At 39.2% G+C, this 132,605-nt stretch overlaps 7 protein-coding genes and 3 pseudogenes across 15 annotated transcripts; 4 read left to right on the top strand and 6 right to left on the bottom strand.

The window, feature by feature from the left end:
* Nucleotides 1-13,518: 13,518 nt before the first annotated feature.
* Nucleotides 13,519-14,685, bottom strand: LOC128736589 (CCR4-NOT transcription complex subunit 11). Its single transcript, XM_053831082.1, has 2 exons — nucleotides 14,178-14,685; nucleotides 13,519-14,124 (listed from the first exon to the last, which is right to left on the bottom strand). The coding sequence occupies exons 1-2, from the start codon at nucleotides 14,517-14,519 to the stop codon at nucleotides 13,693-13,695; spliced, it is 774 nt and encodes a 257-aa protein (XP_053687057.1). The 5' UTR covers nucleotides 14,520-14,685; the 3' UTR covers nucleotides 13,519-13,692.
* A 1,006-nt stretch (nucleotides 14,686-15,691) lies between these two features.
* Nucleotides 15,692-18,577, top strand: LOC128745740 (probable ATP-dependent RNA helicase DHX35; annotated as a pseudogene).
* A 115-nt stretch (nucleotides 18,578-18,692) lies between these two features.
* Nucleotides 18,693-26,576, bottom strand: LOC128745739 (cytosolic Fe-S cluster assembly factor NUBP2 homolog; annotated as a pseudogene).
* A 4,257-nt stretch (nucleotides 26,577-30,833) lies between these two features.
* On the bottom strand, nucleotides 30,834-57,912 carry LOC128745616 (LMBR1 domain-containing protein 2 homolog). Its single transcript, XM_053842694.1, has 3 exons — nucleotides 57,622-57,912; nucleotides 56,594-57,551; nucleotides 30,834-32,036 (listed from the first exon to the last, which is right to left on the bottom strand). Exons 1-3 carry the CDS (start codon nucleotides 57,790-57,792, stop codon nucleotides 31,048-31,050), a joined length of 2,118 nt encoding a protein of 705 aa, XP_053698669.1. The 5' UTR covers nucleotides 57,793-57,912; the 3' UTR covers nucleotides 30,834-31,047.
* A 4,716-nt stretch (nucleotides 57,913-62,628) lies between these two features.
* Nucleotides 62,629-63,384, top strand: LOC128740075 (60S ribosomal protein L26). The gene is made up of 2 exons (XM_053835589.1): nucleotides 62,629-62,725; nucleotides 62,832-63,384. The coding sequence occupies exon 2, from the start codon at nucleotides 62,836-62,838 to the stop codon at nucleotides 63,289-63,291; it is 456 nt and encodes a 151-aa protein (XP_053691564.1). The 5' UTR covers nucleotides 62,629-62,725; nucleotides 62,832-62,835; the 3' UTR covers nucleotides 63,292-63,384.
* A 5,777-nt stretch (nucleotides 63,385-69,161) lies between these two features.
* LOC128732972 (potassium channel subfamily K member 9) lies at nucleotides 69,162-72,958 on the bottom strand. 8 transcript variants are annotated; one of them, XM_053826474.1, is made up of 4 exons: nucleotides 72,122-72,281; nucleotides 71,673-71,864; nucleotides 69,564-70,182; nucleotides 69,162-69,497 (listed from the first exon to the last, which is right to left on the bottom strand). In XM_053826474.1, the coding sequence occupies exons 3-4, from the start codon at nucleotides 70,127-70,129 to the stop codon at nucleotides 69,227-69,229; spliced, it is 837 nt and encodes a 278-aa protein (XP_053682449.1). In that variant the 5' UTR covers nucleotides 70,130-70,182; nucleotides 71,673-71,864; nucleotides 72,122-72,281; the 3' UTR covers nucleotides 69,162-69,226. The 8 variants fall into 8 exon arrangements, with proteins under 8 accessions (XP_053682449.1, XP_053682450.1, XP_053682445.1 ...); XM_053826475.1 differs by lacking the exon at nucleotides 72,122-72,281 and adding an exon at nucleotides 71,919-72,115; XM_053826470.1 differs by lacking the exons at nucleotides 71,673-71,864; nucleotides 72,122-72,281 and adding an exon at nucleotides 72,302-72,958.
* A 7,121-nt stretch (nucleotides 72,959-80,079) lies between these two features.
* Nucleotides 80,080-82,454, bottom strand: LOC128732975 (ferritin subunit). 2 transcript variants are annotated; one of them, XM_053826480.1, is made up of 5 exons: nucleotides 82,298-82,454; nucleotides 82,008-82,122; nucleotides 80,613-80,884; nucleotides 80,426-80,554; nucleotides 80,080-80,362 (listed from the first exon to the last, which is right to left on the bottom strand). In XM_053826480.1, exons 2-5 carry the CDS (start codon nucleotides 82,096-82,098, stop codon nucleotides 80,219-80,221), a joined length of 636 nt encoding a protein of 211 aa, XP_053682455.1. In that variant the 5' UTR covers nucleotides 82,099-82,122; nucleotides 82,298-82,454; the 3' UTR covers nucleotides 80,080-80,218. The 2 variants fall into 2 exon arrangements, with proteins under 2 accessions (XP_053682455.1, XP_053682456.1); XM_053826481.1 differs by lacking the exon at nucleotides 82,298-82,454 and adding an exon at nucleotides 82,181-82,297.
* A 239-nt stretch (nucleotides 82,455-82,693) lies between these two features.
* On the top strand, nucleotides 82,694-83,822 carry LOC128732974 (soma ferritin-like). The gene is made up of 3 exons (XM_053826479.1): nucleotides 82,694-82,976; nucleotides 83,042-83,308; nucleotides 83,379-83,822. The coding sequence occupies exons 1-3, from the start codon at nucleotides 82,898-82,900 to the stop codon at nucleotides 83,705-83,707; spliced, it is 675 nt and encodes a 224-aa protein (XP_053682454.1). The 5' UTR covers nucleotides 82,694-82,897; the 3' UTR covers nucleotides 83,708-83,822.
* Nucleotides 83,823-105,907: 22,085 nt separating this feature from the next.
* On the bottom strand, nucleotides 105,908-115,675 carry LOC128738722 (protein UBASH3A homolog). The gene is made up of 8 exons (XM_053834052.1): nucleotides 115,398-115,675; nucleotides 114,907-115,343; nucleotides 114,675-114,773; nucleotides 114,255-114,427; nucleotides 112,953-113,298; nucleotides 106,873-107,212; nucleotides 106,403-106,809; nucleotides 105,908-106,340 (listed from the first exon to the last, which is right to left on the bottom strand). The coding sequence occupies exons 1-8, from the start codon at nucleotides 115,502-115,504 to the stop codon at nucleotides 106,102-106,104; spliced, it is 2,148 nt and encodes a 715-aa protein (XP_053690027.1). The 5' UTR covers nucleotides 115,505-115,675; the 3' UTR covers nucleotides 105,908-106,101.
* Nucleotides 115,676-125,398: 9,723 nt separating this feature from the next.
* Nucleotides 125,399-126,148, top strand: LOC128745738 (uncharacterized; annotated as a pseudogene).
* Nucleotides 126,149-132,605: the final 6,457 nt, after the last annotated feature.

Genomic DNA, 132,605 nt, shown 5'->3' with positions numbered 1-132,605 from the left:
GTGTTAATCATACAAAAGCATTAAACAAATTGTTTTCGAATACGAACGTTATTGCTTTGTTATTGCTTGTTTGGATAATGAAGGATAAACTACGGTTTATTCACTATGAAATTTCGGCAAACCGGCGTTGAAAATACGAATTCATTTCATGCTGAATTTCATTCCGTTTCTTTTGATAGAACGGTAATTCCTAGGTTTATTTACTTTGCTCGATTGGTTCCAATAATGAAATAGCGATGATGACACAATTTGACATTTTATCTGTCAAAAGCTAAAAACGACCCTTTTTACGACCGTTCAGAAACACGACTGTTTCAACCGTCGTGTCCAGTAAGGGAATGCGCGCACAATATATTTTTTATGTATATAATTGCACATACTATTCATATCCGTATAATTTCTATGTGTATTTCTTGGCGGATTGTGTTTATATGCGGCACATGATAATCATCTAGAATTTCATATGGAAATTTACCATTAGTTATGTGCAGAATATTTTGAGTGTAAGCGCTCGAGCAAAATTACTTTTTTGCTTTTTTCTTTTTGTGTCGGACGTGTAGGAAGCGTAAAAAGATGTTAGCCGCTTCTTTACCCTTTATACGCCTGGTATCCAGCTTATTACGCGCTATAATGGTGGCCGCTATAAATTGTGTTCGTAATATGCAAACAATCTTTTTGACAACTCTGCATACATGCAAATCTGGCACTCTTCTCTTGCAACACTACCGTGCTCTTTCTTTCGTTTAGGCCAAAGAAGGAAAGCAAAAATGTGCGAAATGTAACCAAAACTAATGCTCTCCTTCTTTTGCGTAAACGAATGAAAGAGCAACACTGCCGTACAGGAGAAGAGTGCCCAGATTTGATGTATGCAGAGTTGTCAAAAAGATGGTTCGCATATAAAGAACACAATTTAAAGCGTCCACCATTATAGCGCGTAAAAAGCTGGATAATCAATCCAGCTTTTTACGTGCTATAATTGCGGACGCTATAAATTGTGTTCGTAATATGCGAATAATCTTTTTGGCAACTCTGCATACATCAAATCTGGCATTCTTCTCTTGCAACACTACCGGGCTCTTTCTTTCGTTTACGCCAAAGAAGGAGAGCAAAACTGTGCGAAATATAAACAAAACAATTGCTCTCCTTCTTTTGCGTTAACGAAAGAAAGAGCAACACTGCTGTACAGGAGAAGAGTGCCCAGTTTTGATGGATGCAGTTGTCAAAAAGGTTGTTTGCATATTACGAACACAATTCATAGCGTCCGCCATTATAGCGCGTAAAAAGCTGGATACGCGTATGAATAGTATATGCAATTATACACATAAAAATTATACGCATATGAATAGTATGTGCTAATTTTTCGCTTGCACATAAATGATAACTTTTTGGCACTTAGGCTGTGAACCATTTCGCGAAATTTTTAACTTTTTGGTTAAAATTTGACAGTTCGATGGTTATTTCTCCTTGAGTGGTTAAAATCAGTTCAGAATGCGAACCATTTCATATTTGACGGATTGATAGTTATTTTTGCTCAATGAGAGCATATAAGGTGAGGATGAAAATATTGTTTATTCTGTCCAAGTTAAAATTGGATGAATTTTTGATGTTCATTTGCTTTTATTTGATAGCTAAAATTCATCTCATTTCAACCCAAATTGTTTGAACAAATTTATAATGCGATAAGCATCCATACCAATGTAAAAAAAATCCAACGAAAAATCAGTGAAACACGTCGAAGCTCTCTTCCTCACCTGTGCATATCTCATTGGCTCTGAAGCGAACCATCGAACTGTCAAAACCTTGGTCAAAACTAACCATGCTCCCGAGCAGGGTTATTTTCGAAAAACCATCGAACTGTCAAATTTTAACCAAAAAGTTAAAAGTTTCGCGAAATGGTTCACAGCCTTAAAGCACAGAGAACAGAAAGTGGCAAACTAAATCTTGATGTCGCTGCTATGTAACTCCAGCGCAAAGAAATATTGATAAAGGTACATGGATATTTTTTGATGCGTTTGGCAAACTATTTCTGGAGGCCGCTACAGACAGATTTTACACACAAAACTCAATTACTTCCTTCGAGCCTGTTAATCTGTTCTCTGTGCTTAAAGCACCAGTGTCGCTGTTTTTCTATAGGACTCATTGTAGCAAACATGATGCTAACAATCTGTATCAAGTCTGTGAAATGGGGAACTTCATTGTCAAAGTTGCTCATTGTTATTTATCTGTTCTTTATCTGTGCGCTGGTTGGTGCGTTCTCCGCTGTGTTTTTATGCCAGTGAAATGGTTTTAAACATTCTTTTTTTTTCGTCCGGATGAATAGAATCCCTCAACTGCGCCCTTTTGCACCGATTTTTTCAGAAATTTGAAGCAAGCGAAGTTTCCAATCACATTACTTGGCAGCCATATTTGAAATTTTAAACTGGTTGTCAAAGTTTGACAATGAGATTCCCCTTTTGATGAATCTTAGGCACACACACATTTGCATATATAATGTATATACATTATCTGAACATGTGTGATGTTTACCACGCGCACTGCAGCGACACTGGCATTCTATATATATTGATTATACTGGTAAAACACGTGGATTTGCGGTGCTAAAGCAGTGACTACCATGTTGATTGAAGGTTTGTTGAAAAAGTATGGTTGTTTAACGTGTTTTCCATATGAAATATTTCATTTCACGTTAAATTGAAGGAAAACACTTTTGATACCCGAATCACAGAGAACAGACATTCATCTTAATCTCGCAACGTGTGTAAAAGCTCAGCCGCCATTTTGAAAGTAAGTGGTAATGCTCCCGCTACGTGGCGCTCACATCACTAAGAGGATTGATTTTGATTTTCAATGCCTGTCAATGCATATCAAAGTATTCATGTTTTCACCAAGGCGTCGCTATAGCACTAGCGTGTTGTTTATGCAATCTATCGAACCAAAAATAAAAGTAAACAACATTTATCAAAAATAGCATTCCTTTTTAACTCATCCGTGAAACTATCTTTGCGTGAATAAACCAACTTTTTTGCATTTTGGTTCAAAGTGATTCTGTGCGGCTTCCCGCACCCGTTCGTCTATACGAAAGTCTTCATAGCGGTAAGGTTTTTTGGAACGTGATCAAAGTTGAGAAGGCTGCTGCAGGTGCCGCCGCGATGGTGTCAGGCGGTACGAATGGTGTGTTCAATTATTGAAAAACTCTAAACACCTATTTCCGGTAATTATCAAATAAAATAAAACTCAGATGTTTGGTTTCTATTCTCAATTTTCAGCCAGTTTCAATAACTAACATAAACAAAGTTACAGCCGTTGCTACAGTAACTTATATCAGAGCAGCCAGTATTTCGAATATGCAGAATATAACAAGATAATATATTAAATTTGGCAACGAGGATATTGGAAAACTGGTGCACTTGAAGTGAGATGTCGCTAGTGTTTTATTAAAAAATTTACACACCATTTGCATGATATTTTATATGAACATAAATGTCTGTTCTCTGTGCCCGAATGATTGACATATGAAACAAGATTATCAATATTTGCACCACAGACAAACAGACATAACTCTTGGAAGAAAAATCAACAAAAATTATCGTACCTCATATTTAGCCTGAGCCCTAGCACCATCTATGATCGACATTCCCAAATATCAAATCGCAAGATGGGTATCCCTCGAAGTAGCATGTATTTTTTATGGGGAATTCCCCTTCTTTCGTCAAAAAGCGCCACTTTGACCAAAATGGAGACATTCCCAAGTAAGCCCAAATTTGTAATGACGGTTTAATCGGTACGATGAATGGAAAACGAGTGTTATGTCTGTTTGTCTGTGTTTGCACGTTGAAATTCATGTGTAAGATCTTTTGGTAACGCCGTGTCTATTTTTATCAGTGCACAAATACAGATATTATTCCTTGCAGCAATTTTACGAGTCCTGTGCAAATTCATATTTTAATAATAATTATCCTGTACTTAAGACGTAGTAGAAAGTACTTAAGAATTACATTGAAAATATGCTTGTCAAGCAAGGAGGAATGCAGTGAGGAGGCAATAATGAAAAACTGATGGTTTAAATTGCTAAATTGCAAACTTGCGTGGAGCACGCAGGATATAACCACAGAGAACAGATTAACAGGCTCGAAGGAAGTAATCGAATTTTGTATGTAAAATCTGTCGGTGGCGCTCTCCAGAAATAGTTTGCCAAACGCATCAAAAAATATCCATGTACCTTTATCAATATTTCTTTTTGTGCTGGAGTTACATTTTACCAAAAACATTCCATCAAGAAGACTGGCATCTCTTCCTCGCGCCCATACAAATGACGAGCAACAGAAGCAACAGCGCACCCCTTCCGACAAAAGTTGAAGCTGTGTGTACATGTATTGGTGGGAAAAGATGTGTGCGAGCATGGTAATGCATTGCATACGTGTTTGTGTACATCCATATTCTAATATACACACACTAGTATGTGAAAGTTCAACTTTAACTCGGCAGATAACATTGTTGTTACTGTCGCTCAACTTTAGGCAGAGTTGCCAGTCTTCTTGATGGGATGTTTTTGATTTTACATAGCAGCGATGGCAGCAACATCAAGATTTAGTTTGCCGCTCACTGCTCGAGGGGTGCTCTATTGAAGGATTACTCGTAGATTACATAAAAACCAGCGGGGTGCTATCCCTATCTTAACGAACGGTGTTTGACAGTCGACTTAACGAAGGGCGCTATTGCTGGAAAAGCGCCCGCCTGACAGGTAAATTTGCTGCCAACCTTGTCGAGATGTGCTGAGATGTTGGCAACAAAAACATGGCATCCATCGCAAACCCCTGATAAAAACCTTTTACACACTTTTTGTCAATTCTAGATAGAATTAACAAAAGGGCGAATGTCGCAAGTGTAAACAAAACGAGTGAGAGTTATTTTTTGCCGTACCAGCACAGGAAAATCAACCCTCACTCGGTTTGTTTACGCCTGCGACATTCGCCCTTTTGTTAATTCTGTCTTCAATTACCTGGTAGTCTGTTCTCTGTGACAAAACTTTCTACCAAATTTTCAAAAACTTTCCATATGGCAGTTCCATGGAGTACAAGAGATCGATTTGTGCTTACATAGCGAATTGATAAAGGTATATGGATATTTTTTGATGCGTTTGGCAAACTATTTCTGGAGGGCGCCACCAGCAGATTTTACTCACAAAAAATCGATTACTTCCTTCGAGCCTGTTAATCTGTTCTCTGTGCTGGAGGTATGCAAAATTATATACATATTTTAAAATACCTTTACAAAAACATCAATATTTTAAGCTATACCAAGCATTCGATATCCGGAACGTGTGAAGGGAAGGAGAGATTTGGTTTATTTATTTATTTGTATAAAAATATCAACAGGCCTACTGGCCCTACTGATACACTTAAACTAGAATCTACGTGCTACTGTTTTACCTGACTCATTGCGAATATGCGTATCATTGAAATAAAACGTAACCATACGTTTTATTCGTTTATAACGCATATTCAGTTAATATCGATAACAAACGATTTTTAATAAGTTGTGCTTTTGTTATTGCATTTAATTTGTAAAAAGTTGCATAAATAACAATTCAGTTTCACAATACAATTATTGCGTACTACTGGCACATGAAATATAATGTTTAAGTACGTTATTTTTAGTGATCAAAATAAACGATATTTTTCGAAACCTTTCGAACCAACACGATCCCGCGAATACAACGCATTTCGCAGTGAGTCAGGTAACACAGTAGTGCCAGGAAACGAGTTTTCAGTACCTCGCGGCTGACGTTTAAGTCGAAGCTATGTGTGAATCGATTGAAATGGCGTTGCAGACTGATGATTGTGCTAATGTGCTATAGTTGGTTCGCCGATGCGGTACACGCAGAAATGGACCGTTGCGTAGAACACAACTTTGGGCGTATATTCAACATATTCGCGAGTAGACATGGGCAATCCACTCTCGAGGTCAGAATGTCGGCGACTGCCATTGCTCTGATCACGTCGCGACGAGTGTTCAACGGGTCAAGATCGATGAGTCTGCAGCGTTGTTCATAGCAGGGCAGCTGAAAGGGGTCGTTCCAGGGCAATCTACGAAGTGCAAAACGTATGAATCGGCGCTGCACTGACTCGATTCGGTCAACTCCTTTTTGGTAGTACGGACTCCACACAGGAGCACAGTACTCAAGGTTGGACCGGACAAGAGCACAGTAGAGAGCTTTGAGGCAGTAGATGTCGTTGAAGTTCTTGGCGATCCGCATGATAAATCCCAGATTCCTGCAGGCCTTATCGACAATATATGCGATGTGCTGTTTGAAGTCGAGCTTAGAGTCAAGCAGTATTCCCAAGTCCTTAACACAATTTTCGCGGCGTAGATGCACGTCTGATAGAATGTAGTCGAAAACGAGAGGGTTCAATTTCCTTGAGAATGTAATTATTTCACATTTGTCGGAATTTAGCAGCATGCGGTTGTCTGTGCACCATTTTGCAAAAATCAGCAGCTGCTCTTGCAGGAACGCGGCGTCGGACGGACTATCGACTTTAGCATACAGCTTCAGATCGTCGGCAAAAGAGAGTCGCGGGCATTTAAGCAGGAAGTTGACATCGTTGAAGTGGATGAGGAAAACCAAAGGTCCGAGATGGCTACCTTGTGGAATTCCAGAACTAGCAGTGAAAGGTCTGGAGGTGAACCCGTCGATAGTAACTTCTAGGTGGCGATCGGAGAGGTAGGAATTAAACCATCGTAGCAACGAGCCTCCGATTCCGAGTTTGTCCAGTTTGGCGATGGCGATTCGATGGTTCAATTTGTCGAAAGCAGCGGAAAGGTCCGTGTAAATAACGTCCGTCTGCGACCGGTCGTCGAAATTTTTTATCACGTCGGACGTAAGAGTTAGAAGATTGGTTGTCGTGGACCGCTGGGGCATAAAGCCGTGTTGATCGTCTACGACATATTGCTTAAAGAATGCAAATACAGGTGCATACACAAGCTCGAACAGTTTTGATATTGAGTTTAGTGCAGAGATGCCGCGATAGTTATTCACATTTCTCCTAATGCCCTTTTTATGAACAGGAAACATGTATGCCGATTTCCATATTGTTGGGAAGACACCTGTACTGATTGATAAACTGAACAGGTGGTTCATCGGAGCAGCCAAGGCGTTGATACACTGTTTCAGCAGAACAGACGGAATACCATCCGGTCCAGAAGAACGAGAGGATTTAGCTTCGCGGCGGCTGATATGACCATCGCGTCGTCGATGGAAAGGTGAGTTAAGCAATTGCTAAGTACGGGGATGCACTGGATGGCTGCGGAAATTTCTTCTCTTGTCAATCTTTCGTCAGTAAATACGCTGGAGAATTTCCGCGCGAATAGTTGGGAAATCTGTGCTGTGTTACTGGTAGTTTCACTACCCAGGAACATTACCGAAGGAAGCCCGTTGTCCTTCCGCTGTTCGTTGACGTGCTTCCAAAAGGATTTGGGATTCCTTTTCAGTCTACGTTCGATGTTGCTCAGGTAATTCCGGAAACAGGAGCGACTCAATCGTTTGTAACGCGTGTTGATCGACAAGTAGTGGTTACGGAGTGGCAACGTTCGATATTTTGAAAATTTCTTGAGAGCGGACGTCGTAACATGGCGTTTACCCAGGGTATCTGCTTCAGAGCGGGCATGATTCTTTTTGGGGCATGTCGATCGATAGCGTAGTTCAGGATATTGGAGAAAGCCATTGCGGCAGAATTAACATCATCCTTGTCCAAAACTGCATCCCAATTGATGCTAGTCAGGGTTCTTTGGATTTCCCTGAAGTCCGCACGGACGAAATCATAGTAGACGATCGGTGGTACACTAGTCACGTCATGACGTATTTGTTGACGGATAGTAACCAGCAAGGGTGGATGATGTGGAACGTCCTTAACAAGAGGGGAAGGAGCCATCGCTATTTCGGGAGCCTGAACTTGCACACTAACAAAGCATAAATCGAGAAAGCGACCGTTTTCGTTAGCAATGTTGTTGACTTGTTGCATGGTGGCAGTGCTGTAGCAGTCGAGTAACTCGTTAGAGAGTGGGGTTAGGGGCTTCCGGCTTCCATGATGCTGTACTCGATGCATTCCGGTATCGCCTGAATTTCAGCAACTAGGCGTCTGAAGTCGACGGCTCTAAAGGGGTCTAAAGGGGCTGGAGAGGAGATTTGGTGACCGGCGATAAAGTTCGTAACAGATTTTTCTTCAGGGAACGAAGGCTGGAAGTAGCTCTGAATCCACTCGGTGAGACAGTGTGGCGAATTTCTGATGAAAGCGAGATCTTTGATTCCGACATCGTTGCATCGTTCATTGAGCCATGTGATGAAGCAAAAACGTTCGATACACTAAGGTTGTTATGGCACAGAGAACAGGTTAACAGGCTCGAAGGAAGTAATCGATTTTTTGTGTGTAAAATCTGTCGGTAGCGCCTTCCAGAAATAGTTTGCCAAACGCATAAAAAATATTCATGTACCTTTATCAATATTTCTTTGTGCTGGGGTGACATTGCGCATCTTGTTTCGAGTGATTTTCGTTCGAGACGCCCATTTGTTTAACGTGGTCGAAACGAACCAAAATCGCTCGAAACGAGATGCGCAATGTCACCCCTGGAGTTACATAGCAGCGACGGCAGCGACATCAAGATTTAGGGTACCGCCAGAGTAAACGCGACAGCGACGCGACGCGATTCGCTCACATTCGTTTAAATACACAACACTTTTTCGCCGGAAGCAGGGCTGCATATTTAAACGAATGTGAGCGAAGTCGTGTCGCGTCGCTGTCGCGCTTACTCTGTACGGGGCCTTAGTTTGCCACTTGCTGCTCGAGGAGTGCTCTATTGAAGGATTACTCGTCGATTACATGAAAACCTTTTACACACTTTTTGTCAATTACCTGGTACCGTGGACCCCCGTTCGTTTGACCGTTTTTAATCTGAACACTTTTTAATTTGAACCCCGCTGGTTTGCACGACGTGCAAATTAAAAATGGTTCAAACGTCATTCTCAACATGACATCATTTGCTTATGCAGACAATGCTCATAAACACGATTTGTTTGTACTGATCGAGCGTGTTTAATTTGTTTCTCATTCCGTTTTCCCAACGGTTATGATAGAAATCCGACAGGAGAATGAAACATTCGCTGCTTGCAACTGCCAACTGAATCAAACCACCAAAACAATAACAAAGAGCAGGGCGGCCAGTACATACAAGTTTCAGCATATTTAGGGTTACCAGTTGTTCAAATTAAAAACTAACCCCGTTAGTTTGCATGAGGAATCGTTCAAACGAACGGGGGTCCACTGTAACCTGTTCTCTGTGGTTATGGCACATCAAAGTTCGACCCAAGTAACCAAGAGTTCGAATAATGGTGTCTAACAAGGGTTAAACAGCTTTATGTATATCAACCTATAACTTGCTAAGCAGCGTCACTTTTAAGTAATTAACCGAACTTTCAAGCTGTCTTGGGTTCACTGTATAGAACGCTAAGCAGCTTCGAAATAAACTGTCAAAAACTAAGAAAAAACAAATTTAGCGGCACTTCTATGTTCTATTTTTATACTTCTACCTAACTTCTACATTCGTTGCATTTGCCTGCTGTTGGGTTTGAACCCGGGTGTTCCGCGTTGTAAACCTATACCGATCCACTGCGTCACCTTTGTCGTATACAAGCGATGTGAATTTTGCCAATGAGTTGTTAAGTAAAAGTTCGTTTCAGAACTTGCAGCAGCTTTATGCAGCGCGAGTTAATTAGAGAACATAAAGTTTGGAACCAGGCAATTAACTATAATAGTGAGATACCGACAGCATATGCTACACAACACAACACAATAATGAAGAGCATTACATTCTAATTTATATTTGTAATTAGAAATGTGGGAGGATTAAATTTATTCAAGTGAAATAAAAATAATTAATCTCCAATAGTTTCAGGTTCTGCTGGTTTGATCACCAGAAATATAAACAAAAAAGCAGCACGCAGAAATTGTTAGCAACTAAAGTTACTTCAGAACTCCATGTAGCATTCTAATAGCTTTGAAGTATCTATGAAGTACTCGCAGCACTTCTTAAAGCATTAAGTTCCACGTATACTAGATATACACTACTAATCAGCAAGAAAGTTCCACGGAACTGAGTCTGAACTAATTATGAACTTTCGAGTTCGCGTGTCAAGTAATATTCGAACTTTTGGTTGCTTGGGGAGAGATGCAGATTGATGTGGATCAATACAAGGGGGAATCGGAGGAATCGATGAAGAAAGAGGTACATTGCCAAAATCAAGCGTAGACATTCTGATATCCCCGAAGATCTGTTCTGTTCTGTTTGTTTCTGTTTGCAGCACAAGGTGGGGCAGTTAGAGCCAAGTCTGTCCAGGGCTGAGATAAGGTGGTTGTGATAATGATAAAAGAATCCGTGCGGATTACGCTAGCGCCATAATGTGTTGGTGATTATGGATTAATGGGCGGAAGAAGAGTGACAGAACTCGGCTCGTTATAATTGTGTGCTTGGTCAATATAGCATAAGATGGCTTGTACTTATCTTGTTTTCTCCTTCCTTTGTTTGTTTCCTCATCTTGTTCGTAGTCAATCTTAATTAAACCTAAAGCAGGCTCCACGCCGGCCGTCCTCTCCATCGTTGTCACCAGTGCAATCATCTGTGGCTGATCTCTTGCCTCCCCTCACGACAACATTGTTGCCGTGAGAAGAAGCGATAGAGATCAGGCAGAGAAAGAAAAGAAAAGAAAAGAAGAAATTTTTAGTCAACATGTTGATCGCAATTTTCGAGTTAGTAATATCACGAGTATTCTATGTCTGTCCATCACCTATGCTACTACTGACTAACTACTCGCTAGGCTGGACACTACTCATCTCCCAAATACTCATGTCATCACGATTGACCCAGCGCTGTTCAACAACCTATGCTCATTAAAAGCCACAGCCGCCTCTTTATCTACCATCTTTGCAGTATTGTAGCTGATGGCGTAAATTTTCGAATATTTTGTGCGGAATATTATTCAAGAGCAATATTATCGCTCAGAACTATCGAAAAACTACTTGAACTTCCGAAAAGAGATATAGAGCAGATGCGATATAATGGGGACTGGTACTCGCTCGTATTATTCCCGGTGGCATTAATTGCATATTTGTAGCGGTAGTCAACCGATTTGTCGGTATGCTCTTCAGACCGTGGTCAATTGAAATGATTCTGTAACTAAGAAGGGATGAGGTGGATCAAAAAGAACTTCACTTGGAGATATGTATATATGCCGTGTTAAGTCTTAAGTGCAAGCTGTCACTGAAGCAAGACTTAATAAGATGTTAACGACGTTGATAATTCTGTGAGGATGGTATTGAATCGAGAAAAAAAAAATCCTCATACCATGGCCATATATTATGTACTATGACCCCATTTTAGGAAGTGGGAATGATGGTATATTGAGGACAGCCCTTCGCTATCGCTTGAATCAGCCAGAGAATCGAATACCTGTTTTTACTTGAAGAAGTTTTAACTCTAAAAAGATTTAGTTAGAAATGGAATTTCAGTTGAAGTCTGCCAGCATTGGGCAATGGACAGAACAAAATATATATCGAGGCTATAAAGCTTTTCGAGAGATCCACTAAGTCCGACCGCGACGACAGCCGCAAGAATGGAGAGGAGCAGGCCGCCGGTGAGTTGCCACCGTTCGACTTGATGGACTCTCCGACAGAGGCTCATCAGCATTAGGAGGGCCCTTGGGAGACAAACAGCGTCATTCATGATCATTTTATGTTGTTAGTTGAATACCGTTAACGCGGTTAGTCACAAGACATGCAAATCATTCTAATAAGGAGGGAAATAAGAAAAAAATAATTATAATTAATTACATCCAAAACAATACAATAGAGGTGACAGTAACAGTAACGATAGCAATATTAGTAATAATAGTAATAACCAAGGTTAGTCAAGAGAGGTTTTCTGATGTTCAAATTTGTTTTTCACCCCCGCTGGGTTACCCTTGACGATCACCGAAATTTTCAATGCGGAAACTGTTGAATGTATAAACAACGTCGATGGTTGCTAACCAATCGTTCCGCGCACTTCTGTTCTACAAACTGTGAAAACTAGATCACCTATTTTAACTCACCTTGGTAATAACATAGGAAACTGACACAGGAAACACAGCTACTGACTATAACTTCCTGCCCATTAATAATTGTAGTTTGGCAGCATAGGTATAAAAAGAATTTCCGACTCATCATAGAACACTCAAACATATATTCATTCGTACCTATACACCCATGCACACTCATACATGCATACACATGTATACATGTACGTGTCTGTATATTTTTCAGTGCTGTGCTGTCCATAATCGCATAACAGCCACAAATTCTATGGCAATCTCATAGAAAATGTCTCGATTACGCAAATAAAGACATCACATCATTTTTGAACACTCGTTCGTTCTAACTAGCGATAAATTTTAATTTTCATGAGAAGTCAAAATCTCATGAATGGTGGGTAGGATGTGGTTTCAGTTTTCTAGAGAAATTTCTGTGCATACCAGCAATTCATCGATAGGGAACTGAGTAAGCCCTCCCGGTGCTTCGGCCCAAACGGATTGAATTTAAAATCAAATCCGTTCGATTTCGCTCCATTCCGCTTTACGAGACACATGCTACAGTTAAGGGTAAATTATGCGATTCTACATACTACAAATATATATCCAACTTAAACTATATTACATTCTACATGCGGAACTAAGATTTTTAGGTCGTTTAGCCGAAGTACGCGTCAAACCACCTACCCATGGGAGGGGATATCCCCGAAGATCTATTTAAATATTTCGTCAAATTGCGCACTTACATAAGGATAAGCGCACTGAACCGAAATTTGAAATGCAAGAAGCTTCAGAAACAATCAGTCAAACGTCTACAAAAGCCATCTAACAGACCAATGGAACGCTACCAGAAGAAAATCATTATGTAATTTACTTATCAGTCCTTCAAACCTACCAACGAGCCTATTAGATATTAGCAAATATGTAATATTGCATCATGCAATCTTCCCAAATCAATAAAATATATGAATGAACAAGTCGATTTCACCTCGGATTTCACCACGCTATAGTTGAAATATGTCAAATCCGAAGCATATTCTTTATCAAAAACTACAAATTGAAATTTGCATGGAATCCATCATAAACTTCATAACTATTTTTTCGATTTTTTCTTTTCTCACCAATACATGAAAATAACCACAAGTAAATTACCTTGCTTTGAACGTACTTTGTTCGCTGAGGCTGTTTGCAGTAGGAATGATATCAAAAACATCAAATATCAAACTCCCGGATCCTCTCATCCACTCTTCGCTCCCCTCTCACTCCAGCATAACCGATCCGCAGCTAATGTCATTCTTGTAAGTGACGTGACGAAACCGCAAATTACTTCATACAGGGCTACACACGACTTTACCCAAGAATATACTCTTCACAATTTCATTCAAATCTGAAATATTGAAGTTGGAAACTGATCTAACGAAGTTTTTATTATAATACTCTGGCACTGAAAAGCAGCATACTTTTAATTTGCTACCTACAAATGCTAGATTTTTACCGTATCATTGTTATCACATAATCACTGTTTCTTATAACATGTAATAACAAGATCCACGTCCACCAGTACCTATGTTTGCTTTTATTCACTTAATTTTAGCTATCGTACTATTAGAGTCTGATTCAAGTTGCTTAAGAAGCCGATAAAGAGCAGCGGCTTCTCGTATACGACTAAATTCGACGCAGAACGCTTCTAGTTCAATGCATAGCTCACTAGTTTCAATAATTCGATTTCTAATTAGGCTTTGAAGAAAAACACAAACCAGTCGAACTAGGCGATTTTGTAGATAGCGGTCTTTGATTGCCTGACATGATGAGATACAGTTGCTAATATAGAGGTGCACGAATTCACTTGGAAGCTCAACTGACGTGGTCAATCGATTTACCACCTCCATAGAATGCAGCGACATTTCCATATTTACAAGAACGCTGAAGTATTCCGTAATTCCAGGAGAGTGGATCAATTTAAGTAGAATTTCTATTGCAATTAGAGGATTATATTCTACCAAATCCGGAAGCTAAGAATGTTTTGTTAAAGCATGTAATTTGTAAGACAATATATTTTAAATACCTTATCAGGAGTCAATCCAACATTGTATACTAGCTGAGGATCTTTTTCCAATTCACGCAATAAATCATTTTGGTCTTGAATACTCAAAGCTTGTTTGAAGGATTGTGTTATAAGATATTTCGCATCTTTTCCCAGGCCTTTAGACTCTTTTATGAAGCTGTTGTAGACAGGTTTGTGAAATGCTGGATTAGTCATATCAAGCCAAATAAGTTCATCATCGCAATTTAAAAGTGGCGGTGCAACCGTCAAGAATTGTGTGCCGAAACCATTAAATAAAACATCATTTATAGCAACACTAGCACTTAGACCGCTCTCTGTATGCTTAGAGAGCTTGCCGTCCATTACAACTTCGCCGTACTGTTGATCGCAAAAACCAACCAAAACAATGGACCGTTTATTTATTAAAATATCCGATATTTAATTTTTGGAATTGTTCCAACTTTCACAATATTTCGGTTAATTTTTGGGCTTTCGGCGTTTTTGGCACAAGGACTAGCGGAAGCGGAGTAAAATACGTAAAGTTAGAGTGACTATATTGTCCGTTCAAAGAAAAATTAGCGTTTTGCGCTCATTCTGACAACCGCAACTGACAACCGAAACTGACAGTTCTGATAAAACACTGATACAAATTCATCTTAAGAAACACGTAAACATTATGCGTACACGCTGAATTATTTTCAGTCATAACCTGCAAAAATATACATTTAGGATGTGAACCATTTCGCGAAATTTTTAACTTTTTGGTTAAAATTTGACAGTTCGATGGTTTTTCGAAAATAACCCTGCTCGGGAGCATGGTTAGTTTTGACCAAGGTTTTGACAGTTCGATGGTTCGCTTCAGAGCCAATGAGATATGCACAGGTGAGGAAGAGAGCTTCGACGTGTTTCACTGATTTTTCGTTGGATTTTTTTGCATTGATATGGATGCTTATCGCATAATAAATTTGTTCAAACAACCCGGGTTGAAATGAGATGAATTTTATCTATCAAATAAAAGCAAATCAACATCAAAAATTCATCCAATTTCAACTCGAACAGAATAAACAATATTTTCATCCTCACCTTATAGGCTCTCATTGAACAAAAAAACTATCAATATGTCAAATATGAAATGGTTCGCATTCTGAACTGATTTTAACCACTCGAGGAGAAATAACCATCAAACTGTCAAATTTTAACTAAAAAGTTAAAAATTTCGCGAAATGGTTCACAGCCTTAATCGCACAAAAATTTAAAAAGCACATTTAAAATATACATTTCAACGACGCAGAAACATATTTTTTTAGAGTTAGCAATGTAAATACGAATTATTGGCATGGAAAAGCTCATAAAAAGCATCCCATTAGAATCAAACATAGAGCTGCTGTGAGCTAGACAGAGTATCTAACTAAATCGTGCGGTAGTTTAAAACCTTACTCAACTCGTAGTGAACTACATGTACTTGCTACCCCTATCGGGGCTGGTGACAGTCAGTTTCATCACTGATACTAAATGTCATCTTGCAAAATAGTCTCATGCGTTCTTTGTAAGTCTCGTCATTTTGAAATCCCAGATGACGGACTATTGTTTAGCATTTTAGATGAAAACCCTTGCAATTAGACTTTTTTAGAACGGGTCTAACTGCCAGTAGTCGAAAATAGATGTTTGACATTATTTTGAAATCCAAGATGGCGGACTATTATTTAGCATTTTTCATGAAAAACCTTGCAATACAGACTTTTTTAGATCGGAGATAACTGCCAGTAGTCGAAAATAGATGTTTGACACCATTTTTAAATCCAAGATGGCGGACTATTATTTAGTAAGCGTTTTATATTTACATTGAGTACGGTTTTCCGGATAAACTGACGCGGCTAATCAACGCTACTCTGGAGTAAGTGATGCGCTGCGTGCGCGTTTCGGGGACACCCTCGTGTCCTTTTTAATCACGCAGAGGGTTTCGACAAGCGGATGGACTGTCCTGTATGTTTTTCAATATCGTTCCATAAAGAAGTAACCTCATACCGCTATTGTTTTCCTTATTCTTAAAAGACGTTTGTGCTGTACTTCCACGAGGATCCAGATTGCTATACGCTGATGATCTTAAAATGTTTGTGCCGGTCAAATCAATTGAAGACTGCTGTGAACTACAGAAACTAATCGACATTTTTGCAGACTGGTGTCTAAAGAATGAGCTTTCCACTAGCGTGCGCAAGTGTATGATCATCTCTTTTAGTCGCATGAAAGAACCTATTATATGAAACTACCGCATCAGCAACGAAATACTGGAAAGGGTAAATGTAATCAAAGAACTCCCAAGTCTTCTTGATACGAGCCTCTGTTTTCGGAAACACTACTCATATGTACAGTGGACCCCCGTTCGTTTGAACGATTCCTCATGCAAACTAACGGGGTTACTTTTTAATTTGAACAACTGGTAACCCGAAATATGCTGAAACCTGTGTGAACTGGCCGCCCTGATCTTTGTTATTGTTTTGGTGGTTTGTTTTAGTTGGCAGTTGCAAGTGCGAATATTGCATTTTCCGATCGGATTCCTCTCTTAATCGTTAGGAAAACGAAATGTGAAACCGATTAAACACGCTAGGTCAGTACAAACGAATCGAACAAATGATGTCATGTTGAGAATGACATTTGAACCATTTTTAATTTGCACGTCGTGCAAACCAACGGGGTTCAAATTAAAAAGTGTTCAGATTAAAAATGGTCAAACGAACGGGGGTCCACGGTAATATCTAAAGGCAATCAATTTGGGCTTCATTTTTAGGGTATCCAAAGAATTTAGATATCCAGCTTTCCACGAGCGATAATGGCGGATATTGAGCACAAGTGGGCACAATCTTTTGACATTCATTGGAGGAGCGTCGTGTTCACCCTGACGGAGTTACTATGGAAACATCCATGATTGTTTGTTGTTCGAGTGTAACAATGTAAACATTGTTTAATTTTGCAGATCGCAAGGTCGCATGTATCCCTACGAGGTGTTTTATTTGCAAGGTAAGGTTTTGTTCGTCAGGCTCAAAAAGATATAATAATTTGGACTACACTTTCAGAACCTTGTCCAGACTACGTGAAGGGAACAGTGGAAACGGTAATGAAAATCCATCGTAGTGAGAAACCGGGAGACATTCTTGCGTTCCTGACGGGGCAGGAAGAAGTGTTAAAAGCACTCGATCTTTTGCGTGAGCATAAAGAGGCTAGTGGGAAGGATGACTTGACAATATTTCCCATGTACGGAACGCTATCCAACACGGATCAGTTGAAAGTTTTTTTCAACGCCCCTAAGGGAGTTCGGAAAGTTATTTTAGCTACAAACATAGCGGAGACATCAGTGACAATTCCAGGAATTGCTTATGGTAAGCCGGCTTGTAACTTAACTGCTTGCTTGAAACTGTAAAGAAATTCTAATGTCAACTACTTTCAGTTATTGGTAGTGGATTTGTAAAGTTGAACTGGTATTCAGCCGAGAGTACCACTAACAGTTTGGTAATAGTACCGACTAGCGAAGCAGCCGCGGAACAGCGAGCAGGCAGAGCCGGAAGGATTCGCAGCGGAAAAGTCTACCGTCTCTATACCGAAGAAGAGTGGGACAAACTACCCGATTATACTCCACCGGAAATGCGCCAAACCGATCTCTGCAGCACGGTTTTATTTCTAAAAGCTATGGGAATTGATAACATCTTGCGGTTCACGTTTCCTTCACCACCACCGGCTAAGAATCTGCTGGCTTCACTGGAGACTTTGTTCGCTCTGGATGCACTCGACTCCGATGGAAACTTAACGTCCCCGATTGGTTATTTCCTAGCAGAAATGCCTATAAATCCGATGTTGGCTAAAATGCTGTACAACGCCGGCGAGATGGGATGCTCAGAGGAAATTCTTATTATAATAGCCATGCTGCAAGTTCAATCAGTTTTCTCAAAACCAGTGAGCGGCCAGGCGTCCATACTCCCTATTGGGAAGCGTAATTTTGAAGTTTCTGAGGGAGATCTGATCACACTTTTGAATGTGTACACAGCAAATTATCGCACGAAAGAATTCTGTGGACGAAATTTTTTGATTTATCGTAATTTGAAACGCGCACATGAAATCAAAACACAACTTTGCAGCATGCTGGAACGAGAACTAAACATACCACTGCTTTCTTGTGGTGACAATGTGGAAACTATATGCCGCTGCATTGTGTCGGGATTTTTTCCATACGCTGCTTATTTGCATCATTCTGGGGTTTACAAAACGGTACGAGGTGACACAGAGCTTTCGATTCATCCACTTTCGGCATTGTATACCGTAGAACAGCGTACCAAATTGTTTATAAAGGTACCGTTATTAAACAAGAGTGGCTCACAGAACTGGCACCTCACTATTACCATAAAGTTACGGTCGTAAGAGATATTTTCTAAGCCTTAGTATACTTGGAGTTTTAAAGCCAAATAATTTCTTGTATTTTAATTTGATGACCAGTTTGGATCGTGGAAGTTTCGAACGTAAAAATTTATTTCAAATTAAGCTTAAGTTTTATTGCTTTTCCACTGTTAAAACCTTAACAATATCTCTCAGCACTTGTGACGTGGTACAATCTGGTAGTTCATTCACACATGCCTTTCCCGTACACCCCAATCCACCAACACGTGGATCGATCGGTAATGTCCCCAAGTGGGGCACTTTTGCCAGTTCTGCCAACGCTAATCCACCTCCCGAAGAGAATATATTCGTACATTCGGCACAATTGGGACACACAAAGCCGCTCATATTCTCTACAATCCCAATGATCGGTATCCCAGTTTCTTACAGAAAGTTACCTCCTTTCGGACGTCTTCCAAGGCCATTTCCTGAGGCGTTGTCACAATCTGCGTTTACTCCCTTCAAGTTTTCCATGACGGTGATGTGTTCGTCCGAAAACCCCGGAGGAGTATCGATAATGAGATAATCCAGCTCATCCCAAGCGACGTCCGCTAAAAACTGTTTGATCATTGCAGTCTTCTTGGGTCCTCGCCAAACAACAGCTTCGGTTCGGCTCTTCAATAGAAAACCAATCGACATAACGGCCAGTTTCTTTTCGGCACTGGTATAAACTGGTACCCATCCTTCTTCGCATTGGTGAACATCGTGATCCTCTAGTCCTAGCAAGAATGGAACGCTGGGACCGCACAGATCAATGTCTAATAAGCCAACCAAAACGAAAGTGTTGATTAAAAAACATGATTATATTTTGCCAATTCAAATGACTCACCTTTTAACCGGATTCCGATAAGGTTAACGCGATCTGCAAAATTAAACAATGTTTACATTGTTACACTCGAACAACAAACAATCATGCATGTATCCATAGTAACTCCGTCAGGGCGAACTCGACGCTCCTCCAATGAATGTCAAAAGATTGTGCCCACTTGTGCTCAATATCCGCCATTATCGCTCGTGGAAAGCTGGATACACTCAACCCCCGCTAATATGAAAAACAGCTCGTTCAGATTGGGCGAGTTCATTTTTAATCTGAATATTTGGTAACTCTATTCATTTTCACACACGCGCAAGACGCGCACCCTATGAACTTGTTGTTTTGATTTGACGAAAACAAACGTTTTGAAAACATTTCAAACATGCGCGAATTCTAAAGGTTCGGTTTGTAGAAGATGAAATTGGCTCGGCAGTTTTGACTAAAATGGCCTATTTTGAGTGCTGGAGAGAGGTAAGTTGAATAGGAGCTATATTGTCAAAGCTCCTAAGCAAGAGGAAACGCATAAAGATTTTTTGCTTTTTTTTTAATTTACTGGTCATCTTTAACGTCAATTGTGTGTGACGCTTGATCGGTTTTTAATGTGAACGCATTCATACCACCGGGGTACAGATTAAAAATGTTCAGATTAAAGAAGGTCATACCAACGGGGGTACACGGTATATCTTGCTTACGTTCCCTGTACTTCTCTATTGTGTGTTCTATCCTAGAGTATGCTGCTGAAGTTTGGAGCCCCTCACTGGAATTTGGTCCTCCAGGTTGGAAGCAGTACAGACAAAATTCTTACGGCATGCTTTGAGATTTCTACCCTGGTGAAACCCTTTAGTGCTTCCGCCGTATCAAGAAAGACCACTGCAACCTACTCAACATTGAAATTCTCAACAATAGGAGAAAAACTGAAAGAGTTCTGTTAATCAGGAAAGTTTTAGTGGGCGAGTTGGACTCTCCAAACATCCTCGCTAAAATCAATTTCAATGCCACGTCACGTGCGCTTTGAGACATATAATTTCTACGCCTGGACTTCCGATGAATCAAGTACAGCCAAAATGAACCAATTATACCCAGGTAACCAATAAGCATTAGTATAAGCAGTAAATCAAGCGTTTATTAGCATCCCTGGCGTTGTATACTGCAGGTTGCTGTTTATCAGCATTTTGCAAATAAGCATTGTAAGCATTATAAGAGGACTAGCAGTAAAATAGCCGCATATTTTGCCAAAATAGCATTTAAGGCAACTTAAATGCTTATTGGCTTGCATTTAAATTGCATTGGAAATGCTTATTGGTTGGAAATGCTGGGGAATTATGTGTTGCTTGTTTAATCGTGTGCAGTCTTTTTGATTTTCATTATTATAGTAGCTTACCACTCACACTCACACTCACAAACCTAAAGAAGTACATAATTTTAATAAAATATAAATTCAACTTAGAATCTTATTTGTATGACAAAAGTTAAATATCAAAATTTGTCTTGTTCTATCCAGCTTTCCACGAGCGATAATGGCGGTTATTGAGCACAAGTGGGCACAATCTTTTGACATTCATTGGAGGAGCGTCGAGTTCGCCCTGACGGAGTTACTATGGAAACATCCATGATTGTTTGTTGTTCGAATCAAGGTTCGAATGTAAAAATGTAAACATTGTTCAATTTTGCAGATCAGCTAAAGAGGAACATAAATGAACGGACAAGTTTTATGAATTGTGGCTTCGCAGTTTTCGGATATTTCAGGGAGAATGGCCAAATACGCAGCGGAAAGTTTCTTATCAAAACGAGACGCTGTTCGAGAGCAAACTTGGCAACGGTTCGACTAATATGAAGTTCAATGTTCACGTTTGCCTCTGAGTGCATTCGAATGTTTAATTCGCACGATTGTAGAAAGTATCCTGAGCCGGTGCTTTCAGGAAATTATGGCCACAAACCACTACAAAAGTTTGAATCCGTTCAACTATGTTCCACTTCAGCTGATCTGCAAAATGAAACAATGTTTATATTTTTACACTCGAACAACAAACAATCATGGATGTTTCCATAGTAACTCCGTCAGGGCGAACTCGACGCTCCTCCAATGAATGTCACAAGATTATGCCCACTTGTGCTCAAATACCGCCATTATCGCTCGTGGAAAGCTGGATAGACCTTTCCAGTTACAGTCAACCAAAAAAGTATTCGGACAGCAGCGCATAAAAATTTCTTTTAGTAATTTTGCACAGTATTTTTGCAAAGAATGGTAACACATATTTTTTAAAACAATGTTTAACTAAAGCATATTTAGATGCACAACAAAAATTCGGGGAAAAGCTTTACGTTTTGAAGATAGGGTACATATAGTTTGAATTGCTCAAAAATGCAGCCAAAAAAGTATTCGGACAGTTAACTATTAGTTGAAACAAATGTGCTTTCTCGCACAACTACTACCTTATAGGACCATTTACATTCTTGATGACCTGTTTTAATCTGTTAGGGATAAAATTAACAATTTTTCAAATATCCCTCTGTGAATTGCTGACCATTTTTTTACAAGGGCTCGGTTTGAGTCATTGTGATAAGAAATCGAATGATTTCTCATTTAGAAATGAAATTATCTAAAAAGATGTTCAAAAGGGTTCAACTCTAGACAGAATGCTGATGTTTCGATAGCGCTAGGACAATTGTATGGTGCCTACCGCTTACAATTATCGACAGTATGATTAGATTCAACATCCCGGTACAATATATATGTACCACACAATTACAATTTTGCTTTAATTTGACCTAAAATTGTTCAGACAGTTGAGTTTACATTTAGTTCTACCCAAAAATATATATCTTTGCTGCCTCGGAGCTTTCCAAGTACCCCAACAAGGTACGACATCTACAACCCCTATGCAAGAATAACTAAAAGAGAAGGTTTACAAGAGAAAAATCACTCGTCAGCAAGTAAACATGCAATGCGGTTAGTGTCATACCTTGTTGGGATGCATGCAAAGCTCCGAGGCAGCAAAGATATATATTTTTGGGTAGAACTAAATGTAAACTCAACTATCTCAACAATTTTAGGTCAAATTAAAGCAAAATTGTAATTGTGTGGTACATATATATTGTACCGGGATGTTGAATCTAATCATACTGTCGATAATTGTAAGCGGTAGGCACCATACAATTGTCCTAGCGCTATCGAAACATCAGCATTCTGTCTAGAGTTGAACCCTTTTGAACATCTTTTTAGATAATTTCATTTCTAAATGAGAAATCATTCGATTTCTTATCACAATGACTTAAACCGACCTCTTGTAAAAAATGGTCAGCATTTCACAGAGGGATATTTGAAAAATTGTTAATTTTATCCCTAACAGATTAAAACAGGTCATCAAGAATGTAAATGGTCCTACAAGGTAGTAGTTGAGCGAGAAAGGACATTTGTTTCAACTAATAGTTAACTGTCCGAATACTTTTTTGGCTGCATTTTTGAGCAATTCAAACTATATGTACCCTATCTTCAAAACGGAAAGCTTTTCCCCGAATTTTTGTTGTGCATCTAAATATGCTTTAGTTAAACATTGTTTTAAAAAATATGTGTTACCATTCTTTGCAAAAATACTGTGCAAAATTACTAAAAGAAAATTTTATGCGCTGCTGTCCGAATACTTTTTTGGTTGACTGTATGTGTGTATTGGTGCTTGAAAATGAGGCAAACAACAACAGTAAACAAAAGAGATGCATTCGTTTGTCACCAAGGTACAGAATGAGTTTCGTCTTCCGCTGGCTTAAATACCAGCAAATTTTCAAAATATGTGCTTGAATTTGGAACAGGATGAAAAATTTGACTGAAATATGTGCTCTGCAGTGTGGCAAACGGAGAAACACAACTAGTAATCGCTATTTTTCGGTTTGTTCCTCCAGCATCAGCTGTTCCCCAAAATGAGGTAAACATCATGTATATACACGCGTATTTCGTGTTCGCTAGTGTGGGTGCTTGAGCTGTCAGAAAGCTCTATAGACCTAGGAAAGAAAACGTGCAATGTATTAGGGAAATGTCAAAAATGTTCAAATATTACGAACACGTCTACCAGTATGGCTCGTAAAAAGCTGAATAGGTACGGATTATGGGTAATTTATTTTTGGCCTACACCAAATCCAACATAATTAAAAGATTATTATTCACGCGTATTTTTAATTAGAAGTGTATTTCGTTTTATTGCTTCAGCCTAATACTTTCCCTAAAAACTTCATCGGGAAACTTTTCATTTGGAACCAAAATCATTAAAATCGGTTCGGTTGTTTGAATGTTATAAACAAATAAATTTCGACGGGACGTTTTTTCAATATGTGAGTAAATAAAATATGGCAATATGTGACTAGATAAACGTTTTTCTATATTTAAATGAAAAAAATAGACGATTTTTGTGCATTTCCAATTATGAGTGTATCATGTGTAATTCATAACGGCGTTTTTGTTTCAGTGTTTGAGAAGTTTGACAACTGCGCAGTTGCTTCTTCTTTTTCGTTCAAAATCGCCCGATGAGAATATTTTTCTCTGAACTGACAATATTTACCCAATATACAGAGTGGCGACAAGTCATCCCAAATGTATGCAATGCGGTTTTTCCAAGGTTTTTCTTTCTCTTTCCTGCATACGCGTTGTATAGGTCGTCTGCTCGATTGGAATGACACTGACAGATAGACTGAAGTTTTTGGAGCGTCTTAGTAGAATACGAAACCTAAAAATAAAAAATAAGAAAACTTATCCAATTTAATTCTACTATGTGTATTTTATTCAATGACAGATACGTATTTCGCCTACGACTTGCAGGCTTCCTCAGTCGTAGTTTCGGGCTAGTTCGAAAACAGACTGAGGAAGCCTGCAAGTCGTAGGCGAAATACGTATCTGTCATTGAATAAAATACACATAGTAGAATTAAATTGGATAAGTTTTCTTATTTTTTATTTTTAGGACTGACAGATAATTATCATTCCAATTTTGACATTGTTGCCACTCTGTATATAGTCACTCTACGTAAAGTATCTACATATTCGAGTTGACGGTATTAAACGATCTCTTGCACACTTATAGAAATGCCCGTATGTACGTGTGGGTGAAAATCTACCAAAATGTTTCGATTTCTTGCACTCTTTATAATAAATTCCTATTCCGCTTCACCGGCTTCACCCCTATATACAGTTACATAGAGTGACTATATACAGAGTGGCGACAATGTCAAAATTGGAATGATAATTATCTGTCAGTGTCATTCCAATCGAGCAGACGACCTATCCAACGCGTATGCAGGAAAGAGAAAGAAAAACCTTGGAAAAGCCGCATTGCATACATTTGGGATGACTTGTCGCCACTCTGTATATAGTCACTCTACAGTTACAGTAAACTTTTGGAGGTGGCTGCAGCTTTACGTTCGTCAACCACATCCCTGGCACGAACGTCATTCTCATACATTTTTCTTGAAGCCGTTTGAGCCAGGCTTGCTGGCTCGATTTTGACAGCATCTGTAAAAATTACGCAATCATAGGGTTTTATAGTTCAGAAAATATGTTGCATGCAGGATGTAGATAATGAACGATGTTCGTTGTTTTGTGCTATCGGCAACATAAGATAGGAAAAATTCTAACTTTTTATAGTCTTATTTTTTACGATAAACAAAAAAAGGGAAACACCACGCTGCTTTCGTCATACTGCGCAGCATTAAATACAAACGTTGTCTCGTTTAAATTTTGTTTCAAAATTTGTTGTCTACCTCTATTACCACCACTATCGGAGGCGGCTTCAGCTGACACCTGTCGTGACAGGGATGGTAAGAGATACGCGGAAATTCCAGCCAACGTTTTGGCATCAGTGTACAAAAACTGCCAGCACTAGCTGCGGAGCAAAATGCTGTAGCAGTGTGACTAGATTGTTTTCAACATGATTCGCTTCCGTTTTATTTACATCAATTTTGCACAATAAAACCGAAATGTCACACGTCGATTATTACGTGTTTCAACTGCAACAGCAATATAGAGATACGCGGAAACAGCCATCTTGGGAGCCAGTCGAGCAGCGAGAATTGTCAAAAGGGAACCAATCGAACACGCATACTGTTTGCTTAAATGTTTGATTAACAAGTATTGAAATAGTTATGAAATCTACTTAAGCTATTGTCACGCACCTTGAATATTATACTAGGACACAGTGTGTATAAAGCTTTGCAATGCATTTTACACTGATTAAGTTGAAAAATATATCGCTCTATTGTGCAAAATTGATGTAAATAAAACTAAAGCGGATCACGTTGAAAACAATCAAGTCACACTGCCACAGCATTTTGCTCTGCAGCAAGTGTTTTTGTACACTGATGCCAAATCGTTGGCTTTAGTTTCCGCCAAGGGTAAGTCGCTGAGAACATTTCGTTCACCTCATTCATGAAAATTTTGTTCAGTCTGTGTCTTACTGTGCCGCCGAGGTTCTGATCGTGTGAAACTCTCAAACTCACCTGCACTCAGCCTGACTTTTTTATCGTTTTGATCTCTGTTGGATCTCTGTTTCGTGAGCTCATTAGAAAAGCCCCCCTTCATCACCGCAGCTCCATGTCCGCTAATTAAGCCAGTCCTGCACCACCCACCCCTGATAGTCTGTATTGAGGATAAGCACCTTCGCGACTTCATTGAATTTCCCGCGGCTATATCCTACAACTTCCGTAAAGCTGATATGCATAGTATTAATGACGTATTGTCCAGTATTGACTGGGCAGAGATACTTGACCCAGAGGACGTTGAAGCCGCGGCGCAAACCTTTTCACATGTTCTGTTATATGTTATAGATCGACACGTCCCGAAAAGAAGTCACCGCAACACTTCTCACCCCTCTTGGTACACGAATGAGTTGCGCAAACTGAAGTCATTCAAAAGAGCAGCATTGCGGAGATTCACGAAGCATCGCACGCTTTCGCTAAAACGTCATTATGCGAGAGTGAGCCAGTAGGCAATGCTTTTCACGCCATCAACAGAGCATTCAACGGAAACTAAAGCGTCACCCGAAGTGCGTCTGGAACTATGTAAACGATCAACGCAGAGAGTCCGGCCTCCCGTCTTCTATGGAGTATAACGGGGAAATCGCTGCCGCACCTCAGGATATATGCCGTTCCTTTTCCAGCAAATTTGCAAGTGTTTTCACTAACGAGGTATTGAGCGTCGACCATGTTGCCCTAGCAGCATGCAATGTTCCAATTTATGGTCAAACACTAGGTGCCATTGATGTCAACGTCGAGAAAATCTCAAAAGCCGCTTCCATGCTTAAGTCGTCCTTCAACCCTGGACCTGATGGAGTACCTTCTGCATTCCTGAAGAGACACATATCCTGTTTTTTGACGCCATTGCTTTACCTATTCCGAATGTCTATCTCTAGCGGCGTATTCCCATCATGTTGGAAATTTGCGCATATGTTTCCTGTGCATAAAAAAGGTAGTAAACGAGATGTGAACAACTATAGAGGAATCACATCGCTCAGTGCAGTTTCAAAACTATTTGAGTTGGTAATCATGGAACCTCTATTGTCACACTGCAAACAATATCTAAGTGCCGATCAACATGGCTTCATTTCCCAGCGCTCTACCACCACTAACCTGCTGTGTCTAACATCATACATAACGGGAAGTATGGACCACCGTGCTCAAACCGATGTCTTATACACAGACTTGTCGGCCGCTTTTGATAAGATAAACCATGACATCGCAATTGCAAAATTGCATAGACTGGGCGTTAGCGACAACCTTTTGCGCTGGTTTCGCTCATATCTGGCCAATCGACAGTTGGTGGTTGCCATTGGAGATTGTAGGTCCGATAGCTATCTAGCCTCTTCAGGTATACCTCAGGGAAGCCATCTTGGACCTTTGATCTTTCTGCTCTACTTCAACGATGTTAATTTGGCTATCAAATGCCCTCGACTCTCGTATGCAGATGACCTGAAAATGTTTTCCCAGATCCGTTCGACAGACGATTGTCACTTTCTCCAAAATCAGTTGGAGGCCTTTGCCGCTTGGTGCGATGTGAACCGCATGTTAGTGAACCCGGGGAAGTGTTCAATAATCACTTTCTCCAGAAAAAAAGACCCGATCCTGTTTTGTTATGAGCTCAACGGCACACCCATCGAACGTGTTTCGTATATAAAAGACCTGGGAGTTATCTTGGACCCGCAGTTAATGTACATGGAGCATATTTCGTACATTATCGCTAAAGCTTCGAGGTCATTAGGCTTCATTTTCAGGATCGCGAAAAAGTTCTCTGATATATATTGCCTTAAGTCACTATATTGTTCGCTGGTGCGGTCCATCCTGGAATACTGTTCGCCCGTTTGGAATCCTAACTACAACAACAGTACAGAGAGAATTGAATCAGTTCAGCGCCGATTTCTTCGATTCGCCTTGCGTAGGTTGCCATGGAGAGACCCGTTCCGTCTACCTAGTTATGTAAGCCGCTGTCAGCTGATTGACTTGGAACCTCTCTATGTTCGTAGAGCTGCCTCTAGAGCTTTGTTTATTGCGGATTGCCTGCAGGGTAGAATAGACATGCTGTGCTTATGGAGCAGAATAACATAAATGTACAACCACGAGCACTGCGTAATAGCGCCATGCTGAGACTACCAGTTCGTCGCACTAATTACTCTATGAATGGCGCTTTCGGTGGCTTGCAGCGAGTTTTGAATCAAGTGTCGTCATTATTCGATTTTCATCTGTCGCGTCGAATACTTGGCAGAAGATTTGCAAGCTTTTTTTCGGGAGCAATAATCCGCGAGTGATGTAGACTTATATTTTAACTGTTTTTGTATTTGTATTTTACTCACTTGACTGTATTTTTATGTAACTAGCGACAATCATTGGGGCTATCTCGAGTCCGTTGATTTAATAATAAATAAATAAATAAATAAATAAGGGACAATAACAAACATTGACAGGGCTGCCAATTTCTAACATTTCAAGATTTAAAGTTTCAAGTTGGGCCTCAGTGTACAACAAACTGTGAAATGAATGTACCGCAATTGAAATCAGTGAGATAATCTGTTCCCTAAATTGAGCCTGCTACAATGTTCTAAGCGACTGACCCTTGGTTTCCGCGTATCTGTTCCCGTGAGTATTTCTAGGGTATGAAATGGGGAAGGCAAATGAGCGTCCAATATAGCTCTAGCTATCCTAAGCCCCTACCTAGCGCCTCCACGTGGCCATACCCGGTAATGCTCTATTGAGTAGCCAAGGAGATGCGATACTGTGTGGTTCCCGGCTGCCTGATCTCATAATCGAGGTTTTGTGCAGACGGTAGATCGTGGCCACACGATCTGATTAATAGGTAAGCATAATATAAGTTATTTTAATTATTTTTTTCGTTTTAGCTTATGAAGCATTTACTGCTATATAGTGAAAACTTTGGCCAATACGAGTGTTAATACTGCACATGGATATTGGATACCAGAAGAAAAATTAAATTAATTATTAGAAGTACTTATGGAAACTAAAAGGACGCAACTCTATTCCGTTCGAAGGACTGCTGGTGAGATTGTTCTATTTTTACCCATATATACCACATTTCATAAATAAACTAGAATCGGGAAGAGGGAGGGACCATCAGAGCACTTGTTTGATGCGGTGGGCCTAGGGAGAGTGAAACAGTCAACTTTCTAGGGTTAATCTTAACCCGATTAACAACACATCGTGGATAATGAGCGGGCTCTTCCCCCCAGCTGCTGGAGTCATTCTGCATTAAGACGGTTTATTCAACGATTGACTCAGGTGACTTAGCCCTTGGAAGGAGATTCTCTAAATCCCTGGTACGTGTAAGTGATGTTGCTTATCGACCAATTCCCTTTTGGCCCTTCATACAAGAGTTGGGAAGCATGGCCAATCGTTGAATATGTTCAACTCTTTTTGACATGATAGGCTCATTACTATGAACGGATGTTCTGCTAAGGCAGGTGGTAGTACCATATATTCATATACAGTAATGACCCGATTTTGTCACCCCCATGATGAATTTAGGGGTGACAAAAACGGGGCAGTCACTAAATCGGGTATTTTTTCAATTTTTTATTTTTTTGCAGATAACTTAGATCGAACTACATATACTTCATTCTGATCACTTTTAGGACATGTCGCACTTCCTTCTACCTCTCTGTGGACATTTGTCACCTTTTCACAGCACTCCCAAAGGTATGAACACACGCGTTTTTTAATTGCGCCGAAATGGTTAATTATACTGGTTAACTATGTTCAGAGAAATTTCACAGCGTAAGAAGCTCTTTCTTATGGTATGAACGATTCTTTGATTAACCCCCCTAAAAGTAAGATAGAAAATTTATTTTTCAAGCAGTAAGAGATAGAGCAAAACAATGTTCTACAAAACTTTTGAGAAGATTATTATAAAGAACTTTGCCAAAGAATGTAACCTTCTAGCTATTATAGTTGTGGAGATAAGAAACAACTTTTGTGGAAACTCCACGATAATCAACTTGTTGAACACAATTCTTTTCACAGTGTTTTAACACATTTGACATACTAAGCTTTTGATAAATCAAAAGCGTGACAAAATCGGGGGTGACAAAATCGGGTCAAAAACGTGACAAAATCGGGGAGTGACAAAATTGGGGAGTGACAAAATCGGGTTACCACTGTATTCATCTCTTACTGTGAGTATTTCTAGTCCAATCGAATATCGAAATCGAACAGAGACTTGTCAAACCACCGATTAGGGAGCCTCCAAAAGAGTAACGTCTAAAAGCCTGTTATAGATAGAGACGCCATATCAAACCGAGAACATTTTTTGAGCAGATTTTTCTAAATTTTTACCAGCTTTTTAATAATTATTCGAAATAAAAGCTTCAGAGAAAGGTTCCTTGAGTATGTTATTAATATTTATAGCATCGTTAAACTCAAAATCTCTAATTTAAATCGCTGGTTTTTAAAAGAATTAGCAATAACAGACAACAGCAGCATAACTATTTACGGTACGACCATTAACTGTAGTAAAATTATTATGAAAAGGAATTACATAGCTAGATTTTATAAAAATTATTTATTCCAAATGTCTATTGATCGCAGAATAAGCTGTGCGTGCGGCAATACAGACATACGCAGCTGCATTGTTGCTAGATTATTTGTTTCAGAAGGCGAAATATTTGCTAAATGAAAATCCCATACAAAATGTTCAACTTTTACACTATCGTCGAAAGATGCATTTCACTCGGAATCAGAACTGTTAAACAAACATTTAATGTGGTTCACCCAAGGAGAAGCAGCATTTTCCAAGAACTGTTTTACGGAAAAGTGGTACATAGGGTACATAGGTACGGGTACGAGAAAACATTACATTCGGGAAAATAAATTACGGGAAATTATCCTTCGGGGAACTTCGGGAACCGTACATCCCACTAGATGATTTGTAAAATCATAAAATCTGTTCTTTAATGCGCGTTATATTTTCTGTTCACTGAATACGTGTTTTACAAGATTGATTACACTTTTGTTTTATTTTATTTATGCATTTTCTACCGTCTAAAGTTTTATTTTGAAACTACTAAAATAGCTTAAAACTTAATTGGATTAATGTAAAAGGGACAGGTGTGAAGCTCTAAATTAATTATCACTTTGCCTAAATCTAAAATGTTTTTTGTTAGTACAAACTATATTAAACATCATCGAAAAATCCTCGCGGAACTACTCCGCTATTACTGGTACCATGCCCATCTTCATCATCGCCAAATTCGCTATATCCTCGAAATCCAACCACAACGTTAGTGCTAACTCCAAAGCGTTCATTGATTTCTTCCGAAAGAGACCTACAAAGCTCAGTTCCTCGCTCGTTAGTGCTGTAGTCAAGTCTGTCACCGTGCCGTACTAAATCATCACTAGGGCCAACAGCATTAGTTGCTAAATCTAAATTTTTTGATCTATATTTTGCCAGAATGTTCCCAACGCCACTAGTGCTTACGTTTCCACCTCCATTGATTCCACCACTGTTTCCTGTGTTTCCATAATCTCTTCCTAAATTGCTTAGAATATTGTCCCGTCGGCGAGCGATTGCATCTTCTGCGCGTTGACGCTTTCGCTTTTCCCGTACTATTAAATCTTTACCTTCCTGGACAAGCTCAGTAGCAATAGTTTCATTTAGCATAAATTGTTGAAAGCCAAGTGCATTGAGGGCTCGGCTGCCAAGCGAAAACCAAGTAGCCAAACAGAAAGCTAGCATCACCATTGGAAAATATATATTAAATCCATCTGATATTATACCTAAAACATCCATGTGACCCATGATCTGTGTATAATGTGTTTCCTGAATACGTTCCTTGATGATGTGTGAATCCATATGAATCATTCCAAGAAAATTCAGACACATAGGTGGAGTCAAGCGGCACAGTAGCATACCACTAAATATTAGGCTATACTCGTTAGTTTGATGATGAGCAGCAAGATAGTAGAGATTGAGAAATTTAATTCGGAAAACCGTCGAATAGGCGCAGTAGCACAGATAACAAAGAGTCATCATTGAGAATAGCTCAATCGTGACAAAGTCATAGTTGGTCTTCGCGATTTCCAGTACGTTTGCAAAGATGGATAACACCGGTTCACGATTGAAAAATGTCAATTCGCTCCAGACCACTGTGAATGAAAGAAAACCTGTAAAAGAGATTTTTTTAGATGGTTTGTTACCAATTATTATTTATTTGAATACAACTTAAGGTTCGAACATGGCCCAGGGGACCAATAAGCATTAGTATAAGCAGTAAATCAATCGTTTATTAGCATCCCTGGGGTTTTATGCTGCAGGTTGCTGTTTATCAGCCTTTTGACTGCATAACTGTTATAAATTGGCATCTACAATTCTATTTCAATTCTTCTTGTCGGTAACTAGCTGCAAATCAGCATTGTCAGCACTATAAGAGGGCTAGCATTAAAGTAGCCGCATATTTTGTCAAAATAGCATTTAGGGCAACTTAAATGCTTATTGGCTTGCATTTAAATTGCATTGGAAATGCTTATTGGTTATCTGGGGGGTCATCATGAAAGTTTATTGCTATTATTTTTGCTTTTAGATCAGTACTCTTTTGTTGTATTTGTATAATAGTATATGTGAGGTTTGCACAACCAAATTTCAGGTTTGAAAATGACGCGCGACCTTCAGAGATACGACCTACACTAAAAAAAACTACAAGGTAGAGCTTGCTAATCTGCAGTTGTGCTGGTGGTTTGGTTTCCCCCAGTTTGAAAAACGTCATGGAAAAACCAACAGCAGCAGCAACAAATCGCGTGTACGTATACGCGGGATAGTTTGCGTACGGTAGCTGTCAGCAATCTCAATGCAGCCCTAAGGGTACCGCCAGAGTGCAAGCGACATGCGACGCGACGCGACATTTCTTGCTGTAGTTATACGCGCAACCCTTTTTCGCCCGAAGCAGGACTGTGCATTTAGCAACATGAGAGCGAAGTCGTGTCGCGTCGCTGTCGCGTTTACTCTGTACGGGGCGTAAGGGTTGTACGAATGGGTGACGTCAGAATATAATCAATATATTAGAGTGACTATATACAGCGTGGCGACATGTCATCCCAAAAGTATGCAATGCCTTAGCAACACCCCATCGGCAGACAACCATGTTTTCGCCGCCAACATCTCGTGTGTGCGAAAATGAGATAGCATGTCAGCACTGCGTTTCACTCAACTGCCAGCAGTCTGATTTGGGCCCGCTGTCAAATTTTGAGCCCCGGACATGTTGTCGCTGACGTTTACTGCAGTTCGATATAGAGATGTCGATGGGTTGCTTAGCAATGCTTATTTTCTTTCTCTTTCCTGCATACGCGTTGGATTGATCGTCTGCTCGATTGGAATGACACTGACAGATAATTATCATTCCAATTTTGACATTGTCGCCACTCTATATATAGTCACTCTACAATATATATATATAGGCTTGAAATCGTCGCAGAAAGAATCTGCTTGGCTGTATGTAAGTTATAAGTATATATTATGCTTGTCTAGCACGTAAGCTATTGATTTACTTGACAAAATAAACGATATTTGCCCCCGCGACGATTCCGGCGATGGTTTCGCCCGCGACGGTTATAATTCATCGCGTACGAAAGGGTGGGAAATTGATAATATATATATATATATGCGCATACAATGTAAATACAGCAGCTTTTTACGCACTATAATGGCGGACGCTATAACCCACTTACGAAAATTTCGGATGCCTGGCAGAAATCGAACAGAACCAGTCTTCATTTTTCGCCCGATTCTCTTTATAGGGTGTTTGCAGTGCATATGTATTGGACATCTGTTGGGCAGGCAAAAGTGACAGCTCCATATAAAACACACGGGCTGGGAAGAGCAAAATTTTTTAAATGATTTATCCCGCATTTTGCACCTTACTGGACACCGCAGTCTAAAAGTGCGACTGCTACAAAAAGTGCGACAATGCAAATGCTGTGAGTAAGAAAGAAAAAGAGTGACAACTGCAATGTTGCTGTTTTGTTTTGTCATATACATTGGCATTAGAGAAAATAATCTGGATTAATCCAGGTACAGCTGCAAAGCACAATATTTTCTTCATTTAAAACAGAAATTACAAATTGCTTCATACATATGGTAAGGTAATATATTGACCAAACTCGTGACTTTAGTCATGACCTTGAAATGCGGTCAGGCATATATATTAATATTTTTTTGAAACGATGATTCTACAATTGATGAAGGGACGGTAAGGGAAAGTAATGAAGAAGGATTTTTTCGGGAATGAAGGGGAAGGGTGGAAAGGAAGGGGGGGTAATAGGTAGCTATGGTTAACAAGTTGTCGTTGTGATTCCTGTCTTTTGTCCAATGCTGCAAGGCATTGACAGGACAGGAGTCACAACGACAATTTGTTAACCATAGCTACCTATTACCCCCCCCCTTCCTTTCCACCCTTCCCCTTCATTCCCGAAAAAATCCTTCTTCATTACGTTCCCGCACCGTCCCTTCATCAATTGTAGAATCATCGTTTCAAAAAAATATTAAGGTAATATATGTTTTCTAAATAAAAAAAATATTTTCTACAAATAAGCTAAGACGCGGTAGCAATGATCAAAAATGTAACTATGACTTATGTTAGCGGGATAAAACTAAACAAATATCAATAACCAGCAGTTGCTTTCGGCTAAGAATTATTATGTTAAACCAATTTATGCTAAAACCAATTTTATATTCCGTTACTTTCAACTTAGCCTATGCCGTATACTGCTTCAACAAACAGTATATTTGGGACACCGATTTAACGCGAATGCACCTAAACCCTAGTTACCAAAAGTCAGCATATATTTCAGGGAACATTTGTAGGTTACTTTGACTTTTAGTTGCTTTAAAATGATGAATAATTTTAGAAAAAATGATGAATAATTTTAGAAAAAATGATTTTATCCAGCACGTTTTTGCTGCATCGAATAGGAAAATTTGCAATGTGTGCCCAACAGATGTCTTGCATGTGTGTGTAGCAAAAGCCCTATGTCAAATGTGACACTTTGAGGCAGGAGAAAAGCGGTTCATCAGTTTTGCAGTTTCGGGCAAAAGGTAAGAGAATAATATGGAACATGATGAAGCAGGTATAATTTAATTGTTAACCTGTTTATTGCACGCTTCGTGCTGCTACATTCCGCTGCTGCCACCCTCCAAAATATGAGGGAAAGCTGAATTGGTACAAAGCCGGTTTTTATTCCAAACCTCTGGCAGAAATCGAACAGAAATCCGGCAGAAAAACTGAGGCGAAATTTCTGCCCGAATCGGATGTGTCATTTCTGCTAGTTTTCACGGGTGACTGCGGCCAGAAATCCGGCAGAATGTCTGGCAGAAAAAGTTTTTCGCTGCCAGATTTTTGTTCGATTTCTGCCGGACGCGCCTAAGCGGGAAATTGTGTTCGTAATTCGCCCCGCTTAGGCACGCCCGGCAGAAATCGAACAAAAATCTGGAAGCGAAACACTTTCTGCCAGACATTCTGCCGGATTTCTGGCCGCCGTCACCCGTGAAAACTAGCAGAAATGCAACAACCGTTTCGGGCAAAAATTTCGCCTTACGGTTTTCTGCCGGATTTCTGTTCGATTTCTGGAAGAGGTTTCAAATAAAAACCGGTTTTATACCGATTCAGCTTTCTCTCCTATTTTGGAGGGTAGCAGCAGTGGATTGTAACAGCAAGAAGCGTGCAATAAACAGGTTAACAATTAAATCATACCTGCTTTGTCATGTTCCATATTATTCTCTTACCTTTTGCCTGAAACTGCAAAACTGATGAACCACGCTTCTCCTGCCTCAAAGTGTCACATTTGACATAAAGAGAATCGAGCGAAAAATGAAGACTGGTTCTGTTCGATTTCTGCCAGGCATCCGACTTTATCGTAAGCGGGGCTATGTGCGCGAAGCGGTACTGCCACCTTCCCAAGTTTGTTCTATTTGTGAAGTCTGTGCACAGGTTTGTTAAAGAGTGAAAAGGATAAACAAAACTTTGCACCAAATCTTCACAAACTTTCCATATGGCAGTTCCATGAGAGTACAAGAGATCGATTTGTGCTTACATAGCGAATATGCGAACAATCTTTTTGACAACTATTGAAACAATTGCTCTTCTTCTTTTGCGTAAACGAAACACTGCCGTACAGGAGAAGAGTGCCCAGTATTGATGGATGCACACTGAGAAAACTTTTCGTATAATTTCTATGTGTTTCACACATAGATTTTTTCCATCTGCCGAGTAAATGAACTTCATGTGCCAAACAGTTACCATTTATGTGTTTTTAAAATTTACCTTTAAAATTTGCACATACTATTCATATGCATATAATTTTCATGTGTACTTCTGGGCGGACTGTGTTCATATGTGGCACATAATAATCATAAGGATTTTCATATGGAAAATTTCCATTAGTTAAGTGCGGATAATTATTATCCTACGTGATTTACAGAAAAGCAGGATTTTTTATTGGATTGCCTTTTTAGTTTGACAATCAGATTCCCGTTTCGAATCGATCACTCATACATATGCGCATACAATGTAAATACATAATTTTCAAATGTGTGATGTTTACCACGAGCACTGCCTGCAGCGACACTGGCATTCTATATCTATACCTATAAAGAAGGATTTCTGTCTGTCTGTCTGTCTGTCTGTCTGTCCTGTGTTCCTTATAGAATCAAAAACTACTGAACCAATCGGCGTGAAAATTTGCATGTAGAGGTTTTTGGGGCCAGGAAAGGTTTTAGTGATGGTTAGAGACCCCTCCCCCCACTAAGAAGGGGGGCTCCCATACAAATGAAACACAAATTTCTGCATAACTCGAGAACTAATCAAGCAAATAGAACCAAATTTGGCATGTGGGTGTTTTCGGTGACAAGAATTTATTCTAGGGTAATTTGAGACCCCTCCCCTCTTTATAAGGGGAATTATAACTCCTCTCCCCTTTAAGAGGGGGGGTTTCCATACAAATTTCCTCATAACTCGAGAACTAATCAAGCAAATGGAACCAAATTTGGCATGTGAAGGTTTTCGAGGGCAAGAAAATTTTCTATGTTGAATTAGGACCCCTCCTCACTTTAAGAGGGGGGGCTCCTGTATAAATGAAATACCAATTTCCTCATAACTCGAGAACTAATCAAGCAAATGGAACCAAATTTGGCATGTGTGTGTTTTTGAAGACAAAATTTTTTTCTATGATGAACTGGGACCCCTCCCCACTTTAAGAGGGGGGGGGGGCTCCTATACAAACGAAATACAAATTTCCTTATAACTCGAGAGCTAATCCAGCAAATGGAACCAAATTTGGCATGTAGGTGTTTTTGGAGGCAAGAATGTTTTTTATGATGAATAAGAACCTCTCCCCACTTTAGGAGGGGGGGCTCCTATACAAATGAAATACAAATTTCCTCATAACTCGAGAACTAATCAAGCAAATAGAACCAAATTTGGCATGTGGGTGTTTTCGGTGACAAGAATTTATTCTATGGTAAATTGAGACCCCTCCCTCTTTATAAGGGGAATTGTAACTCCTCTCCCCTTTAAGAGGGGGGGCTTCCATACAAATTTCCTCATAACTCGAGAACTTACCAAGCAAATGGAGCCAACTTTGGCATGTGAAGGTTTTCGAGGGCAAGAAAATTTTCTACGGTGAATTAGGACCCCTCCCCACTCTAAGAGGGGGGGCTCCTGTACAAATGAAATACAAATTTCCTCATAACTCGAGAACTAATCAAGCAAATGCAACCAAATTTGGCATGTGAAGGTTTTCGAGAGCAAGAAAATTTTCTATGGTGAATTAGGACCCCTCCCCACTTTAGGAGGAGGGGCTCCTGTACAAATGAAATACAAATTTCCTCATAACTCGAGAACTAATCAAGCGAATTGAACCAAATTTGGCATGTGTGTGTTTTTGGAGACAATTTTTTTTTCAATGATGAATTGGGACCCCTCCCCACTTTAGGAGGGGGGGTCCTATACAAACGAAATACAAATTTCCTCATAACTCGAGAACTAATCCAGCAAATGGAACCAAATTTGGCGTGTAGGTGTTTTTGGAGGCAAGAATTTTTTCTGTGATGAATTAGGACCTCTTCCCACATTAGGAGGGGGGGCTCCAATACAAATGAAATACAAATTGCCCCATAACTCGAGAACTAATCAAGCAAATAGAATCAAATTCGGCATGTGGAGGTTTTTGGAGGCAAAAATATTTTCTACGGTGCATTTGGATCCTTCCACACTTCAAGAGGGGGGGCTTCTACACAAATGAAATACAAATTTCCTCATAATTCGAGAACTAATCAAGCAAATGGAACCATATTTGGCATGTGGGTGTTTTTGGAGGCAACCATTTTTCCCATGATGAATTAGGACTTCTTACCTTTTTAGGAGGGGGGGGGGGGCTCCCATTCAAACGAGATACAAATTTGCTCATAACTTTAGAACTAATCAAGCAAATGGAACCAAATTTGGCATGTGAGAGTTTTAGATGGCAGAATTTTTTTTCTGTGGTGTATTACGACCCCTTTCCCTTTTAAGAGGGTGGGCTCCCATACAAATGAAATGCAAATTTCCTTATAATTTGAGTACTAATCAAGCAAATGGAACCAAATTTAGCATGTAGGAGATTTTTGATTCTTGAATTTATTTTATGATAGTTAGAGACCTCTCACCCCTGTGGTAGGGGGATATGGACTCTCATACAAATAAAACAGAATCCAACTCGAGAAATTCGAGACTCTTCCATAAAACATTAATCAATAACAAGACCACAAAAACTATCTATAGTAACACTAGATCATTCAGGACGAGCCGGTCGCGAGTGTTGCCGGTGACTCGCCGTCGGAAGCGCCGCCCACTGGGGGGCTTGCAAAACTCGAGAAGTGACAAAGATCATCCGAGATTCATGATTTATGTACAACACAGGTTAATTTGTGGCAATACGAAGTTTGTCGGGTCAGCTAGTATATATATATATATTGATTCTACTGTGACGTTAGGAATATATCAGATCATTAGATCAAAGACTAATGTAAACTGCATTTCTGGAATATGTATGTTTATAAGAATCTGTGAGTGCCGTTGTTTAAGTGAATGTTTAAAAGAGAAGAGCGAAATATTCAGATTCAATTCTTCATTGAATGCAATGGTGACTTTGAAAATACGTGGACGGGGGTTCATAAGTACAACGCCTGCAACCATTGAGACATGGATTTCTTTTAAAAATCACTTGTGTGCATCATAAAGGTTGAAATAGTAATGAATGACCAGCCCACAGATTATTGTATTAAATATGATTATGCGTAGCTCGACAGTTTTACTCGCTTGTGACTTTAAAAGGGCCATTGGTTACAAATAACATTAAAGCCAAAGCACGTTCATCGCAAATATGACGTGCCATTCGAATGTCTTTCTCTTTTGACATGAATGGCAACAGGCACGTAAGTTAAGGGCGTCGATTCGCTGTCTTTCGCTCCGAGAAGGTTTTACTAGTTTACTTTCACAGCTTACCGCTTGTTACATAGCAAGAAATATGGCACTTACGCAAAAATTTCTGTTTTATTTGTATGAGAGTCCTTAACGTCCTACCACAGGGGTGAGAGGTCTCAAATCATCATAAAATAAATTCATGCCTCCAAAAACCCCACTTGCCAAATTTGGTTCCATTTCCTTGATTAGTTCTTGAGTTATGAGGAAATTTGTATATTATTTGTATGGGGTCTCAATTCACCATAGAAAAAATTCTTGCCTTCTGAAACTCCCACATGCCAAATTTGGTTCCATTTGCTTGATTAGTTCTAGATTTATGAAGAAATTTATATTTCATTTGTATGGGAGCCCCCCCCTTTTTGACGGGGAAAGCGGTCTCAGTACACAATCGAAAAAATACCTTATATAACCCCCACACGCCAAATTTGGTTCCATTTAATTGATTAGTTCTTGAGTTTTTAAGCAATTTGTGTTTTATTTGTATAGGAGCCCCCTCTCTTACGCCAGCCATAAAATTGCGCTTTCGCCCCCTCCATAAAATTGCTGATGATTTTATCTTTCCACGTCAAAACAAGACTAATTTAATTTCAAATGTGTCATGTGTGTTTTTTTCCTTTTCACGAATCTCTCTCAGCTCAAGGAGAAACCAACACTCAAAATAATTTTCACGTCGAAATTACGTGAAAAGTTGTGATTATTTTCCATCTAACTTTTCCCGTACTATTTACGTGAATTTAACGTAGTTTGCATTAGTATGCGTGCATTTACGTGGAAATGAGATAGATGTTATTGTATTTTCCAATAATGTTCAACTGAAAGTCACGTAACTCCCTGTAGAGAAATTTACGTGATTTTTCACGTGGAAAGAACGTGTGGATTATTTTGCTTGAATCGAACCTTGTAGTGTAGTGCTGCCAAGTTTATGGCTTTTATACTCCCACATTTATTTTGGATCAAAAAATTACGGTTTAATGATTGTGTTTTGCATAGATTTAATTGTTCAGTAGTAAAATATTAGATTGTAATTACTCAAATGGAGGTACCCGAAAGAAACAGCGATTAGATAAAAACTGTCACAAAAATATTGTTGTTGCAGTTGAAAACCGTAATAATCGACGTGCGACATTCGGTTTTATTCTTGTTCTGTGTGTCGCAACTACGTCGCACGTGGTGCGCTGTGTTCGCACATTGATGCGCTATACAACACACCACCTGCGACGTAGTTGTGACACACAGAACAAGAATAAAACCAAATGTCGCAAGTCGATTATTACGGTTTTCAACTGCAACAACAATATTGGCTCTAAAGTTGGCATCGCTGGTTTAATGATAACTCCACACAAGTAGACACGTCAAAGCCGCCCTCCTCGGCTGAACATCAGGCAGCTAGATAACCCACAAGCCGCCGTGTACCACGCGCGAGTACTGAATAAGGCACTGCCTTCTTCCGAGGAGTTAGGTGCTTCAAACCTCGAAGACTGTGCTTTAAACCTCGAAGATCTAAGTAGTGCCACTAGAGAGAACCTGGCCAAATACCGGCGAGCTAGGAACCAGTTGACCACGATCCTGAGGAGGAAAAAGCGCCAAAAGAAGAACAGAGATCGTGAAGAATTAGAGCAACTATTCCGAGCTAATGACACGCCCAAGTTTTATGAGAAAGTGAACCAAACACCAAACCAAACAGGGCTACACACCGAAATCTGACATGTGTAGGGACGAGGGAGGGAATCTAATTACAATCGAGCGCGAGGTGGTCGATAGATAGAAGCAATTCTTCGATGAACACCTCAATGGCGAAGTCGCAGAAGGAGGCGGAACGGAAATTAACAAGGAGCGCCCATGGAAGATAGTAATGTCCTAGCACCTGATCTCCAAGAAGTCAAACGAGAAATCGGGCTGCTGAAGACCAATAAAGCCGCTGGGAAGGACCGGTTTCCGGCAGAGCTTTATAAACATGGCGGAGAAACGTTCGCAAAGGCTCTACACTGGGTCATTTCGAGGATTTGGGAGGAGGAAAAGCTACCGGAGGAATGGATGGAAGGAGTGGTTTGTCCCATCTACAAAAAGGGCGATCGGCTAGACTGCTGCAACTATCGTGGTATTACGCTGGTAAACGCCGCCTACAAGGTACTCTCCCAGATCCTGTTACGCCGGCTGTCACTGATAGCACAAGGTTTCGTAGGGAATTATCAGGCGGGTTTCATGGGAGCTCGCGCAACTACGGACCAAATTTTTACTATCCGACAGATCTTGCAGAAATGTCGGGAGTACAACGTGCCCACGCATCACATCTTTATTGATTTCAAAGCAGCATACGATACAGTCGATCGAGACAAGCTATGGCAGATAATGCACGAATACGGTTTTCCGGACAAACTGACGCGACTGATCAGAGCTACTTTGGATCGAGTGATGTGTTTCGTACGCATCTCTGGGACACTCTCGAGTCCCTTCGAGACGCGACGAGGGTTGAGACAAGGTGACGGTCTATCCTGCATGCTGTTCAACATCGCTCTTGAGGGGGTGATCCGACGAGCGGGCATCGAAACGAGATGAGTTTAACAGTAAACATGACGAAAAGTGAATTTTGTAAAACGAATGTCAATTTTATGGGTCATATGCTATCGGAAAAAAGGATTTTGCCAATGAACGACATAGTTGATGCCATCCAGGCTTTTCGGCGACCACAAACCCCCGCAGAAATGCGAAGTTTTTTGGAACTAGTGAATTATATCGGGAAATTCGTTCCGAAACTGTCGGACACATCAGCACAACTGCGAGAAATGACGGTCAAAGGTGTCAAATTTGTTTGGACAAGTGAAAGAAAACGGTGCTTTGAGAAAATCAAAAGGGTTCTTTCTAACCCACAATATCTAGGATACTATAATCCCAAAGCATGAGACAACTATAATCACGGATGCGAGAGATAATGGCTTAGGGGCAGTTCTTTTGCAGTCTGCCAATGGAACATCTCGAGTAATTACCTACGCGAGTAAGAGCTTGTGTAGGGGGGGGGGCTCCGTAGACGCAAGGTTACCGAGTCTGCTTTGACAAGCGAGTGGTCGTGGGTTCGAATCTTAGTAGAATCAAGCCATTTGATGTCAAGTGACTTTGGCATGAGTTTATTCTCAGGCCCCCCTCATTTACCCTTCCTTTATGTAATTATATACCTACTGAAGCCTCTTGACACTGCAAAAGTAGTTAAGTGTACTGGTCAGAGGAACAAAGGAGTCCTCGCCAGAGACGGCTATAATATGGGATAGTGCTGGCAGCGAGGAATAAGTGGGTAAAGTGAATCAAGCTATGAAGGAAGGATAAACCCCAATACACACAAGCACGCATAAAATTTAATAAGCAAATCGCTCTCAATAGCGATTATAGCAAAAAGAAATGCAGTGTAGGTCATACAGCAAACACCCGGACGATATTACAATAGATCAACTATACTGGTCAGTCGCTCTTCAGCTGCGAACAGCACGAGACGTATATCTGCGCGTTCGTAGTGGCGAATATTATACGGCAACGTTTACCCGTTCAAACCGGCTAATTTTATTTGTGAAAGTTAGTTATCTCCACTTCGTCAGATAGTGAGAATTACGAAACATTTTCATCTGGCTTTCAATAACCAGAAGAAGGAATAAACATATAGTGTATCCATCAGTGGCTTCCTCAGTAGCAGCGTACTCAAGTAAGCACCTATTGTCTGCATAGAAACCGAACGAAGCAGTAACAAATGTCGTGCGAGACACACAGCGAGGATCGCGCCACTCTGGACACCAAAGTTTGATGAGGCGCCGCGGCAGCCTGGAAACTAAATATTTGTGAAGTATTCAATTACTATACACATTTTTTTTTGAATTTAGTTCTTTTTTTACTTTTATTATTATTATTTTTTATAAATTGTTTTTTTTAACACTGCTGATTGACCCCCCCCCATTGCTTACGAGTTCATTACAGTATTCGGCGGAAGAGCTTATTGCTCCCGCTCAAAATGAACGACTCTAATGTTGATTTGATCAACGATGTTGACTCAAGCGGTGAGGAAATGGAAGAGGAGTTCCGAGGATTCCCGACTCCCGGCCCTTCCCAACTTTCGGCACCTACTGCACCGCCATCGCAACCCCCTATAAACCAGAGGAAGAAAGCTTACCCAGATGGCTCAAAAGGACCGTTTGTTGTCTACTTCCGGCCCATAAGTAAACCATTGAACATTATTCAAATCGGCAAGGACCTGGCAAAACATTTTTCGGACGTAACCAACATTACGAAGGTGAGACCGAATAAATTGCGAGTTGTCGTGAGGAGCTTGAAGCAAGCAAACGAGATTGCTAGCTCTGAGTTCTTTACGAGAGAGTATCGCGTGTACATCCCTGCCAAGGATGTAGAAGTTGATGGTGTAGTCACCGAAGGAAATCTCACTGTCGAAGATCTTCTGCGTTGTGGAGTTGGCTGTTTCAAGAACCCTATAATGCCGAAGGTAAAGATACTGGACTGCAAGCAATTGCAGTCAGTATCAATCGAAGAAGGGAAGAGGAAATTCTTTCCATCGGAATCCTTTCGTGTGACTTTCGCTGGATCTGCTCTACCGAACTACATTCTCTTAGATAGGGTTCGTCTACCTGTACGCTTGTATGTACCGCGGGTCATGAACTGCCAGAATTGCAAGCAGTTGGGTCATACAGCCGCCTTCTGTTGCAACAAGTCACGCTGCATCAAATGCGGCGGAAATCATGGAGAGAGCACCTGCAGTGAAGAGACCGTAAAGTGTCTTTACTGTGGGGAATTTCTTCATGATCTTCTGGCATGTCCCACGTACAAGCAACGCGGGGAAAAATTGAAGCGCTCTCTTAAAGAACGCTCAAAGCGATCTTTTGCAGAGATGCTAAAGAGAGCTACGCCACCTATGCCAGAAAATATCTTTAACTTTTTGCCATCTGATGAGGGTACATCTGATGATCCCGTGGTAGGACCCTCTTGTACCTTGCAAGATAGATCTAGAAAGAGAAGAAAGAGCAACTCACCTAGTCCTTTTCGCAAGGGACGCAAGATACCTCCTGACGGGACAACATATAGCACAAAACCACACAAAGGAAGCGGTTTACAAAATCCGAAGCAGGTACCTCCTGGTTTGCAAAATTTTAAATCAAATCAGGAATACCCACCGCTTCCTAGAGCACCAAGAACCGCAAGTGCACCTTATTCTCGGCTAGAGAATAACGCAGGATTTTTGAAATTCTCGGATATCGTGGACTGGATACTAATAACTTTCAATATCTCGGATCCTCTTAAAAGTCTTCTGCTTACTTTTCTCCCTACAGTAAAAACATTTTTGCAACAACTAGCAACACAATGGCCCCTTCTTGCTGCTATCATATCCTTCGATGGCTAATACATCGAGAAAAAATGGGAATTCAATAATGGTGTTACAATGGAACTGCAGAAGTATCATCCCCAAGTCTGATCTTTTTAAGCAATTAATTAACATATATAATTGTGACGCGTTTGCGCTTTGCGAAACTTTTCTCACTTCAGATAACGAGCTCTATTTTCAAGATTTTAATATAATTCGTCGGGATCGAGGATCACATGGCGGGGGAGTACTTTTAGGGATCAAAAAGTGCTATTCCTTCTTCCGAATCGGCCTCCCCTCCTTCCCAAACATAGAAGCTGTCGCTATTCAAGCTATCGTAAATGGTAAAGACATCTCTATAGCATCGATTTATATTCCTCCATCAGTACGGTTCGAACAGAGGCAACTTTACGATATAGCAAAGTTGCTCCCAGCACCGTTTCTGATTTTAGGAGATTTTAATTCTCACTGCACACAATGGGGGTCGCTATATGACGATAACCGTTCTTTAATTTGTAGTCTGATTGACGAATTTGATATGACACTTTTAAATACCGGGGAAGCGACACGAATACCTAATCCTCCAGCCCGTGAAAGCGTGCTCGATTTGTCCCTCTGCTCGACGTCACTAGCGTTAGATTGCCTGTGGAAGGTAATTAACGATCCCCACGGTAGTGATCATTTGCCAATCGTTATCTCAATTGCTAATGGTTCAGTCTCCTCGAATCCTATCAATGTCTCATATGACATCACGCGAAATACTGATTGGAAGAGTTACGCATCTACAATATCCGAAGCTGTAGAGTCTTATGAAGTACTCCCTCCGGAGGAAGAGTATACGTTTATCACTAGCTTGATCCTCGACGCCGCGACTCAAGCACAGACAAAACCGATACCGGGTACAAGAATTAATCGACGACCTCCCACTAACTGGTGGGACAAAGAGTGCTCTGACCTGTACGCTTAAAAGTCTACGGCGTATAAGGACTTTCGAAAACATGGTTCGATAGAACTGCTTAGGAAGTACGAAGTACTTGAGAGGCAAATGAAAAGTCTGATGAAAGCAAAAAAACGCGGTTATTGGCGACGGTTCGTGAACGGATTATCTAGAGAAACAGCGATGAGTACTCTTTGGCAAACTGCTAGACGCATGCGGAACCGTAACGTTACAAATGAAAGCGCGGAATATTCGAATCGATGGATTCTCGATTTTGCCAAAAAAGTCTGCCCGGACTCTGTACCGTCACAGAGATCTTTTCGCGATGCATCCCCATCGATTACAAACGAACCGCCGTTTTCAATATCAGAATTTTCAATTCCTCTCCTTTCGTGCAACAATAATGCTCCAGGGTTAGATAGAATTAAATTCAACTTGCTGAAAAATCTACCTGACTCTGCTAAAAGGCGTCTATTGAACCTGTTCAATAGGTTTCTCGAGCTAAATATCGTTCCGCATGACTGGAGACAGGTGAAAGTTATTGCTATTCGGAAACCAGGAAAACCAGCCTCCGACCACAATTCGTATAGGCCGATTGCAATGCTCTCCTGCATCCGGAAATTGATGGAGAAAATGATCTTATTTCGTTTAGACAAATGGGTCGAAACGAACGGCTTACTTTCAAATACTCAATTTGGCTTTCGCAAAGGTAACGAACGATTGCTTAGCGTTGCTTTCTACAGAAATACAACTCGCTTTTGCTCGTAAAGAGGAAATGGCGTCCGTATTCTTGGATATTAAAGGAGCTTTTGATTCAGTTTCTGTAGAAGTCCTAACCGAGAAGCTTCATTCACGAGGACTTTCACCGAATTTGAATAATTTTCTGCTCAATTTGTTGTCAGAAAAACGCATGCTTTTTACACATGACGATCTGACAACTTCAAGAATTAGCTACATGGGCCTCCCCCAGGGCTCTTGTTTAAGTCCTCTGTTATATAACTCCTACGTCAATGACATCGATGAATGTCTTGCTAACCCATGCACGCTAAAGCAACTTGCTGACGATAGCGTTGTATCCGTAACGGGCAACAGAATCGATGATCTGCAAAGTCCTCTGCAAGATACTCTGGACAATTTGTCCAGCTGGGCTCTTAGGCTTGGTATCGATTTCTCCCCGGAGAAAACTGAGCTGGTCGTTTTCTCTCGGAAGCATGATCCAATACAACTGCAGCTTCTGCTAATGGGTAGAACGATCTCGCAGGTTATAGTCACTAAATATCTCGGGGTCTGGTTCGATTCTAAATGCACTTGGGCATGCCATATTAGGTATCTGAAACAAAAATGCCAACAGAGGATCCATCTTCTCCGTACAATAACCGGAACCTGGTGGGGCACCCATCCAGGAGATCTTATAAGGCTATACCAAACAACGATACTGTCGGTTCTCGAATACGGTTGTTTCTGTTTCCGCTCCGCCGCGAACACGCACATTATTAAGCTAGAGAGAATACAGTATTGTTGTTTGCGGATTGCCTTAGGATGCATGCAATCGACACATACGATGAGTCTAGAAGTGCTGGCTGGTGTTCTCCCGTTGAAACACCGTTTTTGGGAATTGTCCTACCGTCTGCTCATTCGATGTGAGGTTATAAACCCATTAGTGATTTGTAATTTCGAGAGGCTTGTCGAACTTCAATTTCAAAGTAGATTCATGACTTTATATTTCGATTACATGGCTCAAGATATCAGCCCTTCTTCATACACTTCCCTTTGTGTTGCATCGCAAGATACTTCTGATTCTCCTATATTCTTCGATATCACCATGAAAGAAGATATAATTGGTATCCCGGATCAAATTCGTGCACTTGAGATCCCTAAAATTTTCTACAATAAGTTCGTAAACGTTAGTTCTGATAAAATGTTTTTTACTGATGGATCTAAGCATCATGAGTCCACTGGCTTCGGTGTCTTCCATGAAAATATTACAGCTTCTTTCAAACTCGATGCTCCTGCTTCTGTATACGTGGCAGAATTGGCCGCAATTCACCACGCTCTTGGGATTATCGAAACAATGCCCACAGACCATTACTTTATCTTTACAGATAGTCTCAGTGCTATAGAGGCTCTCCGCTCAATGAAGCCTGCAAAGCATTCACCGTATTTCTTGGGGAAAATACGAGAGCTTACAAAAGCTCTGTCCGGGAAAAAATACTAGGTTACCTTAGCGTGGGTCCCTTCTCACTGTTCCATTCCGGGCAATGAAAGGGCTGACTCGTTAGCTAAGGTGGGCGCAATCGAAGGGGAAACTTATTATAGACCAATTGCCTATAATGAATTTTTTAGCGTCTTGCGCCAGAGAGCTCTCATCAGCTGGCAATCCTCATGGAATAAAGGAGAACTGGGACGGTGGCTACATTCCATCACTCCTAAGGTATCGACGAAGGCGTGGTTCAAGGGGTTGGATTTGGGTCGAGACTTCATTCGTTTGATATCCAGGCTCATGTCCAATCACTATACGTTAAACTCGCATCTCTACCGAATAGGACTTGCAGAAAGCAATCACTGCGTTTGTGGCGATAGCTATCACGACATCGAGAATATTATATGGTCGTGTACCGAATTTTGTGGTGTCAGGTCCCAGCAAACAGATTCCCTTCGGGCCCGAGGAAGACAACAAAACGTGCCGGTGCGAGACATTCTGGCGAGCAGGGATCTTCAGTACATGACTCTGGTTTATAACTTTCTAAAGAAAATTGACGTAAGAATTTAATACGCTTTTGTATAATCCGCAGACCAATCGCCCCAACGGTTTCCACGTAACAATGCCACCCCAATGAAGACACCATAATTCTGACCCGCACCCACGAACGTAGTAACTGGAACACTGAACAGCGTTTATCTACTGGACCCTGACCATCGCTAATAGTAGAAAACAATAACGAGCTTCGAAACCTTGAAACCTATCCCTCCTTGTCCTTCAGCTTTGGAATATAAGTAATTAAGCCATACTAACCCCAGTAAATCGGGTATAACGATCGTACCCTCTAACATAGTATATAAGCAGTGTTGAACATGTTATAAAAACTAGACATAAAAAAAAGTTGGCTCCTTAAAGCTACCGTATACGAGCCTGTACAAATAAATGACATGATAAAAAAAACTATACTGGTCGCAGTGATGAGTCCACACATGGAAAAAAGAGCTTGTCGAAGACAGAGAGAAAGTACTCCACTCTAGACAAAGAAGCCTTGGCAATGGCCTGGACAGCCGAACGCTTTAGAATGTATCTAGCCGAATAAAAAATTTTCAATATTAACAGATCACAGATGGTTGATCAATATTTTTTCAATATGACTTCAACACCAAATCAGCGACATGAGCGGTGGGTGCTGAGGATGCAGGCGTACCATAACTCTATTCGTCACATTCCTGGAAAAACTAACATTGCCGACCCACTTTCCAGGTTTGCGGAAATTTTTGATAATAGAACGTTCGATAAAAAATCCGAGGCAGAACTGTGTGCTGTAGTAGAGGTAAACAGAGCACCAGCAGTGGCAATGGCTGAGATTGTCCACAGTTCAGAACGTGGAACTGGCCCTACAAAAGGACAGCTGGAGAGAAAACATTAAAAGGTATAATACTCCTTTCAAAAATGAATTGAGTTTCGCCGGAGATGTTTTACAACGCAGAAACAGAATCGTCGTGCCAAAAGACCTACGTGAGGCAGTCCCTTCACTGGCATATGTTGGGTATCCCGGACGGGAGAAGATGAAAAGAAGGTTGAGAGTTGCTGTTTGGTGGCCTGGCATCGATGTAGAAGCTGAGAAAGTTTGCAAAGAGTGCATTGATTGTCAACTTGTAGGTCGGTGCGAAAAACCAGAGCCGTTACGCGTTTATGAATTACCTGTAACTGCATGATATCACGTCTCAGGAGATTTTCTAGGGCTCCTCCCGGATGGCTACTACCTGTACAGTCGATTCGTCATGGCGGAACCGATGAAATCTACTACTTCAAGCGACGTTATCCATTTTTTGAAAAATATTTTCTCTCGGATGGAATTGCTAACCATATTGACCTTTGACAATGCAAAGAATTTCAGTAGTCAACAGCTCCAAGATTATTGTGTGGACTACGGAATTAAATTATCTCACATGACCCCCTATTGGCCTTGCGCGAACGGAGAGGTGGAACGCCAAAACCGGTCTTTCCAAAGTCCTGGTCCAAAGTTATAAAAATCAGTAAACACCAGGGCAAAGACTGGAAGGATGCTCTACAAGAGTATTTATAGATGTATTCCCTAGCAACACATGCCGTAACAGGAGTTTCACCAGCACAACTGATGTTCGGCAGACGATTTCGTGATGTGATTCCGCATTTCCAACCCGAAGTGATTGGTGACAATAAAAAAATGCATGATCGTGACAAGATGTGTAAATACCAGGCTAAGGTCGTCAGGGACAACACAAGATGGAGCATGGGATTCGCCTATAGTCGTTGGAGATGAGGTGCTAATGAAGAACCTACTTCCGCAGAATAAGGTGGCTACAGGTTTCCTGCCAACCCAAGCAACGGTAGTCGAACGGTAGGAAACAGTACGACACTCGAAACGGAAAATGGACAAGTGCTAAAGTGAAACACATCGCATATTAAGCCTTTGTTACGTCCATCTACCAAGAAGCAAATGTTCGGTACAGAAGAACTTCCAGTCAGCGACGAGATGAATCTTCAAAATAGGGAAGCAGGACTGCTGCAGCGGCCTCAAAGAGAAATTTCCCGCCCTAAACGCTTTGATGATTATTCTCTTGAAAAATACTTTATAATACATTAACTGGATTTTCGAACTTCAAATTAGAAAATGAGAGATATGTTATGATTGTGTCGTAAAACTAGTAACACAGTCAGTTAATAAAGTAACTTTCCTCCTGTACACGCGTGTCGTTAATATAATCCTCAACAAACAGGACTGACACATGCAGAGAAGCGGTTAAACAAGGAGGAGAAGTTCATGACAAGTACATTTAACATTATCACAAACACCTTCTCTCAGCTTTGGGCAAACTTGGCTCTAACCGCTCCACCTTGTACTGCAAACGGAAACGGAAATTGTCCCGCACACAAATTTTTTTATTTTTCGTTGAATCCGAACCCGCCCTCAGCTCGAATTTGATTTTAATTCCAATTTTCAATTGGGAAATATATTTCGCTGAAATATAGCAGCTTGATTTTTTTGTGGGGTGTTGAGTTGCAGCTGCCTGGCAGCTTGTTTTTCAAGGCTCAACCCAAAAGAAGAATAAATTTTAGCTTCTATCCTGCAACAGTACTCCAGACGGACTAGCCTATGTTGGCCGGTTGAACACTGGTTGGCCAGTACTGTGTTTAGATAGGTTTCTAAAATAAAACAAATTGACTTTAGTGCGATGTGGTTGTTCATGGTGGCTGAATATGTGTCTGAAGACGTATGATAAGGTCAGATGAATAGGTATGTCACATAGAGTGTATAGTTTTTCTTAGTTAAAAAACAAGTTGGGAAACAAATTTGAACTTAGTAATGCTTTATCGATTTTAAGATACTTTATAAGATTTTAAAATTTTTAAACTTTGTCATTGCTTTTTTAGTCTTTAGAGTTAATGTCACCCAATAAAATATTGTTTATAACTAACATCATGCGCATATCCCCATCAACAGTATACTTGATATGTGCATAATGACAGTATATGCACTGCATTGACGTGAATCTGATAAGAAAACTTTGTTCTTTTTTTTTTTTGAAACGATGATTCTACAATTGATGAAGGGACGGTAAGGGAAAGTAATGAAGAAGGATTTTTTTCCGGGAATGAAGGGGAAGGGTAGAAAGGAAGGGGGGGGGGGGGGTAATAGGTAGCTATGCTTAACAAGTTGTCGTAGTGACCAGGGCTTCGACTGATCCTTTTTTTCTACCGCAGTCACACCAACGCGCATTCAAGTTCACACCGTCCCACAGTGGTTCAAACAGCGAAATACGTGATCGTGTGTAATTGTGCCGAAACGTGAAGTTTTTCGTATGTAGTGTCTTTAGGAACATTTCTCGGTATAACAGGCCCCTTCTTGTGAGAGAAATCTTTGGGTGATTAATTCCCTTAAAAGTGAGATACGAAATTTATTTTCCCGTATATTCGAGATACAGGTGTGGTACTTTCGGCAAAGTTGTAGTAAATATTATTACAAACAACTTTGTCAAAGACACCATACTTGTATCTCTTCATGGAAATTATCTATTAAGCGTTATTCGTGGACAAACCCTTTAAAACAGTTTTTAATCCCCAACTTATTCTGGTCAATTTTTACGTGTTCATAGTGTTATAGAAAGTTGTTTATCTTGCTAAAATCAACGTTTCTGTAGAACATTATTATATGTTATTTTCCAAAGTTTCGGAGATTTTGAGCTTTTTTGGTGAAAAATAGCACTTCTTTGAGCTTAAATATTTCCCAAGGTGGCAAATGGTGGCAGATCAAACAACTCCTACCTAAAAGTACAACAAAAAACCTATAAAAGCAAGTGTCAACTGACTGTATCTGTTTGTATCCGAAAAAGTTATAGTTGTTTTAAAAATCCATCTCAGTCATGTTTACAGAACAATTAAACTGTACTTCGGATGCAATAAACGCCATTTTGTTTACGTTGACAATCTCTTTCTAACAAGTTAAGTTACCAGCCATTTTTTCGCCTATTTTCGAGTCGAAAATGAATGTAGACTTAAAATTATTTAACGCAATTAATAAGAGAAAAGCTTCCAAATAACTTACTTATGCCTATTTTGTTTAATTCCTTCGATTGATGTCTTTTCAAAAGAACACACTCTGGCTGGTACCGAATGGCCGAAACATAAATGGTCGAATCACGAATGGCTGAAATCCAAATGACCAACTTTCAACAACAGTCAAGAAAGACCGACTTTTCTCAGAATGACTAAGTAAGCAGTACGTCATATATAGTTAATTATGTTAAATAAAGGTGTAGGTGAGATAACTCATCATCAAATGTTGTTTTGGAAAAATGCGGAAGGAGAGAGCAATGCAAAATTGAACAAAATAGACTTAAGTTAGTTATTTGGAAGCTTTTCTCTTATTAATTGCGTCAATTTTAAGTCTACATTCATTTTCAACTCGAAAATAGGCGAAAAAATTGCTGGTAACTTAACTTGTTAGAAAGAGATTGTCAACGTAAACAAAATGGCGTTTATTGCATCCGAAGTACAGTTTAATTGTTCTGTAAACATGACTGAGATGGATTTTTAAAACAACTATAACTTTTTCGGATACAAACAGATACAGTCAGTTGACACTTGCTTTTATAGGTTTTTTGTTGTACTTTTAGGTAGGAGTTGTTTGATCTGCCACCATTTGCCACCTTGGGAAATATTTAAGCTCAAAGAAGTGCTATTTTTCACCAAAAAAGCTCAAAATCTCCGAAACTTTGGAAAATAACATATAATAATGTTCTACAGAAACGTTGATTTTAGCAAGATAAACAACTTTCTATAACACTATGAACACGTAAAAATTGACCAGAATAAGTTGGGGATTAAAAACTGTTTTAAAGGGTTTGTCCACGAATAACGCTTAATAGATAATTTCCATGAAGAGATACAAGTATGGTGTCTTTGACAAAGTTGTTTGTAATAATATTTACTACAACTTTGCCGAAAGTACCACACCTGTATCTCGAATATACGGGAAAATAAATTTCGTATTTCACTTTTAAGGGAATTAATCACCCAAAGATTTCTCTCACAAGAAGGGGCCTATTATACCGAGAAATGTTCCTAAAGACACTACATGCGAAAAACTTCACGTTTCGGCGCAATAACACACGATCACGTATTTCGCTGTTTGAACCACTGTGCGTCCGTTTAGAGGTGGAATACGAACGCTATGCATAACACAACTGGCAGTTTGCTCAGTCAAACGCCGATCGCACGCAACAGAACGAACGCGCTCTAAAATTTGTTGACATTTTTGTTTCGATCAAATTGCCTTTACCGTTTGGAGCAGCGAATGACTGCAAAACAGTCAAATGACTGGCAATCACCACGCTAACGAAAAGCAACCGCACAATCGTATGATTCAATACTACAAAAAAACAACCACTACATGTGCATGGAAGAAGTCGGTCGGATTCCGTCCAATACAAACGAATATTTTGCTTGCGTCGGACCGACGTCCGGGTGACAAACTATTACTGTGAGCAGCCGATTTGGAGACAAAAAGAGAAACGAAAAAATACGTCACCGTATGCTTCCAGTCAGTTTGCAGTTTATATTCTCAAAGCGCAAAGCAAAACGGGAGATCGACTGTTTGCTTTTGCTGAGATGCCGCATGAATTGTAAGACGGCAGCAGCGCAAGCGGGAGATTGACTGGACTGGAAAAAACAGTCAAATGATCGTTCAAAAAGCGGAGTTTGAATGCGGAAAGTTCGCATTCACGGCAGTCACATTCAACTTGCGATCCCTTTTCAAGCCCTGGTTGTGACTCCTATCTTTTGTCCAATGCTGGAAGGTGCATGGGTCGAACCAAGCTGTAATCAAAGATTATAACCGGATTTGAACCCACAACACCTGCCAGGGCGTGTCGCTCACTGGTACCCGTGTACCTTTGAACCACAGAGGAGCTGGACAAAAGAAGTCTGCACAACCCCCCTTATTAACCATAGCGACATGGGTTGGTCTATTTTTAGACACAAATTGTGCCTCTTCCTCCAGCTACTGTAGAAACCACCGACCGAAAAGTTTTAATCTAACGTGTTTTTATTTCAGGACGACGACACTATGCAGGTCCTTACGACTTACAAGGTACTGCGTGTGACGCTGTTCGTCCGAAAGCGTGTTAGTCCGCGTTTCTCAGCGCGGTTCTTCGGAGAAAGGCTCCGTTCCTATGACAATTGACCAAACTCGCGACTTTAGTCATGACCTTGAAATGTGGTCAGGCATACCCAAGTAACCAGTAAGCACTAAACACTAGTCCTTGGACAACATTATATAAGCATACAGAACTATGATTAAAAGCATATTTTTCTTTATATACTTCTGTAGAACTCACATAATGCTAAAAAGGCGAAATAGCGGGTTGTTAAAATGCTACGCCACAAGCATCCAATAAGCATTATCAGTGTTTGTTTGAGGCTTAAACGAAACGTCATTTTGTCTACATTATCGACGTATCGAAAAAGTATCGATGGCATATCGTTTGCTTGTTATGGTAAATAAAAATAGATTCGGTCGGGATTTAAAAAACTAAAAAAGCAAGCGATTTTTTTTGCTGCATCTCAAGGGGAGCAGGATAAACAGAACCATTTTTGGAAATGCTGAATAATCTTACCACCTAGACAGGGCTCGAACCGGGAAGTTAGTCATGCAACCTCATTCGTTTCCTTGCACCTATGCTATCTAAACCGTAGCGGATGTGATTGAGTGAGGAGAAATTAGTCGTATTTAAATCTTGGTGATATTCCCTCTCATATCATTGCTACTTGTCCTGCATTACCAATAGGGTAGAAAAAGACGGCACCGTCAGATGGAAGAGGGCACAAATAGTGGCCGCAGGATAGCAAAATAAGAAGTCAAGTACAAGCCGTTCATCAACACTTACGGCTCGTTTTAATGAAATTGACTAAATGCATTATATTGTTACGTTATATGCGCATATATTGCTTTCTTTCATGCTGATTTACGTTAATGCTTCTATGCATCAACAATGTTAATATACGTTTTATAAGCATTAAGATTGCTAATATACAAAAGTTTGGTACTTGGGATGCAGAATTATTTCTTCATCTAAAGAATATAAAGAATTATTCCTTCATCAATTGTAGAATCATCGTTTCAAAAAAAAAAAAAATAATAATATATGCCTGACCACACATTTCAAGGTCATGACTAAAGTCGCGAGTTTGGTCAAACTTTGTTCGCTTAATACTCCTGAAACCTTTAAGAAAACTCGATTAATTGACAAATGCATTATTGAATTTTTGAGTCACTGTCGACCAATCTAACACTCGCGTCTAGGCATGTTTTCATTTAGTATGCCGTTATATTATATTTTTCCCTATTGAAATAATAATGAACTTAGTTATACTTAAACTTATTAGAAAACTTTATGAATTTTTGATATATGGGTATATGCCCTCAAACTCTCACTGATTCGCTTACCTCTTTCTTTTTGTTACCTTTACCTGGATTTTCTGTAGCCTGTCACATCACCTGAATCAGTTTTTGGCCCATATTGTTGTTGTTGTCATGTTGTTCTAGATTCTTTTCTTGTTCAGGTCGTTTTAGATTGTCGACATATACTCGGTCTTCCAGCGAAAACAAACTATCTAGCAGCGCGGCCTAGATTCGAACATACGACGACTGGCTTGTTAGACCAGCATCGTACCTCGTACCAACTAAGCGGCTACTTGGTTCATTATGTTCAAAAAATTCTTCTGCACGAATACAATGTGGAATTGGCTGATCATTAGTCAAACCCAAACCCGGACTTATTTTTTCCCCAAGTCCGAACCCGAATATTTGTTTCCCGTCAAACCAGATCGCAACCCGAAACCGATAACTGTTAAAATTTTCAAGTTCAGGGGTTCAGGCTTCGGGTCTGAAAACTCGGAATCCGACTATAATTGACAATACCAGGGGTTGAAATCGAAAATTGATTAAGAGCGAACCCGTTGTCTGAAAAGTTTAACTCAAAGCGAAACCAAGCGCGTTTGTTTTGCTTAGGTCCAACCTACGTTCGCCCTAGTGCCAATCTAACGCCTGTGAAAACCTTTGTTTTTTCACGCAGGTTTTACTTTTTCTCTCTGGGTTGAACTTTTTAGACGACAGGTTCGCTCTGGCCAACCCGAATATGTTTGTCTATTTTCCAAAAAAAAAAAACGTTCATGACCTACCTGTTATAATCGCGAGAGCTTTGAGAAATGGGGCCTTTATTACACATTCCCAGTACCATTCTAGTACTGGACTGTAAAGTGCTCTGGAAAGTCCAGTGCGATTCTTGGGAAATTCCAACTTAAAGCGATGATCCAATGAAACTGCATTTTTGGCGACGTCTTCCAGATGAAGGACCTTGTTGACTTGGACGTTCCACAAGGCTTCCGTACGTTGGAATGTCTGCAGAGATTTTATCACTTGCCGATGGAGTCTTATAAGTGCTTTCTCCGATGGCAAAGCTACAGGAGAACCATCATCGCGATTGATTCGACGGGCTCGCTCCATTAATTCAGTAGGCACTTTTCGAAGTATTGTTTCTAGTGCCGGTCGAAGTTCGTGACGTGATGGAACTGCTCGATTAGCCGATAGTAAACTTTCCAAAACATCATCTACGTGTTCCTCTGCCTCAGCCTTTTCCGTACTTAATTTGGAAAGTTTGAAATAAGCATACTGCAACGTAAATCCAGGTTTCGAATTGTTCCATAAACTTCGTGGAACTTCTACAAGGGCATAACCAAGCAGTAATACAAGTAAAAATAAGCCCCAGGTGTTCGACGCGGAAGAAGCTATGGCTTTAAGCTTTTGCCAGTCTAACGAGATTCCAGGCTGAAGCGCAAGATAGATTAGCAAAATTCCACATATGAATAAATAAGATCCGTAATAAATCGCGTTATCAACTAAAGCAGATTTAAGTTTTCCTTTGATGGTGAAATCACCGGCTTTTAGATAGGATTGCATTAACGGCATGATCAACCATGTCAGAAACTGCGAAGACCAATAAATGATGCGCCAGAGATTCGGGAACACCTGTTCTTCTACCATGCCCCAAGGGCGTTGGCATGTACTCTCATTGTTTGATTGTACAAGCGATGACTTTGTCGTTGTGTTATGTTCCAAGATGCACTGCCGGTACACAGTCTAGAATACGAATATACACGATAAAAAATCAAATGAGATTTGGTAAATATTTTTGCATATTTCTACAAACCGAAGTAACGTCCAGAGGGATCGTAAACACAATAAGGAATGAAAAGCTCCATGCTGTCAGTACAGAAAAGGTAACTATCGGATGCTGGCGTTGGATGCAACCATATCTATAAAGTGATATTGTAGCTAACAGTAATGCCAAACAAATGGAAAACACTAATAAATAAGCCATGGTAAACGACTTTTAGTACGAATCGAATATTTTAAAGTTTTTCTGCAACGTTACAAATACGATTTTCTTGTAGCTGCCGATGGGCTTCTTGTTGCATTTTCTCCAGCTTCTCTAAACTAAAAGATTTTAGAGGAAGGAGTTGCGGTTTGCAAAGTTGAAAATCTTGCTTTTTCTCGTAAAATAGTTTACCACTGATAGGCAAAATTAATGTAATTGGCTGTTGTTGATTATTGGTTTGCCGTTTTTGTTGTTGCTGCGGAATGAACTCGTTCGGCAGATTGGGTTGCTCGGTATTAGATGTTATTGGCATTGCGATTCATCACGCAGAGCTAAATAAAAAGACACCAAAGGAATAAATATAAACACATAAGCTTACGTGGGGGAGCGAAATTTAATTGATAGACTGAGACTCTTGTGGCGATTCGCCTCCATGGATATCGATTTTCGTTTCTGTCATCCATTACAGGTTTTGTATTTCTTACCTAGTATTAACATTAAATTTAATCGAAATAGTCACGCACAACACAGTTTATAAATTTAAAAATTCGCTTTTAATGAAACTGGTTGACAAAATCAGTAATATTAGCCACTTTGAACGTAATTCAGTAATTTCGTTTTACACTCTACTGTTTCGTGTAGGTAGACCGTGTAGGCACCGTACCGTGTCTGTTTAGTGAATTTTTTCAACTTTTGTTTTGCCTTTTTGAGTTTTGAGGTTTTGACGCAAATCAGCGATGTCATTAATTTTCAAGGGGTTTTTAGCCAGGAGTAATATATAAGTGTATAGTAATTGGAGATTACCAAAAAATTGATGTACACCCAAAATAATCCACACGTCCTTTCCACGTGAAAAATCTGACCCCCCGGCACGTCGCCATTTTTCTGTGACTGAAACTGAAACGTCAAAAACACTGGGTATAGCGCCCTCCAGAAATAGTTTGCCAAACGCATCAAAAAATATCCATGTACCTTTATCAATATTTCTTTGTGCTGGAGTTACATAGCAGCGATGGCAGTGACATCAAGATTTAGGCTGTGAACCATTTCGCGAAATTTTTAACTTTTGCTCCCGAGCAGGGTTATTTTCGGAAAACTATCGAATTGTCAAATTTTAACCAAAAAGTTAAAAATTTCGCGAAATGGTTCACAGCCTTAGTTTGCCACTTACTGCTCGAGGGGTGCTCTATTGAAGGATTACTCGTAGATTACATAAAAACCTTTTACACACTTTTTGTCAACTACCTGGTAGTCTGTTCTCTGTGGTTAAGGTAAGTGCTATGAGAAGTGTCTTTTTGAACATTCAAACTGTTTTGTTGCTGCCCAAGAAGACGGAAAAGAAGGCTTAAATTTCCAGCATAGCACGTTGAAAAACCGTTCTTTTAAGAACGAAACATTTGTTCATGAAGATTTGAGGAATTTTCACTCACAGATTTAAACTCTATTTAACTTAGATTGATCTGATTATTCGCTTCTTTCCAATAATTTTAACCGATCACCTCGTGCTGCTGTTCGCTTATTTCTTGTGATTCAGGACCATACACGAACGGTTTCGTTGATCTCATAGCTGCTGAGGCTTTCCGGTTGGTCTGTTGCAACAAGCCGTGCCTGGTTAGCGGTTATCGGTACTCCAATTTACCGAACAGAGAATTACATTAACACAGTCAACGAGGGAAAAGTTGAATTTTTCGCCATTGCGGACGACCAACCAATGACGGTAATAAGTTTTCTGGTCACAGGTGACATTTTCTGCGACTTCCAATACGTCTGCATCTATCTGATTTTCACACCCCATCGGCAGGCAACCATGTTTTCGCCGCCAACATCTCGTGTGTGCGAAAATGAGACAGCATGTAAGCACTACGTTTCACTCAACTGCCAGCAGTCTGATTTGGGTCCGCTGTCAAATTTTGAGCCCAGGACATTCACTGCAGCTCGATATAGAGATGTCGATGGGGTGGATTTTCACGTACGAAGAATGGAAAACGAGTGTTATGTCTGTTTGTCTGTGCTTTTGGGATGACATGTCGCCACTCTTAATATAGTCACTCTAAAGGCCCAAACACAATGAATACGGATTTTACTACGTTGCGGATATTTGACAGAAAATCCATGGAAAAACTGTCAAATTGCCGCAACGTAGTAAAATCCGTATGCATTGTGTCTGGGCCTTAAGGCAGATAAACGCGAAGCTAATAAAGCCCATGCGACTCCTACATTTGGCTGTCCGGACTAGGAAAATGATGATCAGTTACAATTTTTCGCTGGACGGATATACAAATCAAAACATTTTTTATTTAAATCTCAATAAAATGAATATTGCGAACATTAAATTTTCTGCAGCGGGTTAGAAATCTTATTTACTAGCTAGCGCACTGGTGGTTGCAAATGAAATGTGTACTTAGGACAAGTAAATTGAGATCCGGATTTAGTTTAGGTGTGTATGGTTATGTTTATAGGTGCGGGACCGAAAAATTTAGATCCAGATATTGTCAATTGCAAGGAAAATCGTACCATGCAAAGTGCGAGATCGCTCATAAAAGTGCTATTTTGCTTTAAATCGTTTCGGTCTCTACGGCACACTTATTGCTTGGAATATAACGAAAAAGTGCGCCGAATACACCGAAACGATTTAAAGCAAAATAGCACTTTTATGAGCGATATCGCACTTTGGATGGTACAATTTTCCTTGCAATCAGCAATATATTCATGAAAGTGTTCTATACTTAATTGTTTGAAATCATTTTAATGGTTTCAAGCAAAAATGTAACAATATTTCATTTAAGGCATGCTGAATCAATGTCCTAATTGCACAGAGAACAGACTACCAGGTAATCGACAAAAAGTGTGTAAAAGGTTTTTATGTAATCTACGAGTAATCTTTCAATAGAGCACCCCTCGAGCAGTAAGTGGCAAACTAAATCTTGATGTCGCTGCCATCGCTGCTATGTAACGAAAAGAAATATTGATAAAGGTATTTTGCGTTTATTATCTAAAATTTTTCTTTCGTAGGTTAAGTTGTGCGCCTAACCGTTGCGGGCAGCTCTGTTCTGGTTGCTCGCAGTCAAAGTATCTCTTTTACACTCACACGAAATCTCGTAAGAAACTGTCAACGCAAGAGTGATGAGAAAAGCAACAATATTTCTCTCTCGCTCATCAGCTGAATGCTAGCGTAGCTTGCTTCGTGTTTGTCCGTTCAAACATGGACCAATTTTTTACAAACGCAATCAGCATTTAAATTTTATCATTTTCGGTTAACGTAAGACATTGTAACTGTGTTGTTTGTAAGTCTGTACGTAATAGAACAAAACAAATGTTATCTAAGCAAAGAATAAGAGCATAAACATAGAAAACTTACACGTGCTTACACTGTCAATAATACATGATTTACCTTTGCGCACAACTATATAAAGCTGAAAAACGAAATATTTTCTCGGGAAGCACAATACATGGATATTTTTTTATGCGTGTGGCAAACTATTTCTGGAGGGCGCTACCGACAGATTTTACACACAAAAAATCGATTACTTCCTTCGAGCCTGTTAATCTGTTCTCTGTGATAAATTTTTAATAGTTTTAAACAAAATGCAGGCAAATAAAAATTATAGTAAGTACATATGTTATTTTCTAACCCAACCATAACATTTGATTGATTCCAAAGTGACCGAGTTCGGTTGTTTTTATACGTTAATCCAAGCTGGCTGGTTCCAAATTTGTCGCCATCCCTCCTCGACATCGCTATCTTGCTCTACAGAGTTTGACAGTACCCCATTAAGTTGGACCCCTCACTATTGTACCCCAAACAACAATGGCCGTCGCATTGATTTTCTATGAAGTGATTTCCCGCCCAGTGTTTTTGACGTTTCAGTTTCAGTTACAGAAAAATGGCGACGTGCCGGGGGGGTCGATCACCATCCTTTGGCTGTTTGCTCCGCAAAATTGTGACAATTTCACACCCCTGTTCAATGTAATCTCACAGCTGTTGGAAAGCCCTTGGAAATTCAGGAAGCCCTCCAAGGGGTTTCCAACAAGGCGTATCAGCGCGTAGTAACCAGTGATTACTTTTGTAATCTTTTACGAATTAATTAGGTAATCAAAGGTGATCAGTATAGTAATCAATGATAACCTTAAGTAATTATTGGAAATCATGATTAATTTTTAGTAATCACAAGAGATTGATTACTGGTAATCAGAGGTAATCAGGCATCCCACTGTCACAAATGTCATTCCCATATACATTTTTCGTGTAGCCAACATCTCATCTAGCCCACCAGCACCACAAATTTTGCCTCGGACCAAAAGTATTTGTGAGTATAGCCCGCTCTAACTTCAGCCTCGGATGAATGTGTATTGGTAAGCGCTCGAACAAAATTACTTTTTTGCTTTTTTTCTTTTTGTGTCGAACGTGTAGGAAGCGTAAAAAGATGTTAGCTGCTTCTTTACCCTTCAGTTTCATACGCCTGTAATCAGGGTAATCAGTAAAGTATTGCGACATTTGCCCCTATTTAGACTACCTCGTTTTACATGATTATCACAGTCGAATCTCGCACACGATTTCGCTCAAGGAAAATGAAGTGAAAAAGAAGGGCAAGAAGGAAAAAGAAGTCAAACTCATAAGTTGATTAAACTAAAAGCCATTCTAGTGTCAGATTAACAGTGCAAAATGCGGTATGTTGCATTAGATGATTATCACAGTAGTCTAAATAGTCATAAAAGGGGCAATAATCAATAGTAACTTTTTTCTAAGGTGCGTAGTAATCATTGCTGTTGAAAACCCCTTGAAACCCTCAGAAATTGTTGATACTTTATGTTTATCTGGTACCACTGGTCACGTTTGACAATCTGTCAATTGTCATTGTCACATTTTTCTTTCTTTCTTTCCTTCCGACATCTTGGACTACGTGAAACACGCGTTTTTCGAGTTGCTACAATAACTGTGAGTATTGGACATAATTATTTTATAAACCGTTAAATTCCACAGAGTAAATTGTGGTAACTAATATTGTGTATTTGATGATGATATATTTAATTTTTTGTTGCAGAAAAATGAAACTGAATAGAAATGTTTCCTCTTCACGTCGCAAGAGCCGCAAGCGCCATTTCCAGGCTCCTTCGCATATCAGAAGGAAACTGATGTCAGCACCGCTATCTAAGGAGTTGAAACAGAAATATACGGTTCGGTCGATGCCGATTCGGAAGGACGACGAGGTTCAAGTGGTGCGAGGCCACTATAAGGGGAATCAGGTCGGTAAGGTGGTACAGGTCTATCGCAAAAAGTTCGTAGTTTATATTGAACGAATCCAGCGCGAGAAGGCGAACGGCACCAATGTATACGTAGGTGTGCATCCATCTAAATGTCTGATTGTCAAGCTAAAGATGGATAAAGATCGCAAAAAAATACTGGACCGTCGTGCAGCAGGACGCCGAGCGGCGCTATCCAAGGATAAGGGCAAATACACTGAAGAATCTGCCGCAGCTTCCGCAATGGAAACTAGTTCTTAGAGTAGTGTGGCAGAATTTGTTTCTATTGAGGAGTGGACCGTGTAACAAATTGCATCAAAAAAGGAGTAAACCAACAATAAAAGAGGTGAAAAAATAGAATCTGTTTTTTTTTGTATGTATTGTGTCATTGTTGATATTATCGATTTTTTGGTATACATTGTTTGAAATTGAAATTTAACATCATTGAGTCGCAGTAACTAGTTCTAGGTATAAATTCAAAAATGCATAGCGTCGGATTTAGGTCGAATGGAGTAGGTTTGCTGTAGTATTTACTGACCAGAATAGTAACCGACGTAAAGTTGTAATCGCTTGTAAGATTGCTGGCTACTACTTTCGGTATAAAATCAATTCGTTTAGAATTTTTGTATTAACAATATGGTAATATGGTATGATAACGGTTTCGTAAAACCAGCGGCAAGTTTCTAAATCGTAATATTTAATTTGGAATTTTTCACAATATTGAGTCAACCATCAATATTTGACCCACAATTTCGGACTTTCCACCACAATGCTTTTTGAACTTGTACTGCAACTGATGTCGCAATCGGCCTTACTCTTGAACACAAAGTATAGGTATTTTTCGTTTGAATGGATAATATTTTTAAAAATAACATCAAATAAGTGACGCTAGACTATTACTTTTGTATGGCTGTAGTGGGTATCTACTTGTAATATAACGCCTTGCAATTGGCGTTATTCAAACTCGTGGGTATAGCCTAATCATAAGTTTGTATACCAGAGGAGATCCACGTACTGTTGCGGGAAATGATCGAAACGTTTCTGATCAGAACGGGCCCGATCGGAATGTAGAATCGAGACGAATATGAAAATACATGTACAATGTATTGCTGATTGCAAGAAAGATTGTTCAATCAATAAGTGCGGAATTGCTCATAAAAGTGCGATTGTTTCGGTCTCTTCGGCGCACTTATTGCTTGGAATGTTCTGCGTTCTGCGCACGTTTCGCCGTTTTTTCCCGGTGTTTTCACCAGACACGATGTAAGCTGGTCAGAACGGTGGTAATACCCATCTTCATGTGTGGCGATATTGTATACTATATCCTGGACTGTCGGCAACCCAAAAAGATCAATTGCAACGATGTTTCAAATCAGCTGTACGGTTTGTCTATAAGCTGCAGCGTCGAGACACAACCGCAGCTGTTCGAAATTCCATCTTCGGAGTCGATCTACCTTCTGACTACCGACTCAGAATATGTTGCTTCATACGATAGCCCTACTACGGTAACCAACCTGGCTATATTGAATAGCATCTGTAACCCAGACAGCAACAACGAACGCGATGTCTCACCATTCCCAGGCATACAACAAGCAGTGGAAAAAGCATATTCATATACGGAGCCACGTGCTGGAATGGTCTCCCAATATTAGCGTCTATTATTGAAACCAACTCTGTCTGCCTTCAAAAACTATACAAAAAGACTAGTTTAATTGTTTAATGTTATTGCTTACTTATTAAGAATAGTTCTTGTCTAATTTGTATGTTTTATTTAGTCACATTGTACCTATTTTCCTTGACCTGATATAAAAGTTTTAAACTAACAGGCTACCGTAAGAAATAAACAAACAAATTACAAATGTAACGAAAAAGTGCACCGAAGATACCGAAACGATTTAATGCAGGATCGCACTTTTATGAGCGATTTCGCACCATGGATGGTACCATGATTTTCCTTTCGATCAAAAATAATCAGTAATATACAAATACAAATGAAGTCTTAGCTGAACTAGTCGGCACTGAGGCCTCTGTGATACCATTTTCGGTTTTGATGGGACCAGGGATGTCACGATCACTTAGGGGGGATGCTCATCAACTCTTCCGGCCCACCTCTAGCTTGAGGTGCCAGGTAAAAACTAACTGATTACCTGCCGCTCTACCTATCTAAGGAAGGCGTCTGCACTGAATTATCTCAGTTTGAAATATTCCGCCCACTATTATCACAGTAGCAATAGTGGCAGTAGCTGAGTGGAATGATAAGGACGGAAATGCGTACAGGACCAAGTCCACCCCGGCTGGCGCTAAAAGATGAGCACGCCAGGCAGCTGCAGCAACATCAACAACAATAACAAGGAATCCCCACGAGACATGGAAGGACCACAGCGCACAGTAACGGCAATGAAATCAGAGATCTCCACTGCCGATGGTGGCCAGGACATGTTCTCCTCAACATTCCGGATATCGTTGACTAAGTTACGTCGCAAGCAGCCTCTGTCGCACCAAGGCGTGCAGCAATACAGATTTAACGTTTGAGGGTTTGAGCTAAAAATTCGGGTTTCGGTATGTATAGAGTGATCTGGTTTAAGTGCCAAATGTTTAGCATACCTGCAAAGGCACCCCTGGCCACCGTTCAGCCATGGACATAGTATGCCAATCGCATAAGACAAGTTCTTTGACGATTTGAAGAAACACATACATTATACTCAATGTAATTTATACTGTAAGTAAGATTGCATATTCCATAGACCGAATCATTAAATTTCATTTTTTTTTTGCTACATATACATGGAAGTATTCAATTAACTATATCCAAGCTACAGAGACTATAGATTACAGAAGCGCCGAGACACTCAAAAACCGCTAAATTTTGAACGAAAGCGGAGAGTTACCTTTATTTATGATGGTACTCTTACTCTCCATTTTGTTTCAAAATATGGCGGATTCTGAGTGTCTCGGCGCCTCTGTAATCTAAATAGTCTCCACAGAACAGAAGTGGAAGTCCGAACGATTCGACGATCAAAACTGGTAACAGAGTCTTTTTTGTTTTTATTTTTCTTTGGGAAGGTTTTCGCATAGAAGTGAATAACAGCAATATAAGCAGAACGCTCGCTGTCAATCGCATAGCAGCTTTCACATACTTTCGTGTGCATTCGTATGCGTTCGTGTGTTTTCGTGAAAAAAAGTGACTCGCTACCGCCAGGTTTGCTAGTATCTGTAGAAAGTAGCAAGCACGTGTTTGGATTTCTACATCCACTTCTGTTCTGTGTAGTCTCTGTAAAATCCAAGTAACAAAGCTTGGTAGATCACGAGAGAACTATCCCTTATTCGCGTTAACTGCATTAAACGATCTCTTGCACACGCATAGAAATTCCCATATGTGAGTGAAATCTGCCAAAATGTTGCGATCTTTTGCTTCACTACTCTAGTAAACTTTTGGAGGTTGCAGCCGCTTACGTTCGTCAACGCGAATGGTTTATATAAAATTAAAATGAGGCGTGGTCATACTTGCAATGTCACTTCGGATAACGGTCAGGCTGGGCAGGTTCTCACCCAACATATGCGTGCATATGTAGATTGGCAGAAAGTGTTCTGCCATTTACAATTACTGCCTGTTACAATTAAAATTACCAGGGATGGCTAAGGTTGCCAAGTGGCCGATTTTTGGCCGGCCCGAGCGGTTTTTCACTTGCAAAGCCTTTGGCCGGTCAATTCGGCAAAAAGGCCGGTTTTCCGACGTATGAAGCCGGATTTGTACTTTTTGCCTGGTCTGTTAAATTTTCTGATAAATTTATTAGCAATCATGAACAGTGGATCATTGAAGATAGTTAGTTTTGCAGTGATAATACCTTGCTTCTGGCGGTATACATTAAATTGTCCACTAGCGCCAGAAGCAAGTGGTTGTCACTCAAAAACTAGCTATCTTCAATAATTCCCACGTGAAAATGTCAACCGACTCCCACTTTCTCTCTATGCCGATTACATGCTACCGGCGACTGTCTAACGCACATTACACATTACAGACAAATCCTCTAATATGCTGCCACACCCCCTCCCCCCGCGCATTTTTTGAAGGCAGGTTTGGTTTGGTAATGTTCAGACTTGGTAACCCTAGGGATGGCACAATCACTTTGACTAAATTCACATTCATTTGACAGTACCGTCTCAACCAAGCAAAATTTGACAAAGTTTTATATGGAACATTAGTGCCGATATGTGTCATGACTCTGCCCGGAATGCTAAAATAACTGTTATTTAGAACGTATATTTGAGTGATTTACTATTTAAATACTGTTTTTAAAATAATGTTTTTTTACAAAATAGAAATAACTGATATCATTAAAAAATTTATAATTATTGAATACGTATTTGCTTGTATTGACTCATAAATATTCATAAAAAGTTTCTGCATTATATAGCAAAGCAAAGCCTAGGTGCTGCATTCCGTTACCGAAACTTGACCTTCTGTTTTTATACGACAGACTTCGCAGCCAGCTGTTCGAGTACAGGACAATTGCAGGGCCAGTTGCTACGATCCTATTGACTTCAACAGCCTCTCCCAGCCGAGATTCGAACATACGACGACTGACTTATTAGGCCAGCGTCATACCTCGAAGCCAACTGGGAGGCCAAGCAGAACCACCTAGTCCAAAACGGATTACCAGGCGAGCACTTAATTTAAATGACTGTGAGTCGGAAGACTAATAATGTACGATGATTAACTTTAAAAAAGGGAACATATTATGATATTGAAATTTACCTAAATTTAAGTGTTACTAATTAACATTGTATTTAACACTATATGAATAAAGTTGGCATCCTGGCTTTTGTCGAGTTGCTCCCACCAACTAACGAAAACAGTGAGACTCCCACCCATCCTCTGTTTTAATTGCCTTTGACCATTGCAGTGGTCCTTGGACATCGCTTTCTGCAGACGCGTAGCCTTATGCTTTCGCAAAATTTAACTCGTGATTTCCTTTTGGCTTATCGTTGTATTTGCCACAAAAGACGATCATTAAGACTGTCGCAGTGGCCTTTTAACCCAATGCCCTTCTGGCATACAAAAAAAAAAAAAAAATCGTTGTATTTGGTGAGGGAAGTTCTGTAGTCTTCCCAGTTAGACGTGATTTTGGCCCTGTTGAACAGACGCCTAGCCTTTCTACGGAGTGCTAAGCGTCTCATTCCACCAGGGCACATCATGGCAAACTGTTCGCGTGTTTACGGGACAGTTTGTGTTATACGCGTCCTACATTGCAGGTCACTAGCGGCGATATCCAGCTCAACTGGAGTTCGTATATTATTGTGACAGGAATTACGTAGGGCAATCAAATGATCCCTAAAGGAACTCCAATTGGTTTTCCCCGGATTTCTGAATTGTTCTCTTTTTAGACGATTAGCCTGTCGAAGATGTCGAAAATGATGTCTGTGGTCTGATAAACTTGGTTCATCAGAGACATGCCAATTTTTGACTTTCTCAGCTATAGAGGCGTTACATAGAGTAAGGTCTAGGACCTCTTGTCTGATAGCGTGGGGTCATTCCTTGCATTGATTACATTGACATCGTTAGAAGTAAGATATTCAAGTAGGTACACACCCCTGTTTGTGTCCGAGCTGCCCCATATCGTGTGGTGCGCGTTGAGTTGAGCGGCCGAGTCGCCTACACTCGCAGGCTTCGGTTGCTGCAGGCGACAGGCCACAGATGTCCGACCCGCACTTAACGGCGGATTGAGCCTCTTAGGTTTGCTATCGACTGGTGGTTGCTGCGTACGCCTCTTGCGAGGTTTTCGTTGCGCCCGTCAAGTCTTCGTAGGAGTGCATTGTTTAGGTGGCGGTGGGGTACTCCCGGAGGGAAGTTCCGCACTTTCCAACCTCAACGTTGCGGGATTGCATTGAGATAGTGGTGGCGGGGCGCTCCCAGAAGGAAGTTCCGCTCGTACCGTCCTCGACTTTGCAGCAGAGACTGTTGCGCCTTTGTTGTCGCTTGCATGCTTTACCAAACATATAGTCACAGTCAAAGAAGGCCAAACACATTGCGACGGCGTATCTGCCACGAACGAGCCATACTTACCATTATGAAAGTGATATTCTAATTCTATTTTGAATTGATAAGCATCAATTTAGAGACTATCTAATCATATATACATATATATAATCAATATGTTATTATATCGAACAATTAATAAAGGAAAGTAAAAAGGTAAGACTATATGGACATTCGCTTCAAACTTATAGTACTAGTTATTATGTCTGCAGGGTGATAACCTTGATTTAAAAGAAACTCATTTTCATGGTTAGTAAAACTATTTCCTCCTAAACAAGTGCAGGAACAGACCGAAGTGTCTTCTTCCTCAATTTCGGAGCAATAATTCAAATTGGCACATGATAGTAATTTACCAGTTGATTCACATTCATAGCTAAGGCCATTCCCAGAAGATTGCATTTCGGCCTCTTCGCGTCGAATATCTTCAGCGTTCCTGCATTGGAAAACAAAAAAAACGATTTAATAATGCATGTAGAGATGAACATGTTTGTAATATTACATTGTCATGAAGCGTAGAACTAAGAGATTTATGCTAGCTGCAACAACAGCTAGTCCAAATAAAATAAATACTAGACTTAGCGCCACGTATCCTGGTTTGTTGATAAGCGCCTGGTCGTTTTGAAGCGCAACATAGTCTCCGAAACCTATGGTAGTGAGGGTAACAAAGCAGTAGTAAAAACTATCGAAATACGACCAGCCCTCGTATTTGGAAAATACGGCTGCTCCCGTTGTAATGATTACGGAGGACAGCAATCCCGTGGCAAGCATTAGATTCATTTCTGTTGCTTCGGTTTGTTGGCAACGAAGATACTTTTTGGCTCGCCGAATGACTACCGATGCAAACTTGTTTAAACGTTCGCCTATACTCTGGAACATGACTAACCCAAGTGGAATACCAACCATAGCATATGCCATGCAAAAAGCTTTCCCACCAATTGTAACCGGTGTCGAATGGCCGTATCCAATCATAGCTAAAACTACGGTAGCAAAGTAGAAAGCACCAGCGAATTTCCACTGGGGACCAGCTTTGTGTGGTTTGTTTTCTGTTATCACTATCTCGATCATTCGATAGTCCTCTGGTGTAATGTTGTATTTTGCGACAAAGTTAGCTTTCACACCTGAAATTGAAAGACAAGTTTGAATTATATAAAACCTATTAAACACCAGGCTCCACGAGGATAAAGTGGGAACAAAATGTATAAAGTGTGGCTTCACTATTCTGTATAACGTAATGATTACAATAATTTTACAATTACAAAAATGAGAATCATTAATGCTAACTGGTCAAGTGGCCATTCATCGGGAAAAAGTTCTGGATGTCGAAAGTTTCCATTATCAAGGTAGGAAGGTGATTCGGAGTACAGTTGAAGGTAAATCGTACCTTGGATTCCTGCAATTGAAAGGTATTCACCACATTGTGATCAAGGACTTATTTATTTCCTTTGAGTATATCGGATAAACTATTATATTTCAATATTTTGATATGTTCTATCAATCTAGTATAATAAAACCAAGCTAGAGTTTGTATGTCACGAATAAACTCAAGAATGGTTTGACGGAATTGAATGATCAACCCACGTCTTTTTTGCATTGACCTTGAAATGAGGTCTGGCATATATAATTAATATTTTAGAACGACAGTTCTTTTACACATGACGAAGGGACGGCAGAAGAAAGTAATATTTTTTTAGAGTGAAGGAGAAAGAGCGGAAGGTGAGAGAGTTGGGGGGTGGGGTGGTAATTAGTAGCTACGCTCAACAAGTAGTCGTCGTGACTCCTACCTTTTGTCCAATGCTGGAAGGTGCATGGGTCGAACGAAGCTATAATCAGAGATTATAACTGGATTCGAACCCACAACACTCGCCAGGGCATGTGGCTCGCTGGTACTAATGTACCTTTGAACCTTAGGGGCGCTGGACAAAAGGAGACTGTAAACCCGAAGATCCGCGTTTGCGAATCGCGGCTAACACGCTAACTGACGAACAACGTCACATGCAGTGCGTTGTAAGTCACAAGTGCCTGTACAGTTTCCTCGCCCGGTGTGTAAAACGAGTTAGATTGAACTTCTCAATTCAGTTGTTCGATCACAATAGATCGAGGAAGAGGCACAATTTGTGTCTATAAATAAACTCAACCCACCTTTGGTAGAGTATAAAGATACGTCGCTCACTTAATAAGGGGGTTGTGTAGTCTCATTTTGTCCAGCGCCTCTATGGTTCAAAGGTACATGAGCACCAGCGACCCACATGCCCTGGCGGGTGTTGTGGGTTTGAATCCGGTTATAATCTCTGATTATAATGCTTGGTTCGATCGAGACACCTTCCAGCAATGGACAAAAGCTAGGAGTCACGACGACTACTTGTTAAGCGTAGCTAGTAACAACCCCCCCTCTCTCTCACCTTTCCGCTCTTTCTCCTTCACTCTAAAAAAATTTCATTTTTCTATCGTCCCTTCATCAATTGTAAAAGAATTACCGTTCCGGAATTGAATGATTTTTTCGGCTTCCCTTTGGTTTGCGTCAGATATGCAAAAAAAATGGAAAATCTATCTGAAAAGCTGGCCAATAGTAAAAAAACTGATATCTTTACGTCATCCATCGTATACATACTGTTTTAGATATATACATCATTTAAACGGATACACAATTTTTATCGGGAATTATTATCGGTGCAAAACAGCTGACACCATATTCAATACCAAACGGCGTCGTTGTCGTGATCCTCGTGTACTCGCCTCGAGGCCAACTGGGATGCTAAGGGTTATTATACTATTATCACATTCAAATAATTTGTATTCGTATCTATTAAAAAAGATGCGTAAGAGAATAATACAGGTTATTATGTAGATAACACACTGTCTTTCAGCACGAAATTCCCTGCGTAATTATTGTCTCATCTTTCCCAATTACATTCAGTATGCAGTAATTTATATCAGCTCAGGTTTAAATATATTCAGCATAATATATCCTCTCTGTATTGGCATCAATAAACTGATGTTCATTGGTGGTATAATAAAAGTTCACATCGCTGTTAGGTAGATTAAAGTTTTTAATTTAACCTTGCCAATTTTTAGATACACTAAGTATTGATAGCTTCACCGCCTCCGACGTTGTCACATGGGAATGACAGTATGCTTGCACAATACAGTAAACATTATCAATGAGATAATCGATTTGCGTGACAAATTAGCTTTAAGATATCCGTCAGCCATTGGTAACCATTACTTTTAAATACTTACTTTTCAAAAACTCCCATCGACGGGCTTCTGTTTCCGACTCGAGGGCATCAAATACAGCTGCTCCAATAAGCAAATAAGTAAACGTGCACACAACCAGTGAAAGGGTGCGAATATTCTGTCGTTTCATCCTGCTCTTTACCCAACAGAACTGTATTTCATAAATAAATTTCTTATTTCTACACTTGCAACATTTTCCACAACTTAATTTGAGAATGGTTTTGTCAAATTGTTATTGCAAACTGTTTTGTCATTGTTTTGATAACTGTTTATTGCCATTTTGTATTACACCGTTCACTGTAAAAGACCCTCCCTGTTGTTCTTTGTATTCCAACAGGATATTTTATGACAGCTCTGGGTTTTATTAGTCGAATATCCTTGCATTGCAGATGCGGATACCAAAAGAGAGCGAAGGGCTCTCGCAAAAATAATCTCTGTTTTGCTTTTTTGGCAGCACGAAATTTGAAAGTTTTTTATTATTTAGATTTTAGGGATTTTAGTGTACGTTGGTGATTGCATTGCGTGATGGATTTGATAATTTTAAGAATTAATGTTCTAGTTCTGCAGGGTAGTTAGAAGTTGTTAGTTACAAAAGGTAGCAGTAGTTAGCAAAGGTTCTACAGGGATACCTCGATATAAGATATTTTTATTTAACTACATATCCACGTAACACAAGTAACCTTATAATGGTTTTCAAAGTTTCCGCACAATGTGATTTCTGCTAATAATCAATCAGTTCTAATAATAATCAGTTTTCTGCTGAGAATGTTTTACAAGATATTTTGAAGGCGGCGTAGCTTCTAGCACTTTTGCACACGCTCGGCAGACGGTTCCAGAGACAGATACTACGGTGACGAAAGGCTTTCCTGCCAACATCAGTTACACAAAACACAACTGGTTAGCAAAAGATTGTTCTATTTGATTGGGAGAATGAGTGTTTGAAAAATAAGTTGGCCCATCAAACAATATTTTGTATGTTTGAGTGTATATTCGGAAGTTGAGAAAATTTTCAAATGTACACCCAACCAATGAGTTTTGAAAGCTTGAATTGTGATCAAATCGGCGAATGCTATGGACATAACGAGTGACGGAACTTGAGTTTTTCGAAATTTTCGTTACATGCATTTGCAAACAGGACTCTACCATATTCGAACAAAGGAACAATAAGAGTTCTAGCTAGTTGTAAACGTATAGGTTTTGGAGTGTAATGGCGTAGTGCAACTAATGATTGCATAGACCCATAAACTTTCTTACACACGGCTGCTACTTGAGCATCCCATTTCATATAGCTATCCATGCCCAAGTTTTTAACAACCGCTGAATAAGGAATAATCTTGTTTCCAACCATAATTTGAGCAACTTCATCAAAAACCATTCTCTTCGTTCTGAAAATGATTGCTTGAGTTTTTCCAGCATTTAATCGAATACCGTTTGAGTTACTCCAATCCATAATTTCCTTTATGTCCATATTAATTTTATTTACGAGAATGTCGATTTCATTACTTTTTCCGGGAAGGTATAATTGAAAATCGTCAGATAAAGATGAAATTTACAGTATAGCTATTGCTCAGGAAGATCGTTAATAAACATCGAGAACAGAAGCGGTCCTAAAATTGATTCTTGCGGGAATCCGCTGGGAAAACTATCATTAATTACTGATAGTTATCAGTAAGCAATAATATCACTAAGTATCAGTAAGGTTTCGCAGTTATTGATGCTTACTGATACAGTTACATCGTCCCGTTAGAAAAATCAGTTGGATTAAAGTTAATGGTCGGTAGATGCGTACGATAGACGAAAGTTACACAATATGTCGTCATTGTCGTCGGCAGCCTAGAGCCGGGGTGGCTCGTCCTGTTTCAAGCAGTCGTTTCTATTCAACTCGATCTTGGGCCATTCGTCGCAAATTTCCCAGTCGTCTTAAAAGTCATAAATCATTTTCGACTTGGTCAAGCCATCTTGCATGTTGAGTTTTCGTGTTTACGGTGCCGGTGGGGTTGTTGAAACGAACTGTTGTCGTTGCTCTGTCGTCCGGCATCCTTACGACGTGCCCGGCCCACCGTAGCCTAGCGACTTTCGTCAGATGTAGATGGGGGTCTCTGGGATTCACAAGCAGTGAAAGTATGTCGTGATTCATATACTTCTACCCTTGATGAAAATCATGCCTCTCGATACCCGCTGGTCGGAACACCGCCTCAAGAGTGATGTTGAACAGCATACTGGATAAGCTGTCACCTTGTCCCAACCGTCGCCGTGTCTCGAAGGGACTCGATTGTGTCCCCGAGACGTGCGAAACACATCACTCGTTCCAATGTAGCTCTAGTTAGTCGCGTCAGTTTATCCGGAAAACCAGTTTCGTGCATTATGTGCCATAGCTGGTCTCAATGTATCGTATGTTGCTTTAAAATCAATAAAGATGTGATCCGAGGACACGATGTACCCTCAACATTTCTGCAAGATCTGTCGGATGGTAAAAAAATCTGGTCGGTAATTGCGCGAGCCTCCATGAAGTCCACCTGATAAATTACAATGTAAAATTACAATGAAAAATGCAGTTATTAAAATTTCCTATTTTTTTGCTACCATGCTGTGATGCGTAAAATTACTGATAGTTATCAGTAACGTACTGAAACTACTGATGTTTATCTGTAACGATTTTTAATGATAGTTCCCATCCCTAGTTGATTGAGTCAAAAGCTTTGCTAAAATCAAGGAGCACCATAACTGTAGCAAACTTTCGATCCAAGGCGCATCGAATATCATTTTCGATTTTGATGAACTCTGTGGTTGTGCTGCAGTGCTTACGGTATCCTGACTGGAGAGGGCACAGCAGTCTATTTTGCACTAATGTTAATTAAATTAAATTTTATAATTTCAAAAAGTTGTCTTATATAGAAATTGTCTTAATTTTTTTTTATTCAGTTTGTTTATTTATACGGCTCGCGCACAAATGTTTAATTGTCTTATATCGAAACATAATTTTTTCAAAAATTTTTGCATTAGCGCTCCCCAATTTGGTCTATATTGTGCGTTTACGTTTTTTGAACTATTTATGATTGTTTGAACTATTAGTTTTTTTTACAATTTTTAAGGTTATTTTGAAATAAGGCCATTACAAATATTTTATAAAGTTTTTGTCCTTCCGCGTCCTTGGGCGAAAAAAAGCAAAGTGAATTTTTTTATCGAGCAAAAAAAACAAGGATTTTAAGAATTTTTATTTAAGGTTTAAACGTGAAAACCGAATCTATTCTTGCTTATAATATATACGTTATTATTTTCTATGCAAAAATATACGAAAAAAGACAAAAACGAAGGAAAATTTTTTTGGACGATTTTCGGAAATTCCATTGTTCGAATTTCCATTTCTGTTTCGTGCTTGAAGCGTTAATTCAACTCGGAGACTCGTTTTTCGAGTTTTTCAGACTGTAGAGCCCACAGACAATATGCTACAAAGACATATATGCTACAAATTATTTTTTGCCCCCCGATTTTTCAAGCCAATTTCCAAGGGGGGGGGGGGGGTGACAAAAACTTTAAATATGATTTGCAATGGCCTAATGAACATCTTCATGGCGCCGATTTTGGAATGCAAAATTAGCTCTGGTATCGTTACCAGCTATGTCAAAGGGATTTGTTCGATATAAGACAAATATTGTGTAGTTCTCTAGTTGTTGTGATTGTCTTATATTGAGCGGTTGTTTTATAAGCAGGTTGTCTTATATCGAGGTATCCAGTAGAATCAATATATATAGAATGCCAGTGTCGCTGTTTTTCTACAGGACTCATTGTGGTAAACATGATGCTAACAATCTGTATCAAGTCTGTGCATCGGGAACTTCATTGTCAAAGTTTCTCATTGTTATTTATCTGTTCTTTATCTGTGCGCTGGTTGGTGCTGTCATCAGTGCGCTCTCCGCTGTGTTTTTATGCCAGTAAATGGTGTTAAACGTTCTTTTTCTTTTCGTCCGGATGAATAGAATCCCAAAACTGCGCTCTTTAGCACCGATTTTTTTTTAGAAATTTGAAGCAAGCGAAGTTTCCAATCACATTATTTGGCAGCCATAGTTGATATTTTAAACCGGTTGTCAAGGTTTGACAATGAGATTCCCCTTTTGATGAATCTCAGGCACACACACATTTGCATATATAATGTAAATACATTATCTGAACATGTGTGATGTTTACCACGCGCACTGCTGCGACACTGGCATTCTATATATATTGATTATACTAGGTATCCCTGTATCACATTTTAGAAACCACCAAAAGTAGGATCTGTAGTATCACATCATCCAAATGTATAAAATAAATTTAATTATTAATTTAAATTAACTCTAATTTGCTTTATTCGCGATATCGCGACGTTAAATGTAAGGTGCTGTTACTTGGATAAGTTTAAACTATGAATGAAGCAAGGATAGGAATTTGTCAAAGAGTGCAAGAAACAGATATTTTGGACCATTCTTCATTCACACGCACATATGGTCACTTCCAATGGTCCATGAGGGTGAAAGAAATCGTGTAGTTTCGTAGTCGTAGTCGTCACAATGATTTGTACAAATTTTGCTCTCATTTACAAGAAGCATCAATTGCATTGTAAAAATAAATGTTTAATTCATGACTGATGAAACAATCTCATTTTTTGTTCAGTTTCGTGTCAAAGGTTAAGCAAATATCGTTCGAGCGTGGTTTCCTTAAAATATGGTGATGCAGAATCTTACTACTTAGGGGTAGCTAACACAAATCGAAATGTCTGTCAGTGATGCTTGTAATTTACAAGATACAAAGATTATTCTTGTTTAATCAAATCATTTAGCCTGATTTATTTCTTGTAAAAGCACGTGTACTAGAAAATTTTTAAATTCTATTCGTGCCTGTTTTCATTTTTTTCACGACTTTATCACATTTTGGTAGAAATTTAATAAAATTTATAGAAGACAATTTGCCCATGGCAGCCACAGAAGGTTGGTAACAGGCTCGCTCTCCCAACAAACCATCTAAAAATTTCTGAATACATTAGAAAATTTATTTTTTATTCACCGGATACAAAAAAGATAAATTCACATCACATCAATGTCGTAAAACGCATGTTCTAACTAACTATGTACTAACGAATAATTCGAGATATTTATACATAATAACAAAAATTATATTTGAAAAGAAAATATTAGGCTGAAAATTTCAGTTATTCGGTATTGCAGAATTTTATTTAAAACTAGTTGACCCGACAAACTTCGTATTGCCACAAATTAAACTGTGTTGTACATAAATAGTGAATCTCGGATGACCTTTGTAACAATCTTGAGTTTTGCAAGTTTCTAGGGAGTTCATTGGTGTTTTAATATACAAATTTTCCTCACAGTAAAGTAGAAAACAACTTCCCGCATTGCTTAGCCTGATAAAATAAAGCGGATAGCATTCAAATATTCGCCATCATTACAAACCATTTCGCCGAATACCGTTTTGCGGAACACCAATTCTCGGTTGACCATAACGTGGAATATAGAGTTTCGCAGAATATCATTTCACGAAAAACCTTACGCGGGAGGTACCATTTCACGGAAAATCTTTTCGTAGAAAGTACCATTTCGCAGGGGTGACCCAACTGAAGGAAAGTAATAGAGATCAGTAGATCTAGGAAAATAAATAAACCTAGATAGAGGTGATCTCTACGGGGGACTGCCCCCCGCAGTGGCCGGCGCTTCCGACGGCAGGTCGCCGGCAACAGTCGCGGCCTGTGGCCGTCTCGCGCAGAATTATCTAATGTTACTATCGATAGTTTTTGGTGGTCTTGTTATTGATTAATGTTTTATGAAAAAGTCTACAATTTCTCGAGTTCGATTAGTTTTTGAGTTACGCAAAAATTTCGGTTTTATTTGTATGAAAGTCCTTATCCCCCTACAACAGGGGTGAGGGGTCTCAACCCAAGCAACAGTGTGAGTTTTATTGTACTCTTATTGCAGCATTCAAGACCAATTTTGGTCTTAAATACCATCATAAGAGTGCAATAAAACCCAAATTGTTACTGGGGAAACCATCGTTAAAAAAATCCTGTCTCCAAAACCTCCCACGTGCCAAATTTGGTTCCATTTGCTTGATCATTTCTCGAGTTATGAGGAAATTGGCATTTCATTTGTATGGGAGCCCCCCCCCTCCTAAAAAGGCAGAGGGGTCCTAACTCATCATAGAAAAAATTCAAACCTCCATAAACACCCGCATGCCACATATGGTTCCATTTGCTTGATTAGTTCTCGAGTTGTGAGGAAATTTGTATTTCATTTGTATGGGAGCCCCCCCCCTCCTAAAAAGGTAAGGGGTCTCAATTCATCATAGAAAAAATTCATGCCTCCAAAAACACCCACATGCCTCATATGGTTCCATTCGATTAATTAGTTTTCGAGTTATGAGGAAATTTGAATTTCATTTGTATAGGAGCCCCCCCTCCTAAAGTGAGGAGGGGTCTCAATTCACCATAGAAAAAATTCTAGTCTCCAAAAACACCCACATGTAAAAGTTTGTTCCATTTGCTTGATTAGTTCTTGAGTTATGCAGAAATTTGTGTTTCATTTGCATGGGAGCCCCCGCTCCTAGTGGGAGGAGGGGTCTCTAACCATCGTAAGAACCTTCCCTGGCCCCAAAAAACCCTATTTGCAAATTTTCCCGGCGATCGGTTCAGTAGTTTTCGATTCTAAAAGGAACATTTGGGCAGACAGACAGAAATCCATTTTTATAGGTATAGATTTTAGAAACTGAGCTGACAGTCAATTATAAAAGCTGATAATTTCGAAAACAATTTCTAATCATTCAAATGTGCCTAAGGCTAACCAAAAACGTTCACAGCTATAGAAGTTTTTGGAACGTCTTAGTACTGAATACGATATCTGAAATAGAATTTAATTATACTAGAATTTAATTGGATAAGTTTTCTTTTATATTTAATTTCAGGTTTACAGCTGTATTATTAAGTGATAATAACTATTATTCTAGTATGCAATTGTTTACATGTTTGTTGTATAACAACTTATTAAGGGCTAATAGCCCGGTAATTAGCTATACATAATTGAATAAGCTACTAACTGACAAAAATGTTTGTTGGGAAGTATGCATCAGCACAATCAAAAAGGTCTTTGAATCGATCGCACTGTACTCAATAACAAGACTGTTGGTAATCTTTGCAGTTTATAATCATTAAATACAAGTACACAGTCTACTTGAAGTAGATAAATATTTGAATGGCTGAGTCAAAGGAAATAGGACGCGGCAGTTCTTTGTACAAATCTTCCGAACCCTGTATCAATTGGACATGGCCGTCGAAAAAATTAAAAAAAAATTGTATTTCGGATATCATTCCTATAGAAATATGGGAAAGACTTTTTTGTATAATTTTTGGTATTCATGAACAAAACAACTCGAAAAGAAAGAAGACGACCAAATTTTATTTTTTCGATCATTTTGTCTTTTTCAGGCTGAGCGTATCGTTCACAAAATTCAAGTAATGTGAAAGTCGTGAAAGTCGAAATCAAAAAAATGGGTCCAACTAAACAACTAATGTTGAAAGAGAAGGTACATGAAATTTGAAAAACATTATTTTATAGGAGCTTTATTTTATTGCGTGGTTTTCCCGTAAGATACTGGAGTACTTGGGTGTATTTCTTTCGTCCACTTTCTATAATCACATTTGTATAAAATTAAGCAGAAAAGACTATAGAATTGAAATTTGACTATAGTATTAAGAAGTTACGGATTCAGACCCGATTAAGTAAAACAAATTTAAATTTTCTGTATTGTTCATAAGTTTATTTGTTCAACATTCTGCGATCTAGTTTCAAAACTGTAACAGAAAAAGAGTTGGAATTTGAAATGTAATCTGATAGCAATCTTCTCTAAGTTCCTTAACACATAGATTTATAAGTCTTATTTTTACATGTGGTTCTTATCAAACAGAAATTCGCCTAGTTTGGGCGCACTCTTCTTCATCTTGTTTAGAGTAGCAATTTTTTCGGCCAATTCCCGCTGTCCTTTATGTTGCTCATCAAGATACTCGCCGGTAAGATAATCGGCAAGCTGTAATACAGTATTTTTAGTGATGCTAAAGATTTGTATTATCCGCAAAGTGCAAAAACTTACGTGGAAATCGTTTGAACCTTCCTCACAAGCCTTGATCACTTGGCGAATACTGTGGGTTACTTCTTCCTCTTTTTTCAGTGCATATTTCAACGCGGTTTCACCATCTGTTCCGCTCGGAATTTGGAAGCTCTGTTAGGATGGTACAGAATACAGAGGATTGCAACGTAAGGAACCCAAGAATACTCACATAATCAAGATTGAAAGTAGTCTTGTTGACTGGGCCGTGGCCTCGCATCAGTGCATATTCGATCAGTTTGATACCATGCTCGCGTTCTTCGCCAGCGGCATTGAAGAAGAATTTCTCGAATCCTGGAAGATTAATTTTTTCCTGGGCAAAATGGGCAGCAAACTTCAGGTATACAATAGAGGCATCGAATTCTTTGTTGATCTGGCCATGCAAAGCTCGGAGACACTGGTCATCCATGGCATTCCATTTGTACGTGCCTTGATCCGATGTTCCTGTAAAAATGACAAGAAAAACATAGGCAGTAGAAAAAATTAAACAGAAATTATGTGAATCACTGTATCAAAAAAAAAAAAAAAAAAAAAATTAAACTAAAGCAAATTTCTAACGAATCTGCAAATTTCACAGCGAAACCAATCAATACTTAGGAGCAGGGATGGAAAAAAATCGCTCCTAGCGATCAAGAATATAGGAGCGATCAGATTCTAATTCATTGATATCACTACTTGAAGCGACAAAGTATTGGTCGCGATCTGTACGGATTGTGACAAACCTTATACCATGTTCATTGCTTGATTGCGACAAGAAAACAGATACAATGATCGGAATGTATGAATCTCAATAGAAACATGCATAACCTTTTTTCTCGCAGCTAGATAAAATCGAACACTGTGATCGACTGCTGAGAATCTTGTCATTAGATAAAGATTCACTGTTTGTCATAAACTGTACATGATCTGTGCGTGTGGCGATTACTCATAGATTTGAATCGCTGATATTCCATTCATGGTTACGAGAATTCTCCGACTTTTACTGACTCGCAATAAAAGCACAAACTATAGCTTTGACATACATAAAATTCATCCAAATGATTTAAATTTGGCGACAAAATTGCTTTCATTAGTTTGTTAGCGATGAATAATGAAATCAGCTGTTTTCTCTTGAGATTCTTTTTGTTTCAGAATCGCATCCACATGGCACCTTCAGGTACAGTTACGAAGACTAGACTTTCACTCTTTCTTTGTAGGTAGATTGGAACGATTGATACAGTCAGAATGTAGGCATTATAGTCTACGGGTATCTCACCATGTAACATATGTAACAGATCAAAGCACTCTACAGACCGTAGAATACAACAGAAGCGACATAGCACTCAATTTTTGACACTAAACGGTGCTTAGTTTCAAATATTGAGTCTTGCCGCCTCTGTATTGTACAGTCTCTCTGTAAAGCACTATCAGATTCTCGTGTATTAGTGAGAAACAAAAACGCAAATCCTTTCTTTGACGATTTATACCTACTAGGAAAACAGAGAACTGTTTTTCAGGAATATATGTCGCAGTTACCTAATAGTTTTCAATTAAGCAAATGATTTTTATAATTATCAACGCTACTTACCCTTTTGTTCCTGAGCTTGGGCCGTTTCCTGGTAAAACGACACTATGGTGATGACAACGGCAACAACACCGAAAAAGATCGACTTCATCATTTCCACTTTTCTTCGATAATGAATCTGCAAATAAGAAAGAAACTTGCACTGTTTCTGCCTGTTTTGAAAACTATTGACATACTGAATTTTGTTATTAAGAACCGCTTCGCTAAGGTATTTTGCGCCGTCAACCTTTATACACACTGGCACAGAAGGTATGACTTAGAGCTGCGATAGAATAGAATAATCAAAACCTCACAGCTTAGCTTCCACTGCTCACGGTGTCCGATACTTTTATGATTCAATTCGACACTAGGCTGGTCATTTATCGCATAAAAAGAACTCACAAGGGTGTAGCGTTGTGTTGGTGCGTGAAACGACGACTCATTGCACCAGATTAAATGGTTTTTACAGAGAAAAATGGTTTTGCGCACGAACCTACAACCATTAGACTGCCATATTTATGACTGTATGCGAATGCGACTGCCTGCCAATCGATGATAACAAGAGATCGCTGTGGAACACCATGGACAAGTTGAATGTAAAACCATTGTTGTTACATTCACCAACACTAAGCAATTGCCAACTAATTTATATTTATATTTTCAACACATAAAACTGTCTACATGCAGTGAGCACCTTCATAATAGATCAGATATTCGAGTAAGTAAGACGTAAATTCAATACAATTCGTTCGCAGCGCAGCAGATTGCCACAAACTATAGATTAATGTTGGTCTTTTACGCGTTTTAGCTCTTAAACGATTTTTGTCGGGTCAAGAAGATTCACAAAATCGTTAGGCAGTGTAAGCAAATCGGGAACATATAAGTGATACTTTGGGTCTTAATATTTCAGTAAAATGTTCGAAATGAAGTTTCTTTTGTTGAGCGTGGCCTTAGTCGCCGGTTTGTGTACGATCCGCGCCGATGATACCAACGGTAAGTTTGGTTTACTGTTTTATCTGTAAATGGCTAACGCTTTTCTAAATGTTGACTTATTTCAGCCACCGATGTTAACAAGTTTACTGCCCAGTTTTCAGCCATCAATCACATCCGCGATGATTTACAAACATTCACTAATCAGCAGCTGGAAAAATCATATGATTTCTTACTGCTTTCCTTTACTTTTGATAAATACGAGTTGGATCGTCCAGGTTTCGAGAAACTATACCGGAAAGTTTCCGATAAAGCTTGGGAGGATACCGTCGGATTGATTAAATATCAGAGCAAACGAGGACTATCCGTTACACTAAATGGGGTTCCAAGCATAGGTAACCGATTCCCTATTCGATAATCTGAGTCACCTATTTTATTTCATTCCTATATCTTTATTTTAAATAGTTGGTCAACTTAATGAAGGCAAAGTTGATAAGGCTAGTCTTGTGGATAGTGACGAATTATCATCGCTGAAGTTGGCGCTTGGTTACGAAAAGCTGTTAGCCGATGAGAGCCATCGAATTCATAAGAAGATCTCGCACGCACACGATAAGGGTGTAGCTTATGATCCGGATGTAGCCCACTATTTAGATGAGGAAATTATCGAATATCAAAGTGGTGTCATCCGTAAGCTAACTGGTTATATTCATAATCTGCACAGTATCATTGAAGAACCTAAAACTAAGGATATGGGCATTCATATGTTCGATGAGTATCTTGAAAAAGTGGAGTAGTGCCTTTTCTGTTTAAAAATACTTGCACTGATTGTTGTAAGAGATTGATGATAAATTCTCTATAAATTTATTTTTGTATTTTTCAATCGCCCAGAATAAAATTTGAAAACCGAAATAGCAGCGTTTAAATAAATTGTGTTATAAAATGATGACCTGCAATTGGTTTATTTTGTAATAACAGCTGAACTTTATCTCAAAGATTTCGAATATTTGATAAGCCGCTCACGTACCTATAATCCATTTCATCTATCTGCATTTTTCAATTACAGATTCAAGTGTCGTGCTGCTATGTGTGTATAAAATCATTTCACGTTGTTTTCTGTATGGATATTAATATGTCATCACTGCGAACAATATTTGATATGTTGCTTATTATCCGTGTTTAGGTGTCGCTGTTATCAACATTTTTCCTTAATGCATACTATTTTGCAATAGGTAATGTGCCCTTAGTCCCCTTAGTCCTTAGTACGAAAACTGGCTTTGGAAAGAGGCAAGAGGCAAAAAGAAAGGGTGTAGAGGAGCCTGAAAATAAACCAATGCTATTTATGTATGATCTTTACTTTTGCATTGAAACCTATTTTGCATTATCAATATCGTTCCTAGAGGCAAGAAGTGAAAATAAGTCATAGTTTTCCTTTGGTTTATGCCCTGTCATCGTCGTTGAGAATGCCGTAGTCTGTAGCTGTACGATAGAAGGACGCAGGGTGTCTGAGAATAAACCCGTATCATTTAGTAAAATGCCATTCAGCGTAAAAGTATTTGGTTATTGGATTATTACCCTTATTATTCATTGCTGGGTAGTGATTGTATATCATAGCGTAGCATAGTTTGATATTGAATGCTGGGCAGTGATTGGATTAGAAAATTTTCCATTTAAATATTTTTACTTTATGAATAAGTCAGTTACATCTACACCACTTCATCACAGAATATCTTGATTTTCCGCATGCGCAAACATGCGGAAGGAAACTGTTAGTTTCTACTGTTTTCAAAAAGCAACTCATACTACTTTAAAATATTCTTTGGGGCCATCCGGATACCACGTGGACAGCAAAATACTAACTTTCAACCCCCCCCCCCACCCCGTCCCCCACCGAGGACGAGCGTGGACATTGACTCAACCCCTACCCCCCTCCCTGTTTGTCCACGTGGACATTTTTTTTTCTTATGTGTAATTTAACAAAATAGAAATGCATGGTGCTAAATTTTGTTTTCAACTTGATTTATGCAGTATTTATAAAAAAACTCATGCTCCAATCTACAGGCCGACACAATATATACGGATTATGAGTCGCTGCGGAAATTTGAGTTTTTCCGTGCATTTTCTGTCAAATTTGCGCAGCGTAAAAATCCGTATGCAAGGTGTTAGGACCTGAATTCTTCTGTTCATAGTAATCTTGTGTACAGCGAATTATTATCGACTGCAAGAAAGTCAGTTTCAGTTTGACTTTTGCTTGACGATTCTTCTCCGTCAAGAGTATCCCTGTCTAACTAAATCTGAGGTGCTGATTTTCCGTCTACTTCAGCACAACACAGGACCTTTCCGATGCGACGTGGTTCGCAAACTCTTCTGAAGACGAATCCTTCCGTAATGATTGGTTCATGTGTTTACGTCAACATATGCCTATGTTTTTGGTATGAAAAAAAAAACCCGATTTAATCCACCTAGTGGTGAAAGAAACCTTTGTTATACGGTCTTACTTGGTATTTGAGATAGAAATCGACACGTTTTCGGAACATAATTCATCTATTGGTTAACGTTGCGTAATGCGTTGGTTTACATAAAATTTTTGAAAATTGAATAAGTTTACAAATTTTGAACAAAATAGGAACACTTTTAAATTTTGATAGATCCTTTTTTCATGTAATTGCTGAGTAAGGATAAGTAAGTTGTTATTAATTTGAGTAAGTGCAAATAAAAGTAAGTTGTAAGAGGAAATCTTATTCTTTAACATATACATTGCCTAGTAAAGGTCTAGTTTATAGGTTTTTGAACTATGCATAATTTCCTGTAATGCCATTCTATTTGATTCACATCAATAGAGTTTTCTTGAATAATTTTAATCAATTTTTATTAACCTTCGGTTACTCACGCTGTTGTATTTTGTACAACACGTGTAGGTTTTTCAACGCCATATTGTTATAAAGTTACAAATCGTTGTTTAACTAACGAATATTCTTCAATAAACTTATTCTGAGCAAAATGTCATAATTATTCAATGCATTAATAATTTAAATTGTTTGAAAAATAGATCAGCATAAACCGCCATCACAGAAACGAAACAATCAGCATGCGAGGTGTACCGCAATTGACCCCAAGTGGAATTTTCTCTCGTTTCTTCATATGGAAAAATGGTGTCTGTATGCAGCAAAACTAGCCAATGTAAAATGTTTAAAATGTATCCGTCTGCTGGTAGTCGAGTAATTCGTAGTCAAAATTAAGGTATTTTTTATAATCAAAGTTCTACAGTTCCTAAACAAGCAAACATAGAGGTATACTATATTCAGCAAAGTTGTGTATTTTTATCATTTGTACAATTTTGTAATACAAGAAAAAGTCATACAACAATTACAAAAAGAGCAAAAATATAAAAACTGAGTTTACAAATTCATATACAATAAATAAGATTTTTCTATCTTAGCTGTAGAGATGGAAGGTTACTGTCTCTAGCAAAATTTCTTGTAATAATATGCTCTATAACTTTGCAGAGCACATCAATGTGTTATATTGACACTGAAGAAAAATAATTTTTTTTATTTCACTTTTAGGGGGATTAGTCAAAATTTAGATTCCACCAGACGATAGAGCTTTTAATTTCAAGAAACTATTCTAAAGGTTCGATAAACCTAAAACCAAGTTTTCTCAGTCAAACCTCTAGTGCGCACGTTTTCTTTGGTTTGGGGTTATAGTGCGCGCGAGTAATTGTGTTACAAAAGAGTGTTCGAGGGTTAATATCTTTTGACCGGTACAACCAATTCTTATAAAATTTTGCATATATATTCATAGTGTCAAAACCTCTCGTTTGATATTAAAATAATTGAAATTAGGTAAATTATCTTGGTTAAAATCATTATAAATTGTTGTTAATTTTGGTGTGGTGTATACGGTTGCTCATAACTTTCAAATTAAACGTCCAATCAAAAAACCATTCAATAGTGATCTATTAGCATATATTATCTTTCAAATGAGACTAATAGCGCATAAATCGGTTTGGCCATCTCTAAGAAACAGGCGATAATTATTACTTTGCCAAAACAGGTTTTTTAAGCATAACTTTTAAACTACTTGTTTGTTTTCAATTAAAAATTTCTGAATAATTTAGCTTTAATAAGGGCTTTCATTTGATACTAAGATCGTTGAAATCGGTCATGTAGTTCTAGAGAAACCCGTGTCACGTATTTTTCACATTTTTGTTTATAACTTTTAAACGAAACGTCGTGTCACGAAGCAACTCAATAGTGATCTACTAGACAATAATACCTTTCAAACAAAAGTAATAGCGAACGATTCGGTTCAGCCATCTCTGAGAAACAGGCGATAGAAAAAATCATTACATACATACACACACACACACACACACACACACACACACACACACACACACACACACACACACACACACACACACACACAGACATTGCTCAAATCGTCGAACCCTATCGATTGGTATATGTGACTTGGCCCTCCGGGCCTCGGATCAATTTCGTGTTTTTCGACCAATTTTTAAACCTTTGTTATAGTATAACAAAGGTAAAAACTTTTCCACGTGGACATTTACGATACCCCCTCCCCCCTTCCGTGGACAAGCGTGAACATTTCCATACCCCCCACCCATCTCTAAACTGTCCTCGTTCAGGGCTCAGTATTGAGTGCTCATGCAAATAACGATGTTCATTTTGTTTTCTATTATTGTCAATTGCAAGGAAAATTGTACCACCCAAAGTGCGATATCGCCTATAAAAGTGCTATTTTGCATTAAATCGTTTCGGTCTCTTCGGCGCACTTATTGCTTGGAATATAACGAAAAAGTGCGCTGAAGATACCGAAACGATTTAATACAAAATAGCACTTTTATGAGCGATATCGCACTTTGGATGGTACAATTTTCCTTGCAATCAGCAATAAATTAAAGAATACCATCCTTATCCATTTAAAAAACTACAAGGTATACAGCCCTAAGGGTTGTACGAAAGGGTGACGTAGGACTATATCAAATCATTAGATCAAAGACTAATGTAAACTGCATTTCTGGCATATGTATGTTTATAAGAATCTGTGAGAGCCATTGCTTAGTGAATGTTTAAAAGAGAAGAGCGAAATATTCAAATTCAATTCTTCATTGAATGCAATGGTGGCTTTGAAAATGCGTGGACGGGGGTTCATAAGTACAACGCCTGCAACCATTGAGGCATAGAGATTTTTTTTAAAAATCACTTGTGTGCATCATAAAGGTTGAAATAGTAATGAATGATCAGCCCACAGTTTATTGTATTAAATATGATTATGCGTAGCTTGCAGTGTTGGGCACCGCTAATTCGCTAACCAACTAATCGAGAAACGCTAGTTATATTTTATAATTTATACTCAGACTAGCCGAATTTTTGCTGGTCCATAATTCCAAACGAAGTGACGCTTTTTATTTTAAAATTAATAAACTGTAAAGCATTATAATTGTTATAATTATTTATCCATTATAATTGGTTTTGATCTTAGTTAAATTAAGAAAAGTCGTGTAATATATATATAAATTAGTAATAGTCGGTACAGTGATAGATAACAATGTAAGTTGTTGCGATATGTTCAAAAATAAACAGTGACTGTTAATTTGCAGTTTACGATTAGTGATTAGCGAAATTTCCACGATTATCGAGCAAATTGTATCGGTTAGCGAATTAGCGAATTAGCGGTGCCCAACACGGGTAGCTTGACATGTTTCAATAATCTTACTTTAACTCACTTGTAGCCTTTAAAAGGGCCGTTGGTTACAAATAACAGTAAAGCCAAAGCACGTTCATCGCAAGTATCACGTGCCATCTAGCTCTTCAAAAACCTACTATACAATGGAAACATTGACCGTGAAACTTGCTAATAATGTACATGGATATTGTTGGGTTGTTGTACATGTAGGATTGATGGAAACTCAAATGATGGCATTATTATGATGCAACTATATTTTATGTAAAGGACTGCTGGTGAGTTCGTTTCATATGACAAATTCATATACTATGCATTAAATGATAAATTCATGAATACAGAGGCAACATATAAGTGGAAGACTGGAGGATGGAGTGAGGAGTCAACCGAAATCACTAGGAGGAAACTCGTGAAGGTCTGAAACAATATTTATGTTGCACTCTTCGAACAAACGAACCATCACGTGGGTTAAAGCTGGTGCAGCGAACTTGATTGTTACATGGAAGGATCCTAATGCTGGAAGGAAATTTTTATAATCCCGGAATGCGCACAAGTATCTCTGCTTGTGGGTCCGCTCAATCGCTTTTGGTCCTTCTACAACAGCTTAAGTGTGAAATTCATTTGACAATCAAATTTTGATCTACTGTAAGTCTACTCACATACATTGGCAGGACCTTGAACTGATGGTGGATTCCACCCCATACAATACACACAAGGCATGTACAAAGGTACGGGAGACAGATTTATGCAAAATTCAGTTTGTTTCAACGGAAGTCGGTATGAATATCGCAAATAACCCGGTAATTCTTTTTGCATTGCAAAAACAAAGGATAAAGTAATTTTTACAAAGGGCTCTATGCATTCACTTGTGCTCCTAGTGTGTTTTTATTTTTTCGTGTCACACATAGTTGGTGAAAGACTTCTGCCAAACCTGTTCTCTACTTTTCCAAGATAAATAGCGATCCGTTGTGCAGGCGGTTACTGTTTAATGTGTTTTGATTCAAATTTTCAGACACCAGTTTTTTAAGGAAAATGTATGGGATGTCATGTCGGTTCGTCGGTGGTTTTACTAGTTTACTTTCACAGCTTACCGTTTGTTACATAGCAGAAAATATGACACATACGCAAACATTTCTGTTTTATTTGTATGAGAGTCCTTAGCACAGTCTTCCTACCACAGGGCACAGTGGTCCAAACAGCAAAATACGTGATCGTTTGATATAGCGCCGAAACATGAAGTTTTTTGCATATAGTACCTTTAGGAACATTTCATGGTATAGCAAGCCCCTTTTTATGAGAGAAATCTTAGGGTGATTAATTCCCTTAAAAGTGAGATACGAAATTTATTTTCTTGTACATTCGAGATACAGATTTGGTACTTTTGGCAAAGTTGTAGTAAATATCAATACAAACAACTTTGTCAAAGACACTATACTTTACCTCTTCATGAAAATTGTCTATGAAGCGTTATTCGTTGACAAATCCTTCAAAACAGTTTATAAACCCTGACTTATTCTGGTCAACTTTTACGTGTTCATAGTGTTCTCGAAAGTTGTTTATCTAGCTAAAATAAACGTTTTTGCAGAATGCGAATGCGTGATATGCGACATGACATATTTTACTGATGCTGAAATGTTCCTCTATTGGAACCGGTTCTGGATTCCCAGTGTCCTACCGGATCCGCACGGCGTGCACACGGCTTGTAACTGCAGCAAAGTAACTGATATGACCACAGTCGATAATTTGTCAAAAAAAAATCAGCATGTTTCCAACAAATTTCAAATATTTAGCAACATTATCTAAAAAAGCTATGTAGCGGTCCCCCAAGGAACACCGGAATAACTCCGGAACCATGTGACATATGGCTATGATTTGTAGATATTATGAAAGTAGAAAAGATTTTCGGAAAGATTCTCAAGGTTAGTGAAAAAATATTGCAAGATAAAAAAGTTACGGCTATTTTAGCAAATTTTCGGGCGGTAAAAATGATGTAGACCTTAGAAGGGTAAATAATAAGAATTCTAATTCAAGAGATGAACCTGTTGATAGTTATGACTTCACGAATTCTGAAGTGATACATAGACAGTGTATAACGGAAAATTTGTTCAATTGTGGATGTTTATTTGTATGGATTGCAAACTGTAGGGAGAGACGTCATTATTGCATAGAAGTGGCACTCATGTCAGATGGGTTTTCCATTATTGCCGCAAACTTTTCAAACAAAACATGTTTATTTTTATGTGTATTTTGTGTATCATAAAGTAAAGCATGTGTTGCAACCCAGATAACATAAGATCGTAACAGAAAGTTGACATTAAATCGTTTTCATATCAATTTTACATTGAAATTGTATAATGATTAGAGTATGTCAAAACAAAGTGAACAGTAAATTGCTTTGCAGTCGTGCGTGTCCTCATAGGGTAGAGGATCCATATTTCACCAGAAACCATATTTCGCCAGTTGATGAATCCAAAGCCTTTTTGCATATTTTTGGTAGACTTAAAAGAAATTATATGACGAATTGGTAAAATTGATGTCCTCAATTTTACCAATTCGTCAAATAATTTCTTTTAACTCTACTAGAAATATGCAAAAAGGCTTTGGATTCATCAACTGGCGAAATATGGCACCTGGCAAAATATGGATCCTCTACCCTATACAACTCATGACTGTGAATTATAAAGCAGTATAGATGATTGAAATATTAAGTTACTAGCTGAGCCGACAAACTTCGTATTGCCACAAATTAACCTGTGTTGTACATAAATCATGAATCTCGGATGATCTTTGTCACAATCTCTTGTTTTGCAAGTTTCTGAGGAGTTCAACCTTAGATGATTCATTTTGGTAGTTACGTAACTATGAAAGCATCCCAGGTAACCAATAAGCATCACCAATGCTATTCAAATATAGGCCAATAAGCATTTAAGTCGCCTTAAATGCTACTTAAATGCTATTTTGGCAAAATATACAGCTACTTTACTGATAACCTTCTTATAGTGCTGACAATGCTAATTTACAGCTAATTACCGACACGAAGAATTTGAATTTGGATGCCAATTTACAACACCTATGCAGTCAAAAAGTTAATATACAACAACGTGCAGTATAAAATGCCAGATACGCTGATTTGCTTATTAATGCTTATTAGTTACCAGGAATGGGTAGTTTAACATACAAATTTGCAATTTTTCCTCACAATAAAGTAGAATACAACTCGCCTGCCCCCTCATTGCATAGCCAGAAAGCAGATGATAATATTCGCCATGATTTTACAACATTTCGCTGAATATCATTTTGCGAAAAACCTTAAGCGGAATGTACCATTTCACGGAAAACTTTTTTGTGGAAAGTACCATTTCGCGATCCTCTCCTTACTCGCTGTCGCTCGTTCCAGGAAACCCAGGTAGACCTAGGAAAACAAATAAACATAGACAGTAGTGATTTCTACGGGGAGTTGCCTCCCCACAGTGGGCGGCGCTTCCGACGGCGGGTCGCCGGCAACACTCGCGGCCGACTCGTCCTGAATGATCTAGTGTTACTATAGATAGTTTTTGTGGTCTTGTTATTGATTAATGTTTTATGGAAGAGTCTCGAATTTCTCGAGTTCGATTAGTTTTTGAGTTTCGCAAAAATTTTTGTTTTATTTGTATGAGAGTCCACATCCCCCTACCACAGGGGTGAGAGGTCTCTATCATAAAATAAATTCAAGACTCAAAAATCTCCTACATGCTAAATTTGGTTCCATTGGTTTGTTTAGTACTCAAATTATAAGGAAATTTGTATTTCATTTGCATGGGAGCCCCCGCTCTTAAAAGGGGAAGGGGTCGTAATACACCACAGAAAAAAATTCCGCCATCTAAAACTCCCACATGCCAAATTTGGTTCCATTTGCTTGTTTAGTTCTCGAGATAAGAGGAAATTTGCATTTCATTTGTATGGAAGCCCACCCTCTTAAAGGGGAGATGGGTCATAACTCGCTTTCTAAAGAGGAGAGGGGTCTCAATTCACCATAGAAAAAAACTTGCCTCCAAAATTTACATGTCAAATTTGGTTCCATTTGCTTGTTTAGTTCTCGAGTTATGAGGAAATTTGTTTTTCATTTGTATAGGAGCCCCCCCTCCTAAAGTGGGGAAGGGTCCTAATTCACCATAGAAAATATTCTTGCCTACAAAAACACCCACATGCTAAATTTGGTTCTATTTGCTTGATTAGTTCTTGAGTTATGAGGAAATTTATATTTCATTTGTATAGGAGCCCCCCCCTAAAGTGGGGAGAGGTCCCAATTCATCATAGAAAAAAATTTTGTCTCCAAAAACACACACAAGCCAAATTTGGTTCCATTTGCTTGATTAGTTCTCGAGTTATGAGGAAATTTGTATTTCATTTGTACAGTAGCCCCCCCACCCCTCTTAAATTGGGCAGGGGTCCTAATTCACCATAGAAAATTTTCTTGCCCTCGAAAACCTTCACATGCCAAATTTGGTTCCATTTGCTTGGTTAGTTCTCGAGTTATGCAGAAATTTGTGTTTCATTTGTATGGGAGCCCCCCTCTTAGTGGGGAGAGGGGTCTCTAACCATCACTAAAACCTTTCCTGGCCCCTAAAACCTCTACATGCAAATTTTCACACCGATTGGCTCAGTAGTTTTTGATTCTATAAGGAACATCCCGACAGACAGACAGACAGACAGAAATCCATTTTTATATATAAGAAGATATATCTTAATCATATATCCAGGAGTATTAAAGTTGCGTGTTCTAAAAACCACGCAAAATAGGAACAACTTATTGTTCACTTTGTTTTGACATACTCTAATCATTATACAATTCCAATGTAAAATTGACATGCATACGATTTAATGTGAACTTTCTATAACGATGTTGTGTATTATCTGGGTTATATGGTGTGAAATATAACTTTTTCGTTCAGATATGATTTCGTATTTCTCGGTTGCAATCGCGATATACAAACCAAATTGTTTACTTGGGCCATGGTTAAGTACTGTGCATCACATGGCCGAAAGACTTTTCACAAAGGATACTGTAAGTTTTGCAACAAGCTTTCTCAGAGATGACTCAAGCCATTTAAGCAACTTTAATGCTAAATGAAATATTCAATCACTTCAAAGCTTTATTATGATCAGGTGTTAATCCCCAGGTTGTGTATAGAAAGTTGATAAAAAAGGACAATGATACTAATTAATTGATACACCTATATTTCACATTCTTGTTGCGTAAATGTTCATAGGATTTTCCAAAAGATTTGTTTGCAAGTTGGAAAATGATCTAGTAGGGTCTTTTTCTAATTTCCGTCGTAATAAGTAAAGCCATTCTAATTTTCATCATTTGCTGGATGGATTTAATGAATACTCCAAAAGTTCTTGTGCTGATTTGACTAAAACACACGTACCTTCCGATCCGTGAATTTTGAAATCACTGAAAAGCGACTATTAAAGCATATTATTGAAATTACGCAATTGACTTTATTGCTAAAATTCGTCGTACCGTTTTAAAATCCGTCCATCAAAATTTTTCATCGTCCGAACTAAAAATCACAACAATGTTTACGAAGCTAACGCGCATGTATTTGTGTAGGACGGCATGACAAATGTTATTCTACAACATTTCTGCAGGTTAGGCAAGTTTTCCTGGCTGTAGAATAACGACAATGCCTTGCGTGAGTTATTTTCATTTATGAATGACGGAAATTAGAACGATTAGTCGACATTGTCTTCTTCGTCGCACGAAAAAACGTAGGAAATTTGGCTGGTAGGACTTCTTTAATGATAAAAAGCATTTAAATAGATCTCAGCTCACTTTGATTGATCGCGTATGATAAACAACTAACTAAAATATTAGGGAATAACCAGTTTTGCATTGTGTGTCATAAAAATGCTGATATTTTTAATAGTTTGTGCTGGTTAGGACGGGAATAGGCAATTACGACGATGTAGCAACATACCCTATTTTTCTTTGTTTGGAACTGATGGCAATTGCTTGTTTATCAGCGATCAGCCATGTTACCATGTTGCAAATGCCGCGCGAGCGATATGGAAGTCATGAAACTATTATGCGTATCTTTAAATTGTATGGGTAACCTAGAGGTACTCGAGAAATAAACTGTAATACCTTTTTACAAGCGAGAAATGGAATTTTGAATGGGTTTTTAAATGTAATAATCAGCGTAATAATCATATTACTCATAAATGGACTACAAGATACTTGATAGATAATCGACTGTTGTTTCAACCATTCAGTGAGTTCCTTCCGCATACATGCAAAGGTCGAAATCTCTTTCTCCGCCTTGGAATCACGACGTGCGCACTCACGCTGTGCATTATTTGATTGTGTGTGTACGCGGAACATTTCTCGGTCAGTTGTCAGTTGATAACGCTACCGAACCTGTTACCCCGCAGCCTTGTGTACCAATACCCTGCTTGACCTAAAAGTAAAAATGGTTGCGCTTCAAAGTCTGCTGGTATTTGTTTTGCAGCCGGTCCCAACCACGTTTCTCTACAGAAAACCATTTGATGGTTTTTTCCATGACGTAAGCTGTGTGACAACCATGTTTCTGCTTCTTTGTGTTTTTATTTGTTTGAGTTTACTGAAATAACTTGATTTTGCGAAAGATTCTGCCCGATAATAAAGGCCCGTTAATGGTGTTAAATGTACTGTACTTTCAATGTTCGTGGTTTTTCATCGTTTGTTCGGTTGGTTGGCTGAATCTAAATCAAAATTTGTAATGGTTTAATTTAATGGCTGTGCTTCGGTCTGGTGGTAGTTCTACAGAGACTATAGATTACAGAGGCGCCGAGACACTCAAACCGCTAAATTTCGAACGAAAGCGGAGAGTTACCTTTATTTATGATGGTACTCTTCGTTTTGTTTCACAATTTAGCGGATTTTGGGTGTCTCGGTGCCTCTGTAATCTATAGTCTCAGAAGGTAGTTATTTTGTAACCGAGCCCAACCATGCTTTTCTACAGAAAACCACTCAATGGTTTTTCCATGGCGCAAGCTGTGATGCTATTTTGAATGTATGATATGATGATGATAAGATATGATGATAAGATGATAAAAACCATGTTTCAGCATGTTGTTTCACCTAAATTGAATTTATATGTATTCTTATGTTAAATTTCACTTATAACCTATATAAAGAAAAATGTTAAGTTATTAGAATTAGACGGAAAATTGTTTATTTTTTACTTCTATTTGTGATTCTACTAGGACGCTGAAGAGTTGATAAAAATAAAAAAAATATTTTAATCATTTGAATTGAATTTCCTGAAGATCCTGCCCGGTAACAAAGACGGGGTTTTACGCAACCATCTTATTTATTTACTTCGCGAATGCGTCATAATAATAGCATTGGATGTACTTTCGATTCACAAATATGTGATGACTTGCTAAAAGTAACTCTGATGTGGTAGAAAATACTCGTGGTTTTTCATGGTTTGTTTGCTTGGATGTATCTGAAAGCACAAATGGTTGTACTTTGGCCTGCTGGTATTTGTTTTGCAGCCGAACCCAACCAAGATTGTTTTACAAAAAAAATGGATTTTTCCATGACGCAAGCTGTGCCATTGTTGCAATCATAAATGATAAAAACTATATTTCACTATCTCTCTCTTAAATACATTTTTTGACTTTTTGATTTTTTGATCACTAAATTGAATTTACAAATATTCTTTTTGCATAAAAATTCTACTTCTATACTATGGTTCTATGGTAAAAATATGAGAAATATTAGACTATAACGGATTTTTTTTCTTTGCCTTTATTTGAGATTTTACTAACGCGCTTTTGCTAATTATTTAAATTGAATATCCTCCTGCTGTACATAAAGCAAATATTGAGGTTATTTTGCGAATGGACTTCTTAAGTCTTGATATGTATTTCCAGTCCAGGAATTTACAAAACAACTTGCTGAAAGTAGTTTGAATGTCTGAATGTTTGAATGAATTGCTGAAGCCATTTTCCCATGCTGAAAACTGTTTATTTTTCAATTCTGTACTTATAATATTACTTGTGTCCCAATATCTGATACTTGTTACTGTTAATGTGAAAACGATTACCTAAGTCAATATTATTGATGCATTGTATAAACCACCGCAGTAAACTTACTGCTGTTGCTGTTGCTAGCTAATCTAATAATGAATCGTACTGTATTTATTTAAGCCACGCGTCAATTTTGTTTGAACTTAATACAAACTTACAAACTAAGTTGTTATTGCCCTCATTTCACAGTTTTTGGTAATGGGGTAATCAAAAATAGTTTTGTGCATCTCTTTTGTGATGTTAGAACATGTCTTACAATTTAAATAAGATTTCCCTCTTCCCATAGAAAGATATTGCATCAAAATATCATAAGAAAATTTAGTTTAGTTTATTTTTGTTTTCCTCATAATTGCCAAATCTCTAATTAATAATTTCGTAACATTCGTATTTAATTTCACAATTTCGACACAATAGGCTTTTTTCTTTATGGTACGTCCTTTACAACCGTATCTCTTAGTCGCCAGTTAAATTGGTTTCCATTATAACTGCAATCATTTTTTTTCTTATATTACCACAACTTTGCATCCAAACCATTATACCCCTATGCAATGCTGAAGTCTCATACCATCCAGCTTGGTGTGAGTTTATTTTTTTGTCAGCTGTTATCACTACCCATATCAGATGCCACAAAAAATCTCCTTTTTAATCAAAGAGTATAAACGGCTGGGTGTTGGGAGAAGCTTGCTTTTGCGTCCGGAGGCAACCATGAAATTCTTTGAAAACCAGTAAACGGGATTTGACGTAGGACTACATGTCTCGAAAAAGTAGCTGGTACAGAAGGTAATTCCAAAAATTCAAAATCAAAACCGTTTTTAAAACAAAGAGAATGGTTCTCGATGAGGTTGTTATATCAGTCAGTTAAGTCAGAGGTTCATGTTTTACCGAGACAATGATCTATAGCACAAAGCATTTAAGAAATCCACATGGTTACTTTACAACTGCTAAAAACTTATTGATACTCTACCACGATATCTCCAGACATCAATCCCATTGAAAACCTTTTGGAATATTTCTACAAAAAAGTTAGAAACCATCAAATTTCTAACAAAAACGATCTTAGAAAGCACGTAATGGACGAATGGGACCAAATTCCCACCGAATACACGAAAAAACTGGTGGATAGCATTCCAAAACGACTAAAGGCAGTTGCAATGACCAAGGGATACCATACTAAATGCTAATCTTTGAAATTAAGCCACATCTGCGAAATCAAAACTGTTAATTCGAAGCCCGTACGAATATGAATTTGAGTGGATTTTTTCATACTCTAATTTATAATATTTTTTTCAGACAAATAAAAACCATTTTTCCAAAACCAGATATCATACCTTAAAATTAACATCTGACGCTATGATTTTACTTGAATAACATGTCCCTAAAACTTCTATTAAACTTTCGAATGTAGAAAAACAGAATCTGCAAGGTACCGTACGAATACGGATTTGTATCACTGTAGATGTAGCAGTTGGGCAGGGATGGTTCGATCACTTTGTCTCAATTTTGATTCATTTGACAGTAGCGTTCTAACCGAGCAAAATTTGACAAATTGATGTATGGGAAATTTGTAGATAATAACTAGATCTACAATTTTGCTGAATAAAGTGTTGCTGTATTTTTTGTAGTTACGGTGCTACAATGCCAGTACCTCATTAGTAACTAAAAGAACCTTCATTTAGTTACTAAAGAGGTACTAGCATTGTAGCGCCGTAACTACAAAAGTTACAGCAACACTTTATTCTGCAAAATTGTAAATAATAACGAGTTCTACAAATGTCTCATACTTAACTTTGTCAAATTATGCTCGGCTGAAACGGTAGTGTCAAATGAATTAACATTGAGTCAAAGTGATCGAACCATCCCTGCAGTTGGGTATGTGGTTTCTATTACAATTCATTTCATATATATAAATTTCAATATGGATTTAGGAAAGGTTGTAGCACTTCGACAGCCATAGTGGAATTAGTTGAATTTTTGTTAGGTATCATTGATAATAAATGTATTGTTTTGGGCTATTTCGATCTAAAGAAAGCGTTCGATACATTGGATCACCATATCTTGCTTCAAAAGTTAGAATCTTATGGGATACGGGGTCTAGCAAATGACATTATTCGAAGCTACCTGAAGAATAGACGACAATAAGTAGCCATTGAGGACTCGCGAAGTTCTCTGCAAACATATAATATTGGTGTCCCACAAGGTAGCAATATCGGGCCACTCTTATTCCTCATCTACATAAACGACCTCGGAAACCTACCTCTTAAAGGAATACCAAGACTATTCGCGGATGACACAGCAATGTTCTATCCAAATAGTAATGCTTCCACTATTATTTCTGATATAAATGATGATTTGAAAATCCTTATACAATTTTTCGACTCTAATCTTCTCTCTTTGAATTTAGGAAAAACTAAATACATGTTGTTCCGCTCGCCGAGGAAAAAAATTTCCGCACACATAAATCCGTCTGTTGGTCAGATAGCTATTGACGAAGTACAAACTTTCAGTACAAACTCGGCTTGGTTTTGGACCCTACGCTTTTTTGGGGAAGCCATATAGATCATACTCACCGAAGACTATCATCTCTTTGTGGGCTATTGTATCGAGTGAGACCGTTTGTTCCGCGGCATGCATTGATCAAATTTTATTTTGGGTGCATGCATTCTCACCTGCAGTATCTAGTCGTTGTTTGGGGCCAAGCCTGCAAATCTAAACTTAAGTTACTGCAAGTTTTACAGAACAGATGTCTTAAAATAATTTATACATTACCGCAGTTTTACTCAACGCTCGACTTATACGATACAAGAAATCCATGCATAACGCCTTACTAATACTAGGGTTGCGCGAGTTGCAATCCTGTTTATTTATCTACGATGTTCAGAAAAATTCAAACATGCATCATAATATTATTCTGCCGGCAAGAACTCATGGCCACAACACAAGGTATGCAAACAACTTGGGAAGATCTCGAGCCCTCAGTACCCTTGGTCAAACTCCAATATCTTCTTATGGTGCTTCTGGTGCGTATAATAAAATACCACAACACTTTAAACTAATCAACAATAGATTGCTATTCAAAAAAAGATTGAAACAGTATTTCAAATCTAAAATCAATGCTTTTATAATTTAATTCCGTATCAACCACAAGATAATTTTCGTAAAATACACTCTATAAATGTCTAGTTAACTTGTTAATTATATTTGTATCTGTTTATTTAGTCCTTTGGGATCCCTTCAAAGGAATGAACTTCCACTGGGAATCCCTTTTTGATGTTAGTTTTGTCAAGTATCACTTCTAAACACACCAATAAGGTTTTGGAAGGTGACGTCACGAATGAAGCGGAATGAACGCAATTCACCCATCTGACATCCACTCGTGGTTTGTTTACTATTTGTTAGGCGAACGCGATATGCATAAATTGGAGTTAAACGTTTTAAAAGCGTATTATCCAGCAGTGTCGCCCTCCAAACTACCCGGAATGGCAGTTTTTGTACTTTTCTGACTGCCGTTAAGGCCTTTAAGCAATATTCAGTTTCAACATGTTAACCCATGTTCTAAGTCCATGTAAGCAAACCACTGATAGACGTCAAATAAGTGAGGTTATGCTCGCCCGTGCAAAACCTTATAGATTACACGGCTCGGTTTTTTTTGTTCATTATTTGCTCTCTTTTTTATTAGATGAGTCCATTACCAGGGGGCTCGTCCTTAGAGCTTTTTGGTGTGGGGGTAGTGGTGAGCCATTAAAAAAATCCGATCACTAAATAGTGAAAATTATCGAGAAATTTCAAGGTCAAATTTACCCATATATTTTCTTCGTGATTACCTTGCTTCATAGGCAGGGATGACAGTTATACCCATCATCTGTTTAGTGTGGTTTCTCCCAATAGGCTCCAAAGGGTGACTGATTCCAATAGGTTATGGGCATCATCGCTAAAGACCTGGTGAACGGAATTCTGCTTTTTCGCGGAAATGGAGATTTATTTGAACTGGAGCTACAAGGCAAAGCTATATCATGAAGCAGCAGGAGTTTCAGACGTTCTTAATACCGGAGTCGTTTCGGAAGCAGCGCCTGAAAGGGCTAAATTCGAAGAAAGAAATCTGAAGGCAAAATCACAAATCATCAGTATTCTCTGGCAACATCCAGAAGAAAAAGCAGAACTTCGCAGGAAAATGTCACAAATGCGGAAAACGTGGACTTGAAAAAGGATTATCACCACTACGGTGATGCCAACTGCGTTAAGAAAAATTTGGTGATCTCCATGGCTGTCGTTGAAAAAACGACCGAAAGAAGGAGGAAAATTTTTCTTCAAGCTAGATTCGGGCTGCAGTGTCTATTTGGTATGCGAAAAATCCATTTTTCATCTTTTAATTGATTGGAAAATCCCACTAACATATCAAAGTAGCAAAAGAGGAACAAGCAATGACAGCTGAAGTGATTAGATTGATTGATATGGAGGACGTCCTGTATGTTCCTGATCGGCAAGAGAACTTGATATCTGTGAAAAATATGGCTAAAGCTGGTACCGTCATGTTTTTTTCTGGCAATTTGGCTATACTGAAAAATCAGAGGGGTTGTGTACAAGACACGACCGCATATATAGGTGACGCAGGACTACGTAAGTCTCTTTGTAGTGATAGTAGCATGTATTCATGCTTGTAATCATTCGATTCTTCATGTATACATGCTATATGCAACATATATACATGCTACATGCGTTGTATGTAACATTTATCAAAGTAGTAACATTGCATATGTTCAATTCTCAAAAGATTGTGCATTTGAAAACAATTTAACAAAATCAAGAACACAAACTATTGCTTTCCTGCTACCTTACTGAAATTAAAGATTGTTTTTATTATCCATGGTTTCCCACGTTGAAGGAATTTTACCAATTCAATCCTATTTTATCAACAGCACATCTTTTCACTACACTTCTAATGAAACGGCAAGCATGCGTATTCATACAGAGTCGTATTATAACCGAACACTACAGCTGTAGCACATTTTTCCAACGCAGATATCAAGTTCGCCGAGGTTTAATCGTTTCGCAGTAAAGATTTTGCGATCTGTTGGGACAACGAGCTTGTGACGTTTTTTCTGGCACACTTCCCTAACACAGACATCAAATTGGACTAGGTTTAATCACGTTCGTAAGAAATCTGTTGGCACGAGGGGGCTTTGTCACTCTTTCTGGCGTACTTCCCAAGCAAGGACATCAAAATGGTCTAGGTTTAACCGCGGTGTTAAGAAATCTCGTTGAAATGAGGAAACTTTGTCACTTGTTTTGGCTTACTTCCCAAGCACAGATATCAAATTTGTATAGGTTTAGATCATTGCAAAAAATCTTCCAACCAATCACGAAGCGAGACTTCTGGTAAAATATAGGTTCATTATTTTCGATTTTTCAATAGTTCACCATCAAGAATCCATACTTTTCTTCATTTGGGTCAATTCTTAAAAGATTTTCCGATCGATTGGTGTAAGAATATTGAAAATCTATCGGAAAACCGCTGAGCTATTAGCGCTCAAAACCTTTCATTTTTCGAGACGCTCGCATTTTTCGATTTTTTGGAATGGCACCCTATCTCAAAACTTGCCGTAAGACGTAGTCCTACGTCAAAAAAAAAATGTCCCCGAAAACCGGGTACCGGATGTTTCAGGACCAATACTGATGTGACCATTTGCATTCAAAATGTCTTTATTATACTTTCAATAGTCTTATGTTTTCAAGCTGATATAGTTCGGCGTGTCGCAAGATAAATCATCCTAAAATTACAAAATAGTCCCCTAAAACCGGGTACCGGATGTTCCAGAACCGATGATGAAGTGTCCATTTTGGGTTCAAAATGTCCCTATTGTACTTCGATTATTCTTATTTTATCAAGCCAATGTGATTGATGTGCCGCAAAATGAATTATCTCTAATTATACAAATGTCCCCCGGGACCTGGTAGTGGGTATTCCGGAACCGACGCAGAAGTGGCCATTGGTCAACAAATATTCCTTAACATACCTTGGGTGCCCGTTTTTGGCCATACCTTTCAAACGAGGTAAAGAAAACGAAATTCAGATTGAAAATGGATGTATGAGAGCAATTTCAAAACTTGGGTCGTTTTCGACACCAATGCATAATATGTAACTTTTTTTTCTAATGCATTAGGAAGGTTAATGTAACTAATCATGCGGAACACTGAAATGTTGGCAAAACAGTTAAGAAAAACTTTGTTATGCACTGATAAATGTTTTCCCGATATGCCAAGGTATTTTTACATTGCGTATAGAATCACTGATTCAAGAAAAAGTTATTTTACTCTTAATTTTACATTAAAAATGAGGAATTGCTTGCTTTAAAACGCTGTATCTTGGGATCGGCAAAGAATACCTCGAGGCGATGAGTGATTCTTATGTAAAAAAATCTGCGGAACACGATGAAATTGGAATTTTTCAAATAAAATTGTCTTCATTGAGAGAAAAATGTAAATTTAGTTTTCAAATTGAATTTGAAAATATTTGGCAGCACTGGTGCTCAAAAATAGTATCTTTTTTGAATTCCTTGGGTAATTTTCTTTGAAAATGTGAACATAGTGTCATTCTAAACCGGTTATTTTCCTTAAAAATGGAAGTGCTCCCATCAATCGAGGGAATGTCCGTTCGGCACCAAATTTTGGATTTTTACTTTTTGATCGAAAATGAACAATCTGGCAAAATTTGGTTCAAATCCGTGAAAATCGATTACACGTTTGAACTTTTTCTCGGTCACTTGACGTGGAATCACAGAGAACAGACTACCAGGTAATTGACAAAAAGTGTGTGAAAGGTTTTTATGTAATCTACGAGTAATTCTTCAATAGAGCACCCCTCGAGCAGTAAGTGGCAAACTAAATCTTGATGTCGCTGCCATCGCTGCTATGTAACTCCAGCACAAAGAAATATTGATAAAGGTACATGGATATTTTTTCATGCGTTTGGCAAACTATTTCTGGAGGGCGCTACCGACAGATTTTACACACAAAAAATCGATTACTTGCTTGGAGCCTGTTAATCTGTTCTCTGTGGTGGAATGACCCATATCTGATTTTTGACGACTTTCAACTTTCTATTAAAAATATAAAAAGTAGCATCTTCTTGGCGTACGCAGCGTGAAAACTCAAAAAACAAATATTTTAAAGGTTTTCGCGATCATAGAAAATTGGGAGTTTCAGTCCAAATTTTTGTATCTGAAAAGCTCATTAAACTACATTTTATTTATTACTAGCTGAAACTTCGTATTGCCACAAATTAACCTGTGCTGTACATAAATCATGAATCTCGGATGATCTTTGTCACAATCTCGAGTTTTGCAAGCCCCCAGTGGGCGACGCTTCCGACGGCGGGTCACCGGCAACACTCGCGACCGTCTCGTCCTGAATGATCTAGTGTTACTATAGATAGTTTTTGTGGTCTTGTATTGACTAATGTTTTATGGAAGAGTCTCGAATTTCTGGAGTTCGATTAGTTTTTGAGTTTCGCAAAAATTTCTGTTTTATTTGTATGAGAGTCCATATCCCCCTACCACAGGGGTGAGAGGTCTCTAACTATCGTAAAATAAATTCAAAACTCCAAAATCTCCCACATGCCAAATTTGGTTCCATTTGCTTGATTAGTTATCAAGTTATAAGGAAATTTGAATTTCGTTTGTATGGGAGCTCCCCTCTTAAAAGGGGAAGGGGTCGTAATTCACCATAGAAAAAATTTCTGCCATCTAAAACTCCCACATGCCAAATTTGGTTCCATTTGATTGATTAGTTCTCGAGATAAGAGGAAATTTGCATTTCATTTGTATGGAAGCCCACCCTCTTAAAGGGGAGATGGGCCATAACTCGTTTTCTAAAGAAGAGAGGGGTCTCAATTCACCATAGAAAAAAATCTTGCGTCCAAAACCACTTACATGTCAAGTTTGGTTCCATTTGCTTGATTAGTTCTCGAATTATGAGGAAATTTGTTTTTCATTTGTATAGGAGCCCCCCATCCTCTTAAAGTGGGGAAATCCATAGAAAATATTCTTGCCTACAAAAACACCCACATGATAAATTTGGTTCCATTTGCTTGATTAGTTCTAGAGTTATGAGGAAATTTGTATTTCGTTTGTATGAGAGCCCCCCCTCTTAAAAAGGTAAGGGGTCCTAATTCATCATAGAAAAAATGTTTGCCTCCAAAAATACCCACATGCCAAATATGGTTCCATTTGCTTGATTAGTTCTCGAATTATGAGGAAATTTGAATTTCATTTGTATAGGAGCCCCCCCCTCCTAAAGTGGGTAGGGGTCCCAATTCATCATAGAAAAAATTTTTGTCTCCAAAAACACCCACGTGCCAAATTTGGTTCCATTTGCTTGATTAGTTCTCAAGTTATGAGGAAATTTGTATGGAAGCCCCCCCTTTTAAAGAGGAGAGGAGTTATAATTCCCCTTATAAAGAGGGGAAGGGTCTTAATTTACCATAGAATAAATTCTTGTCACCGAAAACACCCACATGCCAAATTTTGTTCTATTTGCTTGATTAGTTGTCGAGTTATGCAGAAATTTGTGTTTCATTTGTATGGGAGCCCCCCCCTCTTAGTGGGTGGAGGGGTTTCTAACCATCACTAAAACCTTTCCTGGCCCCAAAAAACCTCTACATGCATATTTTCATGCCGATTGGTTCAGTAGTTTTCGATTCTATAAGGAACATACGGACAGACAGACAGACAGACAGACAGAAATCCTTCTTTATAGGTATAGATTAAAATCATTAAAAGCGGTTCAGTGGTTCGGAAGTTATGATTTTTTTAAGAATCACAGGTTGGCAAACCACAGTTCCTGACAGGGAGGGTTAATGTGCAGCAGTGTACATTGTACATATACTGAACTATAGGAGTCGAATAGTTTTTCATTTTAGTTTTGAAATGCATAATGTTTACAAGCAGCACATAACAAAATTGCTCGATATTTTTTCTATATAACGACATATTGACGATGAAATTCCATGTAGTGATAGAAAAGTTATTGATTTCGTTTTCACAAAGTGCTATTCAGTATAATAGTAAACAAAGACGTAGTCTTACGTCAAACTAGTTAAAAATTTAATTTCAATTAAAGGTGAGAAATTCGGGCCGTTAAACTTTTTTACCGTAATTTGGGTCATTTATTTTTTATGTATTTATTGTTTAATTGGTATGCTAGATACACGTTAAAAACAACTACGCTGAACAATATAATAAAGCGATAGGAGGAAATCTAATGTATGTCAGCTATGAGTATTACCTTAGAAGATTATTTGTAATAAATAACTATATCATAGAAACGACTACGTATTTGCGATATATGCAATTATTGAACAAAACAAGTCCTGATCTATTAATACCGTCATATTTGACGGTAAACAGCACTATTGTCGGGTATTCTATAGTAGTATCTTCCAATCGAAACGATTATTGTTGGTGTGAGTAACTGGGTCGCACGGAGGCTCTACAAGATTCCATCCAGCAGTACCATTCTCCGACTCCATCACAGCCATGCTGCAGTAAGGAACTTTTTGCATGATCCTGCTCATGTCGTTTGTTGAACGAAGTTTCTCGCCCACGACATGCCGAGTGCATGTATCCAAGGTTGTTGCATGACCTACGAGCAGAATATTCCCACCTGTTAAAAACATTTGCAAAATGGTTAATGTGCAGAAGGGTACATATACTCAATTATATTACTAGTAGTTTTAATTAAATGTTCAGTAACTGCCGAGTTTCTGCAATAAAAATCTTCCAAACTTTCTTGCAATTGCTCTTTCAGCTGGTTAACTTTTGAAATTGGATCGTAATCCAATGTAATATTGTAATCGGCAGCAATGAGCTCCTCGTTTGACATCCACTCAGGAAGTCCATCCTGATACCAAGCCAACCATTCAAATAATCCAGGTTCTACGTGTATTGGATGAGTCCCCTTTAACCCAAGGCCTTCGAGAATAGAGGTAGCAGTCTGAATACATCGAAACGACGGTGAACTGAACACATGGTCAATCCGTACTCCAGCGTCCTTCATTGCTTCACCTGTTAATCTGGCTTGATATCGGCCTATGTTTGTTAGTGGTGAATCACGCTGCCATAAACTACTTTTTCTATAGAAAAAAATGTATGTTTGTATATTGTTCATAATGCATAAATGGCATCTATAGGATTACCTTCGAGGTAATGACTTTGGCATGTTCAAATCTTTTCGAATATAATTACCGATATCATCAAAGCAATATGGAATCCAAGTACCAAATGTAAAATCTATTCGCTCTCCATGACGTAATACATAGATTCTACGCCCTGCTGCAATTTCTTGAACGGGCCGGTTTTCTTCGGTATCACTCTCTGCGCATATATTATTTCCTGTGCCAATTATGGAGATCGAAGTTCGTTTTTCCATTAATTCATACAGATTTTCCGGTGGCATAGTATTGTCTGCTTGTTTTTCATTGCTTGCTGTGGGTAACGTGTCATTACACTTTTGTATTTCAGCTTGTCCAATCGAAACTAAAAAATTGATAAAAACTAGGTAGTTAAGTAAGGTATTTACTATTGATAGGCGAGGCGTGTTTTAGTGCAATTTTTCTTTTAATTTATTGTTCGCCATGAGTAATTTTAAACCTGTTAAGTTTCGGAGTTACGAATTAAATTACACATCCTCTAATGACAATAACAATGGATGAAAATGTATAAGAGAATAGTTCGGAGTTGCCTTTTGCAGGAGTAGACCAAACCTCGGGTTTTTAGTCTTGACCTTGAAATGCGGTCAGGCATATATTAATATTTTTTGAAACGGTGGTTCTACAATTGATGAAGGGACGGCAGGGGAAAGTAATGAAGAACTTTTGAATGGAGGGAAAAAGTGGAAAGGTGAGGTTTCCGCTCTTTCCCCCGCATTAAAAAATTCTTCACTTTCCCCTACCATCCCTTCATCAATTGTAGAACCACCGTTTCGAAAAAATATTTTGCAGGAGTACTGATTTACGTTTATCAATCTCCTCGAAAACGGTATCTGTCAGGGGTAAATCCCGGGTTCAAATCCCAATCCCGCCGAAGTTACGAATGATCCAAGCTGTTGAAATTACTATAATCAAATAAAAACTATTGTTACGACACCGCATATATGGCAGCACCGCCAACATCGCTTATGACGTTTATATTGGTTAGAGGGTAAATTAAGAGCGAAGTGTAGTGAAAAACAAATAGAAAGTGTTTCAAAGCTAATTCTGAATATATCGACTATTTCTAGATAGAATTAACAAAAGGGCGAATGTCGCAAATGTAAACAAAACGGGTGAGAGTTATTTTTTGCTGGGCCAGCATAGGAAAATCAACCCTCACTCGGTTTGTTTACGCTTGCGACATTCGCCCTTTTGTTAATTCTATCTTCATTTATCATTTTCAACGTGCGAAATAGCACCAGGTTCGCGAAGCAGCGCCTGATAAGTGGTAGAAGCACAGAGAACAGACATCCAAGCTAGAACAAATTTTTCGTAATTTTCTGTGTAAAAATTCAAACGAAAAACCGTTAAAATTACAACAGTTATCAAACGCCGCCTAGCCCACGAATCGCCAAATCACCGTCAAGAATTTCCGTCAATTAACGATGAGAGATAACACTTGAAATAACTATCGATATTATGGGGCTATTTATCGATGATTTGACGTATACTATTTCGAACAAAACTAGTCAAACATCAACAGTAATAATAATGATAATTAGCATAACAACACGATAACATCAAAATAAGACCGAATTTTGCCACGTGTGTGTCACAAATCGCAGATCATTTCTAACAATGAAGTTTGACGATACCATTCCCTTCGTTCGGTTTGTTTACTGATGAGCTTTTGATGTTTTTTGGTTTTTGCATAAGTAAAAAAGGGAAAGAAATATATTGGATTTCAGTTTTGACAGATGCTTGCGGGTGGCGCCGCCATCAAACGAATCGCCAAACTGACAAATGCGACGGGTAACTTCGGGTAACTTTAACGTGAACGAGGGGTTATTTCGAAATGGCCGTTACAAAAATTTACACAGGTTGGGTATGCCAGCCTGGATGTCTGTTCTCTGTGGTAGAAGTTAGTGTTTTGAGTGATACAGCAACCGTTGAAATACTAGTAGCCTGGGATACTTACCTGTGAAGAATAATTAACGTAACCAACCGTAAATCCGTTTATCTACAACCGCGAAAGATAAAGTAGGGTAGCACAGTAGAATGAATATATATATATATATATATATATATATATATATATATATATAGAATGCCAGTGTCGCTGTTTTTCCACAGGACTCATTGTGGTAAACATGATGCTAACAATTTGTATCAAGTCTGTGAATCGGGAACTTCATTGTTAATACATTATCTGAACATGCGTGATGTTTACCACGCGCACTGCAGCGACACTGGCATTCTATATATATTGATTATACTGGTAGCACACCCTAAGTTGACCTTAGGCAGAAACGTACTTACCAAACCGTATACTGCGATCGGCGTAGTATAGGAAGAAGGTGTAAAAGAGAGACAGTAAAACCACTTCTTTTTGAGCATTACCGAAAAATAATCGGTTGCTACAGAAAATTGGTTCGTATCCGAACATACTCAAAAAGAAGTGACTAAAACCGGTCATAAGAGATGTCGGACGTACCCCGTGATGCACCTTCCGCTCCTAGAGCTACATCGGAGAGCGAGTTTCTGGACTTAACTATGACCCCGTGGGAGATTTCCGGCCCGTCAACGTGTGACGAGCAAATGATTGGTTGTGACAGTTGTGCGAAATGGTTCCATTCCCATTGTGTTGGAGTCACGGAAGATTCGGTTCCGGAAAAGTGGTACTGCCAAAGTAAAGCTTGTCAGCAGGAGTACCAAAAGCAGTAAAAAGATGCCCAAAAGCAGATTCGCGGAAAAAAGACCGCCTGAGAGTCTGACAAACCCAGTGCCACTGTACGCAAGGGCACCTCCGACATCGAACAGAGGATGAAGGAGCTGGAGGAGAAGCGAAAGTGACTGGACAAAGAGCTGGAGGCGGAAATGCAGCTGCAGCAGGTGGAAAGAAGAATGCAGCGTGACTTTGAGAGAAAAAAGTTGGAAATGGAGATCAGATTGCGGGACGAAGAAGAAGAATGGAGAGCTCTGCTTGAAGAGATACTGCAGAAGAAGAGGATGCAGATCGAGCGAATGAAAGCAAGTCAGCGGTCATTCGAGCAACAGGTGGCCGATCTAGACAGGGAATTGAAGGAACTTTTTGTCATCAAAAACCCGAAGGTGGCCGCAAAACAGCCACAAAGAGTCTTTCCGAGCGAAAGCAAAAACGAAGCGCTGAAGCAGTATCAGGTGAACGCTAACAAGCTGGCTAGAAAAAGAAATGCAAAAGGGGGTTTCGATGATGATGAGTACGATACGATGAGGATTCGGAGTGCAGCCAGCACACCAATCCGTTCAGTGACAAGAATTCACCGCAAAATTGCACGAAAGTGGGTGATATCAGCCGAAACAGGCTAGGGCAACAAGTCGGGCCTACACGAGCGCAGCTAGTGGCGAGAAGCGGTTTAACGACCAAGCTTCCGAAGTTTTCGGGTCATCCAAGGCAGTGGCCATTGTTTTATGCTTCCTACAAAACATCGAACGATGCCTGTGGCTACATGAATCACGAAAATCTGGTTCGGCTGCTGGAGTGTTTGGAAGGTAGAGCATTGGAACTGGTGGCTGGTCAGCTGCTTCTCCCCGAGTCGGTTCCAAGAGTCATCGAAAAGATACGGCGGCATTATGGGCGTCCGGACCAACTGCTACAAGAGTTCTTGGACCACGTCAACGAGCTAGACCCACCAAAACCTGACAACTTGAAAAGTTTCATACCGTTTGGAAATACGGTGGAGTAGCTCTGTGAGCATTTGGAAGCTGCGGGACTTCGGCACCACCTCGTTAATCCGTTGCTCATTAGGCAACTGGTGGCAAAGATACCGGACCGCGAGAAACGGGAGTGGGTACGCTTCCAAAGGAGGAATGCCGGCGGGGAACCAACACTACGGACGCTTACGGATTTCCTAATGGAGATAGTCGACGATGCCTGCGATGCGAACGGGAGTGTGGGGATGAGCGCATATTCCTAGTGTTTCAACGGTAATATTCCGGATTGTACCCGTACAGTTGTACTGCGGCGAAAAGACGATAACGGTGCTTGCATTGCTGGATGAAGGTGCTTCGGTAACATTGGTGTAGAAGAAATTGGCAGATCGGTTAGGTGTGGTTGGCGTTCAAGAAGGTCTGACCCTCTAGTGGACAGCCAATGGCAAGCGCGAGGAAAAAGATTCGCGGCGGATGAATTTGTAGGCATCTGGTGTCGGTGATGGCGCAAATAAGCTACTGTTGCATGATGTCTGGACCCTTGGTAAGCTTATGTTACCTCGTCAGAAGTTGAACAAGGAGAAACTTACAGCACAATACGGCTACATGCGAGAGTTACCAATTGAGTCGTACGATGGTCAACCAGAGTTATTAATTGGATTAAACAACATATCATCGTGTGCGCCATTGGAAGCAAAGACGGGTACACCTGTCGAACCGATCGCAGTTCGATGCAAGCTCGGGTGGACTGTCTACGGAACACACACTCTGGGAGTCTCAAACCTAGGAATTAATGGCACTGCTGGTATTCTTGGTAATTCGAAGTCTACAGATCAGCGGAATGCTCCTAGAAAACTGAGTCCAGAAATACTTAATCCACAAAGAGCGTTAGACCGAAGTCAGGCTAAGGCTACTATCAAACAAACTTCAGTGAAAAAAGCTAAGTAAAAAATCAAAAAGGGTAAATGTCCCGATAAAGAGGAATTTATGAAGATGCCGGAAAAGTTAATGGGTAACTTAGTGAGGAAGATTGTGATCCAGTGTTTGATGATCTGGATCCATTCCACGAGAAGAACATTGGATCATACAAAGGGATAAAGGAGAATGTGGAATGTGGAACAGTAAAAGAGGCGGATGAACGTACCAGACGGACGGACGTCAGGACATCTGATGACTGCGTACAGAGACGTGGTACAGTGAATTTGGCGGTATTAGAGAATCTGAAAATCTAGAAATTCCAGATGTTACGGGCGGGGGTGTTACGATACCGCATATATGGCAGCACCGCCAACATCGCTTATGACGTTTATGTTGGTTAGAGGGTAAAAGAAGAGCGAAGATAAATAAAAAACGCCATCGCAAAAGTGCTGTGAAAAACAAATAGAAAGTGTTTTAAAGCCAACTCTGAATAATATCGACTATTTACCATTTTCAACGTGCGAAATAGCACCAGGTTCGCGAAACAGCGCCTGATAAGTGGTAGAAGTTAGTGTTTTGAGTGATACAGTAACCGTTGAAATACTAGTAGCCTGGGATACTTACCTGTGAAGAATAATTAACGTAACCAACCGTAAATCCGTTTATCTACAACCGCGAAAGATAAAGTAGGGTAGCACACCCTAAGTTGACCTTAGGCAGAAACGTACTTACTAAACCGTATAATGCGATCGGCGTAGTATAGGAAGAAGGTGTAAAGGAGGGACAGTAACACCACTTCTTTTTGAGCATTACCGAAAAATAATCGGTTGCTACAGAAAATTGGTTCGTATCCGAACAACTATGAAACTTTTAATTTCACTTTGTAGGTAAATGAGACGTTCGATGTAGTACTGACTAGACTAGACTAACGGTTATGACTCAACTAACTTCTGACCGTGCAGAACACACAAGCAAGTAGACGTTTGGTCACTGTGTGACGTGTGCCTCACCATATTTTTATTATGATTGTTACCCTAAAGCTAACTCGCATAACTGATATTACTGTATACGCGTAGCATGCCAAAATTTGTGAGTAGGTATGCCATGATTTACCCCAAGAGCACAGTCGTCTCGCGGTGCACAGTTGACAATTAGTAAACCTTGTGTGAGTGCATGGATTAATAGTTAGCAAGGTAATTCAGTTTAATATATGAAGTACGCTTGGAATGGCCGAGTGATTGATAGTAAAACTCACAGTTACAATAGAGCGAGTGCTTAAAATTAAAAGAAAAAAGGTACATGTTGACCATATAACATAGATAAAGATGTGCCAGAACCGCTCTATGACTTTGCAATAGAAATAGTGATTGGTTGTGCATACAGAGTTAATGTTCTGCGACTTTTAAAGAACATGATTAGGGTTTCAAGTCGGTTCATAGGTGATTGGATTAAATTTTTTGTTATAATAATGCACATACCTGTTTCTTGCGATTCAATATCGTGGTTATCTATACCGGCCCGATTAAAAGCAGCTGTTTGTACATCGATCCGTACTCCATCTACTGCATCTGAGCCAGATTCAAAATCCGGAGATACATCGCATAACGGTACGGTACGATGCATAGTCCACGCATCCGACTCCGCTGTTCTCTCGGTATAGTTTTCAGGTAGATAACCGCTAATGCCCGTAAGCCAAGAGATTCCTTCAACCCATCCGTCAGTTGAATTCTGAATTGCTTCTGGCGTCATGTAGATGTAATCGCCTATTCTTAGCTCCAGTTCGTCTAGTTCTCTTGGCGTGTGTGGATATAGAACCTTATGGACCTGTAATATGAGCAAGATTTGATCACTATTATCAAATTTGAAGGAAATATTTGAACGAAGAAAATACCAAGGTTTCAGTTTCATTTATGAGTATTTCCAGCTCAAATGCGATTGGAATAAAATTTTGCAGATATATTAGATACCATGCAAGTCTGTGATGCAAGACTTCATTTTCCATTAAACTTATTTTTTTCATCAAGAGTAACGAAGAGTTTCAATAGGGCGTACCTCGATATAAGACAGCCTCGTTATAAAACAACCTTGATTTTTACCACGATGTAATACAAATTCGCTTGACATAGTTGGTAACGATACCAGAGCTAATTTACCATTCTAAAAGCGTTCATGGTGATGTTCATTATTTCAAAATATGTCTAAACAATGTAACAAACTAGTAACTCAAACAATAAATAACAATAGCAGGAGTTCAAAAAACGTAAACACACAACACAGAGCATAATTGCCAACTGCTAGGTAATGCATTTTTTTTAATAAATCATGTTTCGATATAAGACAACTTTTTAAAATAATAAATTGTTTTATATCGAGGTATCCCTGTATTTAGAAATGAGAACCTGCATTTAGAACCTGTAGTTGACATATTCCAGCGTTAAGGGACACCATCCCTACTATGCAAATCAGTTGCTATTTCACCAAATCCCTGGAATTCAAGTGGAAGACAATGTCTTCGTTAATCCACTATTTTTCAACGCATTTGCCCAAAAATGGGTGAGACAGGAAGCAGTTCACACAGTAAAAATGGGTGCTAAATTCCATGAAAAAAGGATTTCAAAATTTAAAAATACTCCGATTTCGTTCAAATTTTGTAAACTTATTCATTTTCAGAAAACTTTTGACCCGTATTTTTTTATTAGGCTTTTGGTTCAAAGGTTTCTTGCACCACTAGACGGATATAATCGGGTTTTTAAATATTCACCGGCTAAGTTTTAACTCACCTGTTTCGTAGCTAGACGAGAATCTCGAGAATATAATCGCAGTTCCCAGTTCGCGCTGGTAAATGAACTGTCCAAGTTTTCCACCAACTGCTTTAGCGCGTTGAACTGATTTGGGGAAAATTGGTATGCTAGAGTAAGGTGTAATGATTTCACGTGTGGCTCTAGTGAAATCGCTGTAATATATAATTTATGTGAGCGTAATTTTAAGTTTCTCAAACCGACAGTAAACAATTCAACCATTACACGTTTTACTGACTATTTTCTAATAAAATAAGAGTAAATGTGAAGAAATCATCATACTAACAGAATGTTACAGTGGAATAACGGGAGCGTTCAAAATCATAGAAATCACGACTACAGGTTCCATCACCAATATGGCCTAAACGTGCTTGCTGGACAAATTGTAGAATTTATGCTTACATCGGCTGCTACGAGGTATACAACGGGCTGATGTTACTCCCCCGCACCATGGGAAACAGGTAACTAGCGCGTCTAATTGTTCGTAGGTATCGCTGATTACTAAGAGTATACGAGAAAAGGTATAGAAACAGATTGCATATGTAGATAGATTAGTAAACCCCAATGTGCTAATGATAATTCTAATGTTATTACTAAGTTAATATACTTGAACCATTGATGTGACATTGCTTACTTGAATGAGACACTTCTTTGACATATTGAAGCGCAAGGCGTTTTAGATAATTAGCGTCATCTTCGACAACAAAGAAGCCCATAAAATTAGGGCTGGTGTATAGTTCCAAAGAAATCGGCCTATCGATGTGAGCTCCTGGTAAAGCCATAAGTTCCTTCAATGCTTTCGATAATTGAGGTGCACATTCGTCTGGTGCTTTGAAGAATGATACGAGCGTGATATGCGGTATAAAATTGTGTGCTCCATTCCATCCACATAGTTCATGTGATTGTGTCCAAAAGCTTTCCAACTGTTGGAGGAATGGACCGGTCGGACATGCGTACAAAATGTATTCTCGTGGTGAACATTCGTCCAATGACGGGTCATTGACGTGCGCTAACAACCAGTCAGAGGCCAGTTGTACACCACGATTTCCAGTTGCAGCTAGCGCTTTTTCACTGAAATGAAAATATTTGTAGTCGATTGGTTTGCCACTGTTAACTCCATTTTACGCTCTATGCTTAGGAAATCCCATTTGAAGCAGGATTTGCAACGGTGTAAGGTGTTGCTTTGAGAGTTTAGTTGGCGTAGGATTTTTACGCGGTGGCAATGCCGCCATTTCCGCTTAAACAATATTTTCTATGGTACACGAAACTAGAAAGTTCAATATGGTCGCATTATTTCTTTACTGGGGAAATTGCCACATTGTAGAAACAACACTTTGTTCTCTAAAGTGCACTAAGCTTATAAAAAAGTTTACTATAGTTACAACTGCGCATTTATAAGAGGTTTAAAACCTATTTAAAAATTACAATAATCACGATTCACGAATAACTCGGGGATAATATTTTTGTTTTGACATTTGACACGAATACAAAATTTGATGATAGTGTTGGTTTCGTCGTTTTGTTTTGTTCGTTTTGCTTTGCTTTAATCGTATATTCAGCTAGGTGTACACTGGAATCAACGTATATGGGGATATGGACAGTTACTACCGGTATTCGCGTTGACGGCATTAAACGATCTCTTGCACACTTATAGAAATACCCGTCTGTACGTATGGGTGAAAATCTGCCAAAATGTTTCGATCTCTTGCGCTCTTTAAGAAATTCCTATTCCGCTTCACCCCTACAGTAAACTTTTGGAGGTGGCAGTAGCTTGTCAACGCGAATACGATACTGGTACCCAGCCGACCCAGCCTTGGATGCGGCATTACAGTGCGGCCATTGTTGTTTGGGGCCCTGTAGTATCGTAACCATCGCAATACTAGTAGCGTCGTAACCATCGCAATATTAGCAGCATGGTATCTATCGCAACATTGTTATATTATACAAACTGAAAATATATCTCATTAGTATATCAGAGGCCGACCGACACAGAAGCAAGAGTATTTCGTTCCTGTGTTCCTTTGCTCCCTGTGTCCTATACTACATTGGCGACGAGGAATAAAATGGAAAAATCATAAAACAAGTATTTTACCTTATTGAAAAAAAAAAAAAATATAAATTAAAATACAGTAGAAAAAGTAATGAAATAGATCAGACACTTAAATGTGGTATTTGATTTGACTGATTCTATTCTGCTAAGAGCAGGTTGAGGAAGAAAATGGACTGATTCTATTCTGCTTAGAGTATTCGGATGATGCTGGTATTGAATGGAGTAAGTGGTTGCGATCATTTCAAACTATGATACGTGCAAGTAGAATCAACGACAAAGAATGGAAGAAAGATTTGTTACTTCACTACGCTGGACCTGATGTACAACAGTTGTTCGAGGCACTGCCAGACTTACCTGCAAGCCATTTACGAGGGCCGTTAGTAAATGTGGAAAACTACACCCCAAACATGACAAGTTACGAAGAGGCCATCGCGAAACTCAACATGTTTTTTCTTCCGAAAGGGAATTCAACCTATGAGCGACATTTGCTACGACAAATGAAGCAGAAATCTGGCGAAAACGTCGATTCCTTTGCCATTCGACTTCGCTTGCAGGCTGAACAATGTGGATTTGGTGACAAGATCGAAGAAAATGTTAAGGATCAAATTATACAGACTTGTGAGTCAGCTATTTTGCGCAGAGAGTTTCTCAAGAAAGGAGACATCAATCTTGAAAAAACTCTACGGGTGGCAAAGGCTTTTGAAACTGTCGCTTTGCAGGAGAAATCTTTCGTAACGGAATTAATTGACAACAAACCAAATGGGGCGATCGACGAAGTTAATAAAATTGAAGTATCAACGAATCGACAACAATCGAACAATCAATTTGTTTCTACAACACGTGCGGAATGCCACCGGTGTGGATTTTTTGGTCATCTGGCTCGAGATGAGAAATGTCCAGCGAGGGGAAAAAGCTGTAATAAATGTGGTGGTCGTGATCATTTCGCGAGTAAGTGTCGGAAGCGAAAAAGCACTATGACGTCTGTTGCCAAACATCGTTGGGATCGCTCAGTGAAGCGTAATGCAGAAAATGAGCTAGGACGCGAAAATGAAAACATGGTGAAAAACATAAGTGATGAACCATTGGAATATGTATTTAATGTGACAACAACTGAAAATGAAGGAGTCATGCAATGTGAGATCGGAGGCGTTTCAACAGTAGTGGTAATAGACTCGGGTTCAAAATATAATCTATTAAGCGAGTCAGATTGGATGTTATTAAAATCAAAAAAGATCATAATGTCACAACAGACACGAGAAGTATCGAAAGTTTTTAAAGCGTACGGCGGTCAGCAATTGTCAGTACTAGGTGTATTTACGGCAAGCATCCAACTTGGTGGTCAGAATGGGATGGCTGATTTTTATGTTATCAAAGGAAGTGGCAGAATTTTAATTGGTCGTGACACTGCTACAGCAATGAAAGTCTTGCAAATCAACAATTTAATTCATAAAATAGACACCGAAGAACCAACCCAGTTTTTGGGAACTATCAAAAATGTTATTGTAGATATACCAATCAAAACTGATGTCGTACCGGTTATTCAACCGTATCGGCGTATCCCAGTGGCGTTGGAAAAACGTGTGGATGCAAAGATAGATGAACTACTGACTCAAGGCGTAATCGAAAAGGTTAATGAACCGTCCGAGTGGGTATCTCCAGTCGTTGTCGTGCCCAAAGGTGACGATGTAAGAATTTGTGTGGATATGCGGCGAGCAAACGAGGCAGTTGAAAGGGAAAACCATCCCCTACCAACAATTGAAGATTTTCTTCCTGGTCTGACCAAAGCAACGATTTTCTCCAGATTGGACGTAAAGAACGCTTTTCATCAGGTGGGCTGAGCTTTGTTGTATTCGTGATAATTTAACTGTTATTCATTAATTTTGTTCTGAAACTGAAATACATCCGTTATTAATTTGATTCTGTTTTGAATTGATTATGATTTAAGTCTACAATGTGAAGTTTTATTTTAGGTTGAAATATCCCAGAGGTCCAGAAAAATAACGACATTTATTACGCGAAGAGGTTTATATCGATACACTCGGTTAATGTTCGGCATTAACTGTGCCCCGGAATTATTCCAGAAAATCATGGAACAAATCCTCAATGAATATGAAGGATGCGTAAATTTTATTGATGATATTATTGTACATGGGGCCAATCAACAAGAGCACGACACGAGGTTGGAAAAAGTACGACAAAAGCTACATGATATGAATGTCACGTTGAACGTCAGTAAGTGCGTCTATGGGGTAAATGAGCTGAAGTTCATAGGGCATATATTGTCTGTGAATGGTATCAAACCCGACAAAATAAGTTAGAGGCTATAAGAAATTTCCGGAGACCAAAAACCGCAGAAGAAACTCGAAGTTTCTTAGGGCTTGTTAATTATCTTGGAAAATTCATCCCTAATTTGGCCACTCTTACCGATCCTCTTCGACAACTTACAAAGCAACGACAAAAATTTGTCTGGAGCCATGAGCAACAACTGGCATTCGAATCATTAAAGAAGCACATGATAGATCCGATTACATTAGGTTACTTCGATATAGAAGATCGTACTCAATTAGTTGCTGATGCTAGCCCTGTTGGACTGGGCGCGGTGCTAATCCAGATCAACAAGCACGGTCCTAGAATTATTTCTTACGCGAGTAGAAGTTTATCAGATACCGAAAAGCGATATGCACAAATTGAAAAGGAGGCGTTGGCGCTGGTCTGGGCAGTTGAACGATTCCATTTTTATTTGTACGGACGTTCATTTGACTTGATTACAGATCACAAACCTTTAGAGACGATATTCGGTCCTAAGTCCAGACCCTGTGCAAGAATCGAAAGGTGGGTTGTCCGGTTACAGGGTTACAAGGCAAAAGTCATTTATCGCGCTGGCAAATCAAATATTGCCGACCCCTTGTCTCGATTAGCTGTTACTTCGGAATCAAATTCTAAAACTTTCGAAGATTACACAGAACATTATATACAGTGGGTGGTCACGAACGCTACTCCTGTCGCACTGAAAATAACTGAAATTGAACAAGAATCAGAAGTGGACAAATCAATTCAAGCAGTAAGCATTGGTTTGCACCAGGACATATGGGCCGAAGAGGCAGCACCGTACAAACTTTTCGCGACTGAATTATGCTTTGCTGAGAGCATTTTATTACGAGGAACTAGAATAGTCATACCAGAAAAATTGAGAGCTCGCACCCTTGAATTGGCTCACGAAGGTCATCCGGGAATATCGCTGATGAAGCAGAGATTACGCGCAAAGGTGTGGTGGCCAAAATTAGACGCACAGGTTGAGAAATTTGTTAAGAACTGCCGAGGATGTATGTTAGTAGCAGCACCGGCAGCGCCTGAACCTTTGAAGCGACGAGAATTGCCATCTGAACCATGGCAACATGTGGCTATTGATTACCTGGGTCCTCTTCCATCTGGCCATTATCTGTTGGTAGTGGTTGATTATTTCAGCCGGTATATTGAAGTGGAAATTTTAAAGAAGATAGACTCTAGTGAGACAATAAAGCGATTGGTCACCATTTTTGCACGGTTTGGTCTACCTGTGTCCATCACATCAGACAACGGTCCACAATTCACTAGCGAGGAATTTCGCGACTATTGTCAATCGAACAATATAATGTTAATCAACACAATTCCGTATTGGCCGCAGCAAAATGGAGAAGTGGAGCGGCAAAATAGGTCAATACTGAAGAGGCTATCCATAAGTCAAGCTACAAAGGCGGACTGGGTGAGTGAACTACACAAATATTTACTAATGTATAGGTCAACTCCACATTCAACAACCGGGAAAACACCATCCGAAATGCTTTTCGGTTATAACATCCGTGATAAACTGCCATCCATCACTCAGCCAAAAGACGTCGATGAAGAGACAGCAGATCGAGAAAAAGAAAAAAAAGAAAAAGGAAGACTATATGCCGATGAGCGACGGAATGCCAAGCCAAGTTCTATATGTGTGGGGGACAAGGTTTTAGTGGAAAAAATGTCAAAACCCAACAAACTTACACCGAACTTTGAACCAGAAGTTTTTCAAGTTGTTGAACGAAAAGGCGGGGATGTGCAAGTACTATCAAAGGAATCTGGAATAACCTATCGTAGACACGTGTCACATTTGCAACGGATCAACGACGCAGAATTGGGCATGAATGAAAATAACCTATCACCAGTGAGCGCATCATGTGACGAAAGCAGAAAAAGGCAAGCTGAACGTGATGATGAATCTGACCATGAATCCAGAACTAAGCGTGTAGTTCGTCAACCATCGTACTTGCAAGATTATGTGTAGTATAACTAGTTAAAAAAAAATTTAAAAAAAATTAAAAAGGAAGTAATTGTAGTATCGTAACCATCGCAATACTAGTAGCGTCGTAACCATCGCAATATTAGCAGCATGGTATCTATCGCAACATTGTTATATTATACAAACTGAAAATATATCTCATTAGTATATCAGAGGCCGATCGACACAGAAGCAAGAGTATTTCGTTCCTGTGTTCCTTTGCTCCCTGTGTCCTATACTACAGGCCCAGCATCGAGGGGCCCATCAGTATGGGGGTACTGTGAAATCATATGTGAGAGTGTATTGGTGACACCGGGCTGAGTATAATCAATAAATATTGCTCCTTTTATGACTCGTATTTAGACTACAGTCGTGTTTCGCTGGTTGGGCCACCACCACGGCCCAACTAGTGAAAGTGATTCGTTAGTTGGGCCAACTGACAGAAAAGCAAGTTTTCGTGAGGGGTGCATGCATCGTTTTTTATTGGTGTTACAACGTTGTAAAACGTTGAATCGATATTGAGCTAATATCGGATTTTTTGTTTGTTTGAAACATAAAATGAGATGTTTGATTTGAGAACAGGAGTAAAATATATATGTGCATTTTACTCCTGTTCTCAAATCAAACATCTGGGTCATTCCACGGGAAATTTACAGTCAAAATTTTTTTTCTCCTGGGAATAATTTTTTTACGTTCTTTGTTCAAAAAAAATCGACACGTATTTTTTTATTTCGATGATACTGTTGGAATTCGCAAGATATGATTTTTTAAAGTATTGTAATCGGAAAAATCACTATTTTTTAAATGCTGATTGTAAACATAGTTTGTAATATAAAAAATGACGTTCTACCTGATGTGTTTACTATTCCACAAGCTTTCAAAATTGGTATACCATACCTCCTCTCGATTGTTTTTCAATAGTTAAATAGTGCATTTTTATAAACAATTGCAATTTTTTCAAAGTCAGAGCTTTTTTTCTCGATTTTTTTTATTTTAAAATATTTGCTGATCTTTCACGAAGAAGCATGCGAAATTTGGAAATGGAGAAATGAAAACTCTGGAAGTTATGAGTATTTATGTCTCAGCGCGTGTGTTAATGTGAAGCGAGCAGTTATGCTCAATCGATGTTCTAACCCATGGGCAGCTGCATAACGAGGCCGCCTTTGATGCTACCAACAAGGCTGTGAACCATTTCGCGAAATTTTTAACTTTTTGGTTAAAATTTGACAGTTCGATGGTTATTTCTCCTTGAGTGGTTAAAATCAGTTCAGAATGTGAACCATTTCATATTTGACGGATTGATAGTTTTTTTGCTCATTGAGAGCATATAAGGTGAGGATGAAAATATTGTTTTTTCTGTCCGAGTTAAAATCGGAGGAATTTTTGATGTTCATTTGCTTTTATTCGATAGATAAAATTCATCTCATTTCAACCCGAGTTGTTTGAACAAATTTATAATGCGATAAACATCTATACCAATGTAAAAAAACTCTAACGAAAAATCAGTGAAACTGGTCGAAGCTCTCTTCCTCACCTGTGCATATCTCATTGGCTCTCAGAACTTGGTTAAAACTAACCATGCTCCCGAGCAGGGTTATTTTCGGAAAACCATCGAACTGTTAAATTTTAACCAAAAAGTTAAAAATTTCGCGAAATGGTTCACAGCCTAAAGGCCCAGACACAATGCATACGGATTTTACTACGTTGCGGCAATTTGACAGTTTTTCCATGGGTTTTCTGTCAAATATCCGCAACGTAGTAAAATCCGTATGCATTGTGTTTGGGCCTTAAGTGTAACGTGTCGTTGAAGAGCGCGCGTTCGTCCGCTCGTTTGCATTACCGTGCGCGCTTCAATTTAAAATTCATAGCTTCTAGAGTTTTCATTTCTCCATTTCCAAATTTTGCATGCATCTTCGTGAAAGATCAATAAACATTTTAAAATAAAAAAAATCGATAAAAAAAAGTTCCAATTTTGAAAAAATTGCAATTGTTTCTGAAAATGCACTATTTAACTATTGAAAAACAATCGAGAGGGGGTATGGTATACCAATTTTAAAAGCTTGTGGAACAATGAACAGTCATTTTTTGATATTATAAACTATGTTTACAAATCTCAAATCAAATCTAAAAAATAGCATTTTTTTCGGAAAACCAAGGGGTCGGACACATTGTGCCACGGCACTCCAGAGATATCAAGCGGCACTCCTCTAAGCTACCGCAAACGAGCCTAATTAAATTAAATATATAAAAAAAATTTGATTCGCTTTTGCTCACCCCTTAAAAAAATTAACGTCTGGTTGTCAGTTCTAATTTGACAACCAATTTTGACACTCAGTTTCTTTTTAGTTGGACAATAGCCCAACTTAAACGAAGCCCAAGTATTAAAGGCCCAACCAGCGAAATTCGACTATATTGAGTATGACGTATGAACCATTTTTAATTTGTTCGTCGTGCAAACCAACGGGGTTCAAATTAAAAAGTGTTCAGATTAAAAACGGTCAAACGAACGGGGGTCTACGGTAGTCGGCGAATTGGATTGCCCCGCCGTCTTGGCTTAAATCAACGCCAGGGCCATCCCACGCCTTCTTAGAAATAGAGAGTTTCTTCGACCGGACTTCAGACGCACCGAAGATGACCAGAATGAGCCCATTCGTGTTATGTGTTGTTTGTTTAACGGGAAATTAGCAGTCATTAACTTTTTGTCGGAGTCATTAACTTTTCGTCATTTATTCGTTGACTTCAAAGCCGCGTATGATACCATCGACCGGAAAGAGCTATGGAAAATCATGGACGAGAACAGCTTCCCCAGGAAGCTCATCAAACTGATTAAATCTACGATGGATGGTACGCAGTGCTGTGTTCGGATTTCGGGTGGATTGTCAAGTGTATTCGAATCACACAGAGGGCTTCGTCAAGGTGATGGTCTTTCATGCCTGCTGTTCAACATAGCGCTACAAGGTGTTATGAACCGAGCGGATATCAACACGCGGGGCACGATATTCAACAAATCTAGTCAATTCGTCTGCTTTGCCGATGACATGGATATTATCGGCAGAACATCTGTGGCGGTGGCTGAACAGTACACCAGACTAAAGCGCGAAGCAGAAAAGATTGGGTTAAAGGTAAATACGTCTAAAACAAAGTACATACTGGCCAGCGGAACCGAGGCCGAACGACACCGCTTGGGCAGTAGTATATTGATCGACGGCGATGAGTTTGAGGTAGTCGATGAATTTGTCTACCTTGGCTCACTGGTAACGGCGGACAATGATACCAGCCGTGAGATTCGGAGGCGTATTATCAGCGGAAGTCGTGCTTACTATGGGCTCCACAAGCAATTGCGGTCGAGCAGACTAAGTCCCCGTACAAAGTGCACCCTGTACAAGACGCTTATTAGACCGGTTGTTCTCTACGGGCATGAAACATGGACAATGCTCGAGGAGGACCTGCGAGTGCTCGGAGTTTTCGACGAGTGCTAAGAACGATCTTCGGCGGCGTACAGGAGACCGGAGTATGGAGGCGGAGGATGAACCATGAACTCGCACAGCTCTATGGCGAACCCAGTATCCAGAAGGTGGCTAAAGCTGGACGGATGCGATGGGCAGGGCATATTGCAAGAATGCCGGACAACTACCCTGCAAAGATGGTGTTCGCCTCAAATCCGGTAGGAACAAGACGACCAGGAGCGCAGCGAGCAAGATGGTTAGACCAGGTGGAGCGAGATCTGGCGGAGAGTACTCGGTGTCCGAGGAATTGGAGAGCGGTAGCCCTCAACCGAGTTACATGGAGAAATTTTGTTCAACAGGCTTTGTCTTAGGACGGCAAGCCACCTAAGTAGGTAAGTAAGTAAGTAACTTTTCGTCGGAAAGCCCGATTTCGGAACCAGTTTTTTTGGCACAAAACAGGAGTTCTGTATTTAAGAATGTATTCACTGCATTCTGCTTGCCAATCTGAACACAGCGAATATATTTTCATGAACAGAATTTTTGTTTCAAACAAAAAAACTGCTTTTGAAATGTACAAAATCAATGACGACTCATTTCAACTTAAGCAAATAAATAAATAAATAAACTCGCAATTTGTTTAATTGCCGAATGTTTAACCAAGAAATGGACTTTTTTATTTTTTATGGATATTATCATTACGACCAGCATTTTTGATCTATTGTGATTTTATCCAGGTGTTGTTCTGCACTTTCTTATTTTTGCAATATCGCTATAGAGTGAGCGAACTGCTTATCATTCGTACTTATTATCGCCCCTTTTTTCCTTCAAAGCTTCTTACTACTTTCAACCAATCTAGCTCTAGAGTCCGGAAATACGGTACGGAACAATTGATAATTACTAATATTTAAATTTCGACAATCAGTCATCATGGCCCTAGCTTTTATTCTTCATAGGCTCTTTTGAAATATAGTTCTCGAACAGCTACCTAATAGGGGATATATTCGATGTGTGTGCTGCGTTTTTTGCACATAAGGTAAATTCCTAACAAACATTCTTGTTGAATAACAGCTTATCAAGCGCTTGTTACCCGGTAATTACCTATACAAGGGTTGAATAAGCTACTAATCGACAAAAATGTTTGTTGGGTTAAGCTGAAAATAGGTGTTTTATTAAGAATTTATTGAAATGAACTGCATACATTCTTTGAAAAAAAGTGTAATCCACGAGGTTCAGTGCAAATATTTATAAAAAATAGTGCGTTAATAAAGATATTCAATGTGAAATTAACTAATGTTGAAAATCACATTCTGTCATTTGCAGGTTATGGTTAGAAAACATGGTACGAACATATCGAAAATCGGCTGGATCACGGGATTATGTTCTGCTGTCTAATGACACAATACAAAAATGTCTGAACGAGATTAAAACCGGACATAAAACGATAGTAGAGGCATCTAAAGTGTACCGCATAAGCCGTCAAACAATTTACACCAAGCTGCATAATGTTCATAAAAAGTCGTTCGGCAGACAAAAAGTATTTTCTTCCGAAGAAGAGCAGTCGTTCGTGGATCGTCTAATGCTGCTTTCAGAATGGGGATTCTCTCTTGGAACTTACGACTTACGGGAAATTGTAAGAATCTATCTGACCGATCTGACCAAACAAAACCGAGCTATTCGTCAGTTTGTCAACAATACACCGGGAAACGATTGGGTGAGTCGATTTCTCCGTGATCACCAGGAGTTAAGTAAGAGATTTGCGCAAAACATTAAGATCTGTCGAGCTTAACGCAGCTTAAAGCATTAACGCAGAAATGATTATCAATTATGTGGACTGTTTACAAAAATCTATTGAAGGTATACGTCAAGAGAATATATTGAATTACGATGAAACGAATCTTGCCGATGATCCTGGCAAAAAACTTCGATTTGCAAACCCGGTTTAAAATGTTTCGAGAATATTTGGAATTTCAGCAAATCTGCTACTTCGCTGATGTTTTGTGCTAAAATGGGATGCCTTTGGGATTCATGGACTCAAAATGGACCTAAAGGGCACGTTTCAATCGTACATCTTCTGTGGGTGGTTTGATGAACATGTTTTAGAAGATTGGTTCAATATATTGTTTCTGCCATCTATTCGACACCTTAATCGACCAATAGCACTTATAGGAGATAATCCGTCATCTCACATTAACCCTGCTGTTATCAAAAAGTGCCAAGAAGAACAAATTAAGTTCATACGTTTATTTCCAAATGCAACGCATTTAACGCAACCATTAGATGTTGCCTTTTTTGGTCCTCTAAAGCACGAATGGAGGAAAATTTTGCCACGTTGGCGTAATTCCCGTGAAGGTGCCAAGAAACCAACCATACCCAAGGACAGATGCTCCAGTCTATTGAATGAACTTCTACAAAGAATCGCAAATCGTCAAAAACAAATTTTGAAGTCCGGTTTTCGTGCTTGTTTGTGGTGTTCATCCGATGGATAAAAATCAAGTTCTCAGTCATCTACCCTCAATAAATGTTGACACAAGGCTCGTCGGTGATTCATTTAAAGCATTCCTGGTTCAACAACGAGAAAATATATCCGGCCATGGGAAAGAGAACAAACGAAAGAAGAAACTAAAGGTTGTTCCGAGTGAAGGAGTTACTCATGACGACAAGCATGTCCTTAAGGATCGCAACGCCTTCGGCAGAGCAGAGCAGAGAAAATGCAATTCTAAATCGTAAATTCTTGTTATATTCTCCTTAAACATACAATAAAATTGTCTGTTTGATCATTTTTTAACAACTATTGGTAAAAACTAGTTTTATTGACTGAAAAGAATAATATAAGAAGCATGTTCAAAGTAGCCCGCCCCGTCAGTTACATAAAGACAGTTATTTTACTTGTTATTCTACGAAAAAACGGAAACAGCAATGTTATATCATTATAATATCCTATGTTTCTATTTGAAATGCTAACGATACAAATGAGCAAATTTACCGGAGTGAATAACGTATAACTTTTAAATTTTGATAGTCAAAATTCGAATATACCGGAAAAATGTCAAAAGAAGTCCCGTTTGATGGTACAACTTTTTGCATTACCAATCTCATTTCTAGAACCAGATAGTGGAACAAGTTATAATTTGCCCTTGAACAGGAGACTTCATTCGCACCTCAAACAAGTACCAGTCTCGTAATAACTTGCCCTGGCAAGAGGCTTAGTTGTTAGTAATTGCAGAATTTAGTAGGAAGACTGTGGAGGGGCCTCTCGCTCTCGGGATACATGGCCCCATGAATGGGCTTTGTCGCAAGGTATAAACCGTCTATAATTTTGATCACACAATGTCTGTATTACATGTCATGTACTGCCACTAGGTAATGATCCAAATCGATATCCCACCCGTAGGGAACATACGTTGGTGATGTTCGAGTAAAACCGGCCATCGATGAGAATATGGTCGATTTGATTCAAGGTTCGTTGGTCAGGTGACCTCCCCAGTAAACATTTTCATTTGCATATCAAAGCAATAAATAAGTTATATGTACCTATATATACTCTGAAAAATCGTATCGGGTGCACAAAACTAGCATATGCGTACTAATTTGGAGGCCATATACGTGCTACAAAATATACGTTAACAATTCAACTTTGTAAGTCTTTGTATGCGATAAGATCCGTTTCAAAGCGATTAGTTTTATTATGCTATACAATTCTGTACTGAAAGTCAGAGGTCAATCATTTGCTATCGTCAAATACGATAGAATCTAAACTTATGTGCGTTTAATTAGACTATTTTTACGATACTGAATTTATTAAATGTCAATAACGATAATTTTCGTACATTGATATACGAGTGGGTGTTTGCTGGGTCCAGATGGCTTTATAGATATCGTTGCGGGGAAAAGAGTGCTTCTGATAACCAGATCTCGTGAAGCTGCAAAGTTGATGCATCGCTATTGTTCATGGCGTTGGGCAGGCTCAGGGGCCGGATCACCGGTCCATACATTGCTTCCCTACCGACCTGTGTGTTCATATCCCCGATCCCCGATGATGATCTTAATGTCCCGCGGCGAGCAACTGTCGTACGTTGCCCTCAACATAAAACGCTACCTTCTAGTCGTCGGGTCTACCTTCCTGCAGACAATGCACATTTAGGATGGTGTAGTTGGAGAAACCATCATAAGCATCATCCTAAATAAGTACATCCTCTCGTTGTTCGTTTTCCTGTCCATTACGCCAGTTCATTGGATGCTCCACCGCTCTGGTAAAATCGCGACAGATCTTCTGCAATGTCACGATGCCGAACTTTCGGGGTTCTAACTGATTGAGCAGCACCGTGTCGCTACTGACGAAATTTGGTGATCTGCATATTTTGTTAGATTCGTTAACGAAGTTTTAGGTGAAATGTAAGATTCGCAGAATTAGGAACCATGCACAAAATTAGGCGCGCTTTCGGTATGCGACCTTAGTTACCACCGGGGTTGGTTACCCGATCTCCGCTAAGGTTGGTCGTATTCCTGCTAATGCCACGAGTAGGTAGAGATAGGAGTTGATAAGGAGAGATAAGAAGCATTCAGATCCACTATGGGATCTGTAAGGTGCATTATGCAGTCTTGCACCAACCAAACACCAAGAATTGTCAGTTTAAGTGGGTTGACAATAGCCAAAATACTCCTTTCCAGCGAGACTCAGACACCTATCAAAATGGTATTATTTTTGATATACGATTTTATTTCTGGTTTTATTCATTAGTGCAATTGCATACACGTAAAATAATACACAAATTTTGAAATCCATTGTCATGACTAGAAATACTCAAAGTACTGAGATACGCAGAGGCAGTCATTTTTTGAGCCAAAAAGTAGGGAGAATTAATTAAAAGTTATTGTGTTGAGCGTCTTAGCAGAATCTCGAATACGAGTCAAGTTAGGAAGGTTTTCCGTTTTATTCTACTAAAAATTATACTACACAATGTTCACCTTAAGGATAATTACAAAATTTCACTATACTATAATCTTCATATATATAAAAATGGATTTCTGTCTGTCTGTCTGTCTGACGGGATGTTCCTTATTGAATCGAAAACTACTGAACCAATCGGTGTGAAAATTTGCATGTCGAGATTTTTGGGGCCAAGGAAGGTTCTTATGATGGTTAGAGACCCCTCCCCCATTAAGAGGGAGGGCTCCCATACAAATGAAACACAAATTTCTACGTAACTCGTGAACTAATCAAGTAAATGGAACAAAATTAGGCATGTGGGTGTTTTTGGAGACAAGAATTTATTCTAGGGTAAATTGAGACCTCTCCCCTCTTTAGAAGGGGAATTATGGCTCCTCTTACTTTTTAGAGGGGGGGGGGCTTCCATACAAATGAAATACAAATTTCCTCATAACTCGAGAACTACTCAAGTAAATGGAACCAAATTTGGCATGTGGGTGTTTTTGGAGGCAAAATTTTTTCTATGATGAATTAGGACCCCTCCCCACTTTAGGAGGGGGGCAGCTATACAAATGAAATACAAATTTCCTCATAACTAGAGAACTAATCAATCAAATGGAACCAAATTTGACATATGAGTGGTTTTGGATGCAAGATTTTTTTCTATGGTAAATTGAGACCCCTCTTCTCTTTAGAAAGCGAGTTATGACCCATCTCCCCTTTAAGAGGGTGGGCTTCCATACAAATGAAATGCAAATTTTCTCTTATCTCGAGAACTAATCAAGCAAATGGAACCAAATTTGGCATGTGGGAGTTTTAGATGGCAGAAACTTTTTCTATGGTGAATTACGACCCCTCCCCCTTTTGAGATGGGGCGCTCCCATACAAATGAAATACAAATTTTCTTATAACTTGAGTACTAATCAAGCAAATGGAGCAAAATTTGGCTTGTGGGGCTTCTAGGGGCAGAATTTTTTTCTATGATGAATAAGACCCCTCCCCTGTTTAAGAGGGGGGGGGGGTCCCATACAAATAAAATTCAAATTTCCTTATAACTTGAGAGCTAATCAAGTAAATGTAACCAAATTTGGCATGTGGGAGATTTTGGAGTCTTGAATTTATTTTATGATAGTTAGAGACCTCTCACCCCTGTGGTAGGGGGATATGGACTCTCATACAAATAAAACAGAAATTTTTGCGAAACTCGAATACTAATCGAACTTGAGAAATTCGAGACTCTTCCATAAAACATTAGTCAATAACAAGACCACAAAAACTATCTATAGTGACACTAGATCATTCAGGACGAGACGGCCGCGAGTGTTGCCGGCGACCCGCCGTCGGAAGCGCAGCCCACTGGGGAGAGGCAACTCCCCGCAGAAATCACTACTGTCTAGGTTTATTTGTTTTCCTAGGTCTACCTGGGATGCCTGGAATGAGCGACAGCGAGTAAGGAGAGGACCGCGAAATGGTGCTTTCCACGAAAAAGCTCTCCGTGAAATGGCACATTCCGCTTAAGGTTTTTCACAAAATGATACTCGGTGAAGCGTTGTACAATCATGCCGAATATTACTATCCGCTTTCTGGCTAGGCAATGAGGGGACAGGAGAGTTGTTTTCTACTTTACTGTGAGGAAAAATTACAAATTTGTATATTAAACTACCCATTGCTGGTAACTGATAAGAATTATCATAAGCAGCAAATCAGCATATCTGGCATTTTATGCTGCACGTTGTTGTATATTAGCTTTTTGACTGCATAGGTGTTGTAAATTGGCACCCAAAATTGTATTTAAATTCTTCGTGTCGGTGATTAGCTGTAGATTAGCATTGTCAGCACTATAAGAAGGTTATCTGTAAAGTAGCTGTATATTTTGCCAAAATAGCATTTAAATAGCATTTAAGGCGACTTAAATGCTTATTGGTCTGCATTTAAATAGCATAGGTGATGCTTATTAGTTACCTGGGATGCTTTCATAGTTTTTTTTCATGTGTGAACTCATTACTGCGACCAGTATAGTTGATCTATTGTAATATCGCCCGGGTGTTTGCTGTATGACTTGCACTGCATTTCTTTTTGCTATAATCGCTATTGAGTGAGCGATATGCTTATTAAATTTATGCGTGCTTGTGTGTATTGGGGTTTACCCTTCCTTCAAAGCTTGATCTACTTTACCCACTTATTCTTTGCTGTCAGCACTATCCCATATTATAGCCGTCCCTGGCGAGGACTCATTCGTACCTCTGACCAGTACACTTAACTATAGGAGGGACATTTGCACTGTCAGGAGGCTTCAGTGGGTAAATATATAGAATTCAGCATGAAGGAAGGGTATGTGGAGGGGCTTGAGAATAAACCCATGCTAAAATCACTTGACATCGAATGGCTTGATTCTACTAAGATTCGAACTAGGGATGGGAATTATCATTAAAAATCGTTACTGATAACTATCAGTAATTTCAGGACGTTACTGATAACTATCAGTAAATATCAGTAATTTTACTCATCAGGACATTGAAGCAAAAAATAGGAAATTGTAATATTATAACTGCATTCTTCATTGTAAGCTTACTTTGTAATTTACCAAGCAGGCGTTATGGAGGCTCGCGCAACTACGGACCAGATTTTTACCACCCAACAGATATGTTGGAAGCACATCGTGCCTACGCATCACACGAACCAGTCGATCAAGACCTGCAATTGCACTTATTGGATGAACACGGTTTCTCAGATAAACTGGCGCTACTGATCAGAGCTATTGGATCGAGTGGTGTGTTTCGTGCGCATCTCGGGGACACACCCTTCGAAACGCGGCGAGGGTTGACAAGGTGACAAGATGACTGATATCATAGCTAGGAACCTTGCGAAGGTGGAGGCTACCTACGCCAGGTTGAAAGCAGTAGTCGAGGAAGATCAGATTAATAATAAATACGTCAAAGATCACATACATGAAAGGAAGAGGCTCCAAGGGACTAAACGCGTGCCTCTCACGGATGGTAACCCTTGACGGTGACGAACTAGAAGTGGTAGATGAATTCGTGTATTTTAAATTGCTGGTGACCGCGGACAACATTAGTAAGCAAATCCAGCGGCGTATTCAAGCGGGAAATCAAGCTTACTTTGCCCTTCGCTATACGCTACGATCAAGAAGCATACGCTACCGTAGAAAGCTGATAATGCACAAATCTTTTATTAGGGCAGTAGTTCTTTATGGACTCGTAAGGTCGCTCACGAAGGATATACGCGCCCTTGCCGTGTCCGAACGAAAGGTACTGTGGATATTTGGCGGAATACAAACTGAAAGTGAAGAGTGGTGGAGACATATGATTCACTAGCTACAGGCATTGTTTAGAGCGAATCCCATCGTACATTTGGCGAAAGTCAGTGGGCCAGATATGTCGTAAGAATGCCGGACGATAGTGCGACGGAAACAGTTATCTTCAATAACCTCACTGGCACCAGCAACAGGGGGCTGAACGTGCAAGATGGCACGATCATGTCGAAAGTGATTTGTGACTTTTGAAACGACTGGAAAATTGGCGACGTGTGGCCAAAGTTCGATTTAAATGGAGACGACTGCCTGAATCAGCACGAGCTACTCCGGCTTTACGCTACT

This window comes from Sabethes cyaneus, chromosome 1 (genome assembly GCF_943734655.1).
Source record: "Sabethes cyaneus chromosome 1, idSabCyanKW18_F2, whole genome shotgun sequence".
In the NCBI taxonomy this organism is placed as follows: domain Eukaryota; kingdom Metazoa; phylum Arthropoda; class Insecta; order Diptera; family Culicidae; genus Sabethes; species Sabethes cyaneus.
This window is presented reverse-complemented; position numbering and strand designations above follow the sequence as displayed.

Excerpts from the sequence above, each read along its gene's own strand:
- LOC128732974 (XM_053826479.1), top strand. The coding sequence starts at position 82,898 with ATGTTCGAAATGAAGTTTCTTTTGTTGAGCGTGGCCTTAGTCGCCGGT. Across the intron at positions 82,977-83,041 it reads CCGCGCCGATGATACCAACG|CCACCGATGTTAACAAGTTT; the intron begins GTAAGTTTGGTT and ends GACTTATTTCAG. Across the intron at positions 83,309-83,378 it reads AAATGGGGTTCCAAGCATAG|TTGGTCAACTTAATGAAGGC; the intron begins GTAACCGATTCC and ends TATTTTAAATAG.
- LOC128740075 (XM_053835589.1), top strand. The coding sequence starts at position 62,836 with ATGAAACTGAATAGAAATGTTTCCTCTTCACGTCGCAAGAGCCGCAAG.
- LOC128738722 (XM_053834052.1), bottom strand. The coding sequence starts at position 115,504 with ATGGCGGCATTGCCACCGCGTAAAAATCCTACGCCAACTAAACTCTCA. Across the intron at positions 114,428-114,674 it reads TATACCTCGTAGCAGCCGAT|CGATTTCACTAGAGCCACAC; the intron begins GTAAGCATAAAT and ends TATATATTACAG. Across the intron at positions 107,213-112,952 it reads TATTGAATCGCAAGAAACAG|TTTCGATTGGACAAGCTGAA; the intron begins GTATGTGCATTA and ends TCAATTTTTTAG.
- LOC128732975 (XM_053826480.1), bottom strand. The coding sequence starts at position 82,098 with ATGATGAAGTCGATCTTTTTCGGTGTTGTTGCCGTTGTCATCACCATA. Across the intron at positions 80,885-82,007 it reads CCAAGCTCAGGAACAAAAGG|GAACATCGGATCAAGGCACG; the intron begins GTAAGTAGCGTT and ends TCATTTTTACAG. Across the intron at positions 80,555-80,612 it reads CTACTTTCAATCTTGATTAT|AGCTTCCAAATTCCGAGCGG; the intron begins GTGAGTATTCTT and ends CCATCCTAACAG.
- LOC128745616 (XM_053842694.1), bottom strand. The coding sequence starts at position 57,792 with ATGGCTTATTTATTAGTGTTTTCCATTTGTTTGGCATTACTGTTAGCT. Across the intron at positions 57,552-57,621 it reads TCCCTCTGGACGTTACTTCG|ACTGTGTACCGGCAGTGCAT; the intron begins GTTTGTAGAAAT and ends TTCGTATTCTAG. Across the intron at positions 32,037-56,593 it reads AGCTCTCGCGATTATAACAG|GTTTTCTTTCATTCACAGTG; the intron begins GTAGGTCATGAA and ends TCTCTTTTACAG.
- LOC128736589 (XM_053831082.1), bottom strand. The coding sequence starts at position 14,519 with ATGGACGGCAAGCTCTCTAAGCATACAGAGAGCGGTCTAAGTGCTAGT. Across the intron at positions 14,125-14,177 it reads TTGGATTGACTCCTGATAAG|CTTCCGGATTTGGTAGAATA; the intron begins GTATTTAAAATA and ends AAACATTCTTAG.
- LOC128732972 (XM_053826470.1), bottom strand. The coding sequence starts at position 72,428 with ATGAAACGACAGAATATTCGCACCCTTTCACTGGTTGTGTGCACGTTT. Across the intron at positions 70,183-72,301 it reads TCGATGGGAGTTTTTGAAAA|GTGTGAAAGCTAACTTTGTC; the intron begins GTAAGTATTTAA and ends TTTCAATTTCAG. Across the intron at positions 69,498-69,563 it reads GTTCTACGCTTCATGACAAT|GAACGCTGAAGATATTCGAC; the intron begins GTAATATTACAA and ends TTTCCAATGCAG.